At 45.1% G+C, this 133,273-nt stretch overlaps 3 protein-coding genes across 6 annotated transcripts; 2 read left to right on the top strand and 1 right to left on the bottom strand.

The window, feature by feature from the left end:
* The first annotated feature begins 8,356 nt into the window (after positions 1 to 8,356).
* On the top strand, positions 8,357 to 36,994 carry FAM117B (family with sequence similarity 117 member B). 3 transcript variants are annotated; one of them, XM_075284295.1, is made up of 9 exons: positions 8,357 to 9,113; positions 18,553 to 18,743; positions 19,151 to 19,243; positions 20,565 to 20,672; positions 23,096 to 23,245; positions 23,472 to 23,543; positions 29,120 to 29,330; positions 31,597 to 31,717; positions 32,869 to 36,994. In XM_075284295.1, the coding sequence occupies exons 1-9, from the start codon at positions 8,546 to 8,548 to the stop codon at positions 33,185 to 33,187; spliced, it is 1,833 nt and encodes a 610-aa protein (XP_075140396.1). In that variant the 5' UTR covers positions 8,357 to 8,545; the 3' UTR covers positions 33,188 to 36,994. The 3 variants fall into 3 exon arrangements, with proteins under 3 accessions (XP_075140396.1, XP_075140398.1, XP_075140397.1); XM_075284297.1 differs by having other exon boundaries at positions 18,658 to 18,743; XM_075284296.1 differs by lacking the exon at positions 23,472 to 23,543.
* Positions 36,995 to 39,252: 2,258 nt separating this feature from the next.
* ICA1L (islet cell autoantigen 1 like) lies at positions 39,253 to 76,991 on the bottom strand. 2 transcript variants are annotated; one of them, XM_075285565.1, is made up of 13 exons: positions 76,911 to 76,991; positions 67,816 to 67,984; positions 65,673 to 65,745; positions 65,421 to 65,544; positions 63,603 to 63,801; positions 51,962 to 52,087; positions 51,632 to 51,730; positions 50,867 to 50,946; positions 50,179 to 50,228; positions 49,977 to 50,036; positions 42,436 to 42,657; positions 40,384 to 40,464; positions 39,253 to 39,741 (listed from the first exon to the last, which is right to left on the bottom strand). In XM_075285565.1, the coding sequence occupies exons 2-13, from the start codon at positions 67,975 to 67,977 to the stop codon at positions 39,626 to 39,628; spliced, it is 1,392 nt and encodes a 463-aa protein (XP_075141666.1). In that variant the 5' UTR covers positions 67,978 to 67,984; positions 76,911 to 76,991; the 3' UTR covers positions 39,253 to 39,625. The 2 variants fall into 2 exon arrangements, with proteins under 2 accessions (XP_075141666.1, XP_075141667.1); XM_075285566.1 differs by having other exon boundaries at positions 76,897 to 76,980.
* Positions 76,992 to 110,899: 33,908 nt separating this feature from the next.
* Positions 110,900 to 125,457, top strand: TMEM237 (transmembrane protein 237). Its single transcript, XM_075285418.1, has 12 exons — positions 110,900 to 111,011; positions 111,505 to 111,583; positions 111,771 to 111,833; positions 115,576 to 115,668; positions 116,686 to 116,806; positions 118,895 to 119,055; positions 120,820 to 120,943; positions 121,023 to 121,214; positions 121,297 to 121,370; positions 123,646 to 123,739; positions 124,496 to 124,617; positions 125,304 to 125,457. The coding sequence occupies exons 1-12, from the start codon at positions 110,991 to 110,993 to the stop codon at positions 125,369 to 125,371; spliced, it is 1,212 nt and encodes a 403-aa protein (XP_075141519.1). The 5' UTR covers positions 110,900 to 110,990; the 3' UTR covers positions 125,372 to 125,457.
* Positions 125,458 to 133,273: the final 7,816 nt, after the last annotated feature.

Raw genomic sequence — 133,273 nt, forward strand, 5'->3', positions numbered from 1 at the left:
TGGCGCCAGTGTTCTCCCTCAGCTCCGCTTGAGGAGAACTCTGTGACTTCTGGCTTCCATCATAGCGCTCATTGTTTTAGAATTTTGCAACAAATTAGATTTTCTTTTCCCCGGCATGTTTAAAAGTAGCAAACTACCAATTTGGATTAAAGGTGTTTTCCCATTCAGTGTGTCAGCATGATGCCTGGAGCAGATCAGATAATATGCAAATGTGTGTAGAATATCCACTGAGGGATAAGTGTGTTTACACAGAGAGAAAACAGCCCTGGCTTTATCAGAACCTGAGATAAGCTGCTGCAAGAGCAGTGTAATATAGTCTGTGAACATAAATTCATAACAGTCGTGAAGCCATGTCATTTACCAGGATAAAAAGTAGCCTATGTTTTATTCGAGGTTACAATCTATCTATGTGCCAAATTTCATTCAAATCTGTTCTGCAGTTTTTGCGTGTATTAAGTAGGATAGGATAGGATTTATGTGGCGACATTAATTCCATAGTGCTTTACATTTGTGAAGTGGTTTACATGTATAGTACAAAGATAACAAGTACAATAAACTATATGACCAACATGATACAAGTAGAAAAGAAGACCCTACATGCAGACTTACAATCTATTTGGGAAGGTAAGGGAACACAATAGGAGTGAATAACAGTTCCTCATATGGTGGCATAATGGCAGCATGGTTACTGTGTATTGTATGCTATTGTAAAGAGACGAGTCTTCAGGTTGTGATTGTGGGGGACAGTCTTATGAATCATGGTAGTGAATTCCAGAGTATGGGGGATGCACAGGAGAATTCTTGCAAGGAGTTTGTATGAAGATCCAATTAGAGCAAAGCAAAGAAGGAGGTTCTGTGAGGACTGGAGATGCCATGTGGAAAGGTAGCAGGAAGTCAGGTCAGTGATGTATGGAAGGGACAGGTTGGGGACAGCTTTGCAAGCCACATCTCTCCCCCCACACACGGTACACCAGGCACCCCACATCTCTCCCTCCCACACAGTACACAATACTCTGCACCCCACATCTCCTCCACACACACAGTACACTCTGCACCCCACATCTCTCCCCCCACACAGTACACTCTGCACCCCACATCTCGCTCCACTATACACCCTGCACCTGACATCCCCCACTGTACACCCTGCACCCAAATTCTCCCTCCCATACACCCTGCACCCCACATCTCTTTATCTTCCTCCACTGCATGGGATATAACTTCTTAAAAGCAAAGACTTGCCTACCCAGTCACGTGACTGGAGAATACCATGTGTCCATCTGATGTCAGAAGGTCCTTGCCGAGTACAGTATTTAGCCTTTACCCTGGGATAAGAATGGTTGGATTGGGGCAAAGTTTGTTAACGAGCAAAACACTTCAGGGGCATAGCAGGATAAGCTGTCTGGGACGGTGGGACAGCAGTGTAAAATTGGGACTGTTTCACCGGATCTGGGACAGTTGGGAGCTATGGTAATGTCTTGGCCAGAGTGATGTGTTTCAGTGTCATCAGCATAGCAGTGGTTTTGAAAGACATGAGAATTTTTGAGCTGTACTAGGCCCAAGGTGTAGATGAAGAAGAGTAGGACAGATCTCAGTGGAACAAGTGTGGAGTGGAGGTGAGGGGAACAGGTGGTGTTTGAGAGATAAACACTAAAAGTGCAATCGGTAAAGTATGAGGAGAGGGCCAAGTCACTGATGCCAAGGGATGAGAGAGCTTCTAGCAGGAGGGAGCATTTTCGGTGGAGTAATTGGGTCTGAAGCCAGATTGTAACTGGTCAAATAACTTGAGGTGAATATATTGTTCAAGGAGTTTTGAAACAAATGGGAGTAATGAAATGTAATGGTATTCTGACATAAAGAATTGGTCAAGGGATGACTTCTTAAAGATGGGGGTGATGGTTGCATGTTTAACCCCTTAAGGACACAGCCCAAAAGTGCCTTAAGGACCAGGCCTCGTTTTTGTTTTCTCGTGACACACTGCACTTCATGTTAGCGGTAAACACTAATCAATATTTGTGTATTTATTATTAAAAAAATAGGAAATTTGATGAAAATTTGCAAAAAAATCCCATTTTTCAAAATGTGAACTGCTCTGATTTTCAAACAGATAGTTATATCACACAAATACATGAATAAATATTATCTACCATACCTCTGCTTTATATTGGCATCATCTTTTGATCGTCTTTTAAAGGGGTTGTCCCATCACAAGGATTCCATCTATAATGCTTGTAAATGTGAATGTAAGACTTTTCCTACATACAATGCTTCAGCAAAACTGCTTTGTTTGGCCACTATCTCACTTTATTCATTTTTTTGTGGCCACAGCCCTGACCTGAGTCAAGTGATGTGTCTGCTGCTCTCAGGGGGAGGGAGGAGGGGCTAAGTGCAGGGAGCGAGCCTGGAGGGGGGGGGGGGGGTAGTTTACCCTTTGGGGGACAGGTGAAGCCAGCAACATCGGTATGCTTCTGCCCTGCATGAAGCCAGCAGCGGCAGAAGCGATGCTGCTATTCCGGGGGGGGGCGGAGGAGCGGAATAACAGCATCGCTTCTGCCACTGCTGTCTTCATGCAGGGCCGAAGCATAGCGATGTTGCTGGCTTCACCTGTGCCAGCGTCTAACTCCCCGGCATCCGCTGTAATAGGCGGATGCTGGGGACTGTTAGACGCCGGCACAGGCACATCGCTATGCTTCTGCCCTGCATGAAGACAGCAGCGGCAGAAGCGATGCTGTTCCGCTCCGGGGTCACATAGGTAAAGCCAAGCGGCGAGATGCCGCCGGCCCTGCGTGCAAGCTCATACACCAGTCTAGTCTTCACAATGCTAATACAGACCCGCAGGGTGTCGGGTCTGTATTTGCATTGTGAAGGGTAGACTGGTGTATGAGCGCGCACGCAGGGCCGGCGGCATCTCGCCGCTTGGCTTTGCATATGTGACCCCGCCCACCAATGACGAGACAAAGCCGGAAGACAGAAGATTTTAGAGGAACGAAGACGGGTGAGTATGCGACGTGGGACAACCCCTTTAATTTATTTTGGATGTTAGAAGGCTTTGAAGTATAACAGCGATTTTCCAGATTTACAAGAAAATTTCCCAAACTCATTTTGTAGGGACCGCTTCAGTTCTGAAGGGGATTATAAAGGCCTATGTAATAGAAACCCCCATAAATCACCCCATTTTCAAAACTGCACCCCTCAAATCATTCAAAACAGCATTTGGGAAGTTTGTTAACCCTTAAACCCTAAGCATTTCACAGAAATTAAAACAATATGGAGGTGAAATTTAGACATTTCATTTTTTTTTCTATAATATATTCATTTAGACCTAAACTTAACACATTCCCAAAGGGTTAAAGGAAAAAATGCATCTCACATTTTGTTATACAATTTCTTTGGAGCACAGAAATACCCCGCATGTGGGTGTAAACTGATTTTTGGTCACACGGCAGTGCATGGTAGGGAAGGAGCGACACTGGGCGTTTGAAAAGCAGATTTTGTTGGAATAATTTTCAGGCACTATGTCTCATTTGCAGAGCCCCTAGAGTACTAATACAAAGGAAACCCCCCAAAAAGGACCCCATTTTGGAAATTACACCCCTCACAGAATTCATTAAGGGATATAGTGAGCATTTAGACCCCAAAGCTTTTTCACAGATTTTTATTAACATTGGGATATGTAAGTGAAAAATTACTAAAATGTCACTTTATCCCCAAAGTTTCATTTTCACAAGGGGTTAAAAGAGAAAAAGCCCCCCACAGATTGTTACACAATTTCTCCCGAACACGGCAATACCCCATATGTGGTCCGAATCTGCTATATGGGGACATGACGGGGCTTGGAATGGAAAGAGCGCTATTTGGTTTTTGAAGAGTAAATTTTGCTGGAATAGTTTACAGGTGCCATGTCGCATTTGCAGGGTCCCATAGCGTACCAAAACACTGGAAACACCCAAAAGCGACCCCATTTTGTAAACTGCACCCCTCAAAAAATGTATCAGGGGTCGAATGAGCATTAGTATCCTAGACATGACTGCACAGCGGATGGTGGAGCGTGAATATATAAGCTGTGCATTGGGAACACCAAATTCCCCGCTATATCCCCAGTAGCTCCTAAGATTTGGGGGTCAGTTCTGATATATTTTCCCTCGTAAACTCTAAATCTGGGGTGTCTGCTGATATACGCTCGCACAGCTTATATATTCCCTTCCTGTCGCAGCCAGTTGTGTTCTAATGATTTGGTGATTGTTTTGGAATTTTTATCTTCACATTGTACAAGCTATATTTCTTTATTTTTCTGGTGATGTGGCCATATAACAGTTTGTTTTTTGCGGGATGAAATGTATTTTGTAATGACAACATTTCTTGGTGGATTAAAAATCTCCCCAGCAATTCTGGTATTGCTTTTTAACTTTAAATTTTTTTTCCACCCAGTGTAGCGTATAAGTAACATTTGACCTTTATTCTGTAGGTCGGTACGATTATGGCGATGCCTCATTTATATTGTTTTTTATGCGTTACTAGTTTTGCAGAACAAAAAACTATTTGGGTAAAGAAATCAGTTATTTTTGCATCGCCATCTTCTGAGATTTGTAGCATTTTTTTTCGGTTGACAGAGTTGGTTGAGGGCTTATTTTTTGCAGGACGATCTGTGCTTTTTATTGGTACTGTCTTGGGGTAAGTGTGACTTTTTTATCACTTTTTATAGCATTTTAATAAGGCAGAGATGGCAAAAAAATTCATTATTTCTTTGCTTGATTAATTAATTTATTTTTCATAGACTTTAATTCTTTTTTTTTAAACTTTTTTTAAAACTTTTTATTGATGTCCCACTAGGGGACCTGAACCAGTGATCCACTGAATCGCTGATTCAGCATTATAGACTCGCAATACACTGGTATTGCAGTCTATAGAAGAAGTTAGTCTATGTAGACGCATAGACTAACTTCCTCCATTCCTGGTAGGATCAACCAGGTATGTGGGGGCTGCAGGCAGCCTGGGGTCACTGGCCAGACCCCGGGCTGCAGATACTTCATATGGGCACCCCCCGATCTCACTGCGGGGGGTGCCCAGGGGTCCCTTAACCCAGTGGAGCCCATTGGATACGGCGGACATGTTTGCCCGCCATATCCAAAAGGTTACAGCTAACACCGGCTCCCGATGCCGCTGGCATTTTTAGTTTAATTTTGAAACTCTTAAGATGGGGAGGTCACTATTGACCGCCTGCACCTTAAGGGTTAAACATCGGGGATCGGTGTTATCACCGTCTCCACTGTTACAGCGGGAGCCTGGCTTTCAGATGCAGCCGGGCTCCCATGGTGATCGCACGGGCTCTGCTTCTGAGCCCGTGCGATCTCCATCACGTACAGGCACGTGGGAATGTGGGAACGAACCACATTCCCTGACGTGCATGTACGTGAAATAGCACTAAGGGGTTAAAGAGGACTTTTCATGTCCTCATGCATATGAAGTTTTATATACCGCTAGAAAGTCAACAGTGCGCAGAATTCAGTGCACTGTCGGCTCTCCCAGTATTTGCCCCAGGCCTGGAGAGATCGGTGCCGTATCTGTGGTTATAGTGGAGTATTGCTGGGGGGACTTTCCTCACAGCCTAGCGATCATGCTAGGCTGAAATAATTGCCGTTTTGGCAGTGGGGAGATATCGGTGTCGAAATTAATGGCACCGATATCTCCCACCTGGGGGCACATAACGGGAAAGCCGACAGTGCACTGAATTCAATAAATGATCCAGTAAATGACAAGAGAATACCTACAAGTTACAATATAATGTATGTTCCTATGTCAAATGTAGATACATAAAATGTGAATACACAATAGATATAATAAATACAGGCTCAATGGCCACAATGGATGTGACTGTGATGTGTTTGCTGTTTTGTTGCCCTTTGTGTAATGTTTAAAAGCTTATACATAAGACTTTTCATCTATTGAATGCTGGTTTCCATTTTTGGATGTCTAATTTGGTCACGGGGTGTCTGTGAAACACTGGAACCTTGTGTGCCAATAAGAGGTGAGTTGGTGTATCTTTGTTTGAATTTTCTGTAAATAGACATGAGTGTTTGCTTATGTTGCAATATAGTCTTATTATATTATAACAAGAAAGGGTAGGGCTCTATTAAGAGCTGTATTTATAATGTGCCGAGTGCCCGGCTGTGGTTATTAATGGTATTCTACAGAGGGTTATGTCCTACTGTCCTAGGATGAATACACTTATCTTATTAGAGTTCCAAACTCAAATAGAAAATAATAGCAGCATTCTGTATATACTCTGGAGTACAGATTTATAATATCTCCTTGTGTATACAACTATGCCCATAGACATTAATGGACACAACTAAACCCAATCCAAAGCTAGTGAACCAAAGGTAAACCTCCACTTATAAATGAGGGTTAAATCCACGCTCTGGATAGCCGGCCTATGAGAGGCTATGTATACACAGTGCTTTCTGTTGTTTGTTAAATGAAAGGGATCCTATCATTAGAATTCTCTTTTTAAACTAAATACACGTAGCCTTAAGAAATAATTCTGATCCGCACCACCGTTCCTGAGAAATATCTTCTTTCTTCCTTATGTAAATGAGTGTTTACGCAGCACTGGGGGCGTCCCCTGCACTCAAACAGCACTGGGAGTGTCCAGTGCTTGAAAACTCTCCAACAACAGCCTCTGTCTTCTTCTCCATCTCTTTGTCCAAAAGCGCTGACTGCGTTTCCGTAGACTGTTTTCCTGTGGCTGAATGAGATAAAATGGCCAACAGACCTGCACTAAGACTGGGTTCACATCTGTTGCAGAAACTGAAGAAAATAGGTAGAGGGACAAGTCCTTAACAGAGGACTTTTTTCTCTGCTGCTTTCAGTTTTGAAACAGCATTCAGCCAGTGGACCCCATTACAGTCCATGGAGTCCGTGGGTGTCCATGTGTAACTGCTGATTTAGCGGTCTGGCTCTCTGTTGCTCGGGTCCCCAGGCAAGCGCCAGAGAACCTAGTGTGAACCTAGCATAAGTCTGAGGATGTGCAGGAGAACCTTGAGGGGCTTTTCCAGAGGTTCACCTCAGTAGCTGGAGTGCACTTATTTGGCATACTTACGTCAACATATTCCACAGCGCTTTTCTTCTTGTCCAAAACCCCAGAATGGCTCTCTATGAGCATGTGGAGGTGAAGCACACGTTGTCTCGCTGTGGTTAGCGAGCTGCAGCTTTCCTCTGCGGACTTTCTGCTCCTATTATACCTTATACAGAAAGCGCCACCGTTTCCGTAGGTAGAATTACCATGCAACGATTTTCAGTTGCAGATTTCTTTCTGCAATGCACAGATAGGGTCAGCCAGAATCCCATCCACTTTGCAGGTAATATAAAGCGCAGTGTTTTTTCTAGCAGTGTTCCCGCTGCGGCGAGTACGCTGCGTTTTCACAATTTAGGCCTTAACCTGTTTTAAACCACGCCCAATTGGACAATCTGAATACACGGTTAATATTATGTTTTCTGTTTCACCATTCCCTTTGTCTCTTCTATGGCTATACATCTATGAATTGTGTAACATATCAGAGACCTGTAGTTTGTGATGAGATAATCCTAGGATTATAGCACGGGTGTGTTTTCCGGCTTGGTACAGCCATTGCATACCCAGGGTATTTTTTTGTACAATGTACATTTCTTTTCCCTATCAGTATGTCTTTTTTGAAATATGGGATGGAAATCCATGCAAACACGGGGAGAACATACAAACTCCTTGGCGGGATTTGAACACCAGGACCCAGCGCTGCAAGGCTGCAGGTGTGGCCCCATACCCAGGGTATTATTAATGGCGGTGACCTCAGTGTTACACAGTGACCGGCCTCACTACACACCAGGTATGAATAAAGATGCCATATTGCAGCTTTCTGCCTCCCTGGGATCGTTGTGTATGTTCTGTATTGACATGGACACCACAGGCTTAGCAGGAGCCATTCATAGGACAGATGTTGTACTAGACAGCCTCCCTCCCCCTCACTGGCTGATGCCAGAGGCATTCTCCTGTTACTACAGCCATGACGACATAGGAGCTGCCGCGCTTGGCCCAGCCTTCCTGCGCCGTGACTGACAACCTCTGGCAGGTGACTGGATGCCACCGCGCTGCCCAGGACCGAGCTGCGGGCGCGCTCTTCCCGCCTCCTTCCTGCCTCTGCCTCATACTCATTCCCTGAAGGCTTGGGAACCGCTAGCTCACTGGTCACCCTGCGTCTGAGAGACGCTCGCCAGCCAATCAGCTACTGTTGCTGCAGAAGGCGGCGATTCTATTGGTGGGAGGCACTCATCCAATCAGGAGCTCAGTGGAGTGTCGGTGGGCGGGACGCAGGCGCACAGGGTGTTGTGTTGTCTCCGGTCACGGCAGCCGCGGGCTCCACAGGTGCTGCAGCCCTTGTCCCGAAACCGAGGGCCGGTGCCCCGACCCTGTCACGTAACTGGCCGGTGGCGACGACTGCCGGTCCTTAGATTATTCTCGCTGTGGTTTGGGGCCGCCATTTCTATAGGAGAGACTGTATAGGAGGAGTGGGAGATGTCCCAGCAGCGGGTGAGGAGAAATGGCTCCCCTCCACCTCCGGTGAATCCCCCTAACGGCAGCACCGGGGGTGCACCGGGTAGCCGGCTGCAGCCTATGAGAGCCACGGTGCCCTTCCAGCTGAAGCAGCACGGCAGCCCCACTAGGGTCAATAATAACAACAACGGATCCGCCCACCGCAATTCTCCCCGCAGCAGCAGCCCCGGCAGAGGCAACGGGGCTAACGGGAACGGGGTGGAATCCCCTCCGGCCGTCACCAGCTCCCGGAGCAGCCCGACCGTGTCCACACAGACTGGGGCGTCTCCCACCCGGGGGCTCCACCATCATCATCACCATCACCACCATCATCACCATCACCATTCTCATCACCACCACCATCATCATCACCACCAGCCGGCTCTGGGCTCTCCTACCTCAACCTCCCCCGGGATCTCCAGCCCAGCAGCGGATCCCAGCACACCGGGGGCGCCCTCGTCTTCCTCCTCCCCATCCCCGGTGTCCTTGTCTAACGTCAGCAGGTCTGGCTGGCAGCAGAGGAGCTCCCCTGAGAGTGTGTCCCCAAAAGGTAAGGACCCCAGCCCTATTGTTCCCTTATCTCTGTGTGGGGGATGGGATCAGAGCAATCATCTGCTCACATTAGTATTTATTTTGTATGTATTTATTTTTTTGCATTGGAATATATATTGTTTTAGACAATTTATGGTAAATATTGAGTAGATAATGGCTTCTATGATCACACAACCATTGTGTCTCTAGGGCTGTATTGTCAGATGTCACTGGGTTTCCTCCTCATAGTCCAGGAGAGAGTGAATATTGTACTAGATTCCCACTTGCTTCAGTCAGGCCCTGTTCATATGGTGCAGCTGTGATGCTGTTATTTTCCAAAATGTCACTTGTATCTGGGGAAAAATAACTTGTTTCTGTTTATACCTTCTTCTGTCTTGGAACTAATCTTGCCTTGAATAGTGATTAGTCTTTTGGCATGAAGTCAGTTGAGTCCCCACATGGCACAGCACAAGAAGCCTCCGGCCGGCTCTAGCTCCATTGTGAGGACAGTCCATCTTGCTGTCGTATGTCACGTTACTGTTTTATTCTGTCTTTTAGATACACAACAGCCCAGATTCACTAAGGCCCAGTTCACATCTGCACATTGGTTTCTATTCAAAGAGTCCCCCTCCCCAAATGAAACCTAATCTGCATAAAAGAGCAGTTACCTAAGGAAACCCATGGACCCCATAGACTATATCAGGGTCTGTGTGGTTTCCACACCAAAAGTGCTGCTTGCAGGGCTTTTCTCTTCACATTTTTCATGCAGAGAGAGGAGAACGGAAGGGCCCGAATGCAGATGTGCACCGGGCCCAAGTTAGTAATAGTAGCCCGAATTAGATACTTCAAAGATGTGACACATTTACACCAGTGTCTAGTCTGCAGTTGTAAATCTGGGCCAATGTTTGGTGCCCTTTACACAGATTTACAAGGGAACTCCATAAATATTCTGTCTTGTCTGGACAACACTGGTTCTTACATGTACAGGGCTGTGGAGCTGGTAGCGATTTATTATTGTACGACTTATTAGACACTGGAGAACTTTTGGTACATTTATTTTCATAGGAATTTGGGCAAGTTTAGAAAAATGTTAATATACTGTAGATCCGTGTTCTGTGAGTCCATAGGCCCCTACATAAAACTGATCTAGACATCCATTTCTTCCAGAGCTTTCTTCCTTTTCCTGGCCGTTTATTGAAGGCCCTTATAAGATGCTTTTGTCTCCTCCTCCACACCGCTGGTGACATCTGAGGGTCTTCTCTCTTGGGGGGCATTGGTGTCTCTTTGCTGTGTTCTGTTCTTCTCTTGTTCTCATCCGTGGCCTTTTTCTTAGGTTAGCTCAGCTGCTCCTGTCTCGGTTTGCTCACTAGGTTGCTGCAGCTCCGATTCACTTGAATCAGTAATAAAAACATATTAAAGCTGTATGTGAATACTGAGGCAGCAGTACAGGGAGTTCAGATTATTGTCCCTGCCCTCTAACCCCATCAAAAGTGACATTATATGAAGGGGGTCTTGCTGTAGATCCCTACTCATGTACAGATTGTGCAATAGGAGTAATGCAGCCCTTTCATTCTCAGGGTTGGGCCTCTACCAACCATAAAGCAATGACTTACCCTAGCATTATGTTATTACTTTATGAAAAGGGACGTTCCACCTGCTGTTATCAGATCACGGAATGGTAAAGATAAGGCTATTGAGAATTGGCGGTTTTATCTATGCATACAGCTGTTTTATGCATTGGCCCTTACTGTACTTTCCATATGCTTATAGAAATGCATGGAAGTAAAAAAAAAAAAATAGTGTGGCCTGCTCTTTCAGATACCATAATTTAGTAACTTCCCTATGGGGAGAATTATGCGTATCAGTAGACCTATTGGGGTGTATTTATTAAGAATGGCATCTTGCAGGCGGAAGGCACAAATGATTTCTCAATAAGTCGTGGCCTCTTAATAAATCAGGCGCAGGGGGGTTCACACCAGTGTTCGGGTCTCCGCTTTTAGTCAGAAACCTGTCATGCCGAGTCCAGACGTGAGCGCCGGTGAGCGTTTTATGCTCTCCGCGGCGAAACCGTTTTTTTTTTTTTTTAAACCAGACACAGAGTACTTCATGTCCAACTCTGTGTCCGGTTAAAATAAACGATTTTGCCGCGGAGAGCATAAAACACCAGCGCTCACGTCGGTGAGTTTGCATGGGTTTGAACAATGCCTGCAGGTCTCCGTTTCCTGCCCAGTTTCGGGCAGGAAACCTGAAAGCGGAGACCCCGGGTGCAGATGTGAACGAACCCTTAGATTATAATAAATGTAGGCTGAAGATTCCTTGACCAGACCCAAACGGTATCCACATGTGGTGCAAGAAAGAGCCTTGCACTAAATGTATGTCACAATATCACCAATTTATGTTAGAAGTTTGGCGTAGATGAGATAAGCCCTCCCCTGTTGGTTCTTGGAACCTGTATATGTACAGCAACAATGACATCACCACAGAGTCCTAGTCTAACACTGCTTTTGTAAGAAAACGTGGAGGGAAAACCTCAGTGGCCCAGATTTACAAATGGTTTCAGGCAGTTTGAGCATACACCAGACTTATGGTGATATATCTGGAATATGTTTGTTTATACCACCTTATAGTTGGCTTACTTGGGGCCCTAATTTTATTACTCAAAGTTGGCGGGGGTTATCCGGTTACTTATGTTGGTAGCTTATCCTTAGGACAAACCATCAATATTGGCTCTGCGGTATCTGTCGCATAGGTGTCATTGGATAGGTTTATATTAGAAACTGGATGTTCCCTTTAAGCATCACCTCCTTTTTCTGAGAACCCACATGTCTAGCAAGTTGAACAATTTTAGGATGAACTAGATGCACCACATTGTGCCAAATATCTGCCATGTCTGGGCCAGCGTATGTGACTGTACTATGTAGAAACCCATATATATATATATATATATATATATATAATCATATTTTATGTGTCTATAGACTCAGTTAGGCCTCTGTATGGCAGATTGTGATGGATTTTCTGTTGTATGACATTACAGAAAATTAGTCAATATTTTTTAGTTATTTTTTTTTTATTTGATAAATGTTTAATCCAACAAATCCGACCTGTGGTTTATGATGGAAGAGGGAATCTTTTTACAGGAATATTCAGGAAAGATGTATTTAACCCTGTAAATAGTCCACCATATTGTGCAGCCCACCATGTAAGACTGAAGGGACGATTTCCAGGTTTCTGAATTATAGGCCCTCAGTTACTAATAGACTGTGTATATGGTAGTCACTCTGAAAATATGGCAGATGATAAACCTGCTGTATCTTTAGTTCAAGGGTATACAATTCGGTGGTTTACTTTGGAGCCGAATTTTGCCATGTTTAAACTAAAATCTTTTTTCCAGTGAAAAAACACTACCCTTATCCATGAAAGTTGATTTAAAACTACATATTACAAAATGTGGCAATTTGTGCAGCATTTTAACACGTTACGCTAGGTTTACCCCTGCTTTCGCAAGTGGACCCTCCCCCCCAATGGAAACTAGTCCGCTTAAAAAAACGGTTCTCTTCGGAAACCCCCAGACGACATAGATTACAATGGGGTCCGTCCATTTTTTTTTTTGCCAAAAAAAGGCAAAAAATGTGGAGAGAACTGCGGTGCTGGCAGGACTTTTTTCTACACATTTTTAAAGCAGAACGGTGGACCAGAATCTCCAAGCGGAGACCAAGTAGTAAATCTGCCTTATGTCTGTCTAGAAGCCTCCCTGCCTTTATGACATTGCTTACAAATACAAAATTGTGGGTAATATGTGACAACAATAGACGTGCACAGGCAACATGGTAGCTCAGTGGTTAGCACTGCAGCGCTGGAGTCCTGGGTTCGAATCCCGCCAGGAACATCATCTGCAAGGAGTTTGTATGTTCTCTCTCTGTTTGCGTGGATTTCCTCCCATTCTGCAAAAGACATACTGATACGGGGGAAAAATATGTACATTGTGATCCCTATATGGGGCTCATAATTTACATTTAAAAATACAAAAGAAAAAAAAACAATAGACGTGCACATGGAGACCTGAGTTGTAAAGTTTAGGGATACGATCATTAAAGAAAATGGTTTTTAATCCAAAGCCACGTAGGAATAGTCTTTATAAAGGGTATTCATCTTTTACCTTTATTTTGCAGGTCCGCGCTGCCCTTTTTAAATGCTTCATCTTTTATTATTTATGGTAATTATGCTCCGAGCACAGCGCCGTCATCGCTCCCAGCGCCATCTCCGTCTTCTCTTCCTGACGCCTCAGTGCTTCATCAGTCGACGAGCGACACTTCCGACATCGAAATATCGTCTCTGCCACTTAGGTTCGCAGTGAAGAGGAGGAGAAATGAAACAGAGGTGTCAGGAATTGAAGAGAGAAGCGGCGCTGGGAGCGATGACGCCGCTGTGCTCTGAGCATAAGTAGCATAAAGAATAAAAGGTGAATCATTTGAAACCAGTGGTGCAGACCTGCAAAATAAAGGTGAGAGATGAAGAGCCTTTATAAAGATTAAAAAGCTTTTTATTCCAATGATAGAATCCCTTTAAGAGCTATTCAGTCCACCACAGTTGGCCAACAACCTGGGACCATCAGTGGTAGGCCTATCCAGATATTTCTTACACTGGCTACACTCCTTAAATCTATGTTCAGTTTTATGCTACAATGTAGTAGAGTTCTGCTATAAAGTGACGCTTCACTTCTCCCTTAGGGAGTCTAAAGTAATGTCTATATCAGTCACCATGACTACATCTAGAATCACACGCTGCAGAATTTTATATAGAATGTGAAGTCTGAATACAGCTACAATCTGCCTGATACTGTGACTAACAGTAACATCTTGTCAGTCTGTGTGTATGTGTACGTTGAGTCAATTTGCAATACATACAGATGTAACAGACTCCCTATCTCAGTCCTTATCAGCCAAATTCAATTAAATCCTGGAGCTCCTCATATAGGGGAGGGGGGGAGCACCCCCCCCCCCCCCCCTCCCGGGCATCCTTGTTATGGGACCACCCCTTTAAACAAATCTGTTTCCTTCTCTATGTATTGGGCTGTAAAAAATAAAAATAAGCAGCCCCAAACAAGGCTGGGTGCAGGTCCCACAGTTCAGACCAATACAGCCAATGACTGTATAAATCCCCAAAATAGTGAGCACTCCAATATCAAAAAGCAAAGGGGCTTTTATTAACCCAGTATGTGATAGCAGAATGTGTCTATTGGCCTTCTCCCCTCTATAAAAGTCTATGTAAAAAGTAACTCAACCTGATTAATTGAGAAGAAAACAGATTTCTTTAATAAGATTTATCACAATGTTTATTTTTACTACTCATTTATGAATTTTTATAGTTGATGGTAGGGCTGAGCAATTAAAGGGGTTGTCCAGTAATAGAACATTTTTTGCAAGGAGGCCATGGAAGAAAAAAAAAAATCAAAAAACACGAAAACCCCGCACTCTCCTGTCCCCTGTGCTCCGCTGTCTCCCACCGCAGGCCGATCCTGCTGCTTCCAGGATCTTGTTTTGGCGCAAGTCCTCACCTCATGTGAGACTGTTGGGGACCATCAATGGCCTCATCAGCCTAAGGAAAGGAACTGGGACATCACCCCCATTCATCACTTGTGGCTACCTGTGTTCTTTCCTGGCCTCCTTTTGGTAAATTGTATATTCTGGACAACCCCTTTAATCAAAAAATAATCTAGATCGAAAGTCACCTAATTTTAACTTGCCCAATTATTTTGCACACCGTCCAGTCTGTGTTGTCCACTATCTGGATGGGTTATATATGAATAACTGTAACCAAAATTCAGTGGCATATAAATAGGGGGTGTAACTTATAAAAAGAGGAGTGGCCAAAAATAATCGCTCATTAATTGTAATTGAGGTAAAATATTCAATTAATCATGACTATGATTTAGGTCATTATGGCCCAGCCCTATGTTTTATTGTGGCAGAACCACTGTTGAGATTACATTTATATATACACCTTATAAAGTTATATATTTTTTTGCCAATTTTTGAGACTTGCCTAAATGGTCCAAGATGGGGTTCTGTTATATCTTGCTGGTTGCTTCTTCTTTTCTGAAGGGGTTCTTCATGGCGTGTTTCTCTGCTTCCTCTGTGGTGGTCTTTGCAATGACCTGGGGGCTTCCAGACCAGTTTAGAGCTGGAGTGATGCCATTGGAAGCAGTCCCTCGCCCTCCGGGGGCGGCCCACCTTCTGCCTCCTCTCCCATGCTCCCTGTTAGTTGTACTATGGGGCTGGCTGTATAAATTATAATAGTACAGCCAACACCCATTGTACAAGTAACTATCAGTGAGTGTGGGAGAGGAAGGGTATATGATTTTGGTGCCAGCACCATGACCCGGGGCCTGAACCATCTTAGAAACCTGTAGTTTGTCATAAATAGAAGCACAGAATAAGTATTGAGACAGTCCCTGGAGATACAATGCTGTGTGTATAGTCAGAATTACAATATCGTTTCAAAATCTGTTTTCTGCCATGCCTGAGTTCGCTTCCCTATGAAACGGCTTTCCCTTCTGTCTGCAGTAATTCAATTCTCCAGCTTATGTGTCTGCTTCACCTTTCTCTCCTCGCAATGACATGCTGTCCAGACTTTTTCTATTCGGGAAGAGGGGGGGAGGGGAGTGTTGAGACGTGGAGATATATTGATGAGCATTGGCAGCCGTGTGTTCAGTATCTGGATGAGAACCTGCCATTTGGATACTTTTTACCCGTTGAAATCGGTTGTTGTAAATCTGACAAAAATTGACACCACCTACAAGTTATTGAAATCACCGCCATATGTTAGTCTTGTTTTTTTTCTCGAAGGTTATAGTTGTTAGCGTACACATATGGCAAATAATAGCTGCTACGTGTGAAATTTCCTGACGTTGTGCAAGTTTCATAACTACTTTATGCAAGAAGAATATCTTCTCCAGTACAAGGTGTAATCTGATGAGTCAGCCGTATAAACGGAGCTGCAGGAGATGAAATCTTCCTGTGCAAGCAATTTTTGTATTCTATTTGGTATCAGTATTTTTCCACACTTTAACTGTGTGACTTTAATCAAGTTTGTGATAGGATTACTTGTGTGCATTTGCTGGGTCCACCATTGAACGGTACAGAGCACACATGGATGATTTTCCTGGACCCAATATTTACGGTACTTCAGTGAGCCTGGTCCCCAAAACGGACAGGAATAGGAGTTGTCCTGAATTTCCCCCAGGCTCACTTCTCCATGCACGGATCTTTGATAATACACGTGTGTGTGTGTGTGTGTGTGTGTGTGTGGCCATAGACTGTAATAATACAGCGAGCACCCTGACAGTGAGCAAGGCCATGGTGTGCTTGAAGTCTAAGCACAGTCTGGATGTGTTAAAAGGGCTTGTTCACATGTGAATAGACCCATAGAGATTCAAGGTTATTAAAGTAGCCATTTAAATAAGGCCTAATACATAGTAAGACTTAATACTGGAAAATTGTGGTTTTTTGCATTTTTTTGTTTCGGTTTGTGTGCGTTTACATGGCTGCCTGGCTGTTGGTGATGTCATTATACAGAACAGTATAAGGGCTAGTTCACATGGAGTTTTTTGCAGGCGGATTTTGACGTGGAATCCGCCTGCAAATATGGCTGCCATTGACTTCAGTAGGAACCGCTCCCTTTTTTTTTTTTTCTGCTAGCTAGTAGCGGAAAAAAGAAGCGAAATGCCCTATCTTACCACAGATTCATTCGGGCCTAATGGGGAGCGGGCTGCCACGACAGAATGTTCACGCGGCAGAAAAGGTTTCCGCAGCCTTTCTTAGAGAACAGTATAAGATCTGCCTCTACACAGACACTGACAAATACTGTTCATGGTGTATGTAGCCATGATATATAACACAGCAGCTTTGGCCACAACCCCTGTCGCATGATCACAGTTTGCTGTGTTACCCTGCAATTCCTTCACTAATATTAGTGACCAATTGTGTGCCGCAACCACGAACGTTGCTCAACCCTGTAATGACTAGAAGTGGCAGCACACTAGGGATTGCAGTGCTCACTAATATTAGTGAAGGAATCGCAGGGCAACACTGGGATCTTCAGTCATGCAATCGGAGTTGTGGTCTCAGTTGTCGTGTTGCCCAAGCCTTAGGCTTTGCTGATATTGCCAGTTTAGCCCTATTCATTCTTCCCCTGTGAGACTCTGGTCTGTGTGCACTGGAATTGCCAGTCTGTAACCACTAGGGGATCGTACGCCAAATATTATTTTTTTTTTAGACAGTTGCGTAAATCTGTTCCGAGCACAGTCGTTGAGGTTTGCTGCTATTTTCGCCGTGAGAGTCTATGTTGTTGGTGTATACAGCGTTGTGTATGTGGGACATACTGCCTGTAGCATTAGACTTGGAAGACTCCACTGTAAGGCATCTTTATTGGCTGCTCGGGGCCTAAATATTTACATCCAGACGTGTGATGCAGCCAAGGAGCTGACACCAGAGAATAGTGCACAGTTATTAATAGTAGCCTGCTGGTACATTGCCACCGCCTGCAGACTTGTGTGCTGTGTCTGCAATGTTGTTGGTAGTAAAACTGAGCGTGTTACTGTGTACTACTCAGCCGGCTCCATCTTTAGGGTATGTTGCCATGTGTTTACCGTCTCTGTATCGCTTATACCTTTTTTAAGCTGACATCTGACCTCATGAAACGCTTGCAGACAAAACCGTGGGGCAGACCTATAAATAACTAGCACGGGTTCTGTGGCTCAAAGCTTAGAACAGCTTAAGTTTTCAATAGAAGAATATACAAAAAAAAGCTGCGCTGTGATTGGTGGCTGTGAGGGTTTTTTTTGTTTTTTTTTCTTTATACAACTACCTTTGTCTCTTACAGATTTCAGCAAAAAAAAAGTTTTTCGTAATGCAAATGTTATGTGTGCGCCATACTCCTAGTGTGTAACCGCATGTGTCAGTACACCCTAATATGCCATCCAATGGAGCGGCAAATTCTTTTTTTTTTCTTTCAATTTGTGCAAACTATGGCTGCAACTGAAAGATAGGCGTGATATTGTACCGGTGTGCACATGCCTTTACATTCACGGAGTAGAGGTAGAAGGATTAGCTTTGCTTGTAAGTTTCCATTCCACCTTTATGGGTTTTTTTTTTCCCCTCCACATCAAATATGACCACCTCAATGTGTGAACATGTGACTTCACTCTCACATGTTCACCCTTCCCTTTCTCAGCAGATGGATTGTGTTGGCATTTGTGAATTGTAAAGCATAAAGGGTGAAATGGTCTGTTATAAGTGTGCGGGGGCAGAACATCAGACCAAGGGTAACCAGTTTCTTGTTCCAAATATCCAGTAACAAAGGGGCTTGAGGTTAGAATGCATCCTTTATACCAGGAGACCCTTACATTTAGCACTGAAGCAACTGTAAAGGGATTGTAAAATGTTTGTTTTAATTAGGCGATAAACCACTGTCGTCGTCATCATCCTCCTCATCATCATCATCATCCTCCTCCTCATCATCATCTAGTCCATCCAGTTTAATACGACACACATCTTCCCTAGATACCCTGGCTGCACCATATCTTTCTGGACAGTGGCCCCGAGACCATGGACAGGTGGCTCCCTGCATGAAAGATCAGTCAACACAGGTATGTTCTTATTCTTAGTACAATTGTGAGCCTTGTATTGGCAGATGTTTCACCCCCACCCATCAGAGGTTTAAGATTCTGCTATATGGAACACATGTTTAGTGCTAAAACTGACAGCAGCGATGGCTCAAGAATAATGGGTGGAGTGGAGAAGCTATAGATTAAGCCTAAATTTTAGCATGTTTTTTATGATCGTGCATTGAATCAATATTTAATGATTGTAAACCATTTGGCAGACAGGCTTTATTTTACAGGGTGGAGGTATTTTTCTTTTATCTGCTAAGATAAAGATTATACATGAGTAATGCAGATCGTTGTAAGCGTCTTGTAAGAATGCGGCAATTAAACAGTGCAAGGAACTGGAATAGAAAAATGTCAACTTTCTTTTCCCTTCATCTATTATGCAGACTGAGAGCGCTTGGGCAGAGGAGTACGCTGAGAAGAAGAAAAGCTCTCACAAGCGATCTGCGTCCTGGGGCAGCAACGAGCAGCTGAAAGAGGTGAGGCAGCTGCTGTGTGCGGATTAATGGGCCGCCCGTCTGCCCTCGTGGATCCGTTCTTGTGTGTGGTCAGGCATTTGGGAGAATGAGCAACAATTCTGGCCATTGTCTTGTCCTAAATGTTTCTCAGAGGAGCACAATTTGGTTTTGCATACTGTAGAGGTTCACATATTCTATAAAACTGAGGTGAATTGTCAGCGCTAAACCTATTTACAGTAAAGATTGTGATTTCTTAGAAGACATAATTGCCCATTCACTGACTGCACTGGAATAATGCTTTGACTTCAGAGATCGCACATACATGATCATAGGTAACCCACTACACTATTATTACATTCACTATGGACCTATAGCAATGTCCCACTGTACAGCATGTCAACCTTAGCTTCTACCAGTCCTGATGTAGTGTTATGGACAGAGTGCGGTCAGCTGGACCTTTTATTATGTTGGTGTACATTTGGCTGTTCTGTTGCGTGCTAGCTACTTGGTACAGGAATGCCATTCATTACATTTATCTCCTTGTTGTGATTCAGTCCCCTGTACACAAACAACCACTGATTCTATATAGAAGAGGTTGTATCATATGCTGTGCTATGCAGGGTGACTACCAATGCAGGGAGTGCTTGTAGCCGTGCCCAGTGGCAGCTTGAACCGAACAACGTTGGGGGGGGACGCGTGCGCAGTGGTGCCACATCTACTTGGCTTCTTTTATATTGATCTGGAAAGGCGCTTTACCCTGTCACAGAAAGATCACTTCACTCCCTCTTTGCCTGACATCAGTCTGTCAGGTCAGTGACATGGAGGAGTCAATTCAGCATTGAGAGGACTGTGTGAAAGTCCAACAGACCTTTGATGTAATGAATAGTGTTGAGCGAGTAGCTTTCGATCGAATACCTCATCGATCGCATCAAATATTCAAAGCGTTTAACCCCTTGGTGTTCGGCCGCTTACACGCATTCCTATGCTCAACACTAGTAATGAACATATGCAAGCAATAGAAAAAATGTGTACAATGTACTCTGTAGCACGTGCGTGCCTGCTGTATGTAGCTGAGCCGATTATGTGTACAGACTGGGCATAATGTCATAGAGCAAAAATAAAAATTCACAGTTTGGATGAAAGATAAGGACAAGGCTAAGCCTACATTCACACACGACAGTGAAAATGGGCCGTGTGACTCCCATTTGTTTATTTCTTCCGCAACCAATACCTAAATGTATCACTCAGTGTAACATGAAGACTGAACATTCTTAATGTCTTGTGTAAATGTACATGGCTCTGACTATATTAATAGATCTCTGCTATCCTGATGTTTCTTCAGATTGCAAAATTACGTCAGCAACTTCAAAGGAGTAAGCATAGCAGCAGACATCACCGTGACAAGGACAGGCAGTCTCCCTTTCATGGCAACCACACTGCTATTAACCAGGTAAGAACTGGCCGTGTCCGGACAAGATACACAGCTGATGCCACGATCACCAGCTGAAAGGTTTGCGTCAAGTAGCAAGGACAGAATTGCTGTTTTCATGAAATTTCAGAGCTGACTGCAGTTAAAATCCTGTTGACTTCTGCTAAAATATTATTGCAAATGCAGATGGTCTCTGCACACTCCCTTCACTTCTAGGAGGGTTACAGAAGCAACCAAGCAAGACCATCCATCCGTCCGTCATTCTCTGCCAGGATCTAGGGACCTTCATCTGTCAGACAATATTGGCACATTATGTGGTATTTATCTTTGCACTTTCACCAGTTTTCTGGTAGAAAAGACACAATTTTTTGGAGCAAGTCAGCTTCACACCAAAATATTGCACATTTTCACTGGTCACTCATGCCACTTGCACTAACAATTGGTGAAACCTCCACATCCAAACAATTCTATTAATTAGTGCCAGGAATCTGACCCTTAGCTGGTGTAAGTTTCTGCATCTTTTGCATGGACACCCCCAGGAAGCAGCAAAATAAAGAGCTCTGCTCCTGTTAGTAAATTGACTGCGCCAGAGTGTGATGCTCCAAAATGAAGACTGGCATGCAACACACCAGTCTTGATAAAGTTTAGTTAAGTTTAGTACTTACCAGTGGGTGTTTCTCGGACTCAAGAGACTTGCCTTGTCCCTCTTTCGTGTCCAGGATTCCTTCTAGATATACCCATCTTGTTTATTTATTCCTTCTGTATCGACTAGAAGTGCACTAGAGAAGAAGCTGAGTTTGTTGATGAGATTTGGAGAGTCTAGCGACCTCCTAGCTCTTCTACTGTTTTCAACCTTTTCATTGCAAAGGTTGAAAGCTGTGGATAAAACCTGCAGGAATAATTGACATGGTGGAACCTGCACTTCAGGTACCTGGGCACGGCAGGTTTTAGTTCATCATGTAGATGAGCTTTTATGAACTCAGTCACTCACATGGCATTGGCAACTATATCCTGCGCGCCAAGAACAGGTGCTGTGCTGAATTGGCATAGAGGGTGTACTTTCTTACTGGCATCTGCTCATATACTTTGAGTGGTCTCCAAGGTTTAATCTTATAAGATATAATCTTATTGATTCATCTTTTCCTATTGTGGTTCTTTAGTTCTGAATGTAATCTATTTGGTGTCACGACATAAAAGTGACTAGTTTAGAATCCTTTTAGTTGAATGCTATAAACTACTTTGCTCCATTTCAGTTTATCCATCATGTAACCCAGTAATACACATGTGAATGTTGGTTTGTGTTGTGTAAATGTTCCCCTCATTCTGTAACAGCAGATGTACTCCGTCTCCCCGAATAATTCCCTCCAGTTCACACTAGGGAATATTCAGCTTGAAAGTCATATCTAATGTATGGACACTTCTGCCTGGTACAACATTTCCTATTCTTCTTTTTTACCAAAGCACAGATTCGGTTTTATGCAGACCCTTTGTGTCCGTGTGCTATACCATATGCAGATATTGTAACCTCTGTGCGCTTCTGTTCCCCAGGCGGAGGCAGTGGGCCCCTAGAGAGGTTTGTCCCTCCTGCTTTGTATTCTGAAAGCGCTCACCCCCCTGCTGGGTGCCGCAGATTTACCACACACATAAGCCCTAAATGCAGGTTACCAGCTGCCACTTGTGTAAAGCCCAATCTGCTGCCTGGCTCCTTTCTTTTAGCTTGTTACATGCACAAGGCTGAACCTTATACCCCTTCACTGTATACAATATGTATTCTGTAGGATTGTGTATGCAGGCAAGTTTAACGTAAGTTACTTCAGTTTATTTGGAAAGTAAATCTTTGTTGTGTGGTTAGGTCTAGAACCGGATTTTTTTGTTAACCCTTTCACTATCAAGTTTGGTTATGTCATTTTCATACTGCTGTGACGCTCTTGTCCTGATGGGACGGTGTTGGATTGGCTCGGCTGGTCTACACCGCTCAGTGTCAATGTATTCATTGTATTAGTATACTCGGCATCAGAAGTATTGGTGGTGGTGGTAGTGGCATTGGTTGTTTCATTTCAAGTATATTACACTGATGAATTCAGGCCCATAAGGAGTGTCGGCATGTGTGCTCATCCACCACTCCCATGGTCATAATACTGCAAATGGAACTCCACCCCCAGTATCATGGGTTGTGGTTAGAAGATTCTTTAAAATGAATCTAAAATGATCTTCATAGTCCAAACGAGTCCTGAGATATGGGCATTAGAATTAAGGCCATAGCAGCTACGTCCTCGGCTATACAAGCGACACCCTGGGAGGACGTAGAGCTACGTCCTTGGCAGTGAAAGGGTTAAACCTTCTGACAACCTTCATCACTTTCTTGGCTGTCTTGTGACTAATGTGCTTGCCTTTTCTTTTGAACGCTCAAAATCAAATAATTTTTTTTTTCATCTTCCATGCAGAGCTCCATGTCTAAGAATGTACTCACTCCAATGACTATCCCCATCACCAAATCCTCGGGGTCGCGCTTTCGGAACAGTGTAGAGGGGCTGAACCAAGAGATTGAAATCATCATTAAAGAAACTGGAGAGAAGGAAGAGCAGCTCCTCATGGTAAGTGCATCTTCTTTTCCACTACGGAGCCGTACCCCAGTTACTGGTTCTTGATGGTAATTTATGACTTACCATTGAGAAGGCTCTATTCACTTTTCTCCGCTGCACATGGAATCAAGAAGCATTTTTATTTTTTTAAGTTTTCACCCTCCATATTATGGGTTTATTAAGGAGGGTGGGTTGCTCCAATATTCATCTTGAAGCATATATCCTTGTGGTTTCCCAGCATGGAGACTGTTCAGGCCTTCCTGATGTCAATGGGAACATTACAATGAGTTTCCAGCATCTGCACCCTGAGGTAAGTTGTCGCTGTGTGTGGTATTCTTTTACTTTGTGTATACATCCTATTTTATTGTTTTGTTTTATTAACTTGGAGAACAAAGTGCTTATACACTAATATGTTAGCATGTACTTTACATTTTTCTCAGCTTGATGATGTCATTGAGTTCTGGCAGTATCATTTACGTTATCTACTTATCTGCTAACCTGTGTTGTGTAATAGCTGCAAGCTTGGCAATAATAAACACATATTCTACACGTGTCATAGTAACATAACAGACGCCATTGTGGAAGGTCTTTAGTTACAGGTTTTGCTGGCCCAGACCTTTATGACAACTGCAGTCAGTTACCCGTCAGTCACCACTCTGCTTAAAGAGGGTCTGTCACTGCTCGTATCCCCCTGGAAATAACAATTAGAATCATTATTATGACATTTCTTATTACTAAGGCAAAACGTATGAACAAATTGCCACCTGGGTGTTACCAGGTAGGGGTGCATCCCTATACAGTGTTTGACAGTCCTATCAGTGCCAGAATACCTGGGGGTGCACCCTTCTGACCAGAGGAAGAGTAACATCCCCCCCCCCCCCGTCCCGTTAATTTCTTCATATATATTCAGGAGGAGTAATAGAGGAATGACGCATCAGAGAACTTAAGAAACGATGCCCCAGATTATATAATGGGCAATATACATTTAATAGAACAGACTTGTGGAGAGGTGACGGCTCTGCTTTAACCTCTATATCTATACACCGGCTGTCATCTAGTAGGTTTATGAGGCGAGGGCACTTCCTTTGCACTAGTGTTTATACGCCATCCCCCAGCCTCTTGTTCATAGCAGGACATGGATACTAAAAAGTAGGCCAGCAGAAAAGAATTGCCCTATCCCTGGGGTAAGAGCATCAATAGTTTAGTCTGGAAAACCCCTTTTAGCAAGTTTTAAAAAGTTGGTTGAGATTTTTGGGGAATCCGCTGTGACCACTGAGGGACTTTGGCTCTGATCATGTGCTGCCCAACAATACCGAAGTATATTATGATGCTACTGTATTTAATAACCCTATTGATGATGTAATGGTGTTTTTATACTTTTTACAATCTCTAGTAGATTTAATACAGTGGGTAAAAGGCAAGTGTCTGATCAGGGTGGGGGGGCAGAAGGGACCATACAATAGGAGCGGTATAGGGATTAGACTCTGTTAGTAGACGCTCTGGGAACCATCAGATCCTCTTATGAAATGCTGGATTTTCTTCTAACCACGCTTGTTATACTTTACTGCATGTTACGCTAACTAAGGAAAGTCCATTCTTTTTTTTTTTTTTTTTTTTTTATAGTGTTTTGATCTAGGGCAGTGGTTGAGCAGGAGATTCCCAGTATCTGTCAGTAGTGACCGGAGTACTGAGTCTTTGCACAACTCCTAATACAGATATCTGTCCATTCTTGCTGCAGTTGTGTTATGAAGGGGAAGGAGGGGGATGAATATGGCTGCTATTCCCTAGGTTCTGGTCACAAGTTACCTACTATCCGCTGGAACCCGCACATGTGAACCAGGACACAGTGTGCTTTACGCCCTTGTGTTTATGGATTGGTGATTAGGAATTTGCACTCCCGCCACTCATTTTTGTGGGGGTGCATTTCTGACCACTGATCCTGTCAAACTGGGTTCCCCTGTTCTTAAGATTGATGTTGGTCTTAGGACTTGGACCCCCCACCAGTAAGAAAGTGGATGGAGGGTAACTTGTGCCTGTAATATCACTAGGCCCCATGTTGCAGATTTTGATGTGGTTGTTTGAGCCAAAGCCAGAAGTGGATTGATCAAGAAGTAAAAGCATAAGAACTTTTCTATATCCTTGACTTTGGCTCAAAATGCAAAGTCTGCAACAAAAAAAGCTATATTTCTGCAATGTGGGGCCTCAGCCTTAGGCTGCATTCACACTACGTAACGCCAGCGTGTATCACAGCTGTACACGCCGGCGTTACAGCAGGGCTGCCGAACACTTCCCATTCATTTCTATGGGAGCCGGCATACGAGCGCTCCCCATAGAAATGAATGGGCTGCTTCTTTCACTGCGAGCAGTCCCATTGAAGTGAATGGGAAGTGCCGGCGTATATGGCAAGCTCTGCTCATGCCGAGCCGTACACGCCGGCACATCCCATTCACTTTAATGGGACTGCTCGCAGTGAAAGAAGCAGCCCATTCATTTCTATGGGGAGCGCTCATATGCCGGCTCCCATAGAAATGAATGGGAAGTGTTCGGCAGCCCTGCTGTAGCGCCGGCGTTTACGGCTGTGATACACGCTGGCGTTACATAGTGTGAATGCACCCTTAAGGTCTTTTTAGGACTGAGATATTGATGACCTATCCCTGGGAACAGACCAATATCTAATCGGGAGGTCTCGATATTCAGGACCCCCACTATCAGCGGTTTGAAAAGACTGTAGTGTTGAGCATTGTGGCCTCTTCACTGAATACAACACACAGTGCATTACTTGGGGGCTGTGCTTGGTATTGCAGTTCAGCCCCAATCACTTAAATGGGACTGAGCTGCAGCTGTACTATATGACCAATGACTGTGACTGTGTTTGCTTCAGAAGAAATTGCAATCTTTTGAAACTGCTGATCTGTAGAGGTCCTGGGTGTCAGACCTCCACCAATAGGATACATAAGAAAAGGTCATCAATATTTCAGTCTCTTATGTATATATTAGACTAGTATGGATTCTACATACCATCCATAGTGAACGAAGCCTGTAGGTGTTTGTATTGTAGAAATGTTTACTGCAATCTATTAAGAAAGATCAATTCTTGTGGGAAGGAAAAGTTGAAGAGCCGCCCATAGTAGTCCGATGGTTGTTAGCTTCTATTTGGCCGTATGGCTTACTGTGGGCGACTCCTCCACTCTCCCCATTCACTAGTTTTGCAAATTCTCTACCGATTCTCCCTTTTGCATAGGTTATTGAAAGGGAGTTACTGAAATAGTTTTACATTTAAATGTACTACGTTTGTTGTACCAATGACTGAAAGGATAATGGAGTTCACTTTATGACGACCTGTCACTTCTAAGATGTTCATTGTAATCCCAAGGAAACAACCATTGTGGGTCCTACATCCTGATACATTTGTGCTGTTCCTCTGCTATTTCTGTCCTACTGTTATGAATACATTAAGAACCGTTTGTTAAAGTGGTCCTCTACCTCTCCCGTCTTACTGTGTGCACTGACTGATGTCAGACTATAGGGTCACCCTGACGCTAGCTTCACACCTGTGTTCGGGTCTCCGTTCTGTGGTTTCCGTCTTCTGCATGCAAGAAGACGGAAACCACAGACTGGGTGCGGCGGTAAGGGTTTTATGCTCTCCGCCGCGAAACCGTTTTTTAAAATCCGGACACAGAGTACTGCATGTCTGACTCTGTGTCCAGATTTAAAAAAGAGATTTCGCGGCGGAGAGCATAAAACGCTCACCGCCGCTCACGGCCGGACAGCTTTCTCACCCATTCAAATGAATGGGTGAGAGAGTCCTGCAGGTTTCCGTCTCCTGCCCCTGTTTTGTGCAGGAAACAGAAACCTGCAGAACGGAGACCAGGCGCAGATGTGAACGAGCCCTTAGCTGCTTACAGTCAATGTTGTATAAATATACAGGACGAACAGCACAACATTAAAGGGGTTATCCACTCTAGCCTTGAGGGCCTATGTTTAAGATAGGTCATCAATATCAGACATGTGGGGGTCCGACACCCAAGACCCCCCACAGATCACCTGTACTGAGGCAATGCAGCTCTTGGTAAAGTTTACATACTACAAGCCATGCTGCTCACTCGCCATACAAACTGCAAGCCACACTTTTCTCTCTGCATGTTTCATGCGCGAAACCGAGCGGTAATCACATGGACCTCATGATAATCTATGGGGTCTGTGTGGTTTCCTTAGGAAAGTGCTTTTTAGTGTGTATAGGTTTCCATACGGGGGGTCCCCAGGCGGACTCCCCAAATGGAGACCCAAATGCAGATGTGATCCGGGCCTAAGAACTGAGCCATCTCTGTGCAGGTGATAAAAATTGAGTCTTCATTAGTTGATACTCTTTTAATGGCTGAGAGGTGACAGGTCCTCTTTAAAGAGAATTTTTAACCGAAGCTAAATTGGCCATAACGTCAGAGCAGTAGCCACAGTTTGCTTATTTACTGAATTACTGAACTCATGTTCAGGGGCAGTATGCAGTTTCTTTCACGACAGGTTGTGCAGCCATTTGCTTGTGTCCACTGCTGTCAGATATTGTGTCTTGATGATTTAAACCATCCAACGGCCACCTCCTAATAAATTTGGTGCATCTTACATGGTGGGGATTGTTACAAAACGCCAATCTTAAGAGGATTGTTCAAGACCCTATGTCTATTGGTTATTGATGTCCTGAAAATTACAATGACCATGCATACAGCTCTCTGACTCTTTTTTTTTTTTTTTTTTTTTCCTGCATTGGGTAAAAATCTTCTCATAGTGTTTGTCTTACTCTGTGCAGTGTTACTATTTTGTTACTCCTTATTTACCCTGACAATGTTTAAGCGGCTTTCTGTTCCAAAGCTTGATTTTCTACGGGATAGGTGATGAGGATGTGATCTGTTGGGTCCAGTAGCTGGATGTCTCACAGATCAGGTGTTGCAGCTTCCTCTGGATGGGGAGCATGTGCAGCAATGCTCTGATGCAAGTAACAGGTGCCATGCTGCTATTGCGTGACACCACTGCCATTAGTTTAATAGGAGCGGTGCTGCACGTGTTCCCCATCCACTAGATTCTTCTGGCACCTGGATGCTGCGAGAACAGCTGATTTGTGCAGGGACCTTTGCTTGGACCCCGACAGACCACATACTGATGAGGATGACCTATTATGTGGCTAGTTGAAAGGTCAGTTTGTAACTGAGGTCACACGCTGCATTAAAATCAATTCTTTTTAATGGGACTATTCACATGACTTTTATAACATGGCATCAAAAAGTAGAGCATATTCTAACTTTGCCCATCTTCGCAGATCTTTTTATAGAGTCAAGTCCAAGGGATCTATAAAACCGCGGGCCACACATATGCCATACTGTCCCTTTTTCACATGCATTTTGCACCCGTCTGATTTCTTTCGAGGCTTCCTATATAGACTTGCAGTTTAGTTGGTAGGTTTGTGTACTCCACAAAATGAAAGTTATTTCGCATTCCTGGTAGGTTTATTTGGCGCCCCCCACATATTATTGCAGTAACCTAATGTCAAATGACTATTGTTGGGAACTGACTTGGTGATATACCTCGCGTTACGTAGTCCAGTTATGTGCGTTATCGTCATTGTTATCTTGGACTGACACTGAGCCAAGTGTTTCTCTGCAGGTTTTAGAGCAGTGTCTGAGCCAATAGGAGGGTGTAGTGGTGAACAGACAGTAGTAGAGGAGTATAGAGCTTAGGAGACACTAGTTTTTGGGTGTTTTATTTATTTTTTTTGTTTAAACATATATTCTGTCCACTAACTTCTTTTGTTTAGCAAAGATAATTATCCGCGTAATTGTTTTTTATTTCTTTTTTTTTTTTTTTCTTTTGTTTTGTATATGTTTTTATATTTTATAGCCCCAAGATATTCCAGATGGGCACCGCGCTCCCCCGCCACTCGCTCTAAGAAGTGTAGATACACAGACACCTGGAGGAAATGAGCGCGGAAGCAACAACAGCAGCCGCTCCCAGTCCATATCTCCGGCTTCCTTCATAACCATCTCCAATGACTGCAACGAGGAGAGCCCATGTTCCACCGAGGACACACAAACAGATCCCAGAGATAAAGGTACGACATGGACTTTGTCATTCCTGAAGGTTACATTGAAGACGTTACTGTTGATATGTGGATATTACATGAGCTTGCTATTGAAAATGGGGAAGCTGAATGTATCATTTGTGACTGCTAAATATGGGCCATAACTAGCATTTAGTAGCATCAGCTATAGGTTTTATCTAGCATCATGCAATATAGGATATATCTAGCATGTCGTAACATCCAGTATGGGATATATCTAGTATTACACCTAGAACACTACAATCTATCAGAACTCAAACACTCCATAAACCACAATTATCGAATGCAGTCCCAGCAGTCCTGTAGCAGTGAATAGAGCACTGGACACTCAGTTTATGAGGTGGCGGCATGGGGGTCTTTTATTCCTCCTTTCTCCTCATCACTTGGGGTTCCGGTGGTCAGATTGCCAGTGATCTGTTGATTTTCCTTAATGGCACAACCCCTTTAACGCTGGAGCTTTTAAGCCTTTACATACACACATATATATATATATATATATATATATATATATATATATATATATATATATATATATATATATATATACATAATTCAACCCCAGACCGCTGTACATGAATGGAAATTACCATGACACCTGGTCATAAAACCAAATATTAATCAATACCTCCAATAACCAAGCAAAGTACCAAGATCTAGCTTCACAAAGTCATTTATAAAGAGTAATCCCCTAAGAAGTCTCCTGCCAATACCATAATCCACCATGTAGAGAAGGCCCTGCGTAATGCTGAATATTAGGCCATATCTGCACCACCTTATGTTGCTTGTTAGAGAGTGAACACTGTTCCGAACAGTGTTCGCTCATCTCTATTGCTTGTACTACAGTGGAGACTTGGATCTATGGGAACTATCATTTTATAGTATTACAATCTTTCCATATTTTGGCTTGTTGCTGATTTATTATTAATGAATATTAGTGACCATTAAGTTACAGTGAGTCTGCTAGCTTAATATACAGCCCTATATAAGCAGCGGTCTGTAGCATCGTATTCTAGTCAGAAGTGCGTACTTCAAGTTGCCAAAATGGCTCAAAAATGTTGTGACTTCTAGCGCTAGTAAAAGGGAATCTGTCACCAGGGTGAAGCGTATGCAACCTGCAACACATTCAGGTGCGCCTGACCTATCCAACTGGAACGCCTTTTTCCCCCCCATGAAAATGTGTGCCTCGGTTGCCCAGATATTCATTTATTTCACAATATGGAAACTATTAGATTGGAACAATGGAGCGGCCATTGGTTCTCCAAACTGCTATGCCACACAATGCTCTAATATGTCTCCCCTCTTATGAGAGACGGAGCCAGGGGGCTATGCTGAAATCTCAGTGTTCACTATGGCGTATTATTAGATCAATGCAGGGCACATCAGTTTGGAGCAAAGGAGCTGCTCTTAATGTAATAAGTGGTTATCTGGACAACTGAGGCAAACTTACATTCAGGTGAGTCCTGTCTGTGTTGCTTCACCCTGGTATCAGACTCCCTGTAAGAAATACACAGGTCTCTGAGTGAGTCTGACGGTGGTCACAAGGAGAACGTCCTCAATGTGGTGATGGGCAGGCTGCTGTATAGAAGTCTATACACAACAGTCTGTTAGTCACTGTGCAGACGTGGAGGCCGCGTTATCCCTCTATTAGTACAGCTGGATCCAAGCTATGAGACTGCTAACAGTCAGACTGCACCGTGTATTTGCGCCGTCTTGGCTGCTACCACCAGCACTGACCTGTAGCTGTGATTTGCTAGTAGCTGTAATTTTTTCAGGATCAGTCTCCTCTCCAGATGATGGTTTTATATTCTAATGTATCAAATCTGGCACATCCGGTCTTCAAACTGTATATTGTGCCGCCCCTCCTGAAAAAAAGACTGACACCTTGATGTTACCTTTTGGGGAGATGCCACAACATTGTGTGATCCGTCCTGCCAGAGTCACACTGTGTAGGGAATGGTAACGCCCAGTTGTCAATTTATTGATTCATTTTTAGGAGTAATGAGAGGAACAGCACAACACAGTTTTTAGATTAAATTATATATGTATATATGTATGTGTGTGTGTGTAGATAGATAGATAGATATAGATACATAGATATATATATACATAGATATATATATACATAGATATACATTTATTTTTCAAATATAATTTTTTTTTTTCCCCTTTCTAACATCTTGATTTACAGCGATCTATGCTTGGCTTGTTTCCCTTTTGGGCTGATCCTGTTAATAATGTCAATCACTTTCACCCGCAGAGAATGGGAACCACTCTCCCTTCCCCAAGTACGCGACATCTCCAAAGCCCAACAACAGCTACATGTTCAAGCGAGAACCACCTGAAGGTTGTGAAAGGGTTAAAGTATTTGAGGAAAGCGTGTAAGTGTTCATCACCATATCTGTAATTTATGTGGGATTATAGCGTAGTTGTGTAGAGGGAGTGTCTGAGAACTACCGACGGCCATTGACGCCAAGGAGTAGACACTGATATTAGTAGATGTCCTACAATAATTTATTTTACATTCACCACATGCGGTTTCATCTTCCTCCTTCTACTTCATTGATCTTTATAGCTTTATAAGTGAAACCAGAAGAAATGGCTACAGGACAGCCGTGTGCAGGATAGTGACACATGGCGATACGCAGGCACTAAGCATTAGACATACAGAGATGTCCTGGAGTATTTCCAGCGCACTCACGGTTTTGAGGATTTGCTGTGTAATAGAATAGTTCTCTTTATTTTGAGGTTGCCTTTAATTTATAGATTAGAAAAGAAGGATTATGATGTGGCATATGTTATAGAAGAGTTAAAGGGAGTGTTTTTTCTGTCCCTAAGGTTATATGGGAAATGAAACCCTCATGTTAGGGTAGGATAGAGAAGCCATGGGTGGCAGTAGTAATTTATATGCTGTGTCATTGACCGTGCAGTTATCCACTCTTACATTTACCACTGCCGTATACCAATATGTTCTTTTGCATATATGGATATTTTAGAGTGAAATCTCTGCACATAAAGGTGGCTCCCAAACCAAAGAATCGTGCTTGAGCACTCAGGCCATTCTTGTACATGGCAGGCTGCAATATCTGGCTATCTTTCCTCCAGTAAAAACAGTTATCAGTGGATTTAGAAGAGACTGTTACTGCGGAGGACCCCTTTAATGGTCTAGCCATGTATTCAGCTGGCCATACACATTAGGTAACAGTCTCTGCACCCCAGGCTTCCCTGTAACCATGCATGGTGTAATGCCAGAAAGAAAAGGGGTTACAGAGGCCGCACCTGGATAGAGGGTCCCACACGTTACCCTGCATGTATTACAATAACCAAAGCCTAATGTATGACTTTCTGTCGGACCGCTCACTTACACTTGCAGTTTAAAAATAAATAAATAAATAAATAATGTTGTTTCCAGGTTTATAATGTATTAGAAGAATAAAAAAGCGCCATCCTATTCTGCCTATTCTGTGATTTCTCTATAATGTGCTGCATATTCTATTCAGATGAAACCTAACATCTGCACCATTTACTGCAGGCCAAAGCCCTTACATGAAATCCCTCCTTTCTACTGCCCTGACAAGAACAAAGTGAACTTTATCCCAAAGAGCGGATCTGCCTTCTGCCTTGTCAGCATCCTCAAGCCTCTTCTGCCAAATCAGGAAATTGCTTTCAAAGGCTCCAACCACAGCCTGACTGTTCCTTCTGGGATCCCTCCTTCCTTAGTTCAGAATTTTAGCATGACCTCCATATCCTCCAGCCTAGAACAAGAACGTAATTCTCGCGGTACCAATACTCTCGCCTCTCCGATGTCGCTGCTGCACCCTACTGGCCAGATTGAGGAAGAGGAGGACTAAGCAGCGGAGCTGTGCACTTACCTGATATGTAGAGACTCTAGATGCAGTATTGTCCTAAGCTGACCATATTCTTCTTCTGCTGTAACATGGGCAGCATGCCTTACCATTGTTGGTATTGATCTTGGTCATTGATCTGCTCTTTGATACTAGAAAGGGCTTATTATAGTTTTAGCTTATTATACTTTATTTTTTTTCTCTTGTATTTAAGTCACTGCTGCTGCAGTTGTCAATGGGTAAGTAGTAAGGATTACTCTACCCATATTCCCACAATATGGCCAATTTACTGTTACAAAACTTTTATTGGACTTTTGTGATGATGCCGACATGGGCAGTGGTCCAGGGACGGGCAAACTGCAGGTCCAGCGACGTTACGGAAGGTAAGACTGTGACATGATCGGTACGTTGTATACTGCCGGGGAGATGAAGGGTATCATTGTAATCCTAGTGACTACATAAAGGTGGGGTCACATCAATATTTGTTTTTTTTTCTTCCTATATCATGCATGGGTATAAATTCTGAATGTTTTAGGAAAGTGGGGAAACGTGTTTCAGTGGCTGTGGTATTTTCTATGGATTCAGCTTCTTTCCAGCTGTGGGGACCAAACATGGCGTCTAGCCGAGAGGGCGAGGTGAGGTGTAAATAAGACAGACATGGCGCTAGTTCATTAGTATTTGTGATATATGGCATTGTATGTGGCTGCTGCATTATCAGTGTATCATGGTTGGAGACGTATATTCATACACTGATGGTTTTTTTATTTTTTAACCATATCATGACACTTGCCATTGAAATGTGGTGTTGAAAAGTTTACAGGTTGTTTTATATGCCAGGAAGGCATTGGTTCTATTACAGGCTCCTCAGCCAAGTCTATATTCTGTATCCTTGCTACGAGGATCTCTCTCTAACTTGACCGTTTTTTTTGGCCGTCTGAGCATAAATAAGAGAACTGCGGGTGTGTTAAACTCGCAGCACAAAGGAGTTCAGTTCTGCCGTTATCCCAAATATTAAAGTGGATTTCCAGCCTTAGCTAAGCCCCTCTTTATACCCGAGGCTCAGTATACATGCAGCAGTGAATGCGTATTCCCATCTGGAGCACTTATGGCAAATATGCAGGTTGCACCTATTCCAAGAACGAGATCCTTCAACCGTTATCTCTCAGCCTCTATGAATGGAGAGATGGCCATGAGTGTGCCGCTATATCCGTTCACTTCTATACTGACAATAACCAAGTAGGTCAATGGAGGGAGCAACAGGCACCGCTTGTGCTCCAGATGGGGATCCTGTCCTATCTCATCACTGTTCTATGAACTTTCTGGTGAGTCTGAACTAGCAGAGCTGCAGTATAAAGCATGGGGGAGAGCTAGTGCAGCTGCCAGAGTCACTGAAGAGACTTGGAAGTATAGGGATAAGTTCACACACAGTATTTTGGACCAGAACCGGAGGCGGCCTCAGGTTCCGGACCAAAATACGGGTAGCTGCGACTGGATGCCGGTGCACTGCGCGCACACTGCTCCAGGTTAGGCCCAAATGAATGGGCTTAGTCCGGAGGAGGGAGTGTCCTCAGGCGGATTCACGATGCGATTCCGCCTGGAGAATGAGCATGTCGCTTCTTTTTCTGGGAGCCGGAAGAAACGGCTCCCGGAAAAAAGAAAGACCGTCTCCCATTGATTTCAATGGGAGCTGTCTTTTTGGACAAGATTTTGAGGCTGATACGGCCTCAAAATCCTGACCAAAAAACCCTGTGTGAACTTACCCTAAAGAAAATAACTGGTGAGCACAGCCCGCAAGGAAATTACAGTTAAGGCCCAAAACCAAACTTCTACTTGAGGCTGAAGCGTCCGTGACTTCAATTGGGACACGCCGCCATTTGCCATTGCAAGTTATGTATGTGAATGGAGTCGAACTGCAGCAGACATTGCTGTGACATCAGTCAGAAAATAAATAAAAATCAAGCCTTGAGTTTTATTTTTGCGACAGAATGTTGCAGTTTGGACAACTAATACTCCCCAATTTCCATCCTCTGCTTGTGATGTTATAGGGCAGCACAGCGATCTGTGCTCATACAATTGGGGTCACAGACAAGATCGCTGTAGAGGGGGCTGTGTGACCTAGCTTTACAATAGGTTCTCAAGGGTCCAGCCCCTGGCACCCATAACGATCAGCTGATTGAAGGGGCCACTTGGCCTCTTGTAGCTTCTTTTTTGGCCTATGACATGTCGTCCATAGCTGTTTTACAGTTCAGACCCATTGTGCTGAATGTGATTGAGCTACAAATCCATAGCTGTGTACCTGGCTCTGCCCATTAGTCATTGAGCTGACTGGCAGAGGTGGCAGACCTTTACCCATCAGATATTGATGGCCTAGCCTTATGATCAGTTTCAGAAAACCTCTTTCAACTTTTGGCCTAAGATACAGGTCTTTTGTTTTTGGGCTATTCTAGTAACAGACAGGAAACCATATGAATAATCTGTATTTCTGTTGCTCAGCTGCCATCAGATATGTCCGTGTACCAGTCTTTAGTGGAATCATTCAGATGTTCTGTGATAATTTGTTATACTCACTCATCAGGATATTGTCAGGGGAAGGTGCAGTAAGTTTTATCCTTCAGGAGACGTTCATTCATTCATTCTTCTGTGCAGAGGGAATTAGTGGTCAGTTGTGACTGTCTTATGGGTTGGGGACTTTAACATTGATGGCGCATCCTTTTAGGATAAGACCTCAATAGCCGATGGGGCGGGGTCCAGTGCACAGCACATTTTCTAAAGGGGGCCGCAGTGATTGGATGAGAGCTGTGACCTGATCATTATCCTGGACAGCAGTGTACATTTAGTGATGGCTGTGCCTCTGTGTGCTGGACATAGCTCTGTCCTATTCACATGGATAGGGGTGCAGAACTAGGCACAATGGGTACAAATGTGTCTGGTAAACGACAAAGATGGATGCGTCTCTTGTCAGAGCGCTGCAACCCCCGATCAGCGGTGCCACATGTCTGACCCTGCACCAGACTGATATTGATAATCTATCCTAGGGTCAGGCCCTCACTGTTAAAGTCCTGGAAACCAATTAAAAAGTATTTATCCCAATGTTTATTATGGCCAATTTTTGTCACTCCCTTTCTGCTCTTTAGGTACGTTCACATGTTGCGGTGGTGATCCAGCAGAGCGCCACCTCTGACAGATGGTAAAAGTGTTATCTTTATACATTGGTTTGCCTTATAAGCTATATTGTCTGCGTCTTTTTTTTTTTTTTTTTTTTCTTCTTAAATTTTTCTAGAAAACCCATCAAAGTTAATAGAGAAATTGTCAGGGTGAGGGCGTGCTCAGGTACAGAACTGTACAATGTGTGGCTGGAGTCCTCTCTCAAACACTGGGCTAAGGGTGCAAACTAGCAGCGTCAGAGGGACCTTTGATATCGCTGGTTTGGGTCTTTAGACCCACGGCTGGGATGAGATCTGTGGATATAATAAGATACGTGGATTTGGTCTGGTGATCTGTATATGTGAGAATCTGAGTCGGCGGCCATTGTCTGTCCATCCAATCCCAAAGATTGTTTCAGAATTGTGAGGCCTCCTCCTGTGCCCAGTCTGCAGGACGACCTATATCAGGCTAATGCTGTTTACACCAATATGGCGACGACTTTTGGTTAGGACTTCCCCTGTTCAGGAGGAAGGATCAGGACACATGTGCATTATTCGATCTATCCTTGTCATTCTGTTTCAGACGATGCCCTTTTACCTTTATTTTATAGCAATAACTCTTGTTTCAAGAGTGAATGAACTGCACCAGCCTTTAACGCATCAGTAAAAACGACAAATCTTTTTTTATACTGTAGCCCAAGCACGGAATGAGCAGTTTGTGTGTAAGTCACTATGTATCAGACATGGGGACATGTGAATATCGGAGTTACCTTAATAAAACTCTACTTGAAAGCTCAATGTGTCTCTATGGTCTTTGTCTGTCCATTCAACTATGAACATCTGTCTCCAAAATGTAGTCACTTATCTCATGGTATCAAACACAGAAAAGAGTGAAGCTATGCTGAGACTTTATCCCTTCCAATACCTCAGGAGAGAACCCAGGACTGCAGTGATGTTATGCCAAGCACCGTGGTAGAGAAGCAACTTAGCGGGCACAGATGTAGGAGCCTCCAGGGGAAAGACAGGATAACTAACTATGGGCTAGTTCACACAGGCAGCAGAATGGCGGATTTTGGTCCTGATTCTGACGTGGGAAGCCGTGTCAGACTAAGGCCAAAATGCGTCTGCCAAGACAATCGCGGCTTCCCACTCCGGAGTAGGCCCAAATGAATGGACCTAGACTGGACGGTGCTGCTGCAAGGCGGACACCAGGGGTGATTCAGCTAAGCAATCCGCCTGGAGAAAGGGCAGCTCGCTTCTTTTTTCCATGAGCGGCAACATGCTGCTCATGGAAAAAAGTAAGCAAGCAGTCTACATAGACCTCCATTGTGAGGGGGCAGATTAAGATTCAGCGCCGAAATCTGCCCCCTCTTGTGCCGTGTGAACGGGGCCTAAGGAGACCTATGGAAGAAAGGGGTTGGAAAAATAGGCCACAGGGCTACTCACCAGCTCCAGGAGCGGATTTACACTGCACTGTGTACCATAGGAGAAGGTATCGGCACTATGGCCAGGGTGGCATTTGGGTATAAGGAAGACAAGGTCTCCCGCGTACTGGAGACTGGGGGGAAAAGACCCATCTGATCTGTAGGCTGTCTCAACCCCCCATTGATTTTTGAGAGAGAGGTAGAGACAGAAGCTGCTGCAAAAGAAGGAATAGAATGCCTGGAGCAAGTAGGATATCAGCCAACCTGAGGTAAGGCAGGAAGCCTGGGGACAAGGACAAGATGTGCCCTAGGTCTGGCAAAAGCTGTGGGCTAAATTAGTTGGAACATATCACAATGGTAAGAACCTGCAGGTGCAATGTGGCATTATATTGCTGTAATACTGAGTGGTGCACACAATCACAGTGCTATACATTGACAGGCACTATTACAGTGTTAGGGTATGATCAGACTCGGCGGGTTACAGGAGAAATGGATGTGGTTAGGGGCATGACCCGCACGCACACAAAAAAAAAAAATTGCTGTCTGATGTCAATCTTTATCCATCTTTGTATCTTCTAAAAGTTGGGGGGTATGTTTAAGTGGTGGTGATGGAAGGAGCCACTTCTGAAACCTTCACACTGCCCATCAATGTGTTAAAGTAGCCCTGCTCCTATGGACATTAGGTTTAAGCCCATGTCTTGTAAAGCTTGGTGTTTGTGGAGAGGACATAGCCCATCTAGGTAGTGGCAGTGTCCATGGTGTTGTATCCCTCAATGATATCAGATGTATAGTAACAAGGTTCTCTAAAACCAACTAATCAAATTGAACTTTATTCCTTAAAGGGTTTCCTTAGATGATATACAAACACCATGGATTTGTTGCCCAAATTTCTATGACTGAAAATCCGTTCCATATAAGAGGGGGTTGCTTCCACAGCACTTGCCCAAATTTCTGCAAGTCCCATTCAGTTAAACAGGACAACAATACAACCGTCTAAGGGTGGGTTTACATCTACGCCCCGGTCTCTGCTTTGCAGGTTTCCATCTTTTGCCCAAGAAACTGGACAGGAGACGGAAACCGGCAGTCACTTTTCAAACCCATTCATTTGAATGGGTTTGTAAAGTGAGGGCCTGTGAGCTGCAGCAAAATTTATTTATTTTTAACCGGATACAAAGTCGGACATGCAGGACTTTGTGTCCAGTTAAAAAAAAAAAAAAAAACAACAAACTTTCGCTGCAGAGACCAGAAGACGCTCACGGGCGGACACTGACTGCCGGGTTTCCGTCTCCTGTCCAGTTTCTTGGGCAGCAGACAGAAAGCCACAAAGTGGAGACCATTTGCAGGTGTGAACTCGCCCTTACAAATCTTGCATGTGTAAATTTACCCTCTACTTTTTTCTTTGCACAAGTTTTGAGAAGTAATTAACCATTACCATCCTAGCTCTGTATGTACATTGGCAGAGACTGACTTCCAGAGATATATATATATTTTTTATTTTGCTTTACCAAGATTTGTTATCTACATTCTCATCTCGTTGACTCATCGTGTATTCATATAAACATTGTTACCAAATGTAAAATAGAAGCTGATCGTGAATGACAAGTCTGGAAATGATCAGGACGCCTCTTGAAAGCAATTCTGTGAAACGCATTTCCGGCAACACTTGAGGAATGTCGAGATCCCCTGTGAAATAAACTCTCTTCTTGTAAGATGTGATCAGACTACAATACTGATAACTAGGGAGGGACGGGAACTTCATTAAAAGCACTTGAAGTCGTTGGTTAATCTCCTGCAGAGTTCAGAAAGTATTCTCCGATACTGGAGTTCAAGGCTCCACAACAAGCATCCATTCACGTCATTCTTCATCCCGTCTCCTGTCACGCACTGAAAAGTTCATTGTCTGAGTGGCTAGTGGCACCGAGGCTCGCGAATGGGTCAAGATCTGCAATCATGTTTAACCATGCCGACATGTCTGAATTTCCTGCCTTTGGGTCTATTGAACAAAATAAATAAATAAAAAAAAGGACGAAAATTAACAACTATGGGAAATGAGCAAACAATTGCTGGTTTCCTGCTGCTCGCACGGCCTAGAGCTTGTCTACATCCTCAGTCAGGGCTAAACACTGGAGACAGCAGAACTGAGATAACACGGCGGCCATGGCATAGAACGCACTGCTCAGGTTCTGTATCTGCTTCACTGAGCCGTCACATCTGCACTCACCCCAAATAGAAAAAAATAAATAAATAAAAACACAGTTGAAGCTTTCTTCTGTCATGGTTTTAACTTTTCTGACCAAAGAAAGTCTCGCATGTAGGACTTTTTTTTTTCCCATTATAAAATAAACAAACATGACGGAGGAAAACGTCCACCATGTTGTTTCCATTAGAGTCAAATGGGAGTAGACAAAGATGGAGGGAAGCTCTTTCCACGTCTGCTAATAAGCTTCAATTAATATCCTTTGCTGTCATCCTTTGACAGATGGCAGCAATGAATGTTGATAAAGGTAGTGTGAACGTAGCCTAAGTAGTTTTCCTCAACTTGACACACTTGGTTATAGTAGGTATTTCCTATTCCATCTCAAAAAAGGGCTACAGGTAGATACACAAAAAAAAAAAAAAAATAACTTCAACTCACTATTGCCTGGAGGGTCAGGAGTTTTCTGTAGAGAACAGTCAGACCTGCCGCCATTGGAAGATAAGCCTGGGAGACTCCAGTCTGAGATTAGGAAGGAAGGCAAAATCAGTTTAAAATAGTAGAAAGTCACTTACTGTATATCCCTATAAATATAGGTGTAGGCCTGCTACATACCAGACAGAGAGCTAAGGGCTAGTTCACACGGGCACGGAATCCACATCATAATCCGCCCCCTCACAATGGTGGGCTATGGAGACCGCTAGCAGAAAAAAGAAGCGATCTGCCCTTTCTTCAGGCGGATTCTGTGGCTCAATCAGCTGCGGCGGCAGAAACCTCGAGAGTCGTCGGCCCATTTGAGCCAACTCGTGAGGGGGAAGCCGTGAGTCGTGGTAGGCGGATTTTGGCACGAGAGTGCCTTGGCTCTCCACGTCACTCTTGATGCCAAAATCCGCCTTTCCGCTCCCCATGTGAACTAGCCCTAAAATGACACTTCTTTTATTTCTGTCTGGTGAAAGAGACTTATGGAAACCCTAACTCAAACAGCGAGATAAGCGCCATTCATTTGACTAGGTGCATAGTGTGCACTTAGCCAAAGTTACTAAACAAAATGCACCAATTTAACATGATGTGTCATATGGATCTGACACTGCACACCCTTCCTTAGACCAGACCCCAGCCCTTCTCAATAAACAGAAAGTTATTCCTACAGGAATCTTGCAGAGTTTATAGATTGTAAGCCCTCGCGGGCAGGGCCCTCTACCCCACCGTGCCAGTCGGTCACTGTTAGTATTATATCTACCTGTATATTCTGTGTACTGTATGTAACCCCCAAATGTAAAGCACCATGGAATTTATGGTGCTATATAGATAAACAATAATGATAATAGTTTAGTATATAGTAAACAGAACAGAGGGGGAGGGGGGGGATCTGCTACAGGCAAAAGCCCTACAGTAAGCGACAGGTCTGATCTAAGATTTATGAAGAGGGATGAATTAATGATGATCTCTGAGGTGGAATATGAAGAAAAACGTATTTCTCACATTTCAAAGCCAGGGCCCCACGTGGTAGAAATGCTGTGGTTTGCAGCGTTTTAGTGAATCCTAGCCACACATCGCAGAAAATACTTGCAGCAGAAATGCTGCGATTTCCAAAACTGTTGTGTTTTTGGAAATTGCAACACATCAAATATACCTACAGAAATGGTGGCAATTTCCCTAGATGTACAATTGAAGCAGAAAGCCTGCAGAGGAAAACGTGTGGCCTTAGCGTCAAAGGGCCACCAGCCGATTTGTGAGGGTCTGACACGGGCACCAACTAGATGTTATAGCAGCCTCCGAGCGCCAGAAACTGCTGCTGTAGACAGGGAGTGCATGCAGTTTCCTTCTATTCAAGTAACAGAGCAGAGCTGTAGCCCCATCCACTGCACTTTGATGCTAAGACTATGGGTTTGCTGGAGTCATGATTGATCTTGATTTCATGCGATTTATTAAAGTTGAAGCTCCTTTTACTCAGGAATGGAGCCCTTCTCTGTGCAGGGACGTGTATGGGATATATAAGCTGGACCTTTGCCCTCGTGTCACTGCACAGTGGTTATTCCGAGGATATGCTCTTACTACTACTACAATAGGAGCAGATGGCAGCACTCTCCATCCACTGCAGCAGTCTGGTATCTGGAAACTGCTGGAACAGCTGACCTCTGCAGGGTTTGGGTGTCAGACCCCCACAAATGAGATACTGTGACGCCCTATCCTGTGGATAGATCATCAGTATGAAAAGACATTGGGGCAACACGGTGGCTCAGTGGTTAGAGCTACAGCCTTGCAGCGCTGGAGTCCTAAGTCCGAATCCCACCAGGAACAACATCTGCAAAGAGTTTGTATGTTCCCCCCGTGTTTGCGTGGATTTCCTCCCATTCTACAAAGACGTACTGATAGGAAACAATGTACATTGTGATCTCTATTATGGGGCTCACACTCTACATCTGAGGACCACAAAACCCCTTTCAAATCATTTTGGATCTATTTAGAATAGTATAAGAAATGCTGACTTACTGCTGAGTCCCCCGGGAGACTGGAGCCTCATATCCAGCAGCTGTGAGGGGAGATATCCAGACAGACCCTCTGACTTCTTTGTCCATGAGCTTGGTTCGCCACACTCAAATATATCCTGTTCTTCATGTGAAAACGCTGGAGACATAGGGGCCTGCAAACTTAGAAAGGAGAACTCCTGATCGAAATCTTCTTCTAGATTGTCCAATAACTGGTGCTTTGGTTCTAAATAGAAAACAGACAATAAACAGGGAGCCAAGACTCACAATTTCAGATTCTCCCAGCCAGCCAGCTAGCGCTGACCTAGACGCGTTACATAGCTATGGGGTGCGGTTGGGTGACACTAGGATAATCGTACTGAAGAGGTGCGGCTTAGAACCATGTATTGTACAGTATATTGTGCTATGAGCCGACATAATATCTAGCATTTATACCCATTCACTTTCTTTAAACCTACCCAAATGGATGGAAATATACAGATGTAGCACAGTTTAACTTGACTTTCTGTGGCGTGACCGCTTAACCCCCTGCGTGCCGTCTGCGTCCATTCATTCCTATGGGTGCGTGCTATTCGAAACGGCCATTTCGAATAGTACTTGCTCATCTCTAATCCTAACCACAGGCATCATTTATATGATCAGAATGTCCTAGTAGGGTATATGGCAATGGGTTTTCTAAAGTAGACAACCCCTTCAAAGCAGGTACGGAGGAGAATTTTGGAGTTCAATTACAGTCAGACTAAGGACTCCATCTCTGAATAACATGGAAATTTCTATGATTCTAGAAACATCACCTTTCTCTATAAACATGAGCAGTCAGAAGCAAATCACTGAACAAGACTCTGCATCCTTCATCTGAAGGAACCGGAAATGGCAAACACATAAAGATCAGTCAGTGTCCTGGATTCTACTTTTCACATTTATTACATTATCATTTATTGGCTCCATATTTACAGTCTAACTCTAAATTTACCGGCAACTCCCTTCCTAAACAATATGACCATAAAAGAGTAACTAATGTAAAAAAAATAAATTCCTCACCTCTCCCCTTTACACACTACAGAAACTGCTTGCTTGAAAATTTGCAGAGGCTGCTGCAATCCCAGGACCTTATTAACCCAGCTCCTCCTGCCCTATAAGACCCCTCCTAACCCAGCTCCTCCTGCCCTATAAGACCCCTCCTAACCCAGCTCCTCCTGCTCTATAAGACCCCTCCTAACCCAGCTCCTCCTGCCCTATAAGAGTCCTTCTAACCCAGCTCCTCCTGCCCTATAAGACCCCTCCTAACCCAGCTCCTCCTGCCCTATAAGACCCCTCCTAACCCAGCTCCTCCTGCCCTATAAGAGTCCTTCTAACCCAGCTCCTCCTGCCCTATAAGAGTCCTCCTAACCCAGCTCCTCCTGCCCTATAAGAGTCCTCCTAACCCAGCTCCTCCTGCTCTATAAGAGTCCTCCTAACCCAGCTCCTCCTGCCCTATAAGACCCCTCCTAACCCAGCTCCTCCTGCCCTATAAGACCCCTCCTAACCCAGCTCCTCCTGCTCTATAAGAGTCCTCCTAACCCAGCTCCTCCTGCTCTATAAGACCCCTCCTAACCCAGCTCCTCCTGCTCTATAAGAGTCCTCCTAACCCAGCTCCTCCTGCCCTATAAGACCCCTCCTAACCCAGCTCCTCCTGCCCTATAAGACCCCTCCTAACCCAGCTCCTCCTGCTCTATAAGACCCCTCCTAACCCAGCTCCTCCTGCTCTATAAGAGTCCTCCTAACCCAGCTCCTCCTGCCCTATAAGACCCCTCCTAACCCAGCTCCTCCTGCTCTATAAGACCCCTCCTAACCCAGCTCCTCCTGCCCTATAAGAGTCCTTCTAACCCAGCTCCTCCTGCCCTATAAGACCCCTCCTAACCCAGCTCCTCCTGCCCTATAAGACCCCTCCTAACCCAGCTCCTCCTGCCCTATAAGACCCCTCCTAACCCAGCTCCTCCTGCCCTATAAGACCCCTCCTAACCCAGCTCCTCCTGCCCTATAAGACCCCTCCTAACCCAGCTCCTCCTGCCCTATAAGACCCCTCCTAACCCAGCTCCTCCTGCTCTATAAGAGTCCTCCTAACCCAGCTCCTCCTGCCCTATAAGACCCCTCCTAACCCAGCTCCTCCTGCCCTATAAGACCCCTCCTAACCCAGCTCCTCCTGCCCTATAAGAGTCCTCCTAACCCAGCTCCTCCTGCCCTATAAGACCCCTCCTAACCCAGCTCCTCCTGCCCTATAAGACCCCTCCTAACCCAGCTCCTCCTGCCCTATAAGACCCCTCCTAACCCAGCTCCTCCTGCCCTATAAGACCCCTCCTAACCCAGCTCCTCCTGCCCTATAAGAGTCCTCCTAACCCAGCTCCTCCTGCCCTATAAGACCCCTCCTAACCCAGCTCCTCCTGCCCTATAAGAGTCCTCCTAACCCAGCTCCTCCTGCCCTATAAGACCCCTCCTAACCCAGCTCCTCCTGCCCTATAAGACCCCTCCTAACCCAGCTCCTCCTGCCCTATAAGACCCCTCCTAACCCAGCTCCTCCTGCCCTATAAGACCCCTCCTAACCCAGCTCCTCCTGCCCTATAAGACCCCTCCTAACCCAGCTCCTCCTGCCCTATAAGACCCCTCCTAACCCAGCTCCTCCTGCCCTATAAGACCCCTCCTAACCCAGCTCCTCCTGCCCTATAAGAGTCCTCCTAACCCAGCTCCTCCTGCCCTATAAGAGTCCTCCTAACCCAGCTCCTCCTGCCCTATAAGACCCCTCCTAACCCAGCTCCTCCTGCCCTATAAGACCCCTCCTAACCCAGCTCTATAAGAGTCCTCCTAACCCAGCTCCTCCTGCCCTATAAGAGTCCTCCTAACCCAGCTCCTCCTGCCCTATAAGAGTCCTTCTAACCCAGCTCCTCCTGCCCTATAAGAGTCCTCCTAACCCAGCTCCTCCTGCCCTATAAGAGTCCTCCTAACCCAGCTCCTCCTGCTCTATAAGAGTCCTCCTAACCCAGCTCCTCCTGCCCTATAAGACCCCTCCTAACCCAGCTCCTCCTGCCCTATAAGACCCCTCCTAACCCAGCTCCTCCTGCCCTATAAGACCCCTCCTAACCCAGCTCCTCCTGCCCTATAAGAGTCCTCCTAACCCAGCTCCTCCTGCCCTATAAGAGTCCTCCTAACCCAGCTCCTCCTGCCCTATAAGACCCCTCCTAACCCAGCTCCTCCTGCTCTATAAGAGTCCTCCTAACCCAGCTCCTCCTGCTCTATAAGAGTCCTCCTAACCCAGCTCCTCCTGCTCTATAAGACTCCTCCTAACCCAGCTCCTCCTGCCCTATAAGACTCCTCCTAACCCAGCTCCTCCTGCCCTATAAGAGTCCTCCTAACCCAGCTCCTCCTGCCCTATAAGAGTCCTCCTAACCCAGCTCCTCCTGCCCTATAAGAGTCCTCCTAACCCAGCTCCTCCTGCCCTATAAGACCCCTCCTAACCCAGCTCCTCCTGCCCTATAAGACCCCTCCTTACCCAGCTCCTCCTGCCCTATAAGACCCCTCCTAACCCAGCTCCTCCTGCTCTATAAGAGTCCTCCTAACCCAGCTCCTCCTGCTCTATAAGAGTCCTCCTAACCCAGCTCCTCCTGCCCTATAAGAGTCCTCCTAACCCAGCTCCTCCTGCCCTATAAGAGTCCTCCTAACCCAGCTCCTCCTGCCCTATAAGAGTCCTCCTAACCCAGCTCCTCCTGCTCTATAAGAGTCCTCCTAACCCAGCTCCTCCTGCTCTATAAGAGTCCTCCTAACCCAGCTCCTTGTGCCCTAAAAGAGTCCTCCTAACCCAGCTCCTCCTGCTCTATAAGACTCCTCCTAACCCAGCTCCTCCTGCCCTATAAGACCCCTCCTAACCCAGCTCCTCCTGCTCTATAAGAGTCCTCCTAACCCAGCTCCTCCTGCTCTATAAGAGTCCTCCTAACCCAGCTCCTCCTGCCCTATAAGAGTCCTCCTAACCCAGCTCCTCCTGCCCTATAAGAGTCCTCCTAACCCAGCTCCTCCTGCCCTATAAGAGTCCTCCTAACCCAGCTCCTCCTGCCCTATAAGACCCCTCCTAACCCAGCTCCTCCTGCTCTATAAGACCCCTCCTTACCCAGCTCCTCCTGCCCTATAAGACCCCTCCTTACCCAGCTCCTCCTGCCCTATAAGAGTCCTCCTAACCCAGCTCCTCCTGCTCTTTAAGAGTCCTCCTAACCCAGCTCCTCCTGCCCTATAAGAGTCCTCCTAACCCAGCTCCTCCTGCTCTATAAGAGTCCTCCTAACCCAGCTCCTCCTGCTCTATAAGAGTCCTCCTAACCCAGCTCCTTGTGCCCTAAAAGAGTTCGCCTTCCCCCCTATAAGACGCCTCCTGCCCCAGCTCCTCCTGCCCTATAAGAATACTTTCACACTACTGATCTGTCAGAGGATCAGAACATGTGACATTAAAGTGGAAGATTTTCTGGGATTGCAATGTTACAATAAATAGGAAGGTCTTTTCCATTGTCATTCTGTTTTTAGATAGAAAAAATGAGCCATATGTGTTTTTGTTCACTTTTGTAGCCAACGTGTGCACCAGTGGGAGTAAATCAGCAGCACCCCTCCCCCAAACCTACTTTTCTACCATGTATGGAATGGAGCTCTTCCCCTTGTAATCTTTACTTCTTCAATAAAATCTCCTCAGTCCAACTGATATCTAATGGGAGTCACCAGGAAACTCCATATCAATCAGGCCACAGTGCATTATGGGGCACATTATGGTGAGCCCCATCATACCTCCAGAAAGACCAACATGCGCACTATTTCCTTGAAAGAGAAGAGGGCTTTTTTTGGAAAGATTTCGGGCATGCCTGTTCAGACTGATTTATGAAAAACCGCTTTCTCCAGGAAATGGCGCACTGGACTATCTAAGGGTAAGTTCACATGGAGTCTTTAGCAGGTGGATTTTGACGCAGAATCCGCCTGCAAAAACACCTCCCATTCATTTCAATGGGAGTCACTTGCATACTACATGACCTATCTTCACGCCGATTCCAGATTCACCCCAAGGCTGAGGCCCCACGTTGTAGAAATGCAGTTTTTTTTTGCTGATTTAGTTGCGTTTTTTTGAGCCAAAGCCAGGAGTGGATTGAGCAGTAGGGGAAAGTGTAAGAACTTCCTATATATTTCCCATTCCTTTTGTAGCCATTCTTGGTTTTAGCAGCAAAATGCGGAGAAAAACAAACAAAAAAAGTGACTTTTACACAATGTGGGGCCGTAGCCTAAAGGTATGATGGTGCTTGGCATACTATAATATCGCTATGTCCCTTACAATACACTGGGGCTGGTTTGCTATTGAATTTCCTGGCCATAGATATAGTAATCTGCATCTCTCTTATGCCACAGACAATGCTGATTCATTGAATGAATTTCACAGCGAGAATGCAATTTTCTGTAATAAAAGCTGTGGCGAGAGCAGTATGGCCGGCAGTGACTGGCTCGGATTCCCATGTCTGCTATCGGTCTGGTGCTTCACTTAATAGAAGTAATAATGCTTGAATTAGTCGCAGGCACGTTGGAGGATAGGTTTAAGCGCTCGCTGTGAAAACACAGGGATTATTGGACAAAGAGGTGAATCTGGACGTCTCAGCAGAGTTAGTGAAATTCTTGCAATTTAGAAGTGAAAAACAACAAATGGTCTAGTAGAAATGATACCGTCTACGGCGGCTGGATATGGGGGCACATACACATCCTCAGGCAACACAAATGCACTCATAATGGGGACCCTTCTCTAGTTTCCCACAGCCTGACCCTGATAAAGATTGTGTATTTGAAAGGAATATTTCAGGTCCCTTTGCATGCAATGTGTTTTCAAAGCAGCGATGAATAAATCTATTTGCGATGATCTGATATTTTCAACATTACAGTTCTCATAGGATCAGAATCACTGTTATCTGAGCACAGCTCCCGCTAGGCTACAATGCCTACTGTGAGTGTCAGTAGGGCCAACTGATCTAGATCAATCATAACCACGTTTGATTATTGATCTGTTCCCGGTTGTACACTGGGAAATTGTAACAATCACTCGAGAAAACAATCTGCTGATCTGGCTACCTCTGGGCATAAGAGGCTATAGAGATAGCCGGAGCTAAAAGCAGCTCTGCTCCTATTCATGTGGTAAGTGCAGGGCTGCAGTACCCTGGTATCAGAGCCAGACAGTTTATGGGGCTGCACCTTGACTAGCAGCAGAGCTTCTTCAGGCTCCATCCATGTCTATAACTTCCAGAGGCAGCTGAATCAGCTGATCAGACCCTCACCAACCAGATACTGATGACCTTTCCTGTGGATCACGTGCGAATCACCTGTCCAACTGGATCCTAGACTACCTGACAAACCACCCTCAGTATGTGAGAACCCGGGACTGTGTGTCTGACACTGTGATCTATAGTACGGGGGCACCACAAGGTACAGTTCTTGCCCCATTTCTCTTCACACTGTACACTGCTGACTTTAGGCATAACTCATCCAGCTGTTACTTACAGAAGTACTCCGATGACTCTGCTATAGTCGGCCTTATCACTGATGGCGACGATAGGGAATACAGAGACTTAAACTGGGACTTTGTTGAATGGTGCCAGCAGAACCAGCTCAGGATTAATGCTGGGAAGACCAAGGAGATGGTGGTGGACTTTAGTAAACGGAGAGGTGCTCCGACCCCGGTGGAGATCCAAGGAACATGTATTGAGATAGTCAGGACCTATAAGTATCTGGGTGTGCTCCTCAATAATAAATTAGACTGGGCTGATCACCTGGAGGCGCTGCACAGAAAGGGTCACAGCAGGCTCTACCTGCTCAGGAGGCTGAGGGCCTTTGGAGTCCAGGGGCCACTTCTTAGGGCCTTCTTCAGCTCTGTGGTTGCTTCAGCCATCTTTTTGCTGGGGGAGCAGTATATCAACCAGGGACAGAAATAGACTTGACAGGCTGATCAGGAGGACCAGCTCTGTCCTGGGGAGCCCCCTGGACCCAGTACTGGTGGTGGGTGACAGAAGGATACTGTCCGTGGTGACCTCCATGCGGGAGAACAAATCCCACCCCATGTATGAGACCTTGATGGGACTTGGCAGCACTGTAAGTGAGCGTCGGCTTCACCCCAAGTGTGAGAAGGAGCTATCGCAAGTCCTTCCTTCCAACTGCGACCATGCTGTATAATCTACATCAGACCAAGCGAAGATCACTCCGCAGAGAGAACTAATGATTATGATGTCTTCCATCTTTCTCTTCCGTTCCTTAGCTGCTATGGACTCTTAGTATATTTCTCTTCTTAGCATATGTGTGTCTACTTCCGTAATATATTACTGTGTATTATCCTGTATCTGTATTACTATGCTGCTGTAAGGGTCAGTTCACATGACCGCGTCTCTCTCTGGTCAAAACCCGCCTGCCGCCTGTTTTGTATTTTTTCCAGAAAGTAAGCCAACTAATAGGTAGTATAACCTTAGACCAGAGAGTCGACGTGCAGATTGTAAGACAGCGTATAAATACACTTACCCTCCTGAGTATTATTCTTTTTGGGGTCCCCCAAGTCAAATAGGTTGCTATTCATATTATCTGTAGGAGCAGAATTATTAGAGGATAGTATGATAGCTATAAATATAGCACAACCTGTGTCTATATGTTATTCTATTCTCTAGGATTGTCTAATATTTAAGGCCATTATTTCAGCAATGAGAAGATTAATGAAATCACTCACCAGATATTGCTTCTGGGTTGTTCAGGGTTTCTCCTTGTAATGTAAGCAGCCTAGGCAGAAGATCATGGGGAAGAAAGAAAGAGGCATAAACTAAATTAAAATCTATCTACCTATCTATCTATCTATCTATCTATCTATCTATCTATCTATCTATCTATCTATCTATATGCCTGATAGGAGGTGTGGGTCCCTCCCATGGGGTGCCCAGCTCTTGTCGGCCAATTCAGCGTATTCTGTAAGTCCTTTAACTCCTACAGACTTCAATGGGAAAAAGGACCGACAACATCCACTTCGATAATGCAAGTAGGAGGTGAAAGCTCAATAGGTGAAGAACCGAGTGATGGGACCCACATCATCAGGTATGTGTAACAAATAATGACTAACTTATGTTTGCTCGGTTTCCTACAACTTAATATGGTCCATACTAGGAGCTTTCAATGTAGATGGAGCCCACATTATACTACCGCATAGCCTGAACTTGCAGTGCAATAACCCCTAATATTATTGCTGTTAGTATTAGTAGTTTCTTTCCTGCTTTCTTTTCCTTCTTTCCCCTTAACGGCAGACATCATGGGACACATGTATGGACACTTCATACTTATTATGAACGTATTGAACATCACACACAGTTTTCGGGCTGGGTGATACAAATAGTGCCCATTTAACATACTGCGACGGCCGTACTCACATGTGGTTATCCACCAGCTGTTCATCCCCACAACTATCCGTCTTCTCCACATTATCCTGCTCAAGGTTTTGTTTGGGAGCCTGTAACAAAATATTTTTTTTTAACATTCAAGGGGTCGTGCAGAATTAAAAAAAAAAAAAAAAAAAAAAAAAAGACATGGCTGCTTTCTTGCAAAGACAACACAAGCCTGCGACTAAAAAAAGAATTATTACTTCTATTAAGTGACGCAGCAGACCGATACCAGACATGTGAGTTTGGTATTGGTTTGTATCTGTGAGTTTGGTTTGGTATTGTAATTGTAAATAAGGCTCAGCTGCAATACCACACATAACCTGAATACAGGTGTGGCACTGTTTTTCCCTCTGGACACCCCCTTTGGCACAGCTGATCAATATTCATGACTGGACAGTGGATTGATGCTGTGTACATGTTTACCATTAAAATACTTACCTAATATAGCACAATGGGACTGATTTATCAAGATTAGTGTTTCCACACCAGTCAGGTTAATTCTTGGCCCGTAGTGGCATCAGCAGCCTTTGCCCAACTAGTCCATAGAGAAGGCTACTTATCTGCATGTGCCCAGCTGGTGCCATCTGCAGTGCTAAGATGACTTATATGGGGTGGTGAAGATAAGCCACTTTCAGAGGTGTGTTGCTGCTATTTTTTCCCCCCAAACATGTCAGGTAGTAGTAAATCCTTATTTTACCTCTTTAAAAAAATACTCGGATCAAATTTAAATACAAAGATAAAACTATTATAAACCTTTAGGTAAGATGGGGTATATGGAAGCATCTCTTGAAATTCTTCTTGTATCTCAGACATTAGTTGTGCCGTCTTCTTCCAAAAGTGCAATAGTGTTGTCTGTAAAACCAGAAAGCATTTATGTATTCAACTTGTCTAAAACTCACCAACATGGCCACATCAATGGATATATAGAAGTTATGGATTTTAAAACGTAATGACAAAAAAAAACAAAAAACAAAAAAAAAAAAAAACCAGAAAAAGGTACCGTGTCCTGAAGGCCAAAACTGGCCTTCAGGACACGGTACTTGGGATTAAATTTTTGTCCTTTTACAGGTATCAGTGATGTACCTGATATGAGGCAAGTGAATGTGACAGTAGATTGCACCGACTAGCTCCGAGAAGGTCTACTTTCTGGCATACGTCCATCTTTGTCTTGTCAAAGTGGCTCTTAGTATTTCTTACTTGAATTTGCACCTGGGGGAAAAAAAAAATTAAGACTATGAAGCGAGATTACATACTAGCAAATCATGTACAATCCTGTGTACAGCAATGTTACACATAGTGATGGCAGTCAATGGGTAAACTAAATCACATTTGTTCCATAAGACCCTTATACCCTATCCACAGTGTATCAACATTTCAGCATCGAAAGCTTGGCAGCAAATGGTAACTGATATCTACTAGAGATGAGCGAACACTAAAATGTTCGAGGTTCGAAATTCGAATCGAACAGCCGCTCACTGTTCGTGTGTTCGAACGGGTTTCGAACCCCATTATAGTCTATGGGGAACAGATACTCGTTAAGGGGGAAACCCAAATCCGTGTCTGGAGGGTCACCAAGTCCACTATGACACCCCAGGAAATGATGCCAACACCTCTGGAATGACACTGGGACAGCAGGGGAAGCATGTCTGGGGGCATCTAACACACCAAAGACCCTCTATTACCCCAACATCACAGCCTAACAACTACACACTTTACACACTCAATACCACCTCTCTGACAGTAGGAAAACACCTTGAAACATGTGTATTTGGCACTTGCAGTGAGGAGAGCTTGTCACCAGCAGTGAATTTGGCCCTTGTAGTAAGTTGAGGTTGGCACCAACATTTGTTTTGAAAATCAGGGTGGATTGAGCCTCTAACCAGCAGAGTTTGGGCAAATTCATGGTGGAGGGAGCCTCTAAAAACCCCAGTTTGGACCAATTCATGGTGGAGGGAGCCTCTAAAAACCCCAGTTTGGACCAATTCATGGTGGAGGGAGCCTCTAAACAGCCCAGTTTGGACCAATTCATGGTGGAGGGAGCCTCTAAAAACCCCAATTTGGACCAATTCATGGTGGAGGGAGCCTCTAACCAGCCCAGTTTGGACCAATTCATGGTGGAGGGAGCCTCTAACCAGCCCAGTTTGGGCAAATTCATGGTGGAGGGAGCCTCTAAAAACCCCAATTTGGACCAATTCATGGTGGAGGGAGCCTCTAAACAGCCCAGTTTGGGCAAATTCATGGTGGAGGGAGCCTCTAAAAACCCCAGTTTGGACCAATTCATGGTGGAGGGAGCCTCTAAAAACCCCAGTTTGGACCAATTCATGGTGGAGGGAGCCTCTAAAAAACCCAGTTTGGACCAATTCATGGTGGAGGGAGCCTCTAAAAACCCCAGTTTGGACCAATTCATGGTGGAGGGAGCCTCTAAACAGCCCAGTTTGGACCAATTCATGGTGGAGGGAGCCTCTAAAAACCCCAATTTGGACCAATTCATGGTGGAGGGAGCCTCTAACCAGCCCAGTTTGGACCAATTCATGGTGGAGGGAGCCTCTAACCAGCCCAGTTTGGGCAAATTCATGGTGGAGGGAGCCTCTAAAAACCCCACTTTGGACCAATTCATGGTGGAGGGAGCCTCTAAACAGCCCAGTTTGGGCAAATTCATGGTGGAGGGAGCCTCTAAAAACCCCAGTTTGGACCAATTCATGGTGGAGGGAGCCTCTAAAAACCCCAGTTTGGACCAATTCATGGTGGAGGGAGCCTCTAAAAAACCCAGTTTGGACCAATTCATGGTGGAGGGAGCCTCTAAACAGCCCAGTTTGGGCAAATTCATGGTGGAGGGAGCCTCTAAAAACCCCAGTTTGGACCAATTCATGGTGGAGGGAGCCTCTAAAAACCCCAGTTTGGACCAATTCATGGTGGAGGGAGCCTCTAAAAACCCCAGTTTGGACCAATTCATGGTGGAGGGAGCCTCTAAAAACCCCAGTTTGGACCAATTCATGGTGGAGGGAGCCTCTAAAAACCCCAGTTTGGACCAATTCATGGTGGAGGGAGCCTCTAAACAGCCCAGTTTGGACCAATTCATGGTGGAGGGAGCCTCTAAAAACCCCAATTTGGACCAATTCATGGTGGAGGGAGCCTCTAACCAGCCCAGTTTGGACCAATTCATGGTGGAGGGAGCCTCTAACCAGCCCAGTTTGGGCAAATTCATGGTGGAGGGAGCCTCTAAAAACCCCAATTTGGACCAATTCATGGTGGAGGGAGCCTCTAAACAGCCCAGTTTGGGCAAATTCATGGTGGAGGGAGCCTCTAAAAACCCCAGTTTGGACCAATTCATGGTGGAGGGAGCCTCTAAAAACCCCAGTTTGGACCAATTCATGGTGGAGGGAGCCTCTAAAAAACCCAGTTTGGACCAATTCATGGTGGAGGGAGCCTCTAAAAACCCCAGTTTGGACCAATTCATGGTGGAGGGAGCCTCTAAACAGCCCAGTTTGGACCAATTCATGGTGGAGGGAGCCTCTAAAAACCCCAATTTGGACCAATTCATGGTGGAGGGAGCCTCTAACCAGCCCAGTTTGGACCAATTCATGGTGGAGGGAGCCTCTAACCAGCCCAGTTTGGGCAAATTCATGGTGGAGGGAGCCTCTAAAAACCCCACTTTGGACCAATTCATGGTGGAGGGAGCCTCTAAACAGCCCAGTTTGGGCAAATTCATGGTGGAGGGAGCCTCTAAAAACCCCAGTTTGGACCAATTCATGGTGGAGGGAGCCTCTAAAAACCCCAGTTTGGACCAATTCATGGTGGAGGGAGCCTCTAAAAAACCCAGTTTGGACCAATTCATGGTGGAGGGAGCCTCTAAACAGCCCAGTTTGGGCAAATTCATGGTAGAGGGAGCCTCTAAAAACCCCAGTTTGGACCAATTCATGGTGGAGGGAGCCTCTAAAAACCCCAGTTTGGACCAATTCATGGTGGAGGGAGCCTCTAAAAACCCCAGTTTGGACCAATTCATGGTGGAGGGAGCCTCTAAAAACCCCAGTTTGGACCAATTCATGGTGGAGGGAGCCTCTAAAAACCCCAGTTTGGACCAATTCATGGTGGAGGGAGCCTCTAAACAGCCCAGTTTGGACCAATTCATGGTGGAGGGAGCCTCTAAAAACCCCAATTTGGACCAATTCATGGTGGAGGGAGCCTCTAACCAGCCCAGTTTGGACCAATTCATGGTGGAGGGAGCCTCTAACCAGCCCAGTTTGGGCAAATTCATGGTGGAGGGAGCCTCTAAAAACCCCAATTTGGACCAATTCATGGTGGAGGGAGCCTCTAAACAGCCCAGTTTGGGCAAATTCATGGTGGAGGGAGCCTCTAAAAACCCCAGTTTGGACCAATTCATGGTGGAGGGAGCCTCTAAAAACCCCAGTTTGGACCAATTCATGGTGGAGGGAGCCTCTAAAAAACCCAGTTTGGACCAATTCATGGTGGAGGGAGCCTCTAAAAACCCCAGTTTGGACCAATTCATGGTGGAGGGAGCCTCTAAACAGCCCAGTTTGGACCAATTCATGGTGGAGGGAGCCTCTAAAAACCCCAATTTGGACCAATTCATGGTGGAGGGAGCCTCTAACCAGCCCAGTTTGGACCAATTCATGGTGGAGGGAGCCTCTAACCAGCCCAGTTTGGGCAAATTCATGGTGGAGGGAGCCTCTAAAAACCCCACTTTGGACCAATTCATGGTGGAGGGAGCCTCTAAACAGCCCAGTTTGGGCAAATTCATGGTGGAGGGAGCCTCTAAAAACCCCAGTTTGGACCAATTCATGGTGGAGGGAGCCTCTAAAAACCCCAGTTTGGACCAATTCATGGTGGAGGGAGCCTCTAAAAAACCCAGTTTGGACCAATTCATGGTGGAGGGAGCCTCTAAAAACCCCAGTTTGGACCAATTCATGGTGGAGGGAGCCTCTAAAAACCCCAGTTTGGACCAATTCATGGTGGAGGGAGCCTCTAACCAGCCCAGTTTGGACCAATTCATGGTGGAGGGAGCCTCTAAACAGCCCAGTTTGGGCAAATTCATGGTGGAGGGAGCCTCTAACCAGCCCAGTTTGGACCAATTCATGGTGGAGGGAGCCTCTAAAACAACCAGTTTGGACCAATTCATGGTGGAGGGAGCCTCTAAAAACCCCAGTTTGGACCAATTCATGGTGGAGGGAGCCTCTAAAAAACCCAGTTTGGACCAATTCATGGTGGAGGGAGCCTCTAAACAGCCCAGTTTGGACCAATTCATGGTGGAGGGAGCCTCTAAACAGCCCAGTTTGGGCAAATTCATGGTGGAGGGAGCCTCTAACCAGCCCAGTTTGGGCAAATTCATGGTGGAGGGAGCCTCTAAAAACCCCCATTTGGACCAATTCATGGTGGAGGGAGCCTCTAAACAGCCCAGTTTGGGCAAATTCATGGTGGAGGGAGCCTCTAACCAGCCCAGTTTGGACCAATTCATGGTGGAGGGAGCCTCTAAAAACCCCAGTTTGGACCAATTCATGGTGGAGGGAGCCTCTAAAAACCCCAGTTTGGACCAAATCATGGTGGAGGGAGCCTCTAAAAACCCCAGTTTGGACCAATTCATGGTGGAGGGAGCCTCTAAAAACCCCAGTTTGGACCAATTCATGGTGGAGGGAGCCTCTAAAAACCCCAGTTTGGACCAATTCATGGTGGAGGGAGCCTCTAAAAAACCCAGTTTGGACCAATTCATGGTGGAGGGAGCCTCTAACCAGCCCAGTTTGGACCAATTCATGGTGGAGGGAGCCTCTAAAAACCCCAGTTTGGACCAATTCATGGTGGAGGGAGCCTCTAAACAGCCCAGTTTGGACCAATTCATGGTGGAGGGAGCCTCTAAAAACCCCAATTTGGACCAATTCATGGTGGAGGGAGCCTCTAACCAGCCCAGTTTGGACCAATTCATGGTGGAGGGAGCCTCTAACCAGCCCAGTTTGGGCAAATTCATGGTGGAGGGAGCCTCTAAAAACCCCAATTTGGACCAATTCATGGTGGAGGGAGCCTCTAAACAGCCCAGTTTTGGCAAATTCATGGTGGAGGGAGCCTCTAAAAACCCCAGTTTGGACCAATTCATGGTGGAGGGAGCCTCTAAAAAACCCAGTTTGGACCAATTCATGGTGGAGGGAGCCTCTAACCAGCCCAGTTTGGACCAATTCATGGTGGAGGGAGCCTCTAAAAACCCCAGTTTGGACCAATTCATGGTGGAGGGAGCCTCTAAACAGCCCAGTTTGGACCAATTCATGGTGGAGGGAGCCTCTAAAAACCCCAATTTGGACCAATTCATGGTGGAGGGAGCCTCTAACCAGCCCAGTTTGGACCAATTCATGGTGGAGGGAGCCTCTAACCAGCCCAGTTTGGGCAAATTCATGGTGGAGGGAGCCTCTAACCAGCCCATTTTGGGATAAATATAACAGTCCATGGAGTCTCATCTTCCTCTTGTTTGGTGACAGCTGGACACGTATTGGGCAGCGATCTCCACAGTGGCCTCTTCTTCTCCCAGTAGGATGTAGAGTTTCCTCTTCTCGTCTGCAGATATGAAGTCTGGGATGTGGGCAGAGAGTCTTTGGTAGTAGACGGCCCTCATAGCTGAGTATTTGGTGCAGTGTAGCAGGAAGTGGGTCTCGTCTTCTAGGGCCCCCTGGTCACAGTGCTGGCACAGTCTCTTCTCCCGTGGCTTGTACGTCTGTCTGTATCGCCCCGTCTCTATCTCTAGGTTGTGGGCGCTCAGTCTGTATCGGCTCAGGGTCTGTCTGTGCTTGGGATGGCGTATTCTCTCCAGGTAGGTGGCCATGGTGTAGTCCCTTTGTAGGGATTGGTACACGGTGAGTTTCTTGGAGTTATTTATTTCGTTTCTCCATTCTTCAATGTACCGCTCTCTGTTTGCCTCTGCTAGTATTAGCAGAATTGTGCAACGCTTATGGTGGATGAGTATGAGGATGCGGAGGAACTGGAGAGGTTGAGTACAGACATGGAGTTTCATGTTGGGGTGCTTTACACAGGTGGGCACAAAAATGAAGGCTCTATCCAGTGGTGGTTCATTTTTATCAAAGTGAGCCGGTCGGCACTCTCAGCTGACAGACGGGTGCGCTTGTCAGTGATGATGCCACCGGCTGCACTGAACACCCTCTCAGATAGGACGCTGGCGGCAGGACAGGACAGCACCTCCAAGGCATATAGGGCAAGTTCAAGCCACAGGTCCAACTTCGACACCCAATACGTGTAGGGCGCAGAGGGGTCGGAGAGGACAGGGCTGTGGTCGGAAAGGTATTCCCGCAACATGCGCCTATACTTCTCACGCCTGGTGACACTAGGACCCTCTGTGGCGGCACTTTGGCGAGGGGGTGCCATCAAGGTGTCCCAGACCTTAGACAGTGTGCCCCTCGTTTGTGTGGACCGGTGAGAACTTGGTCGCCTACTGGAGGAACTGTCCTCCCTGCCGCCAACGTCACATGCTGGAAACATCTCCATCATATTCTGCACCAATTGCCTGTGGCAAGCATTGATGCGATTGGCCCTCCCCTCTACCGGAATAAAAGACGAGATGTTGTTTTTATACCGGGGGTCAAGGATAGCAAAGATCCAGTACTGGTTGTCCTCCATGATTTTGACAATACGCTTGTCGGTTGTAAAGCACCCCAACATGAACTCAGCCATGTCTGCCACAGTGTTAGTTGGCATGACTCCTCTGGCCCCACCGGAAAGTTCAATCTCCATTTCCTCCTCATCCTCCATGTCTACCCATCCGCGCTGCAACAATGGGACGATTCGAAGTTGCCCGGAAGCCTCCTGTATCACCATCACATCATCGGACAACTCTTCTTCCTCCTCCTCCTCCTCCTCCTCCATTAAACGTGATGAAGCGGACAGATGTGTGGACCTACTCTCCAGCTGTGACGGATCGGATGCTATCCCTGACTCCTCTGTGTGATCTGAGTTATCCCTGATGTCAATCAGGGATTCTCTCAGAACACACAAGAGCGGGATTGTAAGGCTCACCATCGCATCCTCAGAGCTCACCCTCCTTGTGGACTCCTCAAACACCCGTAGGATGTCACAAAGGTCTCTCATCCATGGCCACTCATGGATGAGAAACTGAGGCAGCTGACTTTGTGGCACCCTAGGGTTTTGTAGCTGGTATTCCATCAAAGGTCTCTGCTGCTCAACCACTCTATTCAACATCTGAAACGTTGAGTTCCAGCGTGTGGGGACGTCGCACAAAAGCCGGTGTTGTGGCACATGCAGGCGTTGCTGGAGAGATTTTAAGCTAGCAGCGGCTACTGTCGACTTGCGAAAGTGGGCGCACATGCGCCGCACTTTCACCAGTAGCTCTGGAACATTGGGGTAGCTCTTTAGGAAACGTTGCACCACTAGGTTGAAGACGTGGGCCAGGCATGGAACATGTTGGAGTCCGGCAAGCTCCAGAGCTGCTACCAGGTTCCGGCCGTTATCACAAACGACCATGCCTGGGCCCAGGTGCAGCGGCTCAAACCATATTGCCGTCTCATCGAGGAGGGCATCCCTCACCTCGGAGGCAGTGTGCTGTCTGTCCCCCAAGCTGATCAGCTTCAGCACAGCCTGCTGACGTCTACCAACGCCAGTGCTGCAACGTTTCCAACTCGTAGCTGGGGTCAATCTAACAGCGGAGGAGGAGGCGGTGGCGGAGGAGGAGGCGGTGGCGGGGGAGGAGGCGGTAGAGGAGGAGGAGGAGGGGGGTGTTCTTCTCGTGTCCCTGCCAGGAATGTTAGGCGGGGAGACGAGGTACACCGGGCCAGTTTGGGAAGCAGTCCCAGCCTCAACTACATTCACCCAGTGTGCCGTCAGTGAAATGTAGCGTCCCTGTCCGCATGCACTTGTCCACGCGTCGGTGGTCAAGTGGACCTTTGTGCAAAGCGCGGAACTAAGGGCCCGCCTGATGTTGAGTGACACGTGCTGGTGCAAGGCGGGGACGGCACACCGGGAGAAGTAGTGACGGCTAGGGACGGCATAGCGAGGTGCCGCAGTTGCCATCAGGTCCAGGAAGGCGGGAGTTTCAACAAGCCGGAACGCCAACATCTCCTGGGCCAGCAGTTTAGCGATGTTGGCGTTCAAGGCTTGCGCGTGTGGGTGGTTAGCAGTGTATTTCTGCCGCCGCTCCAATGTCTGAGAGATGGTGGGTTGTTGTAAAGAAGCGCCTGATGGTGCCTTTGATGGTGCAGGAGAAGGAGATAAGACAGGAACAGGGGAGGATGAGGGAGAAGTCAACAAAGTGGCGGAGGCAGATGAAGTGGTGTCCTGGCTCGTCCTCTGGAGTGCATCGCCAGCACAGTCAGCAGTGGCAGTGGCAGAGGCAGAGGCAGTGGCAGTGGCGTGAACGGCAGGCGGCCTTTGTCCTGCCGTTGCTGCCTGCCACTGATTCCAGTGCTTGGATTCCAAATGACGGCGCATTGAAGTGGTGGACAGGTTGCTCTTCTCAGAGCCCCAAATCAATTTCGAGAGGCAAATTGTGCAGACAACACTATATCTGTCCTCGGCGCATTCCTTGAAAAAACTCCACACCTTCGAGAAACGTGCCCTCGAGGTGGGAGTTTTTCGGGGCTGGGTACGAACTGGAACATCTTGGGAGATTCCGGGTGTGGCCTGGCTTCGCCTAAGCTGCTGACCTCTGCCTCTAGCTACCCTTTTTGGTGCTGCACTTGCCTCAACATCCACACTACTTTCCCCGCTTGACATCCCCCCTGTCCAGGTCGGGTCAGTGTCCTCATCATCCACCACTTCCTCTTCCAACTCCTGTCTCATCTCCTCCTCCCGCACAATGCGCCGGTCAACTGGATGCCCTGACGGCAACTGCGTCACATCATCGTCGATGAGGGTGGGTTGCTGGTCATCCACCACCAAATCGAACGGAGATGGAGGAGACTCTAGTGTTTGAGCATCTGGACACAGATGCTCCTCTGTTAGGTTCGTGGAATCGTGACGTGGAGAGGCAGGTTGAGGGACAATGAAAGGAGCGGAGAACAGCTCTGGGGAGCAGGGACAGTTGGGGTTATTGTTCTGTGAAGCTTGGGAATTTTGGGAGGAAGGAGGACAAGACTGTTGGGTAATAGGAGGAGAGGAGGCAGAGTCTGACTGGCTGCTGGACAATGTGCTGTAAGCGTTCTCTGACAGCCATTGCAAGACCTGTTCCTGGTTCTCGGGCCTACTAAGGTTTGTACCCTGCAGTTTAGTTAATGTGGCAAGCAACCCTGGCACTGTGGAGTGGCGCAATGCTTGCTGCCCCACAGGAGTAGGCACGGGACGCCCTGTGGCTTCACTGCTACCTTGCTCCCCAGAACCATTCCCCCGACCTCGCCCACGGCCTCGTCCACGTCCCTTTCCGGGAGCCTTGCGCATTTTGAATTCCCAGTTAGAAATTGGCACTATATACCAGTAGCAAAAATTGTGGGTGCACGTAACCCCAATATATTCTTTGAATTCCCAGTCAGACAATGGCACTATATAACAGTAGCAAGAAATGAGGGTATTTATAACCCCAATATATTCTTTGAATTACCAGTCAGAAACTGGCACTATATGGCAGTAGCAAGAAATGAGGGTATTTATAACCCCAATATATTCTTTGAATTCCCAGTCAGACAATGGCACTGTATACCAGTAGTAAAAATTGTGGGTGCACGTAACCCCAATATATTCTTTGAATTACCAGTCAGAAACTGGCACTATATGGCAGTAGCAAGAAATGAGGGTATTTGTAACCCCAATATATTCTTTGAATTCCCAGTCAGAAACTGGCACTATATGGCAGTAGCAAGAAATGAGGGTATTTGTAACCCCAATATATTCTTTGAATTCCCAGTCAGAAACTGGCACTGTATACCAGTAGTAAAAATTGTGGGTGCACGTAACCCCAATATATTCTTTGAATTCCCAGTCAGACAATGGCACTATATACCAGTAGCAAGAAATGAGGGTATTTATAACCCCAATATATTCTTTGAATTCCCAGTCAGACAATGGCACTATATACCAGTAGCAAGAAATGAGGGTATTTATAACCCCAATATATTCTTTGAATTCCCAGTCAGACAATGGCACTGTATACCAGTAGTAAAAATTGTGGGTGCACGTAACCCCAATATATTCTTTGAATTCCCAGTCAGAAACTGGCACTATATGGCAGTAGCAAGAAATGAGGGTATTTATAACCCCAATATATTCTTTGAATTCCCAGTCAGACAATGGCACTGTATACCAGTAGTAAAAATTGTGGGTGCACGTAACCCCAATATATTCTTTGAATTCCCAGTCAGAAACTGGCACTATATGGCAGTAGCAAGAAATGAGGGTATTTATAACCCCAATATATTCTTTGAATTCCCAGTCAGACAATGGCACTGTATACCAGTAGTAAAAATTGTGGGTGCACGTAACCCCAATATATTCTTTGAATTACCAGTCAGAAACTGGCACTATATGGCAGTAGCAAGAAATGAGGGTATTTGTAACCCCAATATATTCTTTGAATTCCCAGTCAGAAACTGGCACTGTATACCAGTAGTAAAAATTGTGGGTGCACGTAACCCCAATATATTCTTTGAATTCCCAGTCAATGGCACTATATACCAGTAGCAAGAAATGAGGGTATTTATAACCCCAATATATTCTTTGAATTCCCAGTCAGAAACTGGCACTATATGGCAGTAGCAAGAAATGAGGGTATTTATAACCCCAATATATTCTTTGAATTCCCAGTCAGACAATGGCACTGTATACCAGTAGTAAAAATTGTGGGTGCACGTAACCCCAATATATTCTTTGAATTACCAGTCAGAAACTGGCACTATATGGCAGTAGCAAGAAATGAGGGTATTTATAACCCCAATATATTCTTTGAATTCCCAGTCAGACAATGGCACTGTATACCAGTAGTAAAAATTGTGGGTGTATATAGCCCCAATTCTATTGCTAGGGGACTTGCAGGGTATTTCTGGGGTGAAGGTGGGGGGGGCACACCGTTGGAACGGGTATCGGGGGTATATATCGGGTATACGGGAATACACTGACAGTGTATTCCATTCAGGATCCTGGGAAAGCTGGGTTGCGGCGATTGAGCCCGTCAGTGCCACGTTACACTGACAAGCTTCTCCCTGGAATTTAGCTCTTACAAGAGCTGTTGTGGTTGTCTTCTCCTTCCTATCCTAGCCTGTCCCTGCCTACCCAGAATCTAAGCCCTAGCTAGCTGGACGGAAACCTCCGTCCTCGGTGAATTGCAAGCTCAGAATGACGCGAACCTGGGCGGCGCTGTTCTTTTAAATTAGAGGTCACATGTTTTCGGCAGCCAATGGGTTTTGCCTACTTTTCTCAACGTCACCGGTGTCGTAGTTCCTGTCCCACCTACCCTGCGCTGTTATTGGAGCAAAAAAGGCGCCAGGGAAGGTGGGAGGGGAATCGAGTAATGGCGCACTTTACCACGCGGTGTTCGATTCGATTCGAACATGCCGAACAGCCTAATATCCGATCGAACATGAGTTCGATAGAACACTGTTCGCTCATCTCTAATATCTACGCCAGTTATTAGGAGTAATGTCAAGAAAGTTTAGAGATATGGTATTGAAAATGTTTTTTTCCTGAAAAGTAAGATCTGAAAACTGTTAAACTGGATGTAAATCAGCCTGTCCTTTAAGTAAAAACATGGTGCAGCACTTTCCTGCTTTCTGACCTTTCTGAATTTCTCCATTTGCTTATAGGTGTCAGGGTCGAGCTCTTGGGAGACATCCTTCATCCACAGCAGAGCTCCTCTGTATTCAGTCCGTGCCTTTTCCATCTGGTTTATAGTCAATAAGGTGTCAGAGACTGCTCGGTTAGTGAAAGTAGCCATTTCTTGTTGAAGCCGTGAAAGAGGAGTGCACAGGGCTAACCTGAAAATGCAAAAAGAAATAAATAAAAAATTATGTTATTACCATAAGTAGTTGCCTGAGAGTAAAGAAAAAAAAGTAACCACTTATGTAAAGTAAAAACACAAACAAACAAAAAAAAAATTCACTACTTAGGGCGGGTTCACATTTGCGCCCCAGTCTCCGCTTTCAGGTTTCCATCTTCTGCCCAAGAAACTGGACAGGAGATGGAAACCGGCAATCACTTTTCAAACCCATTCATTTGGACGAATACGCAGTCGGTCCTGCCATTGGGAAGAGCTGACTGCACACGCCTGTGGCCATTTTCTTGCGCCCGCTTGCACGAGCATACTGTGTAAGTGGCCACAAGAAAATGGCCGCAGCATGGCAGAGCTGACTGCACATGCATCCCATTTAAAGCCAGAAGAACCCGACCCGAAGAATATGTCGCGGAGAGGGTGTTCCAGAGGAAGAAGAGGCCATTGCTGGAGAGTTTTCTTGCAGCACTCACGAACGCCCTCAGTGCTACGAGAAAACTCATTTGCATACCGAAGAAAATATCTACGGGAACGGCGGCGCGTCCTAAAGGTAGGAGAAGAATAGCCGCTCTTAAGGTTATTCCTAGGTGTTAGCAAGAAAAAATGCAGTTTTAACGATTGAATCCCTTTAAATTCTGGCAGCTCCAGGACAGATCTGGCGGTCTTACTACACAAGCCAATCATAATCTGGTATACTATTAGATGACCGCTTCTGCACTCACCATTCATGTAACCATTGCAACTGGTATCTTCACTGAAACCTCACAAAGACTGGAGGACCTGGCAGGCAATTTTTGAGGCTTGTGGGGTTTTGTTTTACTTGCTTTACATTACTTTTTTGTTAAAAAGCTTGCCTGGCAAGTTAAAAAATGTTAGCAAAAAAGATGCTTGAGACTGCTGATTGATTCACTAGACACAGTGGTGACCGGTCTCAGCCAGTAATAGGGTATTTTGAGCAGTACTTTCTTGTGTTTCGAGAGGGACAAGAAAGTCTTGAGCAATGGCGGACCCACCATCGAACAGTGTGGTAAGCATTGTTTCTCTAAACTGCTTCTCTCTTCAAAACTATTTCCCTGTCGGACAACCCCCTTTAAATTATGGGAAAATTTATGATTTATCTTATAGGACTATTCCCAGGAAAATACCAATTTTTATATTTGTAGATAATTAAAAGTTAAACAATTTTAAAATATAAGTAATTAAGCATTTTGAAGAGTTAAAGATTTTCTCAGAATTTCTTGTGGTCTTGATCGGTTACCAATGCAGGACCTTACTAAGGTCAGAAAATCAGCCATGATTTCCTTATTATGGCTGGGATATCTTCTCATATATGTAGTGTCTCTGCCTCATAACCCAGCTACAATAAGAAAATCACAGCTGGGTTCCTGATAAGTCCCAGACCACAGAAAATTTCTGCATTTGTGGTCATATCCATATCACCGACTAAGACAACTCTGGAGAATTTTTAACTATTTATATTTGCAAAAATGTTGAATTTTTAATAATCTACAGATATAGATATGCTCATGGGAATAATCCTTTAATGAATATAACTTACTACGTTCAATGGCTAAAGTATTCGGAAAGATGAAAGTAATGTCGTACCTCTGGCCAGCAGATGAGCACAAAGCATTGCCGGTCACTTTCATCATTTTGCCAGCTCGCGTGCTGTTTTGCTGAGCATGTACTTTCAAGTGCAGACCAAAGTCATTTTCTTCCAGGGACAGAGCTAGAAAAAGCAAAAATGATATTAAAGGTTCTGAGCTTGCAAAAAAAAAAGAAAAAAAAAAAAAAAAAAAGAAAAAGATAGATAAATGGTTACGTCCTTGTCCCACGTGCAAATATTAAATGACGTACCATTGAGAGCTTGATGATATTTTTCAATGATTTTCAGCAGTTCTGACCCGGTTGTTTGAATTGAATGAAATATCTAGACAATATAGAGAAAGCAGATTAGTAAAAGCATGCCATATCACTATAGTCATCAACATCTGGAAGACTATAGAGGAATAATTATTCACAAAGGTGGAAATATGTAGTCAATATTAAATGGTCACTAAATTTCAGACAACTTATGCTATGGTTCACATTAACAGTTGGGTTTCTGAACTTTAGGTCCTTTTGGGGTCCTGAAAAAACGAAAACCCTTAAAAAGGACCTTTCATTGATTTGGGCACAGACAGTTCTATATACTGCTGGAAAGCCGACGGTGTGCTGAATTCAGCGCACTGTCGGCTTTCCCATTCTGTGCCCTGGGTAAAGCGCTATTGGTGCCGGTACCGTAGCACTTTACAGTCAGAAGGGCGTTCCTGACAGTCAGTGAGGTACGTCCTTCTCCACAGCAGCGCCTATCGCTCTGTACAGTGTGAGTGGGGAGGAACGCCCCCTCCCTCTGCTCACAGTGCTCGTCCATAGACGAGTATTATCAGGAGGGGAGGGGGCGTTCCTCCCCGCTCACACTGTACAGCGCGATAGGCGCTGCTGTGGAGAAGGACGTACCTGACTGACTGTCAGCAATGCCCTTCTGACTGTAAAGAGCTACGGTACTGATAGCTCTTTACCCGGGGCACAGATCGGGAAATCCGACAGTGCACTGAATTCAGCGCGCTGTCAGCTTTTCAGCAGTATATAGAACTGCCTGTGCCCAAAACCATGAAAGGTCCTCTTTAAAAGGCAATTACCTGTAGAATTAATGGGACAGTGTACTATCTGGAACACAGATAGCACACTGATCTAGGCCGCGGTCATCTAGAAGAGGCTTAAATCCCACTGAAATCAATTAGATGCTCCCTTACTAAGAAAGGCCTGTCCATAGAGATATCAGGCTTAAGACGCCTTCACAGTGAGTGAAAGGAGGAGGGTCTGTTCTCTCTTCTCACAATGAATGGAGGGAGGAGGGGTTAGTTTTCCTCATAGCACATCTACAAACAGCTTTCTCTGTGCACAGGACTACACATTCAGCACATCTCACAGCTTAAAATGTAAGAAAATTCTTCTATATACTTTAATCTAGTTCTGGCTGCTTGTGTGGTTACAGATGGGATGTTATTTACAGACAGCAAGCAGCTTCCCTGATTGACACAGGAAATATAATATCAGCACACAGATCTCTTCAGCTGCACCATGGCAGGCGATGTGCTCTAGTCTGTTTTCTGAAAACATAAGAAATGCCAGGGTACAGCAAACACTACCCAAGTGGGATTACCACTGTGGCAAGTGATTGGCGGGCATTTCCAGGCTCCAGTGTGTAAAGTATAGCCCAGCAGGAGTTTAGTAAGCATTAGGACAGGAGAAGTGAAGGATCAGTGAGCCAAGTAACCCAATCAGAGCAATCTGCCAATTGTACGCCATTGGAAAAAAAACTATCAGGTCTTTCTGGAACGCTAAACAATCAACAGCGTCTCAAATAGTCTTGTCCAAAATAACTTTATACTTACTTGTCTCCTGGTACCTGTTCACTGAAGCAGAAGTAGTACACCTCAGCTCTAGTAAGCCAAGGAGCAGACTCCTCAGACTCATTGTAAAGTCAGTTTTTCAATGTGGCCATGGCCATGTTAGGATGGTATTTTTTGTGTAAAAAAAAAATTTAGAACACTTTGAAAAGAACGAAAAAAAACCAAAAACCTCAAAAAACAAATCTATTATTCTCTTGTTTAATTCCCGGCTGCTGAGCTGTGTGCCCATGTGAGCGCTAGAGCCAACCCTCGGCCTCAGCAGTCTTACGCTGTTCCCGTCTATTTTTATACCCCACTGAATGGAAAAAAATCCTGCTGACTGCTAAGGCATCTCCTGTAAAAAGGTGGCTCCAATAAGCCAGTGGGCAGTAACACCCTCAGGAAAATCGTGCACATTTCAACTCCGAGGTGGAAGTTCATGTAAATATTTAATATCAATATTCCGGAAAGCACACTGACCCGCTCACTTTGGGCTAGTGCATCCTGTAAGCACTGTAGTCCTACTGACAGACTTTCTAAATACTGGGATAATACAATTTCCTTACCTCAAGCTTGGCATCCAGCTCGGCATCAGAGGCAACCACATGTTCATCCTCCTTCTTCCCTGTAACCTTGATTAGCACTTGCTTTGTTTCCCAAAACTTCTTCTGCATGCGGCTGACCATTGATCGGTCCTCTCCCGCCCATGGCTGCCCGCTGCTGTACATGGAAGAGCTGCAAGGAATCGGAGAGAGAATTACTTCTTCCTCCCCAGGGCATCTCTTTCAGCTTTCCCTAGACCACTGAGCACTGGATTCAGTAGCGTCTTTCTGATGTCACCAAGTAACCTTCATGAATAAATAAGAACCTCATCGAGTAGCAGATTGTGGTCAGAAGCAAATAAATAATACATCTAAACAGTTTATGCTTGTAATGCAATTTGATCAGGAACCACAAAAAGCTCTCTTACGTCTATATAATATCTAGCAGTAGGAAATATAATCTATTACCAGTCACTACAGACTTACTCAATAATCTTAAAGAAGACCTGTCGCCCCTCCTGTCTTGTATTCCCTATAACAGAACAATTTTGAAGTCACTTTTTCATAACTTAGCATTGTGCCATTCCTCTGCTAAATGTATGAACTGGATGTTACCAAGAACCTTGTCAAAGGGGTGTGGCCCTACCTGCTGTGATGCCATCATATTGTGGTGGTCTAACTCGGAGGGGGGGGGGGAGCTTCTGGTGCTCCGTGATGCTCATTACCATAGGAGAAGAAACCGACTTAATGAAGAAACAGCAGGGAGAATCAAAAACTTAAAGCTGGAACTAGAATAGTTTTTTTTAAAGGCTAAACCAATGTGCCTTTACTTAAAAACTTTTTCCAATGATAGATTCCCTTTCAGCATTGAATTAAAGGGGCTCCATCAGCACAATCATGCTGATAGAGCCCCGCATATGCGTGAATAGCCTTTAAAAAGGCTATTCAGGCACCGTAAATGTTATATTAAACTACCCCCCCATTTTAAAATAATACCCTAAAAAAGAATGTGATCTACTTACGCATCGTGCACGCTGGGCGAGCATTCAGGGTGCGCCGTCTTCTTCATCCACGCCTCCTCTTCCTCCGATGTCCTTGGGTCCCGTCTTCCTCTGGCGCTCGCGAACTGACAGTGATAAAAAACAAAAATGGCCTGGGCGCATGCGCAGTAGCATGCGGTTTCTGCTACGGCTACTGCACATGCGCCCAGGCCATTTTTTTTTATCAATGTCAGTTTGCGAGCACCGGAGGAGGACGGGACCGGAGGACATCGGAGGAAGAGGAGGCGTGGATGAAGAAGAAGACACACCCTGAATGCCCGCCCAGCGTGCATGATGCGTAAGTAGATCATTCTTTTTTAGGTTTTGCTGATAGAGCCCCTTTAAAATCAGACATTGCGGGAAGATTGTGCAAATCAAATTTTTTGCATAAAAATTTGCAACTTTTTATCTGTTTTGCACTGCACTTGGCACTTTTCTGGATGATATTTCTGGATAGCATATTTCTGATCTTTTATGCCAGTTTAAGGAGGGTTCACACCTGCGCCCGGTCTCCAATTTGCCGGTTTCCATCTTTTGCCCGAGAAACTGGACAGGAAACAGAAACCGGCAGTCAGTTTTCAAACCCATTCATTTGAATGGGTTTGCAAACTGTGCGCCCGTGAGCGTCTTCTGCCTCTTCGCAGCAAAACTAATTTTTTTTTTTAACCGGACAGAAAGTTGGACATGCAGGACTTTGTGTCCGGTTAAAAAAAACCAAAACGTTTCGCCGCGGAGACCAGAAGGCGCTCACTGACTGCCAGGTTTCCGTCTCCTGTCCAGTTTCTCGGGCAGAAGGCAGAAACCCACAAAGCAGAGACCGGGCGCAGGTGTGAACCCGCTCTCACTAGTGTAAATGGTCCTGAAATCTACTTCAGCTATAAACTGGCATAGATTTCATTTCAGGCGCACGACCCCGTGGAGGATGCATTCGATCTAAGAGGAGGTGTACACCCTCTGCCACTGCAAGGGGTATGAAAACTGCTGCTCAGAATGTCATAAATCTGCCCCAATATCTACATGATGTTTGTAGGTTTATTATTTCTCCTATTTCTATAGCGCTAACATATTCTGCATCATTTTACAGACAGTCACTGTCCCATATAGAGCTCACAATCTAAATTCCCTATCAGTATTTCTTTAGTTTTTTTTCCCCACACTCCAAAAACCAACTAATAGGTTAATTTGTTTCCTATGACAATAGTTCATTGTGTGTGTAAGATAATGAAATTATATTGGGAGACACTTTGGGGATAAGGACTGACAGGAGTGATGGCAATGCCAGAATATATATTTGTGATCCTGAAGTGACAGAAAAAAAAAAAAAAGGAACCATGGAAGACTTGGGTGAATAATTTCTTATATATAGCGCTTATCCTACTTCCTACTAATCCTATCCTACTAATCCTATATCCTACTAATATTATAATGTGAAAGTTTGTGTGTTTGGATGTTTGCTCCTCAATCACACAAAAATGGCTGAACGGATTTGCATGAAATTTGCCACATACATAGACAGGAACCCCGATTAAAGCATAGGCTACTTTTTATCCTGGTAAATGACGTCACTACACTACCGCAGTGAAGGAATTTAGGTTCACGCAACACTAAAGGACCTGTGATGACGTCATCACAGGTCCTTGAGCCATTGTCAGATAGGATCATGCTAGGCAGTGGGTGGAGCTACAGGCTATTTTGTGGGCGGAGCTATATAGGATGAAGCTGGACAGTGTGAAAGCTGAAGAAAATGGAGTCTCATAGAAGACCAGGATACTACAGAACATGTAGGCAGTGTGTGGGCAAGAGGAGTATGTCGGGTGTAGAGTTTCAGTGAGTACTACAGGGAATGTGTTGTTCTGCCTCTGATGGGGGAGAACTTTGGCACATTTCAGCAACATCCGTTCAGCCCTTTGTAACACAGAAGCTGCTCAGACAGTCAAATAACCAAACCCCTGTAATCACAATTGCCCGATGTAGCAGAGTTTAGGCAGTGGAGTAGCACACCTCTATAGGCTCTCCATATGCAAACATGTACATACAGCTAAGTATCCTATACATACACAGCGATGTAGCAGAGTTGAGACGCGGGAACAGGCTGATCGAACTGTAGCAAATTTCTGCAACATCCGTTCAGCCGTTTCCAACACAGAAGCTGCTCAGACACAAGAACACCCCTATAATCCAACTGGCCAGATGTAGCAGAGCTTAGGCAGCGCTGCAGCACAGCTGAGTACACTCTCCATACGCAGAGATGTACATACAACTGAGTATGCTGCGCATATGCAGCGATGTAGCAGAGCCGAGACGTGAAAGCAGGCTGATCATCCACAACAGCAATTGGCTAAATATAAGCGGCTCAGCGCCAACCACAACCCGCGGACGAAGTTGCAGGCAGATGCTAGTATTTTTTTTTAAATAATTTTCTACCTTTTGGTGATTTGGGGTTATATTTTCAATTTCAACTGACCTTGTGCCTGTTCACTGTCCTCCATATACACCAGACGTTCTCTGTACTGGAGAAAACAGCCAACTGATAAATAGGTTAAATGTCCATTTATCACTGATCATGACTGGTTTCCATGGTGCTAGCCGGCCGCTGTTTCCTATAACCTACAAACTGGTAATACAACAAGACATTTCCTACCCAGTTCATCCATATGGAACTTAACTAATGTGGATTATAAAGCACAATCTCCCAGTCTGGGGTACTCTGCAAAATTGTACCGTGGATGTCACGCTTTCATAAGGATGGACATTGTACAACTCAAATTCCAAAAAACTTAGACACTGCAATGATTTTGAAATCTCATAACCATTAGAGATGAGTGAGTATTAGTCGATCGAGTAGGTATTCGATAGAATACTAGGGTATTCGAAATATTCGTACTCGTTCGTACTATTCGCAATAAAGATTTGATTCAGAACCAGCGTTGATTGGCTGAATGCTATACAGTGTATAGCATTCGGCAAATCAACACTGGTTCTGCAGCAGGCTCTTTGCTAGTCGGGAGAGCTGGCAGCTTGCTGTTACGAGGGAGCTGACTTTTTCTCATAGGAATGCATTGACCAGCATTGATTGGCTAGTGTACAGTACAGCATTCGGCCAATCAACACTGGTTCTGCCTGAGGCGGAGTCTAAGATCGGACCACAATGGAGACTGCTGTGGTTCGATCTTAGACTCCGCCTCCTCACAGACGAGCCTCCGGCAGAACCAGTGTTGATTGGCCAAATGCTGTACACTGGCCAATTAATTCCTATGAGAAAAAGTCAGCTCCTGCATAAACGCAAGCTGCCAGTTCTCCCGACTAGCAAGGACGAGCCTGCTGCAGAACCAGCGTTAATTGGCCGAATGCTATACACTGTATAGCATTCGGCCAATCAATGCTGGTTCTGCAGGACGAGTAAGGGCCGGTTCACATTAGCGCTTGGCAGGATGACCCCCCCGAATGGAATATCAGCACAACTGCAAGTACTGCGCAGTTAAAGCGCACGGACCCGTTATAGTCTATGGCAGCGGTGGGCAATTAATTTTCCCATGGGGTCGCATAAGAAATTGAAACTATGCTAGAGGGCCGCGCGGTGGCAAATTTAGCTCCACCCACTTCTACGTTGACTCTGCTCATTCCCAATCATCTTTCCATGTGCCCCCACAAAGTATAATCCTCCTACAGTCACCTGTACATTATATGTCCCCACATTATAATGTTCCCTTCCAACTGCCCCACAGTATTATGTCCTTCTCCTGGTGCCCCAGGGGGGGGAAACTAGAGGGGACATGAAACTGGAGCAGCTGGAGGGGGACATTAAACAGTGGGGGTAGTTGGAGGGGGGCAATAAATTAATGACAACAGTCAGTCAGGAACTCCCTTCCTCACAGCAGCGTCTATAGCACTGTACTGTGAGAGCAGTGAGGAACGCCCCCTCCCCTACTGATAGTACTCGTCCATAGATGTCTATGACTGTCAGGAACGCCCTCTGACTGTGAAGAGCTATGGTACCGGCACCAATAGCTCTTTATCTGGGGTACAGATCGTGAAAGCCAACAGTGCGCTGAATACAGCGCACTGTCGGCTTTCTAGCAGTATATAAAACCGCATGTGCTCCAACTGATGAAAGGTCCTCTTTCTGACTGACTATCGCACCATGTACATTACAAAATATCAAAAGATTCAGAGAATCTGGAGTAATCCATGTGCACAATGGAGGTCAATATTGGATTCTGGTAATGTACGGGCCCTCAGGTGACACTGCGTTAAAAACAAGCATGAATTGGTAATGCTGATCAGTGCCTAGGCTTAACAATACTTCCAGAAATCATGGCCTGTGCACACAGTACACTTCTCATAAGACACCAATATTATACATAGTACAAGGTAATTGGAGGCCTTGTTAAAGATTTCACACCAAGGCCCAAGATAACAATCCTTTCTGTTCTGTCAAGGGGATTACCATCTCATGCACCAGACTTGTAAAATGGGAACTGGATGGTTTGCAGAACACATTAGCCAAGGGGTAAAACAAACTTATTTCACTAGCTACAGTCAGACTCCTGTCCTTTCATAACTGAGGCTTCCCTGTATGGAAATTAGATACTTGACCTAAGAGTGCAACATAAAATTAAGGGAGGACCCTGTGCACTGGGTCTTCCTGTAAGCCACGCTCAACCCATAGGAATGGGATCTAGCTTCATGGGGAAAATCTTTTCCTTATATGAGGACTCCTTTGCCCATGTTAGAGCTGATGGTATATTATCCGAGGCTTTTATGTTGTCTCCACTGTTGTAAGTTATGGAGCATTTGGTGATCACCCTGCGGGGTTGCTCCAGTGTATAGTCTCCAGTTAGACAGTAGATGAGTGAAGATGCCTCTTTACACGGACGACCTTCTCATTTACGTTTCACATCCTCGTATATTGTTCCCTTTGATCCTAAAAGAGTTCCAACAGTCCGTAGCTATGGTCTGCTGGGAACTATGTGTAGCTACACCAAGAGTCTAAGGGGGCCCCAATGCCCTCCATTACACAGAAACAGTCCTCCTGTCCTGGCTGAAATAAAATCAACTCCTTTCAGTCATTCGGTCATTTTCATTGGCTTCTTCACTTACTTCCAGCCCCACAGAATTTGAGAGTATTTTCATGCAGACGGACGCCCTCGAACGTGCCTCCTTGGCTCTACAGTTGGCTTCTAAGGGAGGCGTCACCAGGTAGACCCCCCTATGTATGACTCCTGCTGCTGACTGAGGCAGCGCCTTTCTCTTGGCCCATAAACTACTTATGTCCTGTAATGCTCAGGAGAAAACATTCCAGCAGTTGACGTGATGGTATTGATGCCCAGACCTACCCCTAGGTGTCAGAATGTTAATGGCGCTGTGAAGCTGAGAAGGGGACCCTTTTGCAGGTATGTTGGGACTACACAGTTATTCGACCCTTTTGGGAACAGGTGTTCGACTTATACTCCCGTGTTTGTGGCCATTCAGTCTCATCATCTCCTCAGTTGGCACCTCTACTGTGAAAAAAGCCTGCCACAGCACTTCCTCATGGCTGCCAGGTCGGTCACTCCTAGACTCTGATGCAGTTCCTGTGATTCTGCTCTGGTGGAATTGATTCAGGAGCTCAACCACATTCAGAGAATGGAAGCCCTACTGGCAGAGGACTCATCAAAGGTGGAGATGCTCTGGAATCCATGAATCCTCTTTTGGGAGTCTGATGAGTTCACGAATCTTCTGTCTAAGGGCTAGTTCACATGGAGTCTTTTGGCAGCGGATTTTGATGCAGAATCCATCTCAAAATCTTCTGCCAAAAATGTCTCCCATTGATTTCAATGGGAGCCGCTTGCTTCTTTTTTCCACTAGCTAGTAGCAGAAAAAAAGAAGCAAGCTGCCCTATCTTGCTGCGGATTCTACGGCGTCCGCGGCGCGAGGCTCCGGTGACGGGATGCCAGTGTACTGCATCGGCATCCTGTCGCGGCTAGCCGTGACGGAATGTGTACACACAGAATTCATGTAACTCCATGTGAACTAGCCCTTAGGGGTGTCCTTATGCTGGGATTTCTGAGCCCTACACAGATTACCTCTTCCACTGACTGTTGCCATGGCATTTTCCCTTTCCACCTCTTCTTGTTGTCTCTTTTCCTCCTCCGTTTCTTTGTTGGGCTTTCTTCCTGCAGTACTTTATAGGTCCCTGTGTTCCATGAGCGTTCCTCACCTTGTCCTTCACGCAGGACTTCATTTTGGGCTTGACCCATGTTGTACCCTTCTAATAACTTCCAATGGAACCCGGTCCCTGATGTTTTGTAGCCCACAGAGTTGCACAGATGTTTATACAGTAGTCCAATTGAACAGTCATTTGCTATATTTGTACCTGCCCTTTCTAGCTTGCATACCATTGTTCTTTTTATTTTTTTACTACACCGTTAAAAATGTATCTTTCAATAAACTGAGATTAAACATAATACAGATACAGAGTCCATTTGTGTGACTTGGCCTTGTGCTCGAACCCTAAGGCTCAGTTCTCACATCACAAACACAGTGAGAATCAGGTTTACGGGCCAGGAGCCTGTGATGGATTCCACACAGTGACAATTGTTATTCATAAGGTCCCTTTACAGAAACAAAAGTCAACTATGCCATTTCATTTTAATTTTGGAGTAGTATTCTGACATATACCTACCAGTCAGAAGTCACAGGACCCTCTTTTCTCCTCCGTCATGATGTAACCTTATGGTCGCATTTAGAATGTATTTCCAGAGCTTTCCTGTTGCACACACTAATAGTACACTACAATTTGTGACTCCAGCTTAACACGTCAGGTACCAATGTGAAGTGGACCTCAGCAAAGTCTTAAATTTTGGAAGCTAAATCACCAATAGATTCTAAGTGTCCCATATAACCCTGTCTGTGGATGTAGTAAAAAAAAAAAAAACCTAAACTTTACCGGGCTCCAGGTGCCTGAGCAGGTCTTCAGTGTAGCTGGAGCACACCTAGACTTCAGGGTGCAGGTTTGGTGAATCCAAGGTGTACATACCTGGTTTCACTAAACACATGGGTGTTTGGCTTGTCAGAGATGAGTCTGAGAAGGCTCATGTCTAGGTATAAAGGGATTTTTATTTATTTTTTAATGTGGCCACTGCTCCATAAGATACTGTGGGCGTTTTAGTGTCTCAAATTGACCTGACAGTTTCCTTTAAAGTGATGTGGGGCATTACTAAGGAGAAAAAGAAACCTATATTTAGCGGCTATCCCTTCAACTCCATATGGGAACCACACATGGCTGAGGCCCCACATTGCAGAAACACAGCTTTTTTTTTTTGCAGATTTTGTTGTGGTTTTTTGGAGCCAAATCCAAAAATGGCTACAAAAGGAACAAAATCTACAATAAAAAAAAAAGTTGCATTTCCGCAACGTGTGGCCTGAGCTTAAGGGGGTTTTACTTAGTTAAGACATTGATCACCTGTCTTTGTAATAGGCCATCCATATACGGTATATATTATGTATTCCTGGGTGGTGACATTTACTGATCTAGCATTGATTGTTCTGTCTGGTCACCAATATCGTAGTCCCAGAAAAAATAACTTTAACCTCTAGTTGACTGGACTGTAAACCTTCATCTACATTTTGGGAATTTTTTTCCTAGGTTCATATAATTAGACGTATCTCATATCGTTCTTTGCAGGGGTCCATCTAATTTACAATGGTTGCACAATGGGACACCATGCTCAGTCAGCCAATCATGATGCCGGTTACGGTATACGGTATATCCTCCTGTGTGGTACATTTAATAATAGACCCTCTACCTGAGGTGACAGGGCGCCATCACACTATACTGAGGCTATCAGGCTCTGTATACCAGCACCGCTCTGGGTTATATACACCGCCATGTTCATACAGCTGTCCTCTTCCTCCTCAGCCCGTGTGATAAAGGTGACTGCGCTGGGGGAGGGGAAAGCTTCTTCCATCACCAGCTCTTATCAGTTGCCATGACAACCATCCCGAGTACCAGCCCTGGACATGGTTGGCAGCGCAGCCAGCAGCGAGACGTTACAGCCATAGAAGACGAGGAGAGAGATCTTACCGGCGGGATCTTACCGGCGGAGTCTCCAGCCCAGAGCCTGCGGTCCTCCGATACACACACCTGTCCGACAGCAGCCGAGCGGGATGAAGGAGCGCGCTGGGAACCCGAGTGCGCATGCGCCGCACTTCTCAGCCGGCCACCGTCCACTAACAGGAAGTAGCTGAAGTGTCGCCCATGGCAACCAGAGTAATAGCTGCTGAATGGGACGTAAAGAGAGATGTCACCGCTTGTGTCTGAGTGGCCGCCATATCTGCCTATAAGGAGGGAGAGTGTCTGTATATTTATAGATACAACACGCAGATTTCTCTTAGGTACTGTCAGTACTCCCTAGAGAGCCGTCTGTAACCAGTGCCCGTGTTCCATCATACACAATGGGGGAGGTTATTAACATGGAGACGTTGCCTACACCAATCTTTATTAATCCCCCCACTCTGATCAGATTTAGTAACAGGCTGCGACCTCCCCACTGTCATAGGACAGAAAGAGCAATAAGTGCGCAGCAACAGAGCTCCGCCTACTTCTATGGTGACTCCGCCCATTCTCAGCCATTTCTCTTTGTGCCCCCGCACAGTGTGATGCTCCTACAGTCACCCTAACCAGAGGCGTGGCTAGGGGTTCCTCTGTGCTGTGCTATACTATAAGGGGAGCTCAGGAGCTGTGTGCTATGGTATACTATAGGGGGAGCTGTGTGCTGTGCTATACTATAGGGGGAGCATAAGGAGCTGTGTGCTGTGGTATACTATAGGGGGAGCTCAGGAGCTTTGTGCTATGGTATACTATAGGGGGAGCTGTGTGCTATGGTATACTATAGGAGGAGCTCAGGAGCTTTGTGCTATGGTATACTATAGGGGGAGCTGTGTGCTATGGTATACTATAGGAGGAGCTGTGTGCTGTGCTATACTATAAGGGGAGCTCAGGAGCTTTGTGCTATGGTATACTATAGGGGGAGCTGTGTGCTGTGCTATACTATAGGGGGAGCTGTGTGCTGTGCTATACTATAGGAGGAGCTGTGTGCTGTGCTATGGTATACTATAGGGGGAGCTGTGTACTATGGTATACTATAAGGGGAGCTCAGGAGCTGTGTGCTATGGTATACTATAGGGGGAGCTGTGTGCTGTGCTATGGTATACTATAGGGGGAGCTGTGTGCTATGGTATACTATAGGGGGAGCTGTGTACTATGGTATACTATAAGGGGAGCTCAGGAGCTGTGTGCTATGGTATACTATAGGGGGAGCTGTGTGCTGTGCTATACTATAAGGGGAGCTCAGGAGCTGTGTGCTATGGTATACTATAGGGGGAGCTGTGTGCTGTGCTATACTATAAGGGGAGCTCAGGAGCTGTGTGCTATGGTATACTATAGGGGGAGCTGTGTGCTGTGCTATACTATAAGGGGAGCATAAGGAGCTGTGTGCTATGGTATACTATAGGGGGAGCTGTGTGCTATGCTATACTATAGGGGGAGCTCAGGAGCTGTGTGCTGTGCTATACTATAAGGGGAGCATAAGGAGCTGTGTGCTATGGTATACTATAGGGGGAGCTGTGTGCTATGCTATACTATAGGGGGAGCATAAGGAGCTGTGTGCTATGGTATACTATAGGAGGAGCTGTGTGCTGTGCTATGCTATAGGGGGAGCTGTGTGCTGTGCTATACTATAGGGGGAGCTGTGTGCTATGCTATACTATAGGGGGAGCATAAGGAGCTGTGTGCTATGGTATACTATAGGAGGAGCTGTGTGCTGTGCTATACTATAAGGGGAGCTCAGGAGCTGTGTGCTATGGTATACTATAGGGGGAGCTGTGTGCTGTGCTATACTATAAGGGGAGCATAAGGAGCTGTGTGCTATGGTATACTATAGGAGGAGCTGTGTGCTGTGCTATACTATAGGGGGAGCTGTGTGCTGTGCTATACTATAGGGGGAGCATAAGGAGCTGTGTGCTATGGTATACTATAGGAGGAGCTGTGTGCTGTGCTATACTATAAGGGGAGCTCAGGAGCTGTGTGCTATGGTATACTATAGGAGGAGCTGTGTGCTGTGCTATACTATAAGGGGAGCTCAGGAGCTGTGTGCTATGGTATGCTATAGGGGGAGCTGTGTGCTGTGCTATACTATAAGGGGAGCTGTGTGCTATGGTATACTATAGGGGGAGCTGTGTGCTGTGGTATACTATAAGGGGAGCTCAGGAGCTTACTGTCTGCTATGGTATACTATAGGAGGAGCTGTGTGCTATGCTATACTATAAGGGGAGCTGTGTGCTATGGTATACTATAGGGGGAGCTGTGTGCTGTGCTATGGTATACTATAGGAGGAGCTGTGTGCTGTGCTATACTATAGGGGGAGCTCAGGAGCTGTGTGCTATGGTATACTATAGGGGGAGCTGTGTGCTGTGCTATACTATAAGGGGAGCTCAGGAGCTGTGTGCTATGGTATACTATAGGGGGAGCTGTGTGCTGTGCTATACTATAGGGGGAGCTCAGGAGCTGTGTGCTATGGTATACTATAGGGGGAGCTGTGTGCTGTGCTATACTATAAGGGGAGCTCAGGAGCTGAGTGCTATGGTATACTATAGGAGGAGCTGTGTGCTGTGCTATACTATAAGGGGAGCTGTGTGCTATGGTATACTATAGGGGGAGCTGTGTGCTGTGCTATGGTATACTATAGGGGGAGCTGTGTGCTGTGCTATACTATAGGGGGAGCATAAGGAGCTGTGTGCTATGGTATACTATAGGAGGAGCTGTGTGCTGTGCTATACTATAGGGGGAGCATAAGGAGCTGTGTGCTATGGTATACTATAGGAGGAGCTGTGTGCTGTGCTATACTATAAGGGGAGCTCAGGAGCTGTGTGCTATGGTATACTATAGGGGGAGCTGTGTGCTGTGCTATACTATAAGGGGAGCATAAGGAGCTGTGTGCTATGGTATACTATAGGGGGAGCTGTGTGCTATGCTATACTATAGGGGGAGCTCAGGAGCTGTGTGCTGTGCTATACTATAAGGGGAGCATAAGGAGCTGTGTGCTATGGTATACTATAGGGGGAGCTGTGTGCTATGCTATACTATAGGGGGAGCATAAGGAGCTGTGTGCTATGGTATACTATAGGAGGAGCTGTGTGCTGTGCTATGCTATAGGGGGAGCTGTGTGCTGTGCTATACTATAGGGGGAGCTGTGTGCTATGCTATACTATAGGGGGAGCATAAGGAGCTGTGTGCTATGGTATACTATAGGAGGAGCTGTGTGCTGTGCTATACTATAAGGGGAGCTCAGGAGCTGTGTGCTATGGTATACTATAGGGGGAGCTGTGTGCTGTGCTATACTATAAGGGGAGCATAAGGAGCTGTGTGCTATGGTATACTATAGGAGGAGCTGTGTGCTGTGCTATACTATAGGGGGAGCATAAGGAGCTGTGTGCTATGGTATACTATAGGAGGAGCTGTGTGCTGTGCTATACTATAAGGGGAGCTCAGGAGCTGTGTGCTATGGTATACTATAGGAGGAGCTGTGTGCTGTGCTATACTATAAGGGGAGCTCAGGAGCTGTGTGCTATGGTATACTATAGGGGGAGCTGTGTGCTGTGCTATACTATAAGGGGAGCTGTGTGCTATGGTATACTATAGGGGGAGCTGTGTGCTGTGGTATACTATAAGGGGAGCTCAGGAGCTTACTGTCTGCTATGGTATACTATAGGAGGAGCTGTGTGCTATGCTATACTATAAGGGGAGCTGTGTGCTATGGTATACTATAGGGGGAGCTGTGTGCTGTGCTATGGTATACTATAGGAGGAGCTGTGTGCTGTGCTATACTATAGGGGGAGCTCAGGAGCTGTGTGCTATGGTATACTATAGGGGGAGCTGTGTGCTGTGCTATACTATAAGGGGAGCTCAGGAGCTGTGTGCTATGGTATACTATAGGAGGAGCTGTGTGCTGTGCTATACTATAGGGGGAGCATAAGGAGCTGTGTGCTATGGTATACTATAGGAGGAGCTGTGTGCTGTGCTATACTATAAGGGGAGCTCAGGAGCTGTGTGCTATGGTATACTATAGGGGGAGCTGTGTGCTGTGCTATACTATAAGGGGAGCATAAGGAGCTGTGTGCTATGGTATACTATAGGGGGAGCTGTGTGCTATGCTATACTATAGGGGGAGCTCAGGAGCTGTGTGCTGTGCTATACTATAAGGGGAGCATAAGGAGCTGTGTGCTATGGTATACTATAGGGGGAGCTGTGTGCTATGCTATACTATAGGGGGAGCATAAGGAGCTGTGTGCTATGGTATACTATAGGAGGAGCTGTGTGCTGTGCTATGCTATAGGGGGAGCTGTGTGCTGTGCTATACTATAGGGGGAGCTGTGTGCTATGCTATACTATAGGGGGAGCATAAGGAGCTGTGTGCTATGGTATACTATAGGAGGAGCTGTGTGCTGTGCTATACTATAAGGGGAGCTCAGGAGCTGTGTGCTATGGTATACTATAGGGGGAGCTGTGTGCTGTGCTATACTATAAGGGGAGCATAAGGAGCTGTGTGCTATGGTATACTATAGGAGGAGCTGTGTGCTGTGCTATACTATAGGGGGAGCTGTGTGCTGTGCTATACTATAGGGGGAGCATAAGGAGCTGTGTGCTATGGTATACTATAGGAGGAGCTGTGTGCTGTGCTATGCTATAGGGGGAGCTGTGTGCTGTGCTATACTATAGGGGGAGCTGTGTGCTATGCTATACTATAGGGGGAGCATAAGGAGCTGTGTGCTATGGTATACTATAGGAGGAGCTGTGTGCTGTGCTATACTATAAGGGGAGCTCAGGAGCTGTGTGCTATGGTATACTATAGGAGGAGCTGTGTGCTGTGCTATACTATAGGGGGAGCTGTGTGCTGTGCTATACTATAGGGGGAGCATAAGGAGCTGTGTGCTATGGTATACTATAGGAGGAGCTGTGTGCTGTGCTATACTATAAGGGGAGCTCAGGAGCTGTGTGCTATGGTATACTATAGGAGGAGCTGTGTGCTGTGCTATACTATAAGGGGAGCTCAGGAGCTGTGTGCTATGGTATACTATAGGGGGAGCTGTGTGCTGTGCTATACTATAAGGGGAGCTGTGTGCTATGGTATACTATAGGGGGAGCTGTGTGCTGTGGTATACTATAAGGGGAGCTCAGGAGCTTACTGTCTGCTATGGTATACTATAGGAGGAGCTGTGTGCTATGCTATACTATAAGGGGAGCTGTGTGCTATGGTATACTATAGGGGGAGCTGTGTGCTGTGCTATGGTATACTATAGGAGGAGCTGTGTGCTGTGCTATACTATAGGGGGAGCTCAGGAGCTGTGTGCTATGGTATACTATAGGGGGAGCTGTGTGCTGTGCTATACTATAAGGGGAGCTCAGGAGCTGTGTGCTATGGTATACTATAGGAGGAGCTGTGTGCTGTGCTATACTATAGGGGGAGCATAAGGAGCTGTGTGCTATGGTATACTATAGGAGGAGCTGTGTGCTGTGCTATACTATAAGGGGAGCTCAGGAGCTGTGTGCTATGGTATACTATAGGGGGAGCTGTGTGCTGTGCTATACTATAAGGGGAGCATAAGGAGCTGTGTGCTATGGTATACTATAGGGGGAGCTGTGTGCTATGCTATACTATAGGGGGAGCTCAGGAGCTGTGTGCTGTGCTATACTATAAGGGGAGCATAAGGAGCTGTGTGCTATGGTATACTATAGGGGGAGCTGTGTGCTATGCTATACTATAGGGGGAGCATAAGGAGCTGTGTGCTATGGTATACTATAGGAGGAGCTGTGTGCTGTGCTATGCTATAGGGGGAGCTGTGTGCTGTGCTATACTATAGGGGGAGCTGTGTGCTATGCTATACTATAGGGGGAGCATAAGGAGCTGTGTGCTATGGTATACTATAGGAGGAGCTGTGTGCTGTGCTATACTATAAGGGGAGCTCAGGAGCTGTGTGCTATGGTATACTATAGGGGGAGCTGTGTGCTGTGCTATACTATAAGGGGAGCATAAGGAGCTGTGTGCTATGGTATACTATAGGAGGAGCTGTGTGCTGTGCTATACTATAGGGGGAGCTGTGTGCTGTGCTATACTATAGGGGGAGCATAAGGAGCTGTGTGCTATGGTATACTATAGGAGGAGCTGTGTGCTGTGCTATACTATAAGGGGAGCTCAGGAGCTGTGTGCTATGGTATACTATAGGAGGAGCTGTGTGCTGTGCTATACTATAAGGGGAGCTCAGGAGCTGTGTGCTATGGTATACTATAGGGGGAGCTGTGTGCTGTGCTATACTATAAGGGGAGCTGTGTGCTATGGTATACTATAGGGGGAGCTGTGTGCTGTGGTATACTATAAGGGGAGCTCAGGAGCTTACTGTCTGCTATGGTATACTATAGGAGGAGCTGTGTGCTATGCTATACTATAAGGGGAGCTGTGTGCTATGGTATACTATAGGGGGAGCTGTGTGCTGTGCTATGGTATACTATAGGAGGAGCTGTGTGCTGTGCTATACTATAGGGGGAGCTCAGGAGCTGTGTGCTATGGTATACTATAGGGGGAGCTGTGTGCTGTGCTATACTATAAGGGGAGCTCAGGAGCTGTGTGCTATGGTATACTATAGGGGGAGCTGTGTGCTGTGCTATACTATAGGGGGAGCTCAGGAGCTGTGTGCTATGGTATACTATAGGGGGAGCTGTGTGCTGTGCTATACTATAAGGGGAGCTCAGGAGCTGAGTGCTATGGTATACTATAGGAGGAGCTGTGTGCTGTGCTATACTATAGGGGGAGCTGTGTGCTGTGCTATGGTATACTATAGGGGGAGCTGTGTGCTGTGCTATACTATAGGGGGAGCATAAGGAGCTGTGTGCTATGGTATACTATAGGAGGAGCTGTGTGCTGTGCTATACTATAGGGGGAGCATAAGGAGCTGTGTGCTATGGTATACTATAGGAGGAGCTGTGTGCTGTGCTATACTATAAGGGGAGCTCAGGAGCTGTGTGCTATGGTATACTATAGGGGGAGCTGTGTGCTATGGTATACTATAGGGGGAGCTGTGTGCTGTGCTATACTATAAGGGGAGCTCAGGAGCTGTGTGCTATGGTATACTATAGGGGGAGCTGTGTGCTATGGTATACTATAGGGGGAGCTCAGGAGCTGTGTGCTATGGTATACTATAGGAGGAGCTGTGTGCTGTGCTATACTATAGGGGGAGCTGTGTGCTGTGCTATGGTATACTATAGGGGGAGCTGTGTGCTGTGCTATACTATAGGGGGAGCATAAGGAGCTGTGTGCTATGGTATACTATAGGGGGAGCTGTGCTGTGCTATACTATAGGGGGAGCATAAGGAGCTGTCTGCTATGGTATACTATAGGAGGAGCTGTGTGCTGTGCTATACTATAGGGGGAGCATAAGGAGCTGTGTGCTATGGTATACTATAGGGGGAGCTGTGTGCTGTGCTGTGTGCTGTGCTATACTATAGGGGGAGCATAAGCAGCTGTGTGCTATGGTATACTATAGGGGGAGCTGTGTGCTGTGCTATACTATAGGGGGAGCATAAGGAGCTGTGTGCTATGGTATACTATAGGGGGAGCTGTGTGCTGTGGTATACTATAGGAGGAGCTGTGTGCTGTGCTATACTATAGGGGGAGCATAAGGAGCTGTGTGCTATGGTATACTATAGGAGGAGCTGTGTGCTGTGCTATACTATAGGGGGAGCATAAGGAGCTTTGTGCTATGGTATACTATAGGGGGAGCTGTGTGCTGTGCTATACTATAGGGGGAGCATAAGGAGCTGTGTGCTATGGTATACTATAGGGGGAGCTGTGTGCTGTGGCATACTATAGGAGGAGCTGTGTGCTGTGCTATACTATAGGGGGAGCATAAGGAGCTTTGTGCTATGGTATACTATAGGAGGAGCTGTGTGCTGTGCTATACTATAGGGGGAGCATAAGGAGCTGTCTGCTATGGTATACTATAGGAGGAGCTGTGTGCTGTGCTATACTATAGGGGGAGCATAAGGAGCTGTCTGCTATGGTATACTATAGGGGGAGCTGTGTGCTGTGCTATACTATAGGGCAGTGATGGCGAACCTTTTTGAGACCGAGTGCCCAAACTGTAACCCAAAACCCAATAAATTATCACGGAGTGCCAACACGGCAATTTAACCTTAAAACTATTTGGATCCACAATTGCGGACTCACAAATTACAGTCGTGTGAATTGGGCTTTACAGAGCTTGTACTGAAAGGTCTGTACACAGTACAATCTGCCCTGCAGTGGCCCCCACACACACAGTACAATCTGCCCTGCAGTGGCCCCCACACACACAGTACAATCTGCCCTGCAGTGGCCCCCACACACACAGTACAATCTGCCCTGCAGTGGCCCCCACACACACAGTACAATCTGCCCTGCAGTGGCCCCCACACACAGTACAATCTGCCTCGCAGTGGCCCCCACACACAGTACAATCTGCCCTGCAGTGGCCCCCACACACACAGTACAATCTGTCCCGCAGAGGCCCCCACAGACAGTACAATCTGCCAGGGGGCCACACGGTGGCTCAGTGGTTAGCACTGCAGCTTTGCAGCGCTGGAATCCTGGTGTTCGAATCCCACCAAGGGCATAAAACCAACTGCAAGGAGTTTGTATGTTCTCCCTGTGTTTGCATGGATTTCCATCCCATATTCCAAAGTCATACTGATAGGGAAAAATGTACATTGTGAGCTCTATGTGGGTCTCACAATCTACATAAAAAAACAAAACAAAATCAGTACAATCTGCCCTGCAGTGGCCCCCACAGACACAGGACAATCTGCCCCGCAGTGGCCCCCACACACACTACAATCTGCCCTGCAGTGACCCCCACAGACAGTACAATTTGCCCCGCGGTGGCCCCCCCCCCAAGGGATTATACCTGTATACTCCACAGTAGCCCCCTTCCCACACAGCATGAAGTGGTCCACAGTAGCCCCCTCCCCACACAGCATGAAATATTCCACAGTAGCCCCCTCCCCACACAGCATGAGACGGTCCTCAGTAGCCCCCTGCCCAGACAGCATGAAATATTCCACAGTAGCCCCCTCCCCACACAGCATGAGCTGGTCCTCAGTAGCCCCCTGCCCACACAGCATGAAATGGTCCACAGTAGTTCCCCCTCCCCAAACAGCACGAAATGGTCCACAGTAGCCCCTTCCCCACACAACATGAAATATTCCACAGTAGCCCCCTCCCCACACAGCATGAAATATTCCACAGTAGTTCCCTCTACCCAACAGCACAAAATGGTCCAGAGCAGCCCCCTCCCCAGACAATACACATATATACTTACCTGAAGGGCCGCCAGGCGTCCTCTCTCTCACCTATTCACTACGGGCGCTGATGACTTACATCATCATGTCCGCACCAGTGCAGAGGTCACACTCTGTATAGTCAATGTAGGCCGTGCGTACCGCGCGGCCTACACTGACAGCTTTCAGCTGGATGTGCATTTGCACATCCAGCTGAAAGCAGCGATTACTCACTAACGGGGAATCCTGTACCGGATTCCCCGTTACTGAGCGATCCGGGAGACCGCAAGCGTGCCAGCACAGAGGGCTCTGCGTGCCCTCTCTGGCACGCGTGCCATAGGTTCGCCATCACTGCTATAGGGGGAGCATAAGGAGCTGTGTGCTATGGTATACTATAGGGGGAGCTGTGTGCTGTGGTATACTATAGGGGGAGCATAAGGAGCTGTGTGCTATGGTATACTATAGGGGGAGCTGTGTGCTGTGCTATACTATAGGGGGAGCATAAGGAGCTGTGTGCTATGGTATACTATAGGGGGAGCTGTGTGCTGTGCTATACTATAGGGGGAGCATAAGGAGCTGTGTGCTGTGGTATACTATAGGGAGCTCAGGAGCTGTGTGCTGTGGTATACTATAGGGGGAGCTGATAAGCTGTGTGCTATGGTATACTATAGGGAGCCAGTCAGCACCACACCTCTCATGAGGCGACCGCTTAGTGCCACCGTCTCGGCAGCCCAGCACGAGAAGCGAGCGGTGGATTGGGGAGGCCCTGTGGACGCAGCAGTGCTTTAACTTACCCCCATCTGTACAGTCTCCCCCTCTCATTCTGTCTCTACCCCCTTCCCTCATAGATTGTAAGCCCTCGCGGGCAGGGCCCTCTACCCCACTGTGCCAGCCGATCACTGTTAGTATGATATGTACCTGTATATTTTGTGAATTGTATGTAACCCCCAAATGTAAAGCACCATGGAATTAATGGTGCTATATAAATAAACAATAATAATAATAATAATACTTACCTATTAGCAGCGGTCGCCCCTCACGCTTAGCAGAGAGCAGGTCCTCTCTCTGCCTGTAAACACCGCCCCCTCCACCCCACACGCCGGGTGATGTGGCCACGTAATCAGGCCCGCACCTGACGTGTGCTTGCGTCCTAAAGGGGGGGGGGGGAGCTGCAGGTAAGCGGACACTGGTGGGGGGGTGGGGGTTAATCACTACACAGCTTGAGCTCCGAAAATTGATACAATTTTTGGACTACATGCTGTGTAGTCAGGGGTGAGCCTAACCTTTTTGCCGGGGGGTGGGTTGGGATTGGGAGTGGGGGGCGGCGGCTTTCTGTCATCCGCCTCAGTCGGCAAAAAGACTAGGTTCACCCCTGGGGCCAGTAAGTACCCCCCTGCGTCATACCTCTTTCACGCTTCCTCCGTTGCTTGGTCTTCATTATGTCCTACTCACTTGCTGTAACCACCTCCATCCAGTCTCGCCTCTGCGCTTTCAAATCCCAGGCATGCACAGTAACTCTCCATTCTGAGCACTACTGCACATACCCGAGTGCCATTTTCTTGTAACTACCTATACAACTCAGCATACTACTCAGTATGCTGTTCTATAGTGAACAGAAAACCATCTGTTCATCTGTGCACAAATAATGGAAGAATTTGGGTTACTGTGACGTACCTTTAGCTTTTTCATATATTTTGAGGTCTGTATTGAGAATGAAACGGGCAGAAGTTACTGGGCCAGTTGGATGATTAGAATGGGTGATAATGGTTGTAGCTATTTTTTTTAACTTGTATTATAGTAATTATCTAATAGACCGCCAGGGACTTTGCTTATTTCACTATTTCCCAATTCTTCCAAGCCATTTATTCTATAAGATCTAACAGAGTAGACAAATGAGAAGGTGAAATTGAAGGGAACTGCATAGACACCAGGGATTTCTCAATTCTTTTTTTTAAGTTGGTAGGGTAGATTTTTGGTAATCTTGTACATTATAAAGTGATTCATAGAAATCTGCATTAGGATTGGAAAGGTCTTGAGGGTTAAAAGGATTCTACCACTAAAACACTTTTTTTTCTAGTTACCACGTCTGAATAGCCTTTAAAAAGGCTATTCGTCTCTTACCTGTAGAAGTGCTCTCCGCCGCGCCGTTCGTTCAAAATACCGGTTTGTACCGGTATGCTAATGAGTTCTCACGCAGCGATGGGGGCGTCCCCATCGCAGGAGCAGCAATGGGGGCGTCCCCATTGCAGCTCGAAAACCGACCGCAGCGCCGCCTCTCCGGTCTTCGGTGTCCTCCCCTTGCCTCTTCAGCGTCTGTCGGACGCCTGCGCAGTATGCTCTCTGTTCGGCGAAGATTGCCGAACGTACTGCGCATGCGCGAAAGTTCGGTGCCCGCACTATGGTTGGGATCGCAATTTCGCGCATGCGCAGTACGTTCGGCAATCTTCGTCGAACAGAGCGTACTGCGCAGGCGTCCGACAGTACGCTGAAGAAGCAAAGGGAGGACACCGAAGACCAGAGAGGCGGCGCTGCGGTCAGTTTTCGAGCTGCAATGGGGACGCCCCCATCGCTGCTCCTGCGATGGGGACGCCCCCATCGCTGCGAGAGAACTAATTAGCATACCGGTACAAACCGGTATTTTGAACGAACGGCGCGGCGGAGAGCACTTCTACAGGTAAGAGACGAATAGCCTTTTTAAAGGCTATTCCGACGTGGTAACTAGAAAAAAAAGTGTTTTAGTGGTAGAATCCCTTTAAAGATCTTTTTGCCCATGGAATTTACAATATACAGGATTTGGATTTCACCATAAAGGTCATAAATAGGGATAAGTTAACCACTCAAGATTCATTTTGTGTTTGGCAATTTAGGTCCCTGATTCACTTTGGGTCAAGCAAGTATGGTATGAACCACACTTTAAATGGGCTTAAAACATAGTGTAGATTACTCTTAGGACTCCTAGGATTATATCATTAAAACATAGTGTATGACACTGTCAGGGCTCCTAGGAACCTATCTATAATAATAATACATTTTATTTATATAGCGCCAACATATTCCTCAGCACTGTACAATTTGTAGGGTTCAAATACAGACAGATACCTAACAAAGAATGTCATTTCACACAATGGGACTGAGGGCCCTGCTCACAAAAGCTTACAATCTATGAGGTAGAGGGGGTGACACAAGAGGTAGCAGGGGCGGCATTGCTTATACAGTATTCAGACAATTTTGTAATAGAGGTGACTGTCATTACACAAACAAAACTTTATGAGCCATCACTAGTGGGGTCCTGTAACATGTGGATGGAGCTTGGACAAATAAAGTTAGCCTGAGATGGCATCATATCATGTAGGGTAATGTGGGAGCGGGAACAGAGGAGGGTTAAATTTTGGGGATTCTAATTATAGTACGGAAGGGTTTACTTTAGAAATTGTGATAGGCCTGTCTGAAAAGATGTGTCTTTAGTTTGCGTTTGAAACTGTAGAAATTGGGAATTAATCTGATTGTCCGGGGTAGAGCATTCCAGAGAAGTGGTGCAACTCGGGAGAAGTCTTGTATACGAGCGTGGGAGGTTCTGATAATAGAGGATGTAAGTGTTAGGTCATTGAGTGAGCGGAGAGCACGGGTTGGGCGGTAGACAGAGATGAGGGAGGAAATGTAGGGAGGTGCGGCATTATGGAGAGCCTTGTGTGTAGAATACTCTTGGGGCTCCTAGGAACCTATCTATTCAATTTCTAGCTCTCTACTGCAAACACAGCCTAGGTTATGTCAAAGTGACATTATTATACTCTGACAAGAGATGAGTGAATCGAAGCTAACAAAGTGGAATTGAATCCAAATTTCAGGAAATATTCGATTCGCTTAAAACTGGATTTCCTCACGCTTTGTAATAACGAATCACATATTTTCATAAAATGTCTGCTACACATATTAGGACATGGGGCAAGGAACTCTGGGAATGTGGGATCACCCACAATGTCATGCATGCAGCCAGCCCTGTGATGTCACAACCCTATAAATACCTTCCACCTTCTTGGATTCCGGCATTTTCCAGTGTACTTATTGCAGGGAGAGACGTCAGTAGGCTCTAGGGAAAGTGATAGAAAAGACTTGAAAACTGATATTTTGTTCAATCGAAGTTCAGGGAAAGAGTATTAGAAGTGTAGGGAAAGGATAGGGAGGAATTTATACAAAGTATTAAAGCAGAACAAAACCTGCAGCTTATGCCACTTGTGTGTTGCAAGTTTTTCCTGTAGTATGTGGATGGGATTTGTTAAATCCCATCTACTACACTGCTACTGCATATTGCATTACCTGCCAGTGATTTTGCCACAGCTAACCTGCTGAAAACTTGCCCTGTGTCCCTGACCCAAAAAACAACAAAGTATTCTCTGGGAACCAGAAGTGAAACAAGTTGAGGCCCTGAGGTTGCAGATGACTTGTTGATGTGATGTGAAAATGCCCTCAATCTGAGTGGACTCTCATCTCGGGCATTAGCCCCAGGTCTCTGCTGTACATTACTACTGAGCAGCTGCCATCTTTAAATCTTTAAAGACCTGGCGTCCACATGTCAGAAAGGGGTTGCTCATTCCTTGTATACGTGGATTATACACTGTATATTATGTATGTATTCATAAAGCGATATCGAATTAATGTATTATCCATATTATTTATTTAACTATTTATTGCTCATGAATACTCTTTCTTTATTGTTCATTAATTCACTACTTAATTTTTAGATTATTGGGTCTATGATTGTGAATTGTGAAATATTATGCATTTATTATTAGGTGTGCTGTATATTGATTGATACCATTTTTATAATATTATTTTTGCAAATTTGTAATTTATTTTGTAATTCTGACCTCCATCCCTCTTTTCTCACACTTTTTAAGTGTTTTTTAATTGGATTTTTCAGTTTGAGTATTTCGTTAATAAAGTCATTGTTTTTATATTACTTATTTTTTGTGTTTATTTGGAGAGGTATTCATTATAAGATTCCTTTGTAGTTGTATGTATATCTTGCATTAGTTCATTAGTGGATAGAAAATTGTAGGTTAATTATAATTAATATAATATAATGCTGTATAATTAATTATACAGCAGGGGAAGAACTAGGAGGCTGCAGAAGACTCCTGGCTGCCACAGCAACCCAACAACTACCGCAATTTTGCCTCGGGAGGCTTTTCGAGCTGCTATAGCAAAAGTAAATGTAACCAATCTGATGCTGTGGTCGAAGCTGAACACTGCAACTGAGGGGTTAATAGCCCCAGTTAGAGATACCGGTGATGGATCACTGCTGGGTAAAACAGCAGAGACCAAGTGGTTATTCTACCTACTCAGCTCTTGAATGGACAGCGTCTTTATAGTGTCAGCAGGCAGTGGCATAACTAGGAATGGGGGGGCACAAGGCGAACATTTGACCCCCCCCTTTCCGAAGACCACGACCAACCCCTCCCCGCATTTCTGCACACACTATTATGCCCCATAGTAACCCCTGCACACAGTATTATGCCCTATAATGGTCCCTGCACACAGTTATTATGACCCTCTAGTGACTCCAGCACACAGTATTATGCCACATAGTGGCCCCTGCACACAGTATTATGCCCTATAATGGTCCCTGCACACAGTTATTATGACCCTCTAGTGACTCCAGCACAACAGTATTATGCCACATAGTGGCCCCTGCACACAGTATTATGCCACATAGTGGCCCCTGCACACAGTATTATCCCCCATAGTGGCCCCTGCACACGGTATTATGCCACATAGTGGCCCCTGCACACAGTATTATACCCCATAGCGTCCCCTGCACACAGTATTATACCCCATAGTGGCCCCTGCACACAGTATTATACCCCATAGTGGCCCCTGCACACAGTATTATGCCACATAGTGGCCCCTGCACACAGTATTATGCCACATAGTGGCTCCTGCACACAGTATTATCCCCCATAGTGGCCCCTGCACACAGTATTATGCCACATAGTGGCCCCTGCACACAGTACTATGCCCCATAGTAACCCCTGCACACAGTATTATGCCCTATAATGGTCCCTGCACACAGTTATTATGACCCTCTAGTGACTCCTGCACACAGTATTATGCCACATAGTGGCCCCTGCACACAGTATTATACCCCATAGTGGCCCCTGCACACAGTATTATGCCACATAGTGGCCCCTGCACACAGTATTATGACCCTCTAGTGACTCCAGCACACAGTATTATGCCACATAGTTGCCCCTGCGAACACTATTATGCCCCATAGTGGCCCCTGCACAAAGTATTATGCCCCATAGTGGCCCCCATTATTGGTACCAATTTGGGGTATTTGGCCACTTTGTGATCACTTTTACTAGTGCATCTCAATAAATTAGAAAAAATCATCAAAAATGTATGAACTGTTGCTCGGTGGTCAAAAGGTGTTTTCAGATGAAAGTAATCTTGTTTGCTACTGCTCATGGCCGCTGGACCTTCCCCTTCTGCGGAGGCGGCTGTGAACAGGAGGGAGATCGGTAAGACCACAGGCCCGCGAACCCCACACACACTGCTATCAATATTCTTTTCACACATACATATAGACATTGTCAGGGTCTGGGGTTGCTAGGTGGGGTGGCATAGACACAAAAGTCCAGTTTCTTTAGTCCAAAACAATGGTAGAGTTTATTTTTACTCAAAAAGGTAGTGCAGGAACAAAAGAAAACAATACAAAAATAATACCTGCCCGGCTAGGCTCAGATCATTCTTTGGCATCTGAATTCACTTTAATCTACTTCATATGTGATGTAATGTGAGTGTCCTACATTTCTGGACATGTCCAAACAGTAAATTTACCTTTACTGCACAGTGACCAATCAGATCTCAGCTAATAGGATGTCACCTACAGTGACCAATCAGAGCTCAACTAAGAAAGCCACACCTGTAACTGTGAGCTCATGCTGTGATGTCATGATGCCACAACTTGTATTCCACACACACAGTGCACCTGCTGCAGTCTTCTGTTAGCACAGAGATGAACACCCTTCAGCTGCAGCTCCTGTGACCCATCCAAATTTACACCCCTGGATAGTCTACATACCTCCAGATATACTAAAATATGAAATAGGGCCTGTCGAGGGGTGTGGATAAGTGGGACTGGCAGTTCATGTGCTCAGATTAGTGGGTGCCAGGTAGCTGTTGGGAACAAAAAGCAAAAGTGCCTTGTGACAATCAGGGCCGGCTCCAGGTTTTTATGGGCCCTTGGCGACAGAGACTCAGTGGGCCCCCTTGTGGAGCAAAAAACCCTTGCTTGTAGGCAGCGGGAGTCGGGACACTGCGCGCCGCTGCGGCCAGACGAAGCAAGTGACGTCACACAGGAGCGTGGTGTCACCTACGCAGCCGGCTGGCGAAGACGCTCCAGAGCGATGAATGAGTCCGCACCTGCGTTCTGTGCTGGGACAGGCAACATATCTCCCAACTTTCAAGGAACAGAAAGAGGGACAAAATGTGCGGTGCGCTATGCGTGCCGCGTCAAATTTAGCTCTGCCCACTTCTGTGACTCTGCCTATTCTCATCCATTTTTCCACATGCTCCCACACAGTATAATGCTCCTACAGTCACCCTAACATTATATGCCCCCATATTATAATGTTCCCCTCCAATTTCCCCACAATAATAAGTCCCTCTTCTCATGCCCCAATTTAAACTGGGGGAAAATACGAAGGGGGGGACATTAAACTGGGGCAGCTGGAGGGGGACATTAAACAATGGGGTAGTTGGAGGGGGACAAATTAATGGTAGCTGGAGTGGGATATTAAGCTCTGGGCAACTAGAGAAGGAGATTAAATTGTCCCTTTCCAATTGCCCCAGCTTAATGTATCCATCCACTGACCCTTATTCGTTAATGTCCTTCTCCAGCTTTCACCAGTTTAATGTCCCTCTTAATTTCCCCTAGTTAATGTCCCCACCTCCTTCATCTGCTATGTTTAATGGTCCCCCCTCCATCAGTCTCTAGTTTAATGTGCCCCTCTTCATTTGTCCCTAGTTTCATGTCATCCCTCAATTTGCAGCCCCCCTCACACAGTACACCATGCACCCCACACTCTGCCCTCTCACAGTACACCAGGCACTTGAGGTTTCTCCATTTTCCTCCACTGATATGATTCTTCTTCATGTGAAGGATCGTGTTACAAGCATAGACACGCCCCCCTCCCTGTCATGTGATGTCTGATGTCATCAGCAGGTCCTTGCAGGAGTGTATTATAAACTTTTACCCGGGGATAACAGCCGTAGACACGTATCAGTGGCATAGCTGGACAGTCCCGGTATCAGACTGCTGTCAGGACTCTTAGGAGCTATGCAGGCAAGTGCTGGGGCGGGCAAGTGCCGGGGGGCCCCAGAGGCTCTGTGGGCCCCGGCACTTGCCCGACTATGCCCTGTGCTGACGCCGGCCCTGGTGACAATATTTGATGAAGGTTTAAGGGGGTGAAAATTATCTGTGGTCCAGATGAAGGAAACCTGAGCTACAGCTCTGCAACCACTTCCTACTAACTGACCATCAGCTGAACCCTACAGATCTGACCACTGGTCGTTCATATGGGGGATATAGATAGTTTTTGTCCTGATGGATTCTTTTTTTTTTTACTGAAGTCTCCCTGAGAGATCTTTCTGTATCTGTTGTCAGGGTCTGGGGTTTCCAGGTGGGGTGGCATAGACACACAAGTCCAGATTCTTTAGTCCAAATCAAAGTTTATTTTCACTCAAAAAGGTAGTGCAGGAACAAAAGGAAACAATACAAAAATAAATACCTGCCCGGCTAGGCTCTAACTAAACATAGAATAGGTTACCTCACCTAGAATAACAGAAATCAAAAACCAGTAGAATCATTCAGGGCACAGCTCCAAAAATATGACCTCTCTGTCAGCTTTCCAGCCAAGCTCTGCCCAAAGTCTGCTGCTGGAGCCGGCATCTTAAGCCTCCTTGATGAGGAGACTTAACAGCTGAGTCGCTGCAGGAACAAGCGCAAAGTGTGGACTGGAGGGGGTGGAATGACAGGTCCCACTGCCAACCTACCTGCCATTCCTAAAAAATCCAGCCCAATAAACAGAACTTTGAAATAACACTCAGCAGACTAAAGTATCTGCTGAGAACCATTTTTTTTGGAGTTTCTCATCTCACCCACCTGAGTAGTCTGGGTGAGATGTACACCCCCTCCATTATCTGACCAGCCATCGGTTTAGATATCCGCCCCCCTCTTCTCCAGACCGGAGGGATGGGAATTTGTGGCCATCGTACAATGCATTCTTGATAGGGCATTAGCATTTCCTAGTAATTTCCCTGGTCTGTGTTCTACGTTGAAGACAAAATTCTGCAAAGACAGAAACCATCTGGTAACCCTAGAATTTCTGTCCTTATTAATCTTCATCCAAGAGAGAAGAGCATGGTCAGTGATCAATTTAAATTTTCTGCCCAGGAGGTAGTACCTTAAGGCATCCAGTGCCCACTTAATGGCCAAACATTCCCTCTCTACAATGGCGTAATTTTTCTCAGCGAGGGACAGCTTCCTGCTCAGGTACATTGCTGGATGCTCCTCACCATTTACCACCTGGGACAGCACCGCTCCTAGACCTGCATTTGAGGCATCTGCACCAGGAACACCTTTTGAAACTCACTTTTGGACTCCTCAATCACTCCCAACTCCAGCATGTGTTTAACCTCAGCTCACACCACCTCCCTACGTGCCTCCGGTATTCTGTAGGGTTTGAGGTTTACTTTCCTCCCAGGTTCTGTCTCTACATGGTGCTCTATCAGGTGGGTACGCCCTGGCAGGCCAGAGAACTTGTGTCCATTTTTCTGCAGGAACGCTTTTGCCTCCTGTTGCTGTGGCACTGAGAGGGTCGACTGGAGGGATTGGTGGCAACGAATCACCCACCTCTGTATTTGAGGCCACCAAGGATTCCCTCGGGTTCCAGGGCTTAATCAAGTTCACATGGTAGATTTGAAAAGGCTTCCTTTTTCCTGGTTGGTGAACCTTATAGTTGACTGGCCCTATTTTTTCCACAATTTCATATGGGCCTTGGCATTTCATTAAGAACTTGCTCTCCACAGTAGGCACCAAAATAAGGACTCTGTCCCCTGGGTTAAACTCTTGAACTCTGGCAGAATGATTGTAAATTCTGCTTTGGGCCTCTTGTGCTCTTTGCAGATGTTCTTTTACAATTGGCATGACTGTTGAAATGCGATCCTGCATTTGAGCTACATGCTCTATGACACTACGGTATGGGGAAGCCTCCGTTTCCCAGGTTTCTTTGGCTATATCAAGTAAACCCCTGGGGTGTCTACCATAGACTAATTCAAGAGGGGAAAAAACCTGTAGACGCTTGTGTAACCTCTCTAATAGAGAACATCAGGTATGGCAATAGGCAATTCCAGTCATGACCATCTTTTCTACCACCTTTTTAAGCATATGCCTGAGAGTCTTATTAAAGCGCTCCACTAACCCATCTGCCTGGGGGTGATACACAGAGGTCCGTATGTGGGAAATTTTAAACAGCTTGCATAGCTCTTTCATCACCTTTGACATGAATGGTGTGCCTTGGTCGGTCAGTATCTCTTTAGGTATGCCTGTCCTTGAAAACATATAGAATAACTCATGGGCAATACTCTTTGATGTCGTATTACGCAAGGAAACCGCCTCAGGATAGCGAGTAGCGTAATCTAACACAACTAGAATATATTGGTGACTTCTAGCTGACTTGACTATTGGACCAACCAAGTCCATACCAATCCTTTCAAAAGGCACTTCAATGATGGGCAGGGGAACCAAGGGACTACGGAAATGTGGGGCTGGGGCATGTACCTGACATGTAGGACAGGACACACAGTAGTCCTTCACTTCCCTTTACAAGCCTGGCCAATAAAATCTTTGGAGAATCCTCTCCTGTGTTTTCTCCGCCCCTAGGTGTCCCCCTAGCACATGATTATGGGCCATATCAAGTACCATATGGCGGTATGACTTTGGTACAAGCAGCTGTTCCACAATTTCTCCATTACTTTTTGCAACCCGATACAAGAAATTCATAGCAAAATGTGGGAATTGGTGGTCAGCATCAAGTTCCTGAGGCACATTGTTAATAACGGTCACATTATCACGAGCATTAGCAAGAGTGGGATCTCTCAACTGTGCAGCACCAAAATTATCCGGTGGGATTTCTAATTCAGGTATGTTAGGCTCAGGAGCTGGGGAAGAGGCATCATCTTCCTCTCCAGCTAGGACCTGTAACGGAAAAGTGTCGCTCTCCTCATGCACTTTGGGCGTAGGCGGGGTTTCCACATTTGGCTGTGTGGTTGTACCTTTTCCCCACAAATCCCAGAACAAAGGGAAATCACGTCCCAAAATCACATTATGCATAAGGTTTTTGACAACACCCACTTCATAATAAACAGATCCTAATATAGTCTCTATTGTGACCTTGGACATGGGGTAGTCCTTGGCACCAGAAGAGAGGCATAATATTATGGTGGTACCAGAGGAGAGACATAATACTGTAGGGGCACCAGAAGAAAGGCATAATACTGTGGGGGCACCAGAAAAGAAACATAATAATATGGGGTCACCGGTAGAGAAACATAATACTGTGGAGGCACCAGAAAAGAGACATACTACTGTGGGGGCATCAGAAGGGTGACATCATACTGTGGGGGCACAAGAAGAGCAATATAATACTGTGAGGGCACCAGAAGGGAGACATAATACAGTGGGAGCATCAGAAGAGAGACATAATAATGAGTCTAAGATCGGACCACAGCAGTCTCCATTGTGGTCCGATCTTAGACTCCACCTCCTCACAGACGAGCCTCCATCAGAAACAGCGTTGATTGGCCGAATGCTGTACACTGTATAGCATTCGGCCAATTAACGCTGGTCAATGCAGTCGTATGAAAAAAGTCAGTTCCCGCATAACCGCAAGCTGCCAGCGTTCCCAACTAGCAAAGACGAGCCTGCTGCAGAACCAGCGTTGATTGACCGAATGCTATACCCTGTATAGGATTCGGCCAATCAATGCTGCTTCTGCAGGACGAGTAAGGGCTGGTTCACATTAGCGCTTGCCTCCTGTCCGGAAGGAGTCCGCAGGAGGACCCCCCAACGGAATATTAGTGCAACTTCAAGCGCTGTGCAGTTAAAGCACATGGACCCCATAGACTATAATGGGGTCCGTGTGCTTGCCGCGCACAAATCATTCGTGCGGGCAGTGCACTGTAAGCACACGGACCCTGTTATAGTCTATGGGGTCCATGTGCTTTAACTATACAGCACTCCTCCTAAACACTCTCCTCCTGCTACTCGTGGACTTGGTGACTATCCCTTAGTTGAATAGTGGTTTCCCCTGAAATGAGCATTTTTTCCCATAGACTATAATGGGATTCGATATTCGATCGAGTAGTTGTTACGGTTCTGTATATAGATTTAAAAATAATATTTTTAAACGACAGACCCGCTAGTCTGCAAGGCACTGCAGCGAGGTCCACAGGCCCAGATGGGCGGCTGTATGTCAGAACAGTGCACTACCAGTTAAACTGCACTGGCAGTGATGTGGCGCAGTGCTCAATGTGAACAGGCTGCAATAAAACCCTGCCAGTTAACCTCACTGGAAAGGTGCACCTGTACAACTGAAAACAGTAAGGCTGCCTAGGGTTAAATGTCACCCCAGGTCAGCAACATAACATGCTCCTGCAACAGCTAGGAGAACCAAAGGAGGTATTGACAGTTTAAGAGGCATCTCAGGGACCACACCTGCTGACAGCACCTCAGGCTGGAACAGAGTCCACGGCTCCTAGCCTTAATGTAGGGCTGTCAGTTCAGGATTTACAGGTTCTAAACTAAAGTACAGATAGAGGCTAAAGAAACCCCAGACAGAGGCCTATTCTACAACCTGCCTGAATACTGGAGCCTAGCCCTGAACTACTGTCATTAACGAACTTTAGTCAAAGTGTGAGCACCCGCAGGCGTCAGCTCACACTATATAAAGGGAAGTCCCCACCCAGCAGGGCGGTGGCCATGACATCACCGGTCATGCCCAGTATGGCCAAAATGGGACTTAGTCTGTGAGTGGCTCCAAAATGTCTGAGCATGCTCAGTGGGGGAAAAAACTGGACTTATACTCCAGTCGCCTCACTGCATGAGGCCGAGGGCGAGAGTCGGATTGACCCGCAGGTGGCGCTGTGCGCTATGATGGAAATCTGCGAGACCCGATCCTAACAGTAGTCGAATATTGAGGCTCTACTCAAAATGAATCTCAAATATTTCACTACTTGCTCATCTCTAGTTATATGATATAATGGAGGTATATACAGCTCTTGGTATATACATGCTAATTGTCACATCTGTCTATTATGTCACACTATTGTAACAAAGAGTTATATAGTTGTCATAGCAACCAGCCAGACCACTGCTTTACCTGTTCTGATAAGATAACTTATTCTCATTGGTTACTATTATACAGACACATTTTCTTGTGACTGTTTTTTCCTTTTGATCTTATCTGTAGGAAATACTTTACTTAGTTATGAAGTTGTTGGGTTGGTAAATTTGAAGCCATAAACATGGATATACCATAGTGTAAGCCGATCGCTAGTCAGGTAATGGAGGGGGTGTACATCTCACCCAGACTACTAAGGTGGGTGAGATGAGAAAACTCCAGAAGGAATGTTTGTTCTCAGCAGACTGGTAAATGCTCAGTACTGGGCTGGATTTTTAGGAATGGCAGGTAGGTTGGTAGTGGGACCTGTCATTCCACCCCCCTCCAGTCCACACTTTGGGGATGTTCTGGCAGCGACTCAGCTGCAGAGAGTCTCCTCATCAAGGAGGCTTAAGATGCCGGCTCCAGCAGCAGACTTTGGGCAGAGCTTGGCTGGAAAGCTGACAGAGAGGTCATATTTTTGGAGCTGTGTCCTGAATGATTCTACTGGTTTTTGATTTCTGTTATTCTAGGTGAGGTAACCTATTCTATGTTTAGTTAGAGCCTAGCCGGGCAGGTATTATCTTTGTATTGTTTCCTTTTGTTGCTGCACTACCTTTTTGAGTGAAAAAAAACTCTACCTTTGATTTGGACTAAAGAATCTGGACTTGTGTGTCTAAGCCACCCCACCTGGCAACCCCAGACCCTGACAATAGATACAGAAAGATCTCTCAGGGAGACTTCAGTAAAAAAAAGTAATCCATCAGGACAAAAACTATCTATATCCCCCATATGAACGACCAGTGGTCAGATCTGTAGGGTTCAGCTGATGGTCATTTGGTAGGAAGTGGTTGTAGAGCTGTAGCTCAGGTTTCCTTCATCTGGACCACAGATAATTTCCACCCCCTTAAACCTTCATCAAATATTGTCACAAGGCACTTTTGCTTTTTGTTCCCAACAGCTACCTGGCACCCACTAATCTGAGCACATGAACTGCCAGCCCCACTTATCCACACCCCTCGACAGGCCCTATTTCATATTTTAGTATATCTGGAGGTATGTAGACTATCCAGGGGTGTAAATTTGGATGGGTCAGAGGAGCTGCAGCGGAAGGGTGTTCATCTCTGTGCTAACAGGACAAGACTGCAGCAGGTGCACTGTGTGTGTGGAATACAAGTTGTGGCATCATGACATCACAGCATGAGCTCACAGTTACAGGTGTGGCTTTCTTAGTTGAGCTCTGATTGGTCACTGTAGGTGACATCCTATTAGCTGAGATCTGATTGGTCACTGTGCAGTAAAGGTAAATTTACTGTTTGGACATGTCCAGAAATGTAGGACACTCACATTACATCACATATGAAGTAGATTAAAGTGAATTCAGATGCCAAAGAATGATCTGCAGACAAAATTACAGATGTTGTCTGGGCTTAAATAAATTGTTTTCTAATTAGGTAGGGGGAGGTGAAAAAGAGAAAACATACTCACCTGTCCCTGATGCACTGGTGTCTTGCAATGAAATTCCACGCCGGCTGCAACATCCCTTCTTTACGGCGGTGATTGTACGGTGGGGATATCTGTTGAAATACAACAATGGCGCTTCAGGACCGGGCCACGCTGGAAGGCACTGGAGCACTGTGGACATCTATGGTTTTTTTTATACCTCCCCTGGCCTCATTAAAAGTTTAACTTTAGCCTGGACAACCCCTTTAACCTGCAATCTAGACTCTAAAGCTGCAGTATGTCAATGCCCATGTTTGTATGTTCTCCCTGTGTTTGCATGGGTTTCTTCCTACAGTCCATAGACACACTGATAGGGAATGTAGACTGTGAGACCTATATGGGACAGTGACTGACAATGTCTGTATAGCACTGCGGAATATGATGGCGCTATACAAGCAAAATTAATAAATAAATATGTTAGCCATCTAGTTACATAGATCGGTAGCATAGACATATCGCCAAAACCCTTATGAACCACAAGATATTTAAAGGGGTTTTCTGTTTCTGCGATTAAAGGGATCCTATCATTAAAACTCTTTTTTTTCTCACTAACACGTCAGAATAGCCTTAAGAAAGGCTAATCTTCTACTCCCTTTCGATGTCTTCTCTGGGCCACTGTTCGCTTGAAATCCCGGTTTTCGTCGGTATGCACATGAGTTCTCTCGCAGCACTGGGAGCGGGCCCCAGCTCTCAAACAGCACTGGGGGCGTTCCCAATGCTGAGAGAGAACTCTCTCCAGCACCGCCTCCATCTTCTTCAGCAACTAAATCCTCATGCGTCTTCTTCCGGCGTGCAGGGGGGGTGTCAAAATTCAACGCATGCGCAAGTTGGCTCTGTCAGCGGGCCTCAGGCAGAGCTGACTTCACATGCGGGCGGCCATTTTTTTTTGGCAGCTTACACGAGCATGTGCAGTACGCTCCTGTAGTTCTATGGAGCACAGAGCGTACTCCAGTTGCTCATGGACTACTAGCCCTACTTAACCCCATCCCATCATACAACCTGTCTTCTGTGTCCTGGAGATCAGTTTCTTCTCTCCCGCCGGCACCTTCTTCTGTGCCGTCTGCGCAATAAAGCTCTATTGCACATGTGTGGGAGACGGGCTTCTTCTCTTCACATCTGCCGGTGATTGTGTAATAGTCCCTATTGCGCAGGTGCTGGAAGAAAAGAAAGAAGTGAATCTTTGTTCGCAGAAAAATAAAAACAGGTAAATATGATGTGGTCGGGGAAGGAGGGGGGTTTAGTATTGGTGACGTTCCCTTTCTCAAAACGGAACGTCATCGGAATATCAGAAATTGTGCCTGGGGTGGTAACATGACTGTCCCAACGATATGGGTAATTATAGATTTATTTATTTTTTAAGTAAGAAAATTAGGAGTTAGGCAGGGGGATGGGGGGTTAGTTTAGGGTTAAATTTTTATCCCAGGCAACCCCTTTAACATGGTCACTAAATTGCGCAAATGTTTACTTTAACCAGTGACTACCTGTGTTGTAATGTTATTATATGGGGTCAGACTATACAGAGCACTGTCCTTTTACAGAGGCCACCATTCCTGAATCTTCCAGGCTGATGTCTGTGTATGCCCAGAGCTTGTAACATGACCCCTATCTTCATGGATACCACCCACTGGAGGCCACAAGTACACTCCTCTGGCATCTATGAGTATACTATTATGGGGTCCAATGTGCTCTTTATAATCGTGAAGTAGAGACGTAACATATGGTTATATGTTTATAGAAGGGCTTTGTCTGCCACCTGCTGGCCATTGTGGAAAATGCATTTTTTTTCCTTGTGAAAAATCTTTTGCCGCCTCTCAATCTAGAGGTGTGTACAGTGGTCTAGTTTATCAAGAGCTGAAAATCTTCTATATACTACTATATATAAGTTACATCTATTGGCACAGCGATATACTGGCACACTACAAGTATACAGGCCACAGCCCGCCCCGAGCTACAGGATACATGACAGCCAATCACGTATCTCCATTCCACAGTACACTGTCTGAGGGAGCGGAAGTGACGTATAATGCCGGAAGTAGGCGCCCAGTTTAGGTTCTCATGACAACGGAGTAAATGATCAGCCTGTGTTACCTCCAGTGCTAGTGATCGGGCGGAGTACAGACACATCCTACTATGGACGGGACCCGGGTGAGCGATATGTCCGCTCCATAGTCACTATACATATATACTAGTACTGTGCTGTATACTGCGTGCAGGTAGCGGGCACTCCCATTGTATGGCTACCGTCCTACCTAACATTACATGATCACTGTCATTCACTTAGTTCTTGTTGCTGTCTATCTGTCTATAGGTGAGAGATTCTGTGCGACATTCACCATCTGGTATATAGGAGCCATACTGTCTAATCTACAATGATTATTATTACCATCACTCAGGGTCTATTAATTGTTATGATACTTGTCCAACTCCCACTAGCGGTGTCACCCAGCTTTTCTAGAGTCCTGAATAACATAACTGCTCTGTGATGCAATAATATGGCGAATCCCATGGCATCTGCTTGGTTGCATTTGTTAGTTTCTCTGCGCTACCTATTTATATAGCACCAACATGCTCTGTAGTGCTGTACAGAGAGGATCTTCACTTACATCAGTCCCTGTTCCCGCTGTGGCTCACTATCTAATTTCTATTTTAAAGGCGTTTTGTAAGAATTGGACAAATCCTTTGTAGAGGCCAGCGGTGGTGAAACATGTAAGAGAGAAAAAGCATACTCCAGTCCTGGTGCTCCATTGTCTGCTGCTGGTGTGGCCTTGGCAATCACTGGTAAGGAATTGGTGACCTATTCGGGTTACGTCACCGTTTCCTCTATGGGGACCCCTGAGGCCATTGAGTGATCTCAGCAGTGACGTAAGGTTCAAGATTTCCAGCAATAAGGCCCTGGCACAAGCTGGATTGTACAATGACAGCAGACAAGGTGCAGGGACATAGGGGTATACTTTTTTTCTTTTAAAATGTTACACCAGTTCCTGGACAACCTCCATAGCCTATCAGTTTGTCTTGGGGGGGGAATGTCCAGTACGCAGAGGAAACCCATAGAAATATGTAGAGAACATATAGACTGCATAATGAAATTATTCTTCGATGGATTCAAAACCAGGAGCCAGTGTTACAAGGCAACGGTAGTCACCACCGAGTCACTGATCTGCCTTATTAGTTATATGTTTGGGATGGATAAAAAACCCCCCAAAAAACGTATGTCCAATAAGTTCAATTGAGGCCTCGTTCACATCTGCGTTGGCATTCCATATGGGGGAGTCCGCATAAGGACCCCCCCCCGGACGGAATACCGAACGCAACTGCAAGCAGTGTGCCAGTGAAAGCACACGGACCCCATAGACTATAATGGGGTCCGTGTGCTTTCTGCCAGATCTCCTCAGTGATCATGTGGACAGAAAAGTAGTTCACAATCTACTTTCCTGCCCGCATGATTTGTGTGGGCAGCTCATGGTGAGCACACGAACCCCATTATAGTCTATGGGGTCCGTGTGCTTTCACTGCACACCGCTTGCAGTTGCATTCGGTATTCTGTTCAGGGGGTCTCCATGCGGACTCTCCGAATGGAATACTGAAGCAAGAAAAGTATATTAAAACCAGCCCCCATAAGACTACTACTACCTGTGCAAATAGCGGAGGAGAGAATGCAGAGTGACCCAGAGGGCTGGGGCTGGTTCCAGTCATGTAACCCCCAGGTCTTGTTGCAAGATAAACCTGGAGCAAGTTGGTTAAAGGGATTTACCCACAAAGCAATTGATTTCCTATCCATAGAGCCAGAGAACTGGGGACTTTTGTCTCCTGTTCTGTATGAAGCGATGGTTGGGCAGCACATGCGCACTACTACATAATTTCAATGAACACCAGAGATAGATGAAGGGCAGCTTTCGGCTTTCTCTTGTGTTTGCATTGAAGCAATGGAGTGGTGTGTGTGCTGCTCATCCACAACTCCAATTAGATTGGGAAACTAGAGTCCCCCCCTCCACACTGATCTGCATGTTATCCTTTGTTCTGTGGATAAGGAATAATATGCTGTATAGGGAAAACCCCTTTAATTTCAAGTCTCTAGATTTAAAGGGCACCTGAGTTTTCATGAAATGTTGAAATATATACAGGGTTTTGCTGGACAGTCTGTTCTATGATTGTATAAGCTTTCATACAAGGTGTCCTATCAGTATAATCACATTTATGGCTACATCACATTTTGCATTTGTCTCTCAGACAGTGAGCATATGCAATAAGGAGCAGTCTGCTACCCTATCCATTACTGATATTGTTGTGCCATTCTGCCAGGAGTAACTACACAATAGCAAACAAATAATTGATAAAAGCCTATGTGACCATAATAGTTTTGCAGCATCGCTACGTACCAGTGGTGTTTCCTTCAGCGGCAGGAGAGTGGGTGATGCTGTGGGCTCTGGACTTGGAGGAGAGGGTGTCCTGGCGGTGCAAAACCATCCCGACATCCGCTGTGCTATTACGACGGATGCCAGCTCTCTAAAGATGTTGACAGTCGCTATAGCTACCAGGTCTCTGCTGTACTGTACAGCGGAGATAATGCCCACAATGAGAATTCACTCTGATCATGTGCATTACTATCTGTAAACTCCCCCCAAAGGTAATAAAACTGTCCCCAGGCCTGAGATCGCAGGAACTGACCTGTTCCTCTACCAGGAGTCTTATGAAGGCTCCCAGGATTGTTATAGTGATATTACTATTGCAACTGATCTATGACTAGCCTCAATAGTAATGTATAGAGATGAGCGAGTACTATTCAAAACTCCTGTTTCGAATAGCACGCACCTATAGGAATGAATGGACGCAGCCGGCGCGCAGGGGGATAAGCGGCAAGCCGCCGGCAAAGTCTGCATGTCGGCCGCTTCCATTCATTCCTATGGGTGCGTACTATTCGAAACGGCCGTTTCGAATAGTACTCGCTCATCTCTAGTAATGTACAGAATTTCCTGTAGACTGCAAAAAAAAAGCAAAAAATAAAACCAAAATAAAAGTTCTAATTCACCCCCTTTTCCCTAGAATACATATAAAAGTATAATATTACTGTGAAACACAAACACATTAAGCATCTCTCTGTCTGAAAATGCTCGTCCTACAAACTTATAAAAATATTTTTCCTGTAGGGTGAACGTCATAGCGGGGGAAAAAATTCTAAAAGTGCTGAACTGTTGTTTGTGTTCGCTATTTCACCTCTGATTTGAATAAAAAGTGGTCAAAGTAACGCTAGGTTCACACTAGCGCCCTGAGTCCGTTCTGAGTTTTCCGTCTTCTGCATGCAGAAGATGGAAAGCTGTCAGACTGGATCCGGCCGTGAGCGTTTTGAGCTCTCCGCCGCGAAACCGTTTTTTTTTTAAATCGGACACAGAGTACTGCATGTCCAACTCTGTGTCCGATTTAAAAAAAAAATGGTGGGTATGAAAGAGTCCTGCAGGTTTCCGTCTCCTGCTCAGTTTTGTGCAGGAAACGGAAACCTGCATGAACGGAGACCAGGCACAGATGTGAATGAGCCCTAATAGACATTTCCCAAAATGGTATAACTAAGAAGTACACCTGACCCCACAAAAAAGATGCCCTATCCATCCCTGTGCAGCTGGAGGGACACCTGTCAATGTGGCCTTGCAGCTGTTGCAAAACTACAACTCCCATGTATTAAATAGTTTGCCACATTTTTTGCTTCAAAATATTTTTCCCCTGTTTTCCTCCTCTAAAACTTAAGTGCGTCTTACGGCTCGTTCAGACTGGGCAAGAGGGGGCGGATTTTGGCGCTCAATCCATGTCAGAATCCGCCCCCTCACAATAGAGGTCTATGTAGACCGCTAGCTTACTTTTTTCTGTTAGCGGTATGTTCCCGCTCACGGAAAAAAGAAGCGAGCTGCCCTTTCTTCAGGTTAATTCTGCGGCTGAATCAGCCCCAGTGTCCGCCTCGTGACAGCACCCTCCGGACTAGGCCCATTCATTTGGGTCTACTCTGGAGTGTGAAGCCGCGACTGTCGGAGGCCGTGGCAGGCGCATTTTGGTCTTATTCTGACGCGGCTTCCTTTGTCACAATCAGGACCAAAATCCGCCATTCTGTTCCCCGTGTGAACTAGCCCTTACAGTCTGAGGAATATGGTACACAGAAGACTTTTCTTACATTGTAATCTCTGAGATTTGCAGCATGTTCAGTCACGCCTCAGTTCCTTGTAGGGTAACCACACTTATATTTATGTAATTGCAGATTGCTTCTTCTTTTCTAGGAACAAAAAATATGTATATATTTTTTCAGAATATGCAAATATGCAAGTGGCATGTCCGATCCTGAAAGGGTTTCCAGCTGAGACTCTACCCAGTACTGTCCGCAGACCTTTGAGCAGCGTAAGCTTTGCTTCTGGCAAGGAGGCTCATTGCAAGTATTCCCGGGCTGGGACATGGGCAGTTCGGTTCCTCTGTCTCCTGCATCGTCTAGGAGAACACTGTACTATGCATGTGCCGGTCAGTGGACACTCAATGCAATGTCTAGGGCCCAGTGCTGGGTGGAGATTATGTCTTGAGTAGCATCTCAGGACAGAAGTGTTAGACTTGATGATATGTTATAAGCTTCAGTGTAACTAATAAATAGCAGAAATTGATAGCTAAATGACATTTTTCAACAATTGATGACAACATCTGTAAAGTGCTGTGGAATACACTGGTGCTATATAAGCAAGTGTAAGGGCTAGTTCACACGGGGCTCCGCGTGAATACATTCCGTCGCGGCTTTCTGCTCCGGATTAGGCCCAAATGAATGAAGAAAGGGCAGCTCGCTTCTTTTTTCCACAAGTGGGAACAAACTGCTCACAGAAAAAAGAATGCTAGTGATCTACATAGACCTCTATTGTGAGGAGGCGGATTTTGAGGTGGATTCGGTGTCAAAATCTGCCCCCTCTTGACCCGTATGAACGAACCCTAATAAATAAAAAATTCCCTTAAAGAGGTTAAAGGCTGAGTTCACTTTTGTGCTGAAGTCTGTCCCAGATTCTGTCATAAATACAGCAAACAGCACTATTTTCCCACCATGATGGCCGCTCAATGGCCCTCTAAGTCAGTGGGGTCTGTCACGTGCTGGTCCATACATCATATGATACATGCAGCGTGGGAGTCATTTTCTGTTCCTATGAGTAAGTAGAAAACAGGAAATGCGAATGGAGATGTGAAGCAAAGCTAATGCAGACTGGATTGTGATACTCCCAAAGGTTGGCAGGAGCTATAAAACTGTCCAAAGGAAAAATTGCATTTGTTACTCATAGCAGCCAATCACAATCAGCTTTCATTTCTTATAGTGCTCTTGTAAATGAAAGCTGCGTTGTTATTGGTTGGTATGGGCAACAAAGACACAATCATTAGCTGCTAACCTACTACAGTACCAGTGACATGGATAGGATTTCAGTAATGCTACCCACACACTATATCAATATATTTTTTGTTCTGCGGGTTTGGAATCTATAACTTGACCATTATTGTTGCTTATTCTGTTTCAGTTTTTAATTACAGGGGTTAAACCGGACAGTTTTTTTTCTGCGCAGTATCCTGTTCTAGATATCTCACAGCAGACCTCCATATCTTGCTGTAGCTTTAGGGCTCGTTCACACGGGGCAACAGGGGGCGGATTTTGCTGCCAAATCCATCTCAAAATCTGCCCCCCTCTCAATAGAGGTTCAATCTAGACCGCTAGCGTCCTTTTTTCCATGAGTGGTATGTTCCCGCTTACGGAAAAAAGAAGCGAACTGCCCTTTCTTGAGGCGGATTCCGCGGCTGATTCAGCCACGGTGTCTACCTCGCGACAGCACCCTCTGGATGAGGCCCATTCATTTGGGCCTACTCTGGAGCGGGAAGCTGCAACTGTTGGAAGCCGCGACAGTCGTGGCAAGCACATTTTGGTCCTATTCTGACGCAACTTCCTGCGTCAAAATCAATACGCGGTTCGTAGCCGAAATGTGGTTTCTGGGTTTTTTTTTCCAGTGTAAAACCATAACATAATATCTGCAGGCTAAATTCCATGGAAAATCTGAATTTCATTGGTTTCAACAAAAAGAATCCAGCGTGATAGGTGGGCGTACGGGATATGGCCCCATTGCCTGGGGCTGAAGCCACATTTACAGTCTGAAATTCTGCACATCTGTGTTAGAAATATCCTCAGGCTCTAGTCATATTTGTAGAAAAAAATATATCACTGCGTTGTTATATTGCTTTTTTTTTTTTTTTTTTTTTATAAATTCTTTATTTATATATAAACAACAACAAAATACAAAAGGGAAGCAAGGCAGGACCAGGATACCCGGCCCCACATGCCCCAAACATTACAAAAATACGTCCACATGGACGAAACAGACCTGCACAGTCAGAAACACATAAATCACAACGATAACAATTAAAGGGGGTGAAAAGAGAGAAAGGAAAGAAGAGAGGGCAAAAAAAAGAGAGGAAAAAGAGAAAAAAAAAGCAGAGCTCCAGTGCTCACGCCAGACCCAACGACCAGTCAGAGGCCTCACTCAACCAGGTCTCTGTATGTCTGGGTACCCTAAAAGAGAAGCCAAAACATCCAGGCGTCCCCATAGGTCACGTAGGCGTCTCAAAGAGAGGCAGTGAGATCCTCCATAACCCTAATATCCTCCATGTTATAGATCCAATGATGGAGGGGGGTTGGTAGATCTGTTGTTACATTGTGTCACCATTCTATACCATGAAGGGCTTATTCACATGGATGTGAACAATGGCCATCACACGGCTGTTTTGAAACCTATGAATGCCCGTGGGTCTGTACACAAGTCTATTTTAGTGTATATCAAAATGGACAAAGATAGAACATGCAAAAAGTCACAAAATCTGACGTGTGTAGTCCCATAGAATTTCAGCGCTGGAAAAAAAGCATCCCATTGACTTCAATGGGACTAGCAGAAGAAGGAACCCATTGAAGCCAATAGGAGGATTTTTTTTTTCAGCACTGAAATTCCTCACCAAATTCCTTTCCATTTTCCTCCATGTGAATGGACCCTAAGAATGGACAATAACTACAGTAGTGTGTACAACCCCCCACCCCACCACCACCGACTGCTTTACTTACTTTATAAGACTACAGAGTTCCATATATTTACTACAGAACGCATTCCCATTTTCCGCTAGGTTCACACTAATATTCGGGTCTTCCTCCTTCGGGTCCGCATGGGGACACGAAAGAGAGCGTGCCTGCCTGCTTAAAACAGTGGTCACCTACGGGCCCCATAGACTATAAATCAGTATAGAACCGACGGAGAGAAAAGTCCTTAGAATCAGCCTTAGATTTGTGTAAGAATCTTTGTGTGTTCTCACCAATCCGTACATTGCTCTGATTCGGGTATATGAGTTGTGTAAACATCATCCCCTTAGTGGTCACTTTTGCAGGTATGTTGTAGAGATCTGGATATGTGTCCTGTAGTAAACAAGTATATCGGCCTCACTGACTTGTCACTACCAATGCCGTTTTCCATAGAAATGATGCGTACATAACCTCCAATTCCCTCTGAGCAGGAACCTTCCATGTATTATTGAATGGTTAAGAATAGTGCCTGGCCCTTTAAGAGTCCATTGTTTGTATAGCTAGGGAGCACCTAGAAATTACAGCGCATGAGACCAGTGCCACCTATGTGGCCATAGTCTCGCCTCAGGCATTGTTGTGACAGTCTAGTCCTGTTGTATACAGACTGTGACCTGTTCATGAAGGACAGAAGGTTCTAACCTTTATAATCCAGGCTTTTATCTGGAGGGATATTTCTGTGGGGGAATTAAGGAGATCTACGTGAGCAGTGTTGTGTAAAGGAACTCGCCGGCATCCTGTATGAACACTGACTTTTGATGATGGGGAAACGGCAGGTGGTAAGTGACTTTCTCAGGTTATGGCACATGGGGCGGCTGCAAGGTAGGAAAGGAAGCGTCCTGATATTACATTCCATACTGCATGAATGTATTGGGAAATCCTAGGTGTATATATAACCGTATCATTAGTCACAGTGCACAGAGGTTAGTGATATGTTGTCTGATACTGTACTTGTATAGTGTAGCTACTATGTGCTATTGCTTTATGTAGTCGTGTGTCTCTACTAGACCTAGGTAATGACTCTTGATGTATTTACATTCAGTAGCAGATTAGACTGGATATATTCTACAGACAATAGGAAATCCCTTTGTGCTCAGGGCAAGTACACACAACTGGTGATCTTTGGCTGCCCTCTTAATCTCTCCCTGAACATGCTGTGGGCACATCACGTAGCTTTATGTACAGTATAGAGCCCAGTATACGTTATATAGAGCTACACGTATAAGCACATGTAACATACATGCTCTTAATATATTAATTTTCCAATTTCAGGCACCACCTCGTGCTCTCCCGCCGATGCCAAGGTACTGGAATAATTTCCATTTATACTTCCTTACATTTGTTGTACCCAGTTGTGTCTGACTTGGTCTTGTCTTTGCTTTTATGTGTTTGCTCGGACATCCTGTGACGGTTTAGCACATATCAGGGTATGTAAGACTCATCTTTTTCCTTCATTTAATTTATATACAAATTTGTGGAACGTATTTAAATCTCTCTGCGTCTTTTATAAAATTTCGATTTTCTAACATTTATTTCAGAGGATGAAGTTCCTATCAGTCGCCCAAAAAAGAAAAAGTCCAAGCCCTCCGGTAGTGCATTAGGTAAGTGTTTTTTCTATATCCTATTATCCTATTAATATTATAAATGTGAAAGTTTGTGAGTTTGGATGTTTGTGTGTTTGGATGTTTGTTCTTCAATCACACCCGAACAGCTCAATGGATTTCCTAGAAATTTCACACACACTTACATATTGGCCAGGATGGAGTAATATGCTACTTTAAAAGTGTGTCACTCACCCCAAAACGCCACCACGACCCTCCAAAGTTGTCTCCAGCTCCACTGTCGGCCCGGGCATCACGTCAGCACAGAGAGTTACAGACAGCTGCTATTGGTGCATGGCGGTGTGTGGGCGGGTTAGGGAGCCAGCACAACGGCCCCATAGGTTTGCGCAGAATTGTGGGCGTGCCCAGCGTCCCAGGACACTCTCCTCAACATGCCGGCTACCCGCAAGTTTCCCAAAGCCGCTGATATGCTGGCCGGCCACACATGTCCTCATGCTGCTGCTAATCCGTCCAACCGCACAAAAACACGTAATGTGCGTCCGGGAAACTCGATATGCCGGCCGCCCACACATCTCCTCATTCCTGCGTACCAATGAGCAGCAGTGCGCCCAGCCGCACAAACACACTTTGCGCCCGGGCAACCCGACGTCTCGGCAAGAATCACACAGACCTCCCCAGCATCGACAGGGTAAGTGCTGCGGGTCCAATGCTCGGTAGGTTGCTTAAGTGAGGGGGGGAAGAGGTGATGGCTAGAGGGCAGGTGGGGTGGTGGGGGTTGGGTTTGTTGGAGGAGGGGTTGGGGGGGGGGGGATTAGGCAGAAGGTAAGTAGGGGGGCCTGATTGCAGATGGGGGGGGGGGGGGGTACAAGGTAGCCGGGGTCATAGGCGGGTAAGGGGGAGCAGGGGGCCAGGGACACGGATGGGGGGGTAAGGGGAGGTCCGGGGGCGCAGGTGGGGGAAACGAGAGGGCCCCAAGTGGGTCCCGGCCCACGATGCTGTGGGAGGGGCCCACGCTGCCCGCAAGTACAGGGTCATTGGGGCCCACGGGCCGCGCTGCTGGTGGTTTACGCAAGCGTCAGGGGACCGCTGACGAAGTCGTGGGTTATAGCTAGTAAAGTATAATATAGAAATAGCTATTCCTAAAGTGTATTCACATTGATAAAAGGGCTGAACCATAATGCCTTGGAATAAGAAAAGTCATTCATTTATAAAGTCTATTAAAGGGGTTTCCAATGGGCAAAATTATTATACAGCTCAGAATGAGCTAAAAAATAAAAGTACAATATTTATTTCAGCAATATCTAGTCACATCTGTTTTGCCAGTGCCCATGACCCTTTCTCGTCTCTGCTTCATGTTCCCTCTCAACATACCTGAAATTCTGGTAAGCCGATCAGTGGTGATTCACTATAATGGCCAGGGATTGACTGAGGCCCAGTTCTCATCTGCGCATGGGTTTCCGTTCGGGAAGTCCGCTTGGGGACCGCATGAAAAATGCGTAGACGGGATCGGAATGGCCCGACCGCAGATGTGAACTGAGCCTAACCAGAGACCAGCAGGGCACTTGGGCATGACATTCTAGCAAAAGAAACCCCTGATATTCCCAAGTCACCAGGTTATTCCAGTGACTAATAACTGCAGATCCCCTATATTCAGTAGACCGGGCACTGTCAGACACAGGGATACCTAATGTGTATGTGTTTCACAGTCATTTTCTACTTTTAGATGTATTCTAGGAAAAGGAGGGATTTACAACTTTATTTTATAATCCACCCAATAGAAGCATTTTTGTTTTAGTCCATATAATCTTAGTAGCAAAACTAAAGTCTATTGTTAAGAACATTTATATTGTATAAAACATTTAACATCTATCCACAACATAGGGGATAAATCTATGATCTTTGGGGCTACGACTGCTGGGACACCCACCAGTGGTCACACATATTATGGCTCCATTTAATGTCTATGGGACTTGAGAGTGCATGCATGTCCACAACTCCATCCAAACTCCGCCAGAACAGCAGTTGAGACTCCTGTTCTAGTGATCGATGGGGGTCCGAGCAGTCAGATCCCCAGCAGTCATATATTTGTCACCCAATCTGTAGATAGGTGATTCATATTATTGAGGACTAGCCCCTTTAATAGAACTTTGGATTACCATGTGTAGGAAGCATTGAAGACTTAATCTTTTACAAAACAGATCTCAGGGATGTACCGTATATACTCGAGTATAAGCCGACCTGAATATAAGCTGAGGCCCCTAATTTTACAACAAAAAACTGGGAAAACTTATTGACTCGAGTATAAGCCGAGGGGGGGGGGGGGGGGAATGCAGCAGCTACTGGAAAATTTCAAAAATGAAAATGGAGTTTTTGGGTGCAGTAGATGCTGGTGAAGGGGAGGGGGTGTTTTGGTTGTCTGTCTGCCCCTTCCCTGAGCTTGAGGACTGTTTTTTTTTTTTTCCCACTTGGAATTCAGCCTGGCTGTATATAGGGGGATCTGCAGTGCTCCTATTAACCCCTTCCCGACGGAACAGGAGCACTGCAAATCCCCTATATTCAGTAGACCGGGCACTGTCAGACACAGGGATACCTAATGTGTTTGTGTTTCACAGTCATTTTCTACTTTTAGATGTATTCTAGGAAAAGGAGGGATTTACAACTTTATTTTATTTATTTTTATTTTTTATTTTTTTCACTATTTTATGGGAGATTCTATACATTACTATTGCGACTGGTCATAGACACCCCCTCCCAAAAAAAAAAAAAATTACTATTATTATTATTGTTTGGTTTTTTTTTTTTGCTTGACTTGAGTATAAGCCGAGGGGGGCTTTTTCAGCACAAAAACTGTGCTGAAAAATTCAGCTTATACTCGAGTATATACGGTAATCCCTTTTGCATTTTAGAAAATCAAAGTTGTGAATGTATACTGCTATGATGACCAGTGTATATACCCTGTGTATATATCCAATGTGTACATGTATAGAGTGATTTGATATTGCAAGGATCCCAAAAAACCTTGGCGGACACCAATTGTCATTGCATAGAGAGCATGTATGGCTGAGCATTTCTGCTTATTTCACAAGGTATTGAATAATAAGATGATACCAGACACTTGCCAGCGGCTTATCTCCTGGGGAAACAAAGGATCATGCTGTAATCCAAAATACCCAATCCTTCTTTGGCTTGGTTTACATCACATTTGTGATGTAAGTTTAGCGTGTACGTCACAAAGCTTCCAATGTACATGCGAAATGTGTCTATAGGGTTACATTAGCCAGACAGCTTTTTTCACATTCATTTTATATGAGACTTTGCCTTTCTATGCCTAGAGTATTTGGGTCTTCAGGACCAGACACGATCTGATCCCTTTTGCATGGGTTAGTTTAACGGCTTTGGGGGAACTGACTGCTGGGGCTTCATGATCATAAAAATGGGGGTGCCTTGTACCTCATTAAGATTAGAGCAGTGGTCGGGCAGACACAAAGCTGCTCTATTCCATAATATCGGTACAGTGTTTGGTACTGACCCTCTCCAATGGTCACATAGAATTGGATAGAGCGGCAGCGTGTTTGCCCAACCACCGCTCCATTTAGATTGAGGTTAGATGGTGACCATTTTCTGCATGAATTCAATGTTTTCCAACTATTTTACGTATATGTAACAATTACTAATGCTGTTTTAACAAAACCTAGAGGAGTTGTACTGCTCAGATATTTGGCTTTGCATTTACATGAGTTTATTAAGACTTATATACTTTGATCTTTTGTCTTTATCGTAGAGGATGTTATACAGGACACAGCTTTTAAAACCTCAGAGAGTAAAGAACCCCTTACACCTGAACGGCGGAAAAAGAAAAAAAAGAAGCTTGCAGGTAAACTGGATTACAAATATATGGGAAGAAGCATTCTAGGAAAATGTGTAATCCTTTCTTCTGAGTAAATTACTGAGAAGTTAGGCTATGTTCGGATTTTCATTTTTTTAAAATGATCTATCAAAACTGGACTGAAGGACAAAAAATATAGATTGGAGAGCGCTAGGAAAGAAAATGATTTACTAGATGGCCATTATACATGGAGGGAAATGATAATTTCCCCATAGCGCTCTTAGATACAATTTAGATATAGTCATCATGCACATTTTTAAGACTTGAATTATTCTGCAATTACTTTATTGCATTCCAGTCCTACCATGGAGTCTGTATGTTCTCCTTGTATTTGTGTGGGTTTCCCTTGGGCTGTGACTCTTAACACAACTCAAAAACCTATTGATCAGTTAGCTTCCTATATAATTGGCCTTTGTAAGTTTCCAAGATGGAAAACTTCGGGGGTGACGTGAATGGTGATTGGCCGTGCTTGGTATCACGGCTGAACCCCATTCACTTAAATGGGAGTGAGCTTTAAACATGCCATGCACATGGAGAGCTGCTGTCACTTCAGATAGCTACTCCGTGGGCATCCCAGGCTTCAGACTTTGATATTGGATTGATAAACTGTCCAAAGGATAGGTCACTAGTCTTATAAGCCTGTTGAATAGAGATGAGCGAGTATATTCGATCGAATCCCTCCGCCGCATAGTTCTTGGTGTAAAAAAGTGCCAGGGAAGGTGGGAGGGGCATTGAATTTTTACTGCCCCTCCCACCTTCCCTGGTGCTTTTTTACACCAAGAACTATGCGGCAGAGGTATTCGAAACTCTAGTTTCGAATACCTCGCTTTCATAGGAATGAATGGAAGTGGCCGAACACCAAGGGGTTAAGCTCCGGCCGCTTCCATTCATTCATATGGAGCGAGGTATTCGAAACTAGTTTTCGAATACTATTCGCTCATCTCTAGTTACTACTATTCTAATAAATTAATTTTTTTTAATTGCTTTTTTTCCTCATAACTGTAGAAGCTGAGACCTCTTTCACCCAGCAAAACCTTAATACTTCATCAATTATCCAGAATGGAAATGGCGTAGACACCCAGCCGTCTGATGAAGGAATTGTTCGCAAACCTCGCAGAAGAGCAAAGTAAATTCTATTGTGATTTAATAAAACATGTAGCTAAAAGCAAATACAGTCCTATGAAAAAGTTTGGGCACCCCTATTAATCTTAATCATTTTTTGTTCTAAATATTTTGGTGTTTGCAACAGCCATTTCAGTTTGATATATCTAATAACTGATGGACACAGTAATATTTCAGGATTGAAATGAGGTTTATTGTACTAACAGAAAATGTGCAATATGCATTAAACCAAAATTTGACCGGTGCAAAAGTATGGGCACCCTTATCATTTTATTGATTTGAATTCCCCTTACTACTTTTTACTGACTTACTGAAGCACAAAATTGGTTTTGTAACCTCAGTGAGCTTTGAACTTCATAGCCAGATGTATCCAATCATACGAAAAGGTATTTAAGGTGGCCAATTGCAAGTTGATCTCCTATTTGAATCTCCTCTGAAGAGTGGCATCATGGGCTACTCAAAACAACTCTCAAATGATCTGAAAACAAAGATTGTTCAACATAGTTGTTCAGGGGAAGGATACAAAAAGTTGTCTCAGAGATTTAACCTGTCAGTTTCCACTGTGAGGAACATAGTAAGGAAATGGAAGACCACAGGGACAGTTCTTGTTAAGCCCAGAAGTGGCAGGCCAAGAAAAATATCAGAAAGACAGAGAAGAAGAATGGTGAGAACAGTCAAGGACAATCCACAGACCACCTCCAAAGAGCTGCAGCATCATCTTGCTGCAGATGGTGTCACTGTGCATCGGTCAACTATACAGCGCACTTTGCACAAATAGAAGCTGTATGGGAGAGTGATGAGAAAGAAGCCGTTTCTGCACGTACGCCACAAATAGAGTTGCCTGAGGTATGAAAAAGCACATTTGGACAAGGCAGCTTCATTTTGGAAACAAAAATTGAGTTGTTTGGTTATAAAAAAAGGCGTTATGCATGGCGTCCAAAAAGAAACAGCATTCCAAGAAAAACACATGCTACCCACTGTAAAATTTGGTGGAGGTTTCATCATGCTTTGGGGCTGTGTGGCCAATGCCGGCATCGGGAATCTTGTTAAAGTTGAGGGTCGCATGGATTCCACTCAGTATCAGCAGATTCTTGAGAATAATGTTCAAGAATCAGTGACGAAGTTGAAGTTACGCCGGGGATGGATATTTCAGCAAGACAATGATCCAAAACACCGCTCCAAATCGACTCAGGCATTCATGCAGAGGAACAATTACAATGTTCTGGAATGGCCATCCCAGTCCCCAGACCTGAATATCATTGAACATCTGTGGGATGATGTGAAGCCGGCTGTCCATGCTCGGCGACGCACTAACTTAACTGAACTTGAATTGTTTGTCCAAAATACCTTTATCCAGGATCCAGGAACTGATTAAAAGCTACAGGAAGCGACGAGAGGCTGTTATCTTTGCAAAAGGAGTATCTACTAAATATTAATGTCACTTTTCTGTTGAGGTGCCCATACTTTTGCACCGGTCAAATTTTGGTTTAATGCATATTGCGCATTTTCTGTTAGTACAATAAACCTCATTTCAATCCTGAAATATTACTGTGTCCATCAGTTATTAGATATATCAAACTGAAATGGCTGCTGCAAACACCAAAATATTTAGAACTAAAAATGATTAAGATTAATAGGGGTGCCCAAACTTTTTCATAGGACTGTATTTGGTTATCCATAAAAACCTATTTCCTATTGGTAAGCTTAGCATCGATTATTTTCTTCCAAGCATCATAGTTAGCAGAGGGCTTTCACTGCTGTCTAAGGGTAAGTTTACACGGAGTAACGTGCCGCGTGATTTGGCACGTATATGCCGTGTGAGACTTTGCGGGCCGTATACGCTTCCATTGATTTCAATGGCAGCCGGGATCGTATACGCGGCGCTAAATCACGGCTGCAAAATAACGCTGCTTATATGATCCCGGATCCCATTGAAATCAATGGGAGCGTATACGGCCCGCAAAGTCTCACACGGCGTATACGTGCCACATCACGTGGCACATTACTCCGTGTGAACTCCCCCTCAGAAAATCCATTTTTGACCAAGTTGTTTGCATTCATTTCCTTCCTATAAATGTATCTTCTCCACTAGGAAAACTAGGCCTGCAGAACATGGATTTCCTAATGATCTGGGTGTAGAAGAAGAAGATATCATTCCTGATGGACAGATAAAGCTCTCAGAACAGCATCCTGCATTCATTGTACCGTCACTGATAAGCCAGCCTGTGGGCAAATTGTTTGTGGAGAAGAATAGTAAGCTAAATTATTACATACATTTTCTTAAAAGAAGGAAAAAATCTGTGCAATTACAAAAATAATGCATGTCAAGGTGAAATATATATGTTTCTAATATTGTTATATAATTGATAATGTTGAAAAAAGACAAAAGTCCATTAAGTCCAATTTATAAGATAGGATAATCCTTTAATAGTCCCACCATGGAGAAATTCAGTATGTTACAGCAGCATGGATAATACAGTAATATATTACAAGAAAGAACACGTAGAAGCTCATAGCAGATAGAAAAATATACCAGGAGTCATAGCAACTAAGAAGAAAAGAAAGACTCAGGATCATTTAGTTCTCTGTGCGGAGTGATCTCTGCTTGGCCTGATGTTGATTATACAGTCTGAACGTGGTTGGGAGGAAGGATCTCCGATAGCTCCTTCTCATACTTGGGGTGAAGCAGTCGGTCACTTACAGTGCTGTCGCGGTCTCATACATGGGGTGGGAGTTGTTCTCCAGCATGGAGCTCACCATGGACAGTATCCTTCTGTACTGGGTCCAGGGGGCTCCCCAGGACAGAGCTGGCCCTTCTAACCAGCCTGTCAATCCTATTTCTGTCCCTGGCTGATATACTGCTCCCCCAGCAGGCCACTCCAAAGAAGATGGCTGATGCTACCACAGAGTTAAAAAAGGCCATAAGAAGTGGCCCCTGGACTCTAAAGGCCTTCAGCCTCCTGAGCAGGTAGAGCCTGCTGAGGCCCTTTCTATAACCCTACCATGTTGATCCAGAGGAAGGCAAACCCCCCCCCCCCCCCCTTCTCCCTCCACAAGGCAGTCACCAATTACCCCAACAGGAAACAATTCTATCCCAATACAAATATGGCAGTTAGAATACATCGCTGGATAAACGTCCCATCCCAAAATTTTATAAGCTGATTTTTTCACTTTCAATAAGGACATCCAAGTTAACAAAAAACAACATCCTATGGCAGACAGTTCCTTAGAATCAATGCTCTTATCAAAGATAACAATGGGTTGCTTTATGGTTTTTTTCAGACGTTACCTATTAGATTATCCCAACAGGGCGTGGCCTAAAAATTTGATTAGGGGAGCTCCTAGACATAATTTTGCTTGGAGCCCATTCCCATCCTAGGTAGAGTCCAGCCTTGTCTCACTTATCCCCATATTCTTCTCCTAACATCATTAGTTGTATTCCCCCATGTTAGTAGTGAGGTTTCTGGCAGTAGCATACATGTACTTTGTCATATCCCTACTAACTGTTCTTAGGCCTAGTTCTCAGTTTTACACTATCTTACCCTCATAAGCTAAAAACTCCTCCAACCGTCTAGACATCTTGCTGAGTTGTTAGTTGCTCGGGATCACTGACAGTGACACATGATGACTACCCCGATCATCACACCAGCAGTCATGTTACTCCAGAGCAAAAGCAGGACTGAAGCGCTCATCACAAGGCCTCCATACTTGAACTTGGCTATCATGAGATCCCAAATAGAACTTGGACTCAAGGCAGCACGGTGGCTCAGTGGTTAGCACTGCCGTCTTGCTGCGCTGGAGTCCTGGGTTTGAATCCTGCCTAAGGCAACATCTGCAAGGAGTTTGTATGTTCTCCCTGTGTTTGCTTGGCAAAGACATACTGATAGTGAAATAAAAAAAACTTGGATTCATTGCTAAGGACAACACTACTCCTGTCTAGTTTTCTTATTCATGAGAAGTCAGTGAAGATACAAGTGTCAGAGGATTATTCCTATGGTCTTATATTTTATATTCTAGGGAAATTTCAAGCTGCAGATCGTTCTGGTATCATCAAAACCGCCGAAAATGTGGATGACTTCCTGGATATTAAACCTACATGGAGCAGTATGGATGTCTCACTCACTGTTCATCGTAGTTTTAGGTACACACCTGTCTGTATCTATCTAGAAGATATTCTGGATCACAGTGCTTTCATTCCTGATCATTTCCCTTCTTTTTAGGATTATTGGGCTGTTCTGCAGTGGGTTCCTATGTGGGTACACAGTGTGGAACATTGTGGTGATTTATGTTCTAGCTGGCAGCCAGTTAACCTCTCTACCTAAGCTGCTTGAAATTTACAAAGATTTGGCCTATCCATCCCAGTGCTTCCTGTATTTCCTCTTGGTCCTCAGCACAGTTTCTGCATTTGACAGGTACATTATGGGATAGATTACAGTGACTTACTCATTTCATTATTTGTACTATATATAATCCAGCAGTTTTCCATGTTCCTAGGATTGACCTGGCAAGTTTTTCAAATGCCTTCCGTGGTCTTATTACATTGGACCCATCTGCCGTGGCGTCATTCCGTAAGTAGAAATCTCTATAGTAAGGGCTTAATACATCTCTGAATCATAAGACTTCACATCCTAAGGTTTTAGGTGTACAGTTCATATTCAGACCTTTGTCTTCATGGTTGCAGACTACAAACAAACTCTGTGTAGTTTTATTTTACAGCTACACACCCTTATTGGGGGATAAAGAAGAGAGTATATGACTGCACAGGTTTGTTAGTAGTCTGTAACACAGACATAGAAACACATAATTGTGCATGAGAGCTGTAGACATTAAATTGTTAGGCATTTTTATTCAAGACAGATTGTGGGGTTTTTTTTTTGTTTTTTTTTTAATGCCTTTGGTTGCAAAAGTAAACACAGTTATTAACCACTTCGGAACCGGCCAGTTTCTGATCCAGGACCAAATTTTTAAAAGTTTTTTTAGAATGTGCAGTTTTGAGGGCTATAATTTTATCATTTGTGTTAATATCTACATCTTTTTTGGTGACGCACAGGGCTTTATTTTTATGTTTTTACTTTTGCACACATTGAAATTTTTTTTTATATCTGGAAAAATATAAATCAAAGTGGGGAAAACTTGTCTGTTTTATACATTTCATTTTCTTTATTTCCTAGCACAAAGTGATACCAAAAAACTATATGAAATAGTTTTTCCTCTCCGTTACAGTAGCTTTTATTTTGTATTGTGTTATTTTGTATTGTGTCTGTAAAGGCTAGTTCACACGGGGGCAAGGAGGCGGATTTTGACAGCAGATTTGGCCTCAAAATCCACCTCCATACAATGGTGGTCTATGGAGACCACTAGCGTTCTTTTTTCTGCTAGCGCCATGTTGCCGCTAGCAGAAAAAAGAAGAGAGCTGCCCTTTCTTCAGGCGGATTCCGCGGCTCGTTGAGCAGCGGCTTCCGTTTGGCTCCCCGCGGCACTCTCGGTGCCAAAATCTGCCCCACTGCCCCAGTTACAGGAGGAATTACTACAGAGCTGATCTGGATCCTGTAGGACCCCAGCAGCTCTAAGAGACTCTGATCCCGGCAGATCACGTGACTGCCAGGTCATAGGGGAGCCGCATCATGGTGGCTTTCATAGCTCTGTATGGGGTACGTCCTTGCAGAATGAGAGCCACTTCTGGACGTAAATAGTCTATGAACAGTCCTGAAGTGGTTAAAGTGGCTCTATCAGCAAAATTATGCTGATAGATCCCCACATATGTGTGAATAGCCTTTTAAAAAGCCATTCAGGCATTGCTAATGTTTTATATTAAACTACCCCCCCATTTTAATATAATATAAAAAAAAAAAATATGATGATCATACCTTATCGTGCACGCTGGGCGGGCATGCATGGTCCTACGTCATCTTTAGCCACGCCTACATCTTCTTTCTTCTTGCAGCGATGTCCTTGGGTCCTGTCTTCCTCGTCTTCTTCTGGCATCAATGCTTGTAATCTGGCGCAGTAGCCTTGCTACTGTTCCCCTGCTACTGCGCCGGCGCGGGATTACAAGCAATGACGCCGGAAGAAGACGAGGAAGACAGGACCTGAGGACATCACTGCAAGAAGAAAGATGATGTAGGCGTGGCTAAAGATGACATCGGACCGAGCATGCCCGCCCACCGTGCACGATAAGCTATGATTATCATATTCTTTTTTAGGGTATTATTTTAAAACGAGGGGGGGGGGGGTAGTTTAATATAACATTAGCAATGCCTGAATGGCCTTTTTAAAGGCTATTCACGCATATGTGGGGGCTCTATCAGCATAATTTTGCCGATAGAGCCCCTTTAAGAATTTAATGTTCCAATGAGTAAACGCAATATTCACAGCACCCTAAATGAATGACTTCACTGTACAGTGATAACAGTAAGGCCACGTTCACATCCGGGTTGGAGACTTGGAGCTGCACTAGTTTATTGTACATTACATTAAAAATTGCAGACAAAAAAGTTTTATATGCAGGGCTTTTTGGGCCAGAATAACAGAACGGATCCCATTATATTCAGTAGTATCTTTTGGCCTTTGTTTGTGTCGACTGCTTTAAACATCCTGCTGTTCCGTTGTTTCCGTTATTCTGCTCCTATAACAGAGCACTGATGTGAACATACCCTAACAAATGCAATCATCAGTATATAGCTACAGATCATTATCTGGTGTCTTCTGATAAACCTATAGACATTAGTAGGTCAATAAATTAAGGTCTCCGCCAGAATATTGGACTGTCCATATGCAGTAAATGTATAGGATTTTGTTTGCTTATGTAGTTTTACCTCTAAATGAAACATTCTCTTTTTCCAGTGTATTTTGTTGCTCTTTTTCTTGCACTAAGTCAGCAAATGACAAGTGACAGGATCAATTTCTACACCCCTCCAACGCAGAACGGCAGCTTATGGTAAGATCTTATTTTTGGCATTGTTGATTCTGTGAACAAGTAAACAATAAAGATGTTCTCATATCTTAACATGTCCATACGGACTTAAAGGGCTTTTCCTAGATTTTAAGAACATGACTACAAGGAAATGCCATGAAACAAAGAATTAATATATTCTCGTTGCAGTCCTGTCCAAATCTTCCCACCCCCAGAAAAGTAATTAAATGGGTCATCAGTACATATCAATTTGTGGGGATCCAAAAGCCAGCGCCCCCACTGATCAGCTATTTGAAAAGGCTGCAGCTTTTGGACGAGTGCCATGGCCTCTTCATTACATAACAAGAACAGCGCCATTCATTTTATTAGGCTTGCTCAGGATCGCAGCTCAGTCTCATTCATTTCAGTTGGACTAAGCTGCAAACATACCATGTACCCCAAAAACGTGACCTCACAATCCTGTGAAGTGAAAATGAAGCTTGCACAAAGACTTTGACCTATTCATATCAGAGGATGACCCTTGACTCTCTGCCGTGGATGTGACATAACTTTTGCAGTTTGTATCACTGCTATCCTGTGATTCAGTGGGGCTAATCCTCACTTCATCTGTGCAAAATCCTCAAGGAATAAGTAATAAAAAAATCGGAACAGAAAAATGTCCAATGTATATGAGTGGGGATAAGGAAACCCCATTTACTTGGGATGTGGATTTTAGGTGAGAAATGTTGTGCGACCTTACCTTAATAGTTGTCTTACTGCTTGTTTCTTTTTTATTCCCAGGCAAGAAAGTACAGAGTCTCAAATCCTTCAACCTTGGGTTGTTGTCAATTTGGTTGTAACTCTGCTAGTTGGCCTTGCCTGGCTATTTTTATCATGCCGACCAGACCTAGATCACAGTGAAGGTACTGTCTCTTAAACTAACTTTCTTATACACAGGGTCACACAGTGGGTTTAAACAATGGGACCCTCGGTAATCAGGGGCCTGAAAATCCCCTAAAGCAAGCGCACTCTATTTACTACTATGGGGCTTTTGTACAGAACAGGACTGGAAGCCTCATAGCAGTGAATGGAATACACTAGCATGCACATGTCATGGGGGACTTTCAAAACCCTGTTCTCTGGACCCCCAGTGCTTGGATGGGGAAAAGGATGCAAAGAGCTGGACATGACAGATCTGATGAAAGGTCCTCTTTCAGACCATCCCATGCTTCCAGCTCTGTAGCAGCAGTTTGGGGAGGACAAAGTTTCCCTTTGCAGTTTGACTTTGATTTTGGTGCTGAGAAGTCATTGATCTGTGTAGAAGGTATGGAATATTAATTGCACACCAGACCTTTTCATCTCCAAAATCAGTCCCTGATCTGGTTCCAAGTCTGGGACCTGGGGGGCACCTATATACATGGTCCCCTCCATTTACTACTGCGAATCACAGTGGAGGCCTTCAGCGATTCCTACAGGGGCTCCATTATGTTACAGCAGATTATAGAAATCCAGCAGTACCTGACTAACCAGACTAAATTCCGTGGTAATGTTTTCTCGTGGTATTAGTTTGTGTTTGTTTCTCTGACTACATTTTTATGTATCTTCTTAGATTCCATTTTTATCCCAGAAGAAGACGACTACCCAGACATGGAGAAGGGGGTGAAAATTGAAGCATGACCTGTGCTCCGATACATAAATTATGCCTTTTTTTTAATACTTTTTTTACACCTACATTTTATACTGTGTTTGTATTATTTTATACTTTTAGAAAAAATTATATATTTTTTCACTTGTACATTCAAAACTGTATATTAAATATTTCTGAAATAAGCTGCTTTTAATATATATATATATACAGTTAATGAAGTTCACCATTGCACTGATTCATATTTGCCAAGATATAAGGGTGTGTTTACACGTTCAGGTTGTCAGATGCAGTTTTTGAAACCATAACCAGATATGGATCATAATGGGGAGCACAAATATAGGGAACAGTTGTTGACCGTCTGCTTCACCCCAAGTGTGAGAAGGAGCGCTATCACAAGTCCTTCCTTCCAACCGCGGTCAGGCTGTATAATCTACATCAGACCAAGCGAAGATCACTCCGCACAGAGAACTAATTATTATGACTATGAAGTCTTCCTTCTTTCTCTTCCGTTCCTTAGCTGCTATGGACTCCTAGTATATCTTCTCTTCTCAGCATATGTGGGTCTACGTCTGTAATATATTACTGTGTATTATCCTGTATCCATATTACTATGCTGCTGTAACATACTGAAATTTCCCCACTGTGGGACTATTAAAGGATTATCTCTTATATTAAATCCACTCCTAGTTTTAGGTTCAAGAACTGCATATGAAAACCTGAACATGTAAACACACCCTAAAAGATATATTAGCATGGATTAGGACAGCATAAATTGTGCTGTGATATTCCAACGTCACCAATCAATGTTCTGAATGTAGAGTAGTAGTCCTTAAATAAAGGGGGGGAGGTCCAAGACCCAGGACCCCTACTGATCAGCCAGAGTGCTGTGACCCCTTCTCTGTTTACATTGCACTCAGTCTGAGCCATGCAATGTAAATACGATCTCTCCCATAGAAGTTGCGCTAGGTTCACACTAACATCATCTCTCTTTACTATGGTCCATTGGAGGACTTGAACATCAGAGAGACGGATCTCTAAAATAGCACTAACACACAGAGTGTGCTCTGGGTTCTGTCAGATGTCCGATGTTTTAAAACCGAAACCCAGGACATAAACACTATAGGCAATAAGAATAAGCACACCAGACATAAGGAGTAGAGATGAGCGAACACTGTTCGGATCAGCCGATCCGAACAGCACACTCCCATAGAAATGAATGGAAGCACCTGCGACGCTGACTTTGCCAGTGGCGGCCGGCTTCACAGATGCTTCCATTCATTTCTATGGGAGCGTGCTGTTCAGATCGACTGATCCGAACAGTACTCGCTCATCTCTAATAAGGAGCAGAGCGGGCGGCCAACATTGACGAAAACCGCACATAAGAACATGACATATACAGTTATTATACATGGTTTGGCTTTTTTCTTTTTTACCACTGGACGTTCAATTTAGTTATATTTCAGATTTAATCAATAGTAACAATTTTCAGCACATTTACAACAATCTTTGGATCACATTTACTTTCCAGATCAAGCATGCATGCATAAAAATAAAGCTTGGATTTTCCATACATAGGCTATGACTACACTATAATACAGGTAAAATAAAACAAGAAACATCATATTACAAACAAGAATATATTTTAGAAGTAGCTAAATGACACTTTGTGTTTCAATGCTTATAGGTATAAGGCACAAAAGGACTAGTGGTTTCCCTTCAATTCAACCAAGGACATGAATTCACTTTGGTATCACATTTCACATTCATTTATCCAGTTTATGAGTAGAATTACTGTGTAAAAGTTTTAGGCAGGTGTTGCAAAGTTAGAATGCATTAAAAAAAAATGTTAATTTTATTAATTGACAAACTAAGCTAAAGTGATTCAACAAAGCAGAAATCTAGGTCACATCAATATTTGGCGTGACCGCCCTTTGCCTTCAAAACAACTTCAATTCTTCTATATACTTACACACAGGAACTTGGCAAGTAGTTTGTTCCAAGTATCTGTAGACGTAGGCTTGCTCCACTCCTTCTGTCTCTTCATGTAATCCCAGACAGAGTCGATCATGTGAAGATCAGGGCTCTGTGGGGGCCGTATTATCACTTCCAGGAATCCTTTAAATATTGATTTGATTTAGATTTAAATTTAGTTCATTCACTTTGCAATTTGTGAATTGACAAAATTAACCATAATCACTTCTATTTCCAAAAGCATTTTTACTTTGTTGCATTTTTCCCCTCCAAATCTGCCTAAAACTTTTGCACATTATTGTAGGTCATCAATATATGTAACTCAGAAAGCCCTTTTAGGCTAAGGACACAGCTAAAATGCAGGGGGAAATGGAATCCCTTTTCACTGCTTTGCTGCATTCTGCTTTTTTGCCTACACCCTTGTAAGTCAATGTGGAAAGAACAGGTGTGGATGAAATCTCATTCACTTTGCTGGGACTGTGAAACACACCTTTTTTTTTTGCACTGCGTTTCTGCAACACCTTGGAAGGTTTTGCCATTGAAGGGCGTCTATTATTGGGATTTTACATTTTTATCTAGACCTATCTTCATGTAGCCTTTAGGCTATTGTAGGCATACCCTTTTGTTTCTTGATCGTTGTAGCCATTTTCACGAAAAACACGTTTTCTTCTTATCCAAATCAGTCTTCTGGGAGTTATAGAGGCCTTCCCTCTGTGTACACCCACATAATCACACTGGACCTGCATCACCGCCCCCTTCTTGCTTGCTGTTCACTCCTACTCCTCTTCTTTCCTTCCTTTTCCCGTTGGCACAAATGAAATCTTGCGCATGTACTGTATGCTCCGCCACTTATGCTTAGACATGAAGCTTACAGCGCATGCGCCATTGCTTGAATTTCATCCTCAGGGTAAGTTCACACGGAGATTTTTGGTCAGGATTTTGAAGCCATATCAGCCTCAAAATCCTGACCAAAAAGCCGTCTCCCATTGAAATCAATAGGAACCGCTCAGGTCTTTTTTCCAGGAGCCGTTTCTTCCGGATCCTGGAAAAAAGCGAAGTGCCTTGCGATTTGGCATGAAGACACTCCCTCCTCTGGACTAGGCCGATTCATTGGGCCTAATCCGGAGCGGAGTGCATGGTTGGATGCCAGCGCAGTGCACCGGCTTTCAGTCGCAGCTATCTGGTTTTTGGTTTGGAATCGTTCCGGATCAAAAAACCCCATCTGCACTTACCCTTAGATGAGCGCCTGCGCAGTACACTGACGGGACAAGGAAGTAAAGAAGAGAAGGAGTGAACAGTAAGCAATAAGGGGGCAGCAATGCAGGTCCAGGCTGATGATGTGGGAGCGCTCGGAGCATGTGGAATGCCCCCTGTGCTTCCAGAAGACTGATTTTCATAAGAAAATAACAAGTTTTTCATGAAAACAGCTGCAACGATCATGAAACAAAAGATATGTCTACAATAGTTTTTCTAAAGGCTACATGAAGATAAGCTTAATTAAAAATATAAAATCTTCATGATCGACTCCCTTCAAAGACACTTATTCCCTATCCACAGGATAGGTAATGTCAGATTGCTGGGAACAACCAGCGATCAGAAGAATGAGGGATATAAAGTCCCTCATGCATACCTCCTATGCGTGAATGGAGCTAAAGTGCACTCCTTGACCTGTGATCCTTTCAGTGCTATGGGGCTTCTGTTCCATCCTATCTACCCCATAGCAGTGTGACCTAAGTTTCTTACATGGCTGTCGCTAAAACTGATGAAGGTCTATGAGTGATTCAGCCCTTCAATGAATCTTTGTTGTGTGCATAAGGCCTTACTATGGAGAAGGTAAGATGTTCTAAAGCAGGGCAATTCCTTTAACGGAATAAAGCAATTGCTGATACAGAAATATGCAGTCAGGACACTGTATGTAGTTATCAATGGACGTAGATCCTGAGATCTGTATATAGTACAGGGAGAATAATGGAAATATTTAGTTGTTGTTTTTTTTTTTTTTAACGTTAAAAAGAAAAAAAAAAATAGAAAAAAAGCTGAGTATGGGTGTCATGTTGTTGGGAGACATCTGCCAAGCTTGTCAATATGGGAAATGTCATGTAAATGCTCATTCATTAAAGGGGTTGTCCCATCACAAGGATCCTATCTATACTGCTAGTTTATGTTGATATAAGACGGGGGTGGGAATAGGGGGAGGGGCTGAGTGCTGGGAGCAGCTCTGAGCTGTGTATGTCTCTTTCACAGACAAGTAACGGAGCTCCTCAGATAGGGGAGGGGAAGGTGAGAGCTCCGGGATTTCTGAGCTCTTATCAGTCGGTTTAATTGAATTTGGCTGATAAAGGCTGAGATAGGGAGTCTGGTACCTCTGTATGTATTACAAACTGACTCAAATCCAGCTCTTCTACATCAGCTTCATACTGTGGTAATTCATTTACAACCAATCCCTCATTACTGACTGCAAACATAGCAGATAGCAGAGCAAGTGAAATCCCGCTCACCAATGTGCTGAGAAAACCAGGAAGTGAAGAGAGCACACAGCATGCAGGTTGGTGAACAAGCGTGATGGGAATACCCTTTAAAGAGGACCTTTCACCACTTTTGGGCACATGCAGTGTTATATACTGCTGGAAAGCTGACAGTGCGCTGAGTTCAGCGCACTGTCGGCTTTCCCGATCTGTGCCCGGTGTAAAGAGCTTACGGTGCCGGTACCGTAGTGCTCTATGGTCAGAAGGGCGTTTCTGACAGCCAGAGACGTCCTTCTGCCTCGCGGCGCCAATCGCGCTGTACTGTGGAGCGGGGAGGAACTCCCCCCTCCCGCTCCTAATAATACTCGTCTATGGACGAGCGCTGTGAGCAGAGGGAGGGGGCGTTCCTCCCCGCTCCACAGCACAGCGTGATTGGCGCCGTGAGGAAGAAGGACGTCTCTGGCTAATGGTCAGAAACGCCCTTCTGACCATAGAGCACTACGGTACCGGCACCGTAAGCTCTTTACACCGGGCACAGATCGGGAAAGCCGACAGTGCGCTGAATTCAGCGCACTGTCAGCTTTCCAGCAGTATATAAAACTGCATGTGCCCAAAAGTGGTGAAAGGTCCTCTTTAACTAGAGCATTATATTGTCAAACTGGGATCCCTTGATTTCAGTTGATGTAGGTTAGAGCTGAGCTAATATTTTAGCGAACATAGAGAGTAGAAATCAAAGCAAAAAAGGGGACAATTTACAAGGTTAAAATAAAACACATATCCCCTTTTAAGTAATGAAAATCCCCTCTGAGTATTAGATCTCATTCCAGCAAGACTCAAACGGGTATTCTGGTATCTGGATATTGATGGCTGAAATACTCTGCACCGCTGTTACTACATAGAGACATGCAGGTAGACACACTAAGGTAAACAGAAATCGCACAGTCCCTGCAACCCATCCCAACATCTGACTGGTGGGGGTGCTGAGAGGCGGACCCCACCAATAGAATGGTGGTCTATTCTAAGGAAAGTCTATCAATATCATAATCCAAGAAAACCCCTTTAAAAAGTCATTCAGTGAAAATTATTATTTAGCAGCGTACTGTGGATTTTTCCACTAAAATCACATTCTCATGACGCTGCCTTTTCTCCTTCATAACACCATAGAGTCTGGACTGAATAATATAGTTCAATCTGCCAACTGTATAAAGCCTTCTTGTATGGGACCCTATAATATCATGTGGCCCCATGAGGAAGTCAATTTCCCAGCCAATGGGAATGGAATCAGAACCTGCTTATGTCAACAACTCATTATATAAAAAAAAAAAAAAAATCATGCCATGCAGGAAAGCTGAAAACTTCATAAAGCTACATCTACCAGCGATAACAAGCACTGGGACAGAGGAGCCACCAACCAGACCTATAACCTTATATATCCACTAGAATGAAATGTATCAGAAAGATGACAACTGCTGTGTCCTAAAAAAATTTTGGTTACCAAAATCTATGCTCTAAAATGTGTCCTCTGTTGTATCCGGCCTGTCAGGTTGTCTTATTTCTGTAGATGGTTGACAATTTACAGATTACCCTAAAGAAAGTGAATGCTATATGGACATCTGTGATAACATTGGTATTTCGGATACTACTTTACATGTCTGATGGTCACTGCTTATTAGTGGCTCTCCATCCTGCATACACGAGAAGGCAAAGACTCCATCTATGAGGGTTATATGCCAGAGTCTGGCATATGAACAGATTGTAAGATGGAATACCCCTTTAAATCTTGCGATGGGAGTCAGAACGTGTAGAGTTTAAGATTATACATCAGCTCATAGAACACAGGACTACAAAAACTAGAGAGACTTGATGTCAAACCCAGCTTCCGTCATCTCTATTCCTAGATTCATAGGGATCTACATCTATAGTGACAAATCGCATCAATCAGAGGTAGAGAAAATGAGTTCACATAAAAAAATTGTATTGTCCCTTGAAGCCCAACTGTACCCAAAATCCTAAAAAGTTGGTTCAACTTTACTATCTACTTTCTCTGTTCTCGAGGAAGAGGATAACTGGGATTCACTAAAGTAAAACTTTCGATGGGCACCTTTAAGAACTACTGTACGTATACCTTCCTGGTAATTTATTATTGCAGTAATATATAGAATATATATCTTGGCTAGAAAACATTTTTCAAACAGGGTTTTATTAAAATTTCTGCTCGTGTTTTCTTCCGCAGCCTTCACTCGCTCATACAATTCAAGCTGCTCTTCCCCCTTCTCATAGAGATCTGTCTGATTAGCTGCCTGACGGTTCGTTGTGTGACCGTTATCCCTGTTCACAAACACTTATTTGAGCTAAAATCTTATTCATTTGATAACCCTCAAATAAAAAAAACAGCAGAATTTTTAAAAATAAAACCCTATTTGCAAAATATTTTTTAACCAATAATAGATAAACTGCAATTCTAATAATAAAAGTTACCTTACAAAGGTGTAGGTAGCCTCTAATAGCTGTCACTTGCCAACTGTCAGCCATTTCTCCCCGCCTACATACACAGGCACCCTCAGTATAACCAAGTATATTTGTATTGTTAATAGAGAGGCGGCACCTCTGGAGACAGATTATCTCTCCTTTATGGAGACCTTTCGTCTCCTCTCAGCCAGGGGTGAACCTAGCTTTTATGCCGCCTGAGGCGGACGACAGAAAGCCACTCCCACCCCCCCCCCGGGAGGAGGGAGCGGAGCGGACGGGGCGGCGTTAGCAGGCAGGGAGAGGACCTGCTCCACAGGGCCTCCCCAATCCACCGCTCACTTCCCGTGCCGGGCTGCCGAGACGGTGACGCTAAGCCAGTCCAGGACAGCTTGTCCTGGACTGGCTTAGGTCAGCAAAAATGCCGCCCCCCCTTCCCGGGGGCCCAGCATAGCGCTGTCAGCCAAGTTACACGCCGCTGCAAAGCGGACAGTGCACCAAAAACAAATCTTGCACAGGGGCCCTCTGCTCGCCACACCAATGTTTAGTATTCCTCAATATCGCAATGAAATTGTAATTGTGGTCACATTGTACTGAGGATGGGTCCCCAAGTCTAGATGGATGGCTCAATTGTAAGCCCATATATGAGTATTTACCTGCTCACATGAACACAGTCGCACTCCAGGCTGGGGCTGCCAATGCCATCACTTATAAGTAAGTGAACCGCTATTTATAGGCTACATTTCATTGGCTGCAGAGTTTGGAACTTCATTCAACCCTTTGTAAGGACCTGATCTGGGATTTATATGATTATTCATCTATGTACTCCCTCCCTGTATGTATGTATGTGTATATATATATATGGGTTATCCACTTTATAATATTGATGGGCCTATCCTTAGGAGATCTGCAAAGTTTAAACACTACCAGAAGCCTCACTGTCTAGAAGCTTCTGATCTGCGGGGATCACGGTTGTCAGGGCCTCACATATCAAATATTGATGATCTATCCTAAGGATATGTTATCAAT

Source organism: Leptodactylus fuscus, chromosome 8 (assembly GCF_031893055.1).
Source record: "Leptodactylus fuscus isolate aLepFus1 chromosome 8, aLepFus1.hap2, whole genome shotgun sequence".
Lineage (NCBI taxonomy): Eukaryota > Metazoa > Chordata > Amphibia > Anura > Leptodactylidae > Leptodactylus > Leptodactylus fuscus.

Coding starts and splice junctions, on each gene's coding strand:
- TMEM237 (XM_075285418.1), top strand. CDS start 110,991: ATGATGGGGAAACGGCAGGTG. Junction 121,371..123,645: donor ATCTGCCGTGGCGTCATTCC/GTAAGTAGAAAT, acceptor CTCTTTTTCCAG/TGTATTTTGTTGCTCTTTTT. Junction 124,618..125,303: donor AGACCTAGATCACAGTGAAG/GTACTGTCTCTT, acceptor GTATCTTCTTAG/ATTCCATTTTTATCCCAGAA.
- FAM117B (XM_075284295.1), top strand. CDS start 8,546: ATGTCCCAGCAGCGGGTGAGGAGAAATGGCTCCCCTCCACCTCCGGTG. Junction 20,673..23,095: donor ACCACACTGCTATTAACCAG/GTAAGAACTGGC, acceptor TCTTCCATGCAG/AGCTCCATGTCTAAGAATGT. Junction 23,246..23,471: donor AGGAAGAGCAGCTCCTCATG/GTAAGTGCATCT, acceptor GTGGTTTCCCAG/CATGGAGACTGTTCAGGCCT.
- ICA1L (XM_075285565.1), bottom strand. CDS start 67,977: ATGTACAGCAGCGGGCAGCCATGGGCGGGAGAGGACCGATCAATGGTC. Junction 65,545..65,672: donor ATATCATCAAGCTCTCAATG/GTACGTCATTTA, acceptor TGCTTTTTCTAG/CTCTGTCCCTGGAAGAAAAT. Junction 39,742..40,383: donor TCCTGACCCTCCAGGCAATA/GTGAGTTGAAGT, acceptor TTTGTTCAATAG/ACCCAAAGGCAGGAAATTCA.